Source organism: Mytilus californianus, unplaced genomic scaffold, assembly GCF_021869535.1.
Source record: "Mytilus californianus isolate M0D057914Y unplaced genomic scaffold, xbMytCali1.0.p SCAF_5, whole genome shotgun sequence".
NCBI classification, from domain to species: Eukaryota; Metazoa; Mollusca; class Bivalvia; order Mytilida; family Mytilidae; genus Mytilus; species Mytilus californianus.
In genome coordinates, this window is record NW_026262701.1 from 11278355 (window position 1) to 11407712 (window position 129358).

At 32.8% G+C, this 129358-nt stretch overlaps 3 protein-coding genes, 2 long non-coding RNA genes, 21 other non-coding genes and 1 pseudogene across 29 annotated transcripts; 3 read left to right on the forward strand and 24 right to left on the reverse strand.

Annotated features, from left to right (window-relative positions):
- Window positions 1–16014: 16014 nt before the first annotated feature.
- LOC127700979 (uncharacterized) lies at window positions 16015–16725 on the reverse strand. The gene is made up of 2 exons (XR_007981788.1): window positions 16660–16725; window positions 16015–16372 (listed from the first exon to the last, which is right to left on the reverse strand). It is a non-coding gene; the product is annotated as an uncharacterized LOC127700979 (long non-coding RNA).
- Window positions 16726–17381: 656 nt separating this feature from the next.
- LOC127700978 (uncharacterized) lies at window positions 17382–25724 on the forward strand. Its single transcript, XM_052204732.1, has 4 exons — window positions 17382–18430; window positions 22162–22249; window positions 24414–24504; window positions 25558–25724. The coding sequence occupies exons 1-4, from the start codon at window positions 17554–17556 to the stop codon at window positions 25681–25683; spliced, it is 1182 nt and encodes a 393-aa protein (XP_052060692.1). The 5' UTR covers window positions 17382–17553; the 3' UTR covers window positions 25684–25724.
- Window positions 25725–26666: 942 nt separating this feature from the next.
- On the forward strand, window positions 26667–34629 carry LOC127700980 (uncharacterized). Its single transcript, XR_007981789.1, has 2 exons — window positions 26667–29851; window positions 33717–34629. It is a non-coding gene; the product is annotated as an uncharacterized LOC127700980 (long non-coding RNA).
- Window positions 34630–34907: 278 nt separating this feature from the next.
- Window positions 34908–35039, reverse strand: LOC127703349 (U4 spliceosomal RNA; annotated as a pseudogene).
- A 3824-nt stretch (window positions 35040–38863) lies between these two features.
- Window positions 38864–39002, reverse strand: LOC127703304 (U4 spliceosomal RNA). The gene has a single exon (XR_007982902.1). It is a non-coding gene; the product is annotated as a U4 spliceosomal RNA (small nuclear RNA).
- A 1503-nt stretch (window positions 39003–40505) lies between these two features.
- Window positions 40506–40644, reverse strand: LOC127703341 (U4 spliceosomal RNA). The gene has a single exon (XR_007982940.1). It is a non-coding gene; the product is annotated as a U4 spliceosomal RNA (small nuclear RNA).
- An 899-nt stretch (window positions 40645–41543) lies between these two features.
- LOC127703354 (U4 spliceosomal RNA) lies at window positions 41544–41682 on the reverse strand. Its single transcript, XR_007982951.1, has one exon. It is a non-coding gene; the product is annotated as a U4 spliceosomal RNA (small nuclear RNA).
- Window positions 41683–43148: 1466 nt separating this feature from the next.
- On the reverse strand, window positions 43149–43287 carry LOC127703366 (U4 spliceosomal RNA). The gene has a single exon (XR_007982963.1). It is a non-coding gene; the product is annotated as a U4 spliceosomal RNA (small nuclear RNA).
- Window positions 43288–44186: 899 nt separating this feature from the next.
- On the reverse strand, window positions 44187–44325 carry LOC127703378 (U4 spliceosomal RNA). The gene has a single exon (XR_007982975.1). It is a non-coding gene; the product is annotated as a U4 spliceosomal RNA (small nuclear RNA).
- Window positions 44326–45792: 1467 nt separating this feature from the next.
- Window positions 45793–45931, reverse strand: LOC127703311 (U4 spliceosomal RNA). Its single transcript, XR_007982909.1, has one exon. It is a non-coding gene; the product is annotated as a U4 spliceosomal RNA (small nuclear RNA).
- Window positions 45932–46839: 908 nt separating this feature from the next.
- On the reverse strand, window positions 46840–46978 carry LOC127703347 (U4 spliceosomal RNA). The gene has a single exon (XR_007982945.1). It is a non-coding gene; the product is annotated as a U4 spliceosomal RNA (small nuclear RNA).
- A 903-nt stretch (window positions 46979–47881) lies between these two features.
- Window positions 47882–48020, reverse strand: LOC127703322 (U4 spliceosomal RNA). Its single transcript, XR_007982922.1, has one exon. It is a non-coding gene; the product is annotated as a U4 spliceosomal RNA (small nuclear RNA).
- Window positions 48021–48926: 906 nt separating this feature from the next.
- LOC127703348 (U4 spliceosomal RNA) lies at window positions 48927–49065 on the reverse strand. The gene has a single exon (XR_007982947.1). It is a non-coding gene; the product is annotated as a U4 spliceosomal RNA (small nuclear RNA).
- Window positions 49066–49969: 904 nt separating this feature from the next.
- Window positions 49970–50108, reverse strand: LOC127703333 (U4 spliceosomal RNA). The gene has a single exon (XR_007982931.1). It is a non-coding gene; the product is annotated as a U4 spliceosomal RNA (small nuclear RNA).
- Window positions 50109–51017: 909 nt separating this feature from the next.
- LOC127703334 (U4 spliceosomal RNA) lies at window positions 51018–51156 on the reverse strand. Its single transcript, XR_007982932.1, has one exon. It is a non-coding gene; the product is annotated as a U4 spliceosomal RNA (small nuclear RNA).
- Window positions 51157–53771: 2615 nt separating this feature from the next.
- LOC127703335 (U4 spliceosomal RNA) lies at window positions 53772–53910 on the reverse strand. The gene has a single exon (XR_007982933.1). It is a non-coding gene; the product is annotated as a U4 spliceosomal RNA (small nuclear RNA).
- A 916-nt stretch (window positions 53911–54826) lies between these two features.
- On the reverse strand, window positions 54827–54965 carry LOC127703346 (U4 spliceosomal RNA). Its single transcript, XR_007982944.1, has one exon. It is a non-coding gene; the product is annotated as a U4 spliceosomal RNA (small nuclear RNA).
- A 2609-nt stretch (window positions 54966–57574) lies between these two features.
- On the reverse strand, window positions 57575–57713 carry LOC127703336 (U4 spliceosomal RNA). Its single transcript, XR_007982934.1, has one exon. It is a non-coding gene; the product is annotated as a U4 spliceosomal RNA (small nuclear RNA).
- A 933-nt stretch (window positions 57714–58646) lies between these two features.
- On the reverse strand, window positions 58647–58785 carry LOC127703337 (U4 spliceosomal RNA). Its single transcript, XR_007982936.1, has one exon. It is a non-coding gene; the product is annotated as a U4 spliceosomal RNA (small nuclear RNA).
- A 906-nt stretch (window positions 58786–59691) lies between these two features.
- Window positions 59692–59830, reverse strand: LOC127703338 (U4 spliceosomal RNA). Its single transcript, XR_007982937.1, has one exon. It is a non-coding gene; the product is annotated as a U4 spliceosomal RNA (small nuclear RNA).
- A 905-nt stretch (window positions 59831–60735) lies between these two features.
- On the reverse strand, window positions 60736–60874 carry LOC127703339 (U4 spliceosomal RNA). Its single transcript, XR_007982938.1, has one exon. It is a non-coding gene; the product is annotated as a U4 spliceosomal RNA (small nuclear RNA).
- A 922-nt stretch (window positions 60875–61796) lies between these two features.
- LOC127703340 (U4 spliceosomal RNA) lies at window positions 61797–61935 on the reverse strand. The gene has a single exon (XR_007982939.1). It is a non-coding gene; the product is annotated as a U4 spliceosomal RNA (small nuclear RNA).
- A 1017-nt stretch (window positions 61936–62952) lies between these two features.
- On the reverse strand, window positions 62953–63091 carry LOC127703343 (U4 spliceosomal RNA). The gene has a single exon (XR_007982941.1). It is a non-coding gene; the product is annotated as a U4 spliceosomal RNA (small nuclear RNA).
- Window positions 63092–64003: 912 nt separating this feature from the next.
- On the reverse strand, window positions 64004–64142 carry LOC127703344 (U4 spliceosomal RNA). The gene has a single exon (XR_007982942.1). It is a non-coding gene; the product is annotated as a U4 spliceosomal RNA (small nuclear RNA).
- Window positions 64143–65143: 1001 nt separating this feature from the next.
- On the reverse strand, window positions 65144–65282 carry LOC127703345 (U4 spliceosomal RNA). The gene has a single exon (XR_007982943.1). It is a non-coding gene; the product is annotated as a U4 spliceosomal RNA (small nuclear RNA).
- Window positions 65283–78170: 12888 nt separating this feature from the next.
- LOC127700512 (uncharacterized) lies at window positions 78171–88158 on the reverse strand. 4 transcript variants are annotated; one of them, XM_052204026.1, is made up of 2 exons: window positions 88077–88158; window positions 78171–81203 (listed from the first exon to the last, which is right to left on the reverse strand). In XM_052204026.1, exon 2 carries the CDS (start codon window positions 81074–81076, stop codon window positions 79634–79636), a length of 1443 nt encoding a protein of 480 aa, XP_052059986.1. In that variant the 5' UTR covers window positions 81077–81203; window positions 88077–88158; the 3' UTR covers window positions 78171–79633. The 4 variants fall into 4 exon arrangements, with proteins under 4 accessions (XP_052059986.1, XP_052059985.1, XP_052059988.1 ...); XM_052204025.1 differs by having other exon boundaries at window positions 87906–88152; XM_052204028.1 differs by lacking the exon at window positions 88077–88158 and adding an exon at window positions 83700–83721.
- A 187-nt stretch (window positions 88159–88345) lies between these two features.
- On the forward strand, window positions 88346–120806 carry LOC127703174 (short transient receptor potential channel 4-associated protein-like). The gene is made up of 24 exons (XM_052207696.1): window positions 88346–88518; window positions 91309–91431; window positions 94563–94676; window positions 95148–95208; window positions 95697–95773; window positions 96708–96867; window positions 97298–97408; window positions 98282–98344; window positions 99316–99378; window positions 100512–100634; window positions 100948–101081; window positions 101531–101610; window positions 102828–102888; window positions 103694–103752; window positions 104309–104364; window positions 105049–105094; window positions 106327–106410; window positions 107320–107410; window positions 107856–107996; window positions 109621–109732; window positions 112103–112212; window positions 112765–112913; window positions 115204–115270; window positions 116783–120806. The coding sequence occupies exons 1-24, from the start codon at window positions 88417–88419 to the stop codon at window positions 116903–116905; spliced, it is 2310 nt and encodes a 769-aa protein (XP_052063656.1). The 5' UTR covers window positions 88346–88416; the 3' UTR covers window positions 116906–120806.
- Window positions 120807–129358: the final 8552 nt, after the last annotated feature.

A 129358-nucleotide genomic window follows, 5' to 3' on the forward strand; every position in this document is an offset into this window, starting at 1 on the left:
GATACAAGTTGGAATGTGTTTTGAAAATCGGGAATTAAGTTCACGTACTGAGAAGATGATCCAAGAAAGGAATGAGTAACATTTCTAACTGTAAGAATCTGGCATGCCTTGACGATAGCTAAGTTTAAGCAGTGTGCAGCACAATGTACATAAATCGCAAATGCTGTTTTCACTAAGAATTCGTACTTGAACACCTTTAACTGTCCCTGCCATGTTTGATCCTCCGTCATAACCCTGACCTCTCATATTTTTCAAAGGTAAATTCCATAATTTTAATAAATCGGTTAGTTTTTTTGTCAAAGACTCCCCTGTTACAGATTCGCAGTCCACGAAGCACATAAATCTCTCTTGGATGTTACTTGACTGATCGACATACCGTAAAACAACTGATAACTGCTCCCAATTCGAAACATCTGTGACTACGTCCATAAGCACAGGGTAGAACTGTGCATCTTTTATCTCCTTCAAGAACTTGTCTGTTATTTGATCCCCAATAAGACGAATAATATTGTTCTGTACGGTCTTTGACACGTAGGTTGCATTCTTTCCACATGTGTGCAAATGCTCCTTTAACACTTCATCACCTGACTCCATTCTGAATTTCACCAATTACCAGAAAGTTTCCCTTGTTACCCTCATGTAGAAAATTGTTCTCTCTAGTATGGCCCCTTAAAGCAATATTCTGGCGACCGCAAATAATGATAGTAGATATTATCGCTATTTTACGAAATTACTTTGATCTTGCTGACTGATAATTGTCTTTGTCAGTGGAGTCGAGTGATATGAAAAATTATCGCTAGAAACTAAGGGCCCACGTGCCCGTTGTCAATGAAATTAACAACGTCGTCATAGGTAAAACAGCGATAAACAGATTATCATTGGTCATCTCAACTTGATTGCCTTTCTCACTTTCGCCGTACCGGCTCAAGCGAGAAAATCAATCTCGTTGAGATAACCAACGATAATCTATAACTATACATAAGTAACTGTCTATTCTTATCCACCCGTTTTGCAATTGCTGTATCAGTCCTTGCGTCTATTCCATTAGCCGGCTTATCATGTGTGTGAGTAAAGTCTTGTGCTCTTAATAAGGCTGTTTGGTGGTAGTTTGTTTTTTCGTGAGATTTACATTCACCATTTGCTTTTACCCAATTCTGAACTGGTTTCTTAACAAACTGTCCGAGGTTGTGGTCAGTAGCGAACAAAACGAAAATTTGCAGTAAATTCCGTCCTGTGAAGTTGAATAGACAAGCCATGGGAAATAGTGCAGCCACGCATATTTGAAGCATCTTTTAAACCCGTACATTTCTCGTTTCGGAAAAGGAAAAGAACTAGGTGGATTCCAGTTTTCATTTAGAATGCTATACATTTGAGCACTAGGTACAGATGTGGAAATAAAGATTGCAATATCCTTAGATTCAGCAGGTGTCTCAGCAGTTGCAGAATTTTCTAAAAAAAATCTTATGGATATGATAGGGTGAGAAAGTATTTTCCTTCAAATCAAGCCAACAGAAAACGTCGTTTTAATTATAAAACCAACGAAGTAATAAAATATAGGGAAAGCAGCCGTGGATTGTCTCAATTAAATCCTTTGATCCTCTAATTATTTCCCCCCAGGCCAATGTAATTATGACATGTGTATATTTAACGGAGTGTAGCGACATAATATGAGGCGCCGTTTTACTATTTATTCCTTATTTTCTGATATCAAAAAATATTTCTTGATATCAAAAAATTGAATTCCTGATATCAAAAAATGATTTTTTGATATCAGGAAATATTTCTTGATATCAAAAAATATTTCTTGATATCAGGAATTCAATTTTTTTATATCAAAAATTGCCTTTTTTGATATCAAGAATTCCATTTCTTGATATTAAAAAATAATCTTTATTTCTTGATATCAGAAATTCGATTTTTTTATATCAAAAAATGATTTTTTGATATCAAGAAAACCATTTTCTGATATCAAAAAATAGATTTTCTAATATCAAATATTACGGACAATATTTTGATATCAAGAAATACATTTTCTGATATCAAAATTTTTGATATCAAAAATTCGAATTCCTGATATCAAAAAATGATTTTTTTGATATCAGAAAATAAGAAAAATATCAAGGATTGCTCAATGTGTGTCAATAAAAGCATCAACGTTCACCAATGAGCCCTTACATTAAGTCTGGTGTTTCGGTCATGTAATATATGCGAAAGCATATATCAGAGTTCGGCTTCATCAGTCTTAATATAAGAAGTTTTTTGTTTTTTGTGTTTCACATATTTATTATTTTAAGGTTTATAGTCAACAATTGTAAGTTCTCGCTTCTTTTATAAGCAATTATTGGTTTCCTCTGAACTGACACATTTGTGCAGTCAGGTTTTTGCAAATATCAAGCCCCAGTGTTTTGTTCATCTTGTTTTTATATTTTTTCCCGTTGTTTATGTTGAGGATTTAGTGAGTAAGTTAGTTCTGTTAAGTTATATTAGTTTAAAAATATGTGGTATGATAGCCCATGAAACAACTAGCCACCAAAGTTCAAATGAAGTTGATGTAAGCAATTATAAGCAACCGTACGGCCTTCAACAATGAGAAAACCCCATACCATATAGTCGCCTATAAAAGACCCCAATATGAAAAAGAAATAAACAACTCAATTTAGAAAGCTAAAGGCCTATATGATTTATAACAAAACAATTTACGTAAAACAAATATGGCAGACATCATTCGTAAATATAAATCAACAACCAGACTTCTTATACGTTCAGGTATTTCACATCCAATATTTTATGCAAATATTCTTTACAAAGCACAAAAATGTCGGCATTCACCTCAAAATCTAACCAAACCTTTAAACAGACTTATTCGGAAAGGATATACCGGTAGTTACGATACTGTTGTCAATTAGTCATTAATGATTGCATATTTTGGTAATAATATTGATTCACTCATAGGGTCTTTGCATCGGAAATAAACACATTTATTCTAAAATCAGTTGTTGGCATGATACGGTTTATGTTCTTCTCATATATTTTATGATGGTATGATACTAAACTCCTAACGGGAGGGATTGTACTTGATTTTCTTATGATGAAGACATAATCTTTCAATCAGTTTAATTGACGTCTGGAGCTGGCATGTCAGTAACTGCTTGTAGTCCTTTGTTCATTTATGTATCATTGTCATTTTGCTTAGTTTATTTTGTTACCTATTCTGACATCGGACTCGGACTTCTTTTAAACTGAGTTTTACTGTGCGTATTGCTATGTTTTCCTTTATTCTACATTGGCTAGAGGTATAGGGGGAGGGTTGAGATCTCACAAAACATGTCTAACCCCGCCGCATTTTTCCGCCTGTCCCAAGTCAGGAGCCTCTGGCCTTTGTTAGTCTTGTATGTTTTTTTAATTTTAGTTCATTGATATGTTTTGGAGTTTAGTGTGACGTCCATTTTCACTGAACTAGTACACAATTTTATTCAGGGTCCAGCTGAGGACCACCTCCGGGTGCGGGATTTTCTCGCTGCGTTGAAGACCCATTGGTGGCCTTCGGCTGTTTGATCGGGTTGTTTTCTCTTTGACATACCACCCCCCCCCCCTACATTTACAACATAGTGTAAGAACAAACGTTGCAGGGTAACAACAATAAAAAGACACAAATTACAGATGTGATAGTGACAACTAGTTCAAAGCCAACAACAACATAAAAAAAATGTATGTCTTGTATTTTCAAAAGATTTGTCTATTTCGTCTTTTTACGAGACTGCTAGTATTTCTTATGAACCGCGTCTTCCATAAACCTTTTAAATAAATATGAGCTTTTTCTGTGAAGTAATGAAACGTTTCAGTAGGTTGGATGTACGTTTTCATCTCTAAAATACCTTCATTTTGGAAAAGTTTGTCTTTATATTGAAAGGATTGTCAAGAAATTTTCACTTCATTTTGAGAAAAGTGGTAAGTACAATTTAGTAGGGTATATATTTCGACTCTTCAAAATTCAAGAGTCTATCCTAAATTGAGGTAAATTATATGGTCTTCCAAATACCGTTTCGATTCCTAACATCACTGAAGAGACATTAATTGTCGAAATCCGGATATGGAATACAAATTTTTGCACCTCATGTTTGTGGTATACCATCTTTTCTGCAAGCTTATTGTTTTCTGTTTGGTATTAAACTAATAATATCGATCTATTTTGTTACATCTTGCGATCCGTTTATTTGGCAATCGCCAATGGCAGTCAGCAGGGTTTAAGAACATTCGTTATTCGACCTGTTAGTCAAATGCGTTTTGTTAAAATATACTTTTTCACTTTTTTGATCTTTTGGAAAATGTTGTTTGTGCTGTATTTAGACCCCTCTACCAAGAAATTTGTTTTGCATGCGCACGTATATAATTGCGGTTTTTATCCAACGTAATCATAGGTTTGAACGTTGTTTTCAATTTAGACTTGTTTATGCATTGTATTAGATATATAAGGCGAAAAGATCGTGTATATCGCCAGTTGAACCTGAATATATTATCGAGCCATCGTATCTAAATCTTGAAAACATTTTCCAGTATGTAGTAAATTCTTAGGTCGACATATCCCGCCAATTCGGATTGTACGACACAAGAGTAAATATGTTTTATTTAGGAATAATTTAAAAAATTGTCTTTTAGTGCATGGGTCTTGAATTTCGTAATAAGTTTGATCAAACTGAAGATTAGTGTAAATATTTTTTTTGCTTCAAATATTGTTATTAAATAGCAGTTGTCCGGAGACTTTGAGTTCTTATTCATGTTTATAAAACTTGAAGTGTATAAGCATTTTGTATTTGTAACAAGGGACACAATGTCATCAATATAATGACCAATACCGTGTGTAGTGGTACTCCACACTATAAAACAATTGGTCTACCAGGAACATTATTTCAGATATTTCCTGATGTTTGGCCTCATTGGTGAGCCTTAATGTTTTAAATGACACACAGGGAGCCATCCTTCATTTATTTCTTATTTTCTGATATCAAAAAATCATTTTTTGATATCAGGAATTCGAATTCTTGATATCACAAAATCATTTTTTGATATCACAAAATCTATTTCTTGATATCAAAAAATCAAAAATATTTTCTGATATCAAAAATTCGAATTTCTGATATCAAAAAATGTGTGTCATTTAAAACATTAAGGCTCACCAATGAGGCCAAACATCAGGAAATAATCTTCAGTTTGATCAAACTTATTACGAAATTGGTTTAATGTTATCTTTATTATAAATTGAATATCCAGTGAGCACTTAATAGGGTGACACGTTGTCGCTTATGAGGCGCCGTTTTACTATTCATTACCTATTTCCTGATATCAAAAAATAAATTTTTGATATCAGGAATTCAAATTTTTGATATCAGAAAAGATTCTTTATTTCTTGATATCAAGAAATCGATTTTCTGATATCAAAAAATAGAATTTTTGATATCAGAAAATAGGTAATGAATAGTAAAACGGCGCCTCATAAGCGACAACGTGTCACCCTATTAAGTGCTCACTGGATATTCAATTTATAATAAAGATAACATTAAACCAAGAAATGATTAATGCTTTACCTTCCGTATCTTTAACTTCAAGTGACTGTATGCTTTCTGTCAAAATTTCATGTTGTTCTGACAGGGAGTCAACTTTAGCTCTTCTTCATTTTCATTTTCCGTTGACACTAAAGCGACAAATTAAAAGAATTAGAATAAATGCATGTAATGTCATAAGAAATTCGATCATTTATCTTATTTTGCGTTTTTATAAAATTTTAATATTTACCTAATGAATTTTCGAAGACATCCGAAATAGATCGGGATCCTTTTGTGTCTTTACCGGACAACTGTCGTCTTCTAACCATTTTACCTAAGTGTATACGTCTATAAATTGATTGGAATGAAATCTGCTCACGAAAATTATTTTAAGATTTTCAAGCAGGGGGGGGGGGGGGGGGGGCGGAATTTTGGAATAAAGCAATGTAAGGCTAAATTAAACGTTCTTTTATCACAAATACTAATTTACCTTCTATGATCTCGTATATAAGGTTCTGGCATCTTTTTTTACGTCTCACCAGAAAGGAAGTCTGTTTGTTTACATATTTTTGACCATATTAACTCGCAAAAACGTGGTCACACTCGAAAAAAACACGATCAAATCACTCGAAAAAAAGCGATCTCAGCCGGACACTATACCTATTGTGACAATTATAAAAAAGAAGCATTAAATTCTTAAATAAAATAAAACAGGTTATGACTGCACTTGCTATCCGTGACAATGTTAAAGAAATGCATTGAAAAACAAACGAAAATCTTGATATACAATGCGCTTCGTCAACGCTTTTACACCCCAATACAATTATAAAAAGAAGCATTCAATTCTTGATTAAACATGTATTTTAATGTAATTCTTTGCATTATACAGAAACGGATGTTCTTCTCCATTTTTCAGAATTAAACATATATGTACGAATAATGTTCTTCTGATTTTCCCTTCTCTTAATTAATGTTATAATATCTTACATCCAAAAAAAGGCCAATTTTGTTGATTTTTCCCTGAACATCCATGGTGAAGCTTCTCACGCATACATAAACACCAATAGTTGAGAAATGGATTAATATGGGAAATAATGAATGTATTCGTTTAGCAAAATGATATAAAGTAGGAGGTATGATCAGATTAAAATAAGAAGATATGATATGATTGCCAATAAGAACTATCCATCCGAGTCCAAATGACACGAGGCGCGGATTTAGTCACAATTATTGTATTTAAGAAGACTCTGAAATTTTGCCATTTTGCCATTTTGTATTAATTTCTTTTATATTTAATCATAAACCATTACCGTAATAATAACATTCCTAATGTCAAACACTAAATTCTCACAACCATTTAACATCATGAATTGAATAACTCCGAGTTATTTAATTATGTTTGAAACGATTTGTACAATGTATATCTATAAATATTTCATAGAAATATTGCATGTTGTTGCACATATTGGAAAAAAGGACTATGTTCATAAAATAGGCCAAACATGACTTCGAAAGAACAAAGTAGATTACAAATGGGAAAATATTTTGAAATTCATCTATTTTTAATTCATGTAATTCATATTGCAATTGGTTTAAAATTAGAAATGGGTTTTTAAGCCGAGGTTTTTCCAAATCGCAAAGTATTATAAATTCATTATTTCAATACTTTATAAATAAAAACCATATACATAACTTCCTATTTCTTTTTATATTCTTATTAGTACATTTATTTCATGGTTGTTTTTTTGTTGTTGGTTACACCACGTCAAAATTGTGATGAAATAATTTCAGTGACAGGTTATGCAAGGTAATAAAATACAAATGAAATTTTTAGAAACTAGTTTGAATTGATTTACTCGAAGGGACTTTACAAATAAAAAAAAACAAATATATATATATATCTTTATTCAGAGCCATACATTGCCGTTGGAATGTCCTTTTCGATCATTTTTCATGAATACTTATTTGCCGTATTTTATCGAATTGTGGTAACATGCTTAAAACTACGTCAATAAACATATAATTTATAGTATGAATTTTAACAATAAATATTGAAATATTTTTATATGTACTAAAACGTCTTCCCTTATGTGAAATAAATTCCTGGGAAATTGACCTTTATGGAAATGCATATAGTTGGAATTTACGTTATTCTTACAATTTCCCTTTACAGTGTATGAAATAGATTTATTGAATCCATTAATCCATACTGTTGTTTATGATTAAAAACTGGATTTTTAAGCCGGTTTTTTTTCCAAAGGACGAAGTTATTGAAATTCCTGTATTTCGTCGTCATTTTATATTCATGAATAGAAACGATGTAGAAAGAACAAGCAATCTGTTTTCTTATTCGATAAAAAGAAATCTTTAATACGTCATATTTATTTTGAAATTCAAACTAGTTAGGGAACGACCATTTAACTTCAAGGGGAAAGGGGGGGGGGGGGGGGGGAGTTATGTTTTTTCCCGTTTTTTTTTCTAAAAAAATATTCTGATCCCCAATTTGATGAAAAAAATATTGTGGTCAAGCAGATGACAAAAAAAAATTCTGAATCCAGATTTCCCCCATACCTTATAGTGTTAAATTTTGAAAAAAAAATATGATTGGTAGCGTCGAAAAACTAAAAAAAATGTTCGCACTTTGCGCGAAAAAAATTTCTGACTCGGACAAAAAACCATAACCCCCCTTGAAGTTAAATGGTTGCTGCCTTAACTTAGACGCAAAGGTGAATAGACGGTATGCTAAATGCATTAAAATTTTTGTTTTTGTTTTTGTTTGCACGGAATGATTTTAGGAACATACTGAGAACTTTAGATAGTTGTCTCATTGGCAATCATATTACAATTCCTTAACGGTGCTGTACGGTCACAATAGTGCATAATGCTGCATTTCGACAATGCGGTTTTAATTGTTTGAGAAAATTTGGTAAAGGCACACTTATTGGTAAAAGGATATCAAGTCTGTATATTCGATTACTGCCATGTTATCCAGGCGATTTTGATATTTTGAGTTTCAAAATTGGAGATAAATGCTCCATAGATAAATGTTTCCCCGTGGGCTGTTCAATGTTATGCAAGACCTTTGGAAAATTTTCAACGTTCATTTACTGGTTAGTTAGTTCTTAAGTAGGCTCTTAAGATTTGGATCATTACTTAGATGGATTGTTTTTGCGGGTTCAGAATTCATGCAAGGTTTACGAAAATACCGTTAATTAATATAAATCATTTAGATCTATAAAAAAGAGGCGGAATATACCAAGGTAACATTCGAAACTCACAAGTCGGAGAAAGACTTACATAGCCTTTGAAGAAAAAACCTAGACTGAGCTACACGAACCCTATCAACACTTTGAGTAATCTGGAAGGGTAAGCAGGTCCTGCTCAACTAGTGACACCCGCCATGTTGCTCATGGTAAGCATAAATTCTTTGAAAAGTCTACATTCGGTGATGTAAAAATCAAGGAAAAAGGACGTGATTGTGATTTACGAAAATTAGGACATATCCGTGGTCATCTGTGACATGCACAGATATTCCATAACGGTCAAACGTGACGGCGTACTTAAGAGATAACTGTATTGTATTTGAAGCTTTGCGGACGTCCATCGGTAGTTTTACTGTCGCAAATTCAGTTTACCTGGCGACGCAGTAGCGGAGACAGGTAAACGGGTATTTGCGACAGTAAAACTACCGATGGACGTCCGCAAAGCTTCAAATACAATACAGTTATCTCTATTCTAATGCAAAACAAGTACATAATTCAGTTTCATTCATTATTTCAGTGTAAAATTCTCATTAAAGAAAATTCCACGAAAAGATGTTATCTTCTTTTGGCCCCTAAACTAGGTGACGTCATAGGTATGCTTCCGGCGTCAAGCGTAAACACCGAGCGTTTTCTGGCTTCTTGGCCGCTCCAGAATGTAATAAATTTGATAAAAAGATGATTTCTAGGTGCAACATGTGAGTTTTTTTGCTTATTATTGTAAAAATTACATTCCGCAATTCAAAATGTCGGTTTCCTTAGTTACAGACAAGGAGATAGAGAATTTTACGCTTACTATCCTTACTGTCATCCAATACACCTTATCGCTTATTGTCCGCCATTACTGGACATCACACAGGTTTCCGTAAAATTTTGACGTCATGTAATACAAAATATCTGACGCCACAATGGAAAAGTGATTGTTGTATGACGTCAATAGTTCAAACGGGACGGATTCTCGGGTCAGCCGGGAATAGCGCATTCATGTCCAGTGTACAAAGTAGTACCGATATTGTCGACATCGCAAAGTAGACAATGTCGATACAATATTGTCGATATCGTTTCATACTCTTGTCTACATCGTTGACATTGACGATATCGCAAAGTAGACAATGTCGACACGATATTGTACAACGTTGTCGATATCGTTTCATACTTTTGTCTACATCGTTGACATTGACGAAATCGCAAAGTAGACAATGTCGACACGATGTTGTACAACGTTGTCGATATCGTTTCATACTCCTGTCTACATCGTTGACATTGACGATATCGCGAGGTAGACAATGTTGACACGATATTGTACAACGTTGTCGATATCGTTTCATACTCTTGTCTACATTGTTGACATTGACGATATCGCGAAGTAGACAATGTCAACACGATAGCGTACAACGTTGTCGATATCGTTTCATTCTCTTGTTTCCATCGTTGACATTGCCGATATCACTAACACATTACTCGTGTTTACATTGTTAATTTTGAATAAAACGATGTCGACATGGTGTTGTACTACTTTTTCGATATCCTTTCATCATCTTGTCTCTGCATGGTTGGCATTGACGACATTGCGAAAAAGATGGGTCTAGAGTTATAGTTTCATAAACTAAATAGACAAAATACGAAGTCGTGCAATGCCAATTATGAAACATATACTGAGTGTATCGTATAACTAACACAGTAATATCGGCCTTGTCAAAAATGTAGACAGCAAGTAGGACGATGAAGACGATGTTGTAACAATGTTGTCAACTTCGCGATGTCGGCAATGTCAACGATGTTGACAGAGAAGGGTGACGATGTCTTCACGATGTTGTCAACATCGCGATGACGGCAATGTCAACGATGTAGACAGCAAGAAAAACGATGTAGACGATGTCGTCACGATTTTGTCAACACCACGATGTCGGCGATGTCAACGATGTAGACAGGAAAGGGAGACGTTGTAAACAATGTCGTCACGATGTTGTCAACATCACGATGTCGGCGATGTCAACGATGTAGACGATGTCGTCACGATGTTGTCAACATCACGATGTCGGCGATGTCAACGATGTAGACAGGAAAGGGGGACGATGTAGACGATGTCGTCACAATGTTGTCAACATCACGATGTCGGCGATGTCAACGATGCAGACAGGAAAGGGGGACGATGTAGACGATGTTGTCACGATGTTGTCAACATCACGATGTTTGCGATGACAACGATGTAGACAGGAAAGGGGTCGATGTAGACAATGTTGCGAGCAAGTATAAAATCATGAACGGAGTTGACAATATCGGCGATATCGTCACTACATCGTGCACTTGACATACCTCGAATAGCGATAAGGTGTATCAGAACCATTGATACAAAATAATTGCATTAGAATTATGAATGGATTCCAATTTACCACTCGGAACCGTTGGTTCAAGAAACAGAAAAATAATAGAGTAGTAGTCATATTTTCTAAATTTATTTGGATCAACAGCAGTTTAGATCCAGATATCAAAATGTGTTGGCAAATCAAAATTCTCTGCCGGACTATAAAAGAAGTATTTCTAGAATTTTTCATAACTTCGTCAAAATTTCGCATAAATATGAACTTTCAAGGACAGAAGAACGACAATTGATGCCAAGTCAGTAATTGCAAGTTTAAATGAATCATGTGCATACAAATATGTTGACGAGTTCAATTATAGGTTTTTATCCGTAATAATGAGTTAACTTATATTTTTTATTCCAGAAAGAAATTATTCCTATTATTATACTTTTCATTGATAAACCAAATGACATGGGTCGAAAAGTCATCTGACCTATAGTTGCTAACTTCTACGTCATTTGGTCTCTGGTTGAGAGCTATCTCATTGCCGATCATACAACATCTTCTTATTTCTATATTGACTGAACAACAATTCAGATTTTTTAAGAAAAATAGATATTTTTTAGGGTATCAACCTTATAATTAAGAAATAATTCATGTAAGCCATAGATTTGTTGGAAATTTTTACATGACATGGGCCGTTATATTCGAATTATTTATCGAGCTTTAGTGAGTCTGTGCTAAATATAGATAACTCGAGAATTTCATCACGCTGTTGTTAACAAAGAAAAAGGCAGCACCTCATATTAGAATCACCCTTTAAATATGGTATAAATCCTAGTATTACCCTTTAAAATGTAGCCTTACCACTTATTTTTAATTTTTGGCAATGTATTGGCATAAACAGTTTTGTAATTCCATAATATGGGTAGATTTATCTGATTTTCAATTGTTTTTCTGTTATCTGAAAATATGGCTTACAGAAAAATTAGGTAACACTAGAAAAGCGCTTCGGACACACCAAATTTATAGAGTGTTATTTTAGACTCTTGTCCTCCAAATTTGCATTCGGGCGCCAAATGTTTTACATTTAATGCAAAGCAGCCAGAATAGTCTCTCATTGATAATTTTTTCATTGATATTTGAATATAAGTCAAGGCCTTACCAAAAAGATATTTTCCGCAAGATGTTAATGTGGGTTAAATATCGTTTCGAGGGAGGCATTATCTCATTTTTAAGGCGTCTGAAGACTATATATGCCAGATTTGTCTATCCCGACATGTTTAAGGGAAAACAATACAGTAAAGATACCTCGTTGATTTTTTTTCTTGAAATTTTAACTGAATTTCGATATCTATACACTTCTGAAATATTTGAAGAAAAATATATCTTTATGGCTAATTTTAGGGAGCTTTTGTTAGAAACTTTCATATATTTAAAGAAAAAAACCTGAAATTTCATATTTATAGACTTTTAAGGAAAGTGGCTTACTTTTGAACGAAGAGTCATGATTTAATCTGTTTTTCGTCAAATATTTCTTTGATTCATGGCATTCAGATATGATGTAACAAGTTACGGTCGATAAACTTGTCCTGAGTTTTTATTGTTATCAATGAAATAAAAATGTTGATAATATTATAGTTTCTACACATGAGTGTAATAACAAATCTACCGTTAACTTTTTTTTTAAATTTTGGCACAGTTTTTTTAAAGCAGTATTCGATTGATTGAAGAAACAATATGGGTCGATGTGGTTGTTTTTTTTTTTTCTCCATAAAAGCAATAAACCTTGATTTGTTTTAATGCTGAACATCCGTTTGCCGTAATGATTATGGCGCTAAATAGCAAATTCATATTCAAATTCAAATTTTTATTGTCATTTAACTAAATCAAAATAAGATTATTACAAATATAACACCAAAATTTACAATTAATGCATATAGTATATAAATTACAAAAATTACAGATCAAGTAAATATGTGAAGAGTACCCTGTCCTTAGTTCTTATGACATTTTCATATAGAAAGCAAGTTTCTTTTACTTGGGATGGTTAACATGTTGTTTTTTTTTGTTTTTGTTTTTTGTTTTTTGGTTTTGCAGTCAACCTTACACTTTTACACTGACAACAGCTATTAAAGGTGAGACACAGGGTTAAGCGGTACCCTTTACAAATTGTTTTTTCTATGGTATGTACTTATTACAAAGAGGTTACAGTATGGAAATTATGGGTATAATGTATCTTTTTGATTAATGAAAAATACCTGTATAATTGATTTCAGTGGATGTTGGATAGGTAATTTCGTAAATTACGTTGAAAAATGTAAGGAAACATAAACTATTAATCTGATAAAAAGTATTAATTTGCATTTTTGTCTGTATTAGTATACCTGAATAAATCCCAAATCTCTGAAAGGACAGTTTGTACACAAATTTAGTTGTTTATAGTAGACTCATTTAATTGTCATAGTTTGAATAAAATTGAGAATGGAAACGGGGAATGTGTCAAAGAGACAACAACCCGACCATAGAGAAGAAAACAGCCCAAGGCCAACAATGGGTCTTCAACACAGCGAAAAAATCCAGCACCCGGAAGCGGGCTTCAGCTGGCCCCTTAACCATAATGTATACTAGTTAAGCGAAAATGGACACTTAACTCCGAAACATATAAATGAACCAAAATTAAAATAACCATTCATGACTAACAAAGGCTAGATTACTTGTTGTGTTACCCGACACTCCGCAAAGGTTTGACAGGACTACATATATTGTACATTCATTTTTTTAATTCGATTCCGTACTTGGAAAAGAAGCAGAAGGATATGAGTAAATGGGTTAGTTTCTTATCGTAAAGAAATTGTCGGGAAAACCTTTTTTCGTTTCCTGCATGTTTTAGTGTAATGCTTTGTTCATTGAAACTATCAAACAGGTCAAGTGGTATATCATCTTGCTTCAGAGTCTTTTTATTTTTACATTCTAAAGATAAATGAAATGATTCTTCGTTGCAAACTTTACGTACTGTTGATTAACTCATCTTCGTTGATTGAAGATATAAAGTATATCTGTTGTTACTTTATTTCGTTGTTTTATCAAATTCTGTATGCATATGATACCAGCTTATAGTCTAACTTTATTTTGTTGAAAATTTTCTTTTTGGGTCGGGCAACTTTTTCAATTTTTTGTAACTGTTCGTCTTCGGTAATTCCTTTGACCTTCCTGTCCTTCGGAGAATATCTACAACTTCTTGTGATACCATATCGTTCATGATCAGAAATATCAAATGTATATAAGTATTCCAATTTTTCCAAATTTTGTGATAAAGCTACTATAAACTAATTTCAAGAGCCATTTGAAACATTAATATAGAACGATATTATTCAGAGAATGGTTATTTAGTTTTTTACATTATGAAAATATTCATGTTTGTTAAAATTTTTATGACATTTAAATGTTGATGAGCAATTTGCCGTTTGCAGTTTTGTAAAAAAACGATGAATTTTTAAACATTGATTTTTTTTCTCAGATATGTTCAAAATGTTGAACCATTTTGACAATTTTGACAGACAAATTTCTTTGATCTGACTTATTCCGCCTATAAATGATACAACGGTGTTGCACATATTTTGAAGATTAATTTCATTCACGATCCCGTACCAAATCTTTCACGATCCAATTGCAATACTTAATCACCGCTACGTTTCTTTCACGATAATTATTTTCGATATAGCGAATGACAGCCGTGTTAAAGGTAGACAACGAAACATGGCTCGGGCTTATTGTCGAAGTTTTACTTCCTTAATTCTATTAGATTTTATTTTTCGACCTATATGCATAAAATATTCGAAATTTACTTTTAAGCGAACAATAGTTTGTATGTTGCGCTGTTACACCATTGTTCCAGGTTAAGAGAGGACTGAGCGCTTATAAAACATGTATAACCCAGTCACATTCTGTATGTACCTGTCCCAAGTCAGAAGCCTGTAATTCAGTGGTTGTCTTTTGCTGCTGTGTGTCATATTTGTTTTTCGTTTATTGTTTTATCACAAATCAGGCCGTTGGTTTTCTCGTTTAAATTGTGTTACATTTTGTCATGTCGGAGCCTTAGGGTTTTGCTCATTGGTGAATCATAGTGCTGATTGACTACATATAGTTGCTTTCATCCACGTCATTAGAACTCTGATGAATAGTTGTTTCATTCACAAACATATCACATCTCCTTATCTTTATATAACAACAATCAATCAAAACATATTCAATGTATCATAAATTATGTTCATATATAATTGTTTATGAAATATATAATTAATCAAATAAATATTCAACTGTTAAATTAAAAAAAAATGAAATATTATTGTTGTATATTTTACTATTATAAATCTGTATTGTCTCAAAATATTCGGCAAAAGAACCCTCCTTCTGAATTATATTTCTCTATTTTCTTGATGTGCACATGTATGTCTCAGTTGATTGATTGATTGGTGTTTGCTAATGTTGTAAGCCTATCTTGTTTCATAGAAGGGTCTGTCAAAGGACACATGGATCTAATTTATTTTTCTTTTGAATTTTTGTCATTTAAAAATTTATTACAGATTCTAAAATATTGATATAATACCTCTGTATTATTCCTTTTAACTTTTATGACTAACTGACGAAAAGGATGTTAATTCAACAATTTCCCATTAAATTGGTGACCCATTTAGATACTTGTATAAAAATCATCATCTTATCACGTCATAAGTTAAGTGCGATGTCTCATGCACTTGTACCCATATCCTTTCTTTTTACTTTTCGATTTTGTAATTAATTTCTTGACAATTTATATATTCTTGGAAAGCCTTTTGGTCACTAACTGTCTTACTAACAGTTCTACAGTACAGCTTATTCTATGAAGACATCAAGAAACTAAAGACAGCGTAATCAAGAAACTTTTATTGCTATTCAGGTCGAAGATACATTTATATCACATTACACTGATATTAAGTTATATCTGTAAGTTGTATTTTCTGAGTAATAATCGAATTCAAGGAGTGCTAATTTATTTCATCCAGTCTACAAATTTCATGTCCCATCACCTTCCATACTTTGGTATGATACAATTTGCAATAGTTACAAATATTTTTAGCGCAATCTCTGCATCTGTAAACTGCTCCGTTGTTATCAACACACAATTCGCAATACTGTATTGAATTGACACTGGATTCAAAAGTTTTTTGTGTGAATTCTGGTTCGTGTAAAGCTTGTGTTTCACAGTTGTCGCTTGCCGATGATTCATCTATAATGAGTTAATTCAAGCTAAATTGCTATATATATATATATATACAATTTGTTTGACTAAGATTTGAAAGGTTATTTCAATAAATTGTCATTGAAATTAATACAATTCCAAAATTATCATTCAACTTTACATTTTTGCAACAAACTTCTCTAGATTTATTTGAAGATTAAAACACATTTAACAGATAAAACGAATGACAAAACAAGTCCGAAAATTGTCCATTAACGAGAAAACGGAATTATTCTGTATTTCTATCCACATTAACGAATAGTATGCACACTTACCTTTAGAAATAGTCATGTTCCTCGTTATTTAGTCAGATTGATTCTAAACTTTTACAATATTGCGTCGGTGTTAAAATAATCAGAAACAATTCAATATATTACATCGGTTCTTAATATAACTTGGAAATTTCAATCTGGAAATTTTGGAGGAAATTATTTTTTCATGGGCTCTAAAAATAGACGACACGTGGCTGGGTTGGACAAACAGTTTAGTTTCCTTTGGACCTATTGGTGTTAGTCAGACAGAGAGAAACAATAAAAGTTAATTCAGTGATTATAGGGTCCTTTTGACCGTCACTTGGAATCAGTAATGTTGCAATGATAAAAAGGTAAAACTACCGAAATAATTGTTTTCGAAAGTAAAAGTGTGCCTTTGTTAACGTTAAAACAATTCATTACAAGACGAAAACATCATGAATGAATATCCTTGGTGTTTGAGCATCGCACTTTATATATTATATCCTATTATGTAAAATCGAGACGTTATATTTTTAACTAATTTCAAATTTTATTGTATTTCGGATTCAATGATTACACATGAAAGTTTGGTTTTGGATACCATATTTTGAAATGATATTTTTTTTATCATTTTTTATTAACTATTATTATCATTCGTATTATTATTCTTCTTCTTCTTCTTCTTCTTTTTCTTCTTCTTATTATTATTATTATTATTATTAACTTTTTATTATTATTATTATTATTAACTTTTCAGAAATGTTCATTTATCATGGCAAGGAGAAATAGAATGTTGGAAAAAACAAACATCCTTCAATATTAACAGCAAAATAGTATATATATAAAGTCATCAATGAATCTGTCATTTGATGCACAACTTCAAGATACCAGAATTGTAAAAACGGATCAGGCGTGAATTAAAGCAGAGTCTCTAAAATGGAAAACGCTGCGAGATCCTTCTTTCTAATACTTAGATATATCGAAAACAATATACGATCTAAACGCGTTTGCTCTTCACCAGGGGAATGTACACAAGCAAATAGTATTCACTTCGGAGAAGTTTTGACTAATTTCTCACTGGTAACCTGTGGCTCTAGGAATATAAATTGTGGTATGTGTGTTGATCGTCTAAATGCTATCGGGTATTGTAAAGATTGTAAATTCTTTATAGATGGTTATTGTGCTGAATGTCACAAGAGAATAAAATCTTTCAGACACCATGATGTCATTACCTTCCAGGGTAAGAAAAACAACGAATTGAAAATTGAGAATTTCGCTCCTAAATTATTCTGTGAAATAATAGGACACAGTGACATTGAAATGACATCCTTTTGTTCACACTGTAAAGTTTTGGTTTGTCTCAAATGTAAAGAGAATCATGATATTGAAATTCATGATGTTGTTTTACTTGTTGATTTTTTCAAGTTAATAGACATTGTCCTTGATATAAAAAGCATAAGTAAAGAAATTATGATTCGTTTACCACAATGTGATGACACCCATGATGATATCATCCTTTTTACTGCAATCGTAAATTGGACTGATATGATCATAAAATTTCAAAAAGACTTTAGAACTGATGAATTTCCGCCTAAATTCCGACATATTTTGGACGATATATATCAGAATACATCAGTTACAGCAGCAACCTCTAATTCAAATATCATGACATGTAAAAGAGCCATTGAAGCAATGCTGTTGATCAAAAAGGATTTTGAAGAAATGCTGTATTCATCGTGTCAGAGTTTAGCACCAGGATGCCGCCGAAAAAACAAACATTTTCCTCAGAATAGGAGTGTCCAATTTGAAACTGGTAAATAATTGCTTAATATGGTTTTGAAATAAATTTAGTGATTGTATGTTGCGAGAAATAGATACAACAGAAAAACCATCGATAGAGTCGGGTCATGATCAACTTTCAGTCTAATACTATAATATATCGTTATCAAATTCGCCCAGTTTATTGTTTGCTAAATGATATATATATATAACGCCTTCTAAAATCTGATAAATATTGGACTATATTTTGTTTTTATTTTTGTTTCGACTGTAAGTTCGTTGTTGCGCTGTAAATTTTTCGAACGCATAATTTAAATTTTAAACACAATATGTTATATTCAAAACGCAGAGTGTTCCACATTGAACGCCAGCGTTAAAATATATAACACGTTGTGTTCAATCTTTTAACGCAGATTTTCAAGAAGAGTTCTGAATTGAACACTTGAGTGGTCAAATACTGTAACGGGGTTTGTAATATTATTTCATAGCTGTAGACGCACTCAGATAATATGATAAAGATGATTATTATCATAAATTAACGATAAATGGATGTTTAGCTGCATCCTCATAATCAAATTAGAGTTAAGAAAAAATAATTTTGAACCATATCACACGGGCGTATTTAGAATCTCGGTAATGATCGAAACTTTATGTGCTTCTTTTCCTGAGCTACCTTAATACTTTTGAATCACTTTTAATATATTTGCGTGAAATCTTGCAGAATGCAAGACACATAAAAGGTAGTCCGGCGACAGCGTTATCTATATATTTCAGAGTGTAGAAGAGCTGGTAGATACAAATATTGTGTACAGATGCCTAACGGTCTGAAGTTTCCGTCTGTCAAATGTCCGTTGTCCTTGATCTCATTTTCATGGTCCAATAAAAAAGAGGCGAAAATATCAAAGGGAATTTTAAACTCAAAAGTCGAAAACAAACTGACAATGCCAATAACTGCTTTCAAAATCTATATCATGATTTTTATACGACCGCAAATTTTTTTTTGCGTCGTATAATGCTATATAATGTCGTCGTCGGCGTCGTCGTCGTCGTCCGAAGACACATTTGGTTTCCGGACAATAACTTTAGTTTAAATGAGAGAGAAGGTTCAATACCACAAAAGGAAGGTTGGGATTGATTTTGGGTGTTATAGTACCAACAGTTTAGGAATTAGGGGCTAACAACAAGCATTTTTTTGTAGTGTCCGGACAATAATTTGTGTGTAAGTGTATGGATCTCTCTGAAATTGTACCACAAGGTTACATATCACAAAGAGGAGGCTTGGATTTAGTTTGGGGTAATTGCCCCAAACGTTCAGGAAATAGGGACAAAAAGGGGCCAAAAACAAGCATTTTTCTAGTTTCCAGACAATAACTTTAGTTTAAATGAATGGATCTCTATAAAATTTTACCAGAAGGTTCAATACCACAAAAGAAAGATAGGGATTGATTTTGGGGGTTATGGTACCAACAGTTTAGGAATTAGGGGCCTAAAACAAGCCAAAAACAAGCATTTTTGTAGTTTCCGGGCAATAATTTGTGTTTAAGTGTATGAACTTCTCTAAAAGTGTACTACAAGGTTCCATACCACAAAGGGAAGGCTGGGATTGAGTTTGGGGGTAATTACTCCAAACGGGGGGTTCAAAAAGTTGGGGGGATTTTTTTTTCGTAATTGTTTTTGGGGGTTTATTTTTTTTCTTTAAAATTTTTGAAATTTCAAATTTATGAAATCTTCAATTGCACAGTGTTGCGCAATAGCAAGAAATTTTCAATTGCACAGTATTGCGCAATAGAACAGTATTACCCAATAGCACAGTATTGCGCAATAGCAAGAAATCTTCATTTGCACAGTATTGCGCATTAGCACAGTATTGTGCAATATCACAGTTTTGCGCAATAGCACAGTATTGTGCAATATCACAGTATTGCGCAATAGCAAGAAATCTTCAACTGCACAGTATTGCCCAATAACACAGTATTGCGCAATAGCAAGAAATCTTGAACTGCACAGTATTGCGCAATAGCAAGAAATCTTCAATTGCACAGTTATAATTGCGCAATAGCAAAAAATCTTCAATTGCACAGTATTGCGCAACAACACAGTATTGCGCAATAGCAAGAAATCTTCAATTGCACAGTATTGGGCAATAGCACAATATTGCACAATAGCACATTATTGGGCAATAGCACAGCTTTGCGCAATATCACAGGATTGCGCTATAGCACAGTATTGGGCAATAGCAAGAAATCTTCAATTGGGCAGTATTGCGCAATAGCAAGAAATCTTCATTTGCACAGTATTGCGCGATAGCACAGTATTGGGCAATAGCACAGTATTGTGCAATAGCAAGAAATTTTCAATTAAAAATAAATACAAATCTTTAAACCAATTTTGATGGGGTTTAATTTAAAGTCTTTAATTTTGGGGGGTTCTTACCTGGTATTTCTATTTTGGATATTGGGCCCCATTTTTCAATTGGTCTACATTGAGGTCTAAAGCGTCCAAAATTAAACTTTGTTTGATTTAATCAAAAACTGAATTATTGCGGCTCTATGATATGCTGAATCTTATTGTGCATTTAGATTTTTATTTTGGGCCCTGTTTTCACATTAGTCCATATTAAGGTTTGAAGGGTCCAAAATTAAACTGTGTTTGATTTCAACTAAAATTAAATTTTTGGTGTTTTTTATGTGCTGAATATAACCATGTTGTTAGATTTTGGATACCAGACCATTCTAGGTAAATTAAATGTCCCATTTCAAATCTTTAAGATCTTTGACCACATTTATTTTGTGTCAGAAACCTATATCATGTCAAAAATTTGATCACAATCCAAATTCAGACAGTATCAAGCTTTAGTATTGTGTCCAAACTTGCCCCAACTGTTCAGGGTCAACCTCTGCGGTCGTATCAGGCGGCGCTCGGCGAAGAATTTTATTTCAGTTATTATGAAAAGTAGGACAGTTAAAATCTAGACTACATTTCATGGTTCAGAGTTCGATATTAGGTTTGTTTCTTATATACTATAATAGCTAATTTATATTCGTTTTATATAAAAGATAAGAAGATGCGGTATGATTGCCAATGAGACAACTCTCTACCAGAGACCAAATGACATAGACACGTAGAAGTTGACAACTACAGGTCACCATACGGCCTTCAAAAACGAGCAAAACCCATACTGCGTAGTAAGATATAAAAGGCCCAAAAATGACCAATGTAAAACAATTCAAACTAGAATGTTTGTGAGGTGTTTATGTTTAAAAGGTCGATCTGACTTTAGCCTCATGTTCATGGTTCATTCATAATGGGGGAGTGAGAGAAGGATTTCGGAAATAAATAGTTTGTCCTGGTAAGAACCTTGCCAAAGTAAGGATGAAAAGGGATATTCCTCCCAACAAAATATAGGAAATGATAGTGTTCAAAAGTAAAAAAGCGGGACTAGCAACATGTGAAAATGGATATTCTGTCCCCAAAAAATCTTCCTGTCTAAAATCCATATTTCTGCAAAAAATATTCATCAAAATAGTGGTTTAGTATGCTCAAATTCACTGTGACAAGTAATCTTACCAAGTATGAAAGTTTTCGCGAGATAGTATGAGGATCTATATTGAAAGACAATTGTCTGGGTTTCTCACTTTATTCTACAAATTAAATAAGTATATTTTTGTGTAAACATTAATTATAAAAAGAAAGGACATCAATTTGACTTTAAACGTTCGATCAAAATAAAAGTGAAGCATAGTTTGAACTGTTTGCATATTTCAGAACAGACAGATGCAATTTGTGGTGAAAGAGCAGCAAAATGTAGAAGAATTGACAATTTAAATAGAGACCTTCAGCAATCTAACGATCCGTATGTACTAGCAATCTTTATATGTTATAATATTTAAAAGTCATACGAAACTAGTTTCTGTAATTATAATGTTAATGATATTATTGAACCAATACATGCATATATAAACGAATAATCGACAAAAAAGGTTTCTTTGGTGATTGTTGATCGGAAACTTTGGCTGCTAATTAACTTTCGGATTGTTGTGCCGAAGTTTACCGATCATTATCTTGATAAACAATCAACACAGAATCATAGAGCATGAACGTGTATAATACGAGGGATGACATACCAATCATTATTTGCTTTTATTTTTTTTTTATCCGTGCGTTACCATTTGTAAATTAAACTTTGTCAAATCAGTTTTGAAATGATTTGGTGTAATACAATTTTCGTTCAGAATCGGTTGATATTATCTTTCTTCCACCTTTGTTTACTTTTTCTTCAATCACAGTTTTTTCCCTTCGAACTTTGCTGTGTGGTTTCCGAATTTCTAACGAGAGATGTCGTCGGTAAGTTCACTGCATACGGAAGAGCTGTCGGTGAAAAAAAGAAACGAGAAGATTATAATTCAATAAAGTAAACCTCTAAAGATATTTATACTATAATGGATTTTCTTTTTAAAAATATTAATTGATTGATTGTTCTTTGCTTAACAACGTCCAACAACCAGTCAATCAATCAATCTTTTAAAAGAAAATCTTTTATATGGTATTAAAACTTTTAAAAGAAAATCTATGTGCACGTGTTTTATAGTAAGTTAATTATAAAAGGACATGTTAACATAGTAAAACATAAGTTGCAAGATGCAATATGTTTTTTATTTTGAAGGGCCATTCCAGTCCGTCATAATAAAACAATATTACAATTTATTCTTTTAAAGTATTGATCTTCCGCCATTAGAATTACTCTCACACTCGACATAGCAAAATGACATCTACGCAAATAATATGGAACTGTAAGCCATGTATAGTTTGTCCATCTAAGCCGTTTCATTTCTATGTTGTGGTTTCCTTCCTTGGCACAGGAAAACAAAAGTTATTTCGGATTTTGAAAAAGTAGCCATTTTCACCATTACTTCATAAAAATGTATAGATACCGATAGTCAACGACAATGTTGCGCCGGAAATGATAAGGAAATATTTTGAATTTAATTACTAGTAAGTGAAATATGTACACAAGAACGCTACGGGATATTTGGTTAACAAGCATTTTTATGTTGTCCCCTCTTTTCAATGAAAAGCGCGTCAAACATAATATCTTTGGAATCATTTAAATTAAAACCCTTATTTTTAAATGCGCAAGAATATGAAGTAGCAATTTATATACCGCATACAGGGGAGGATCCAGGAATTTTGAAAAGGGGTGTAATGCCCGAATACGGAATATATACGGTATATACGGAGAAAAAAAAATTGGACGATTTTATGCCAAAAGAAATAAAAAAAAATCCCATCAAAAAGAGGGATGTACGCTTCCCTCCCCCGAATCCGACACTGGCATAGAAATGTACATTAAAATCATGTATATTTGTATGTGTTATAAAACTATTTATATGTATCAGGGATACTTTGTAAAACTGCAGTAGTGTTTTTACATAAAATTATCATAGTTTTGAAAAATTATACGATTTTTTTCGGTGTCATAAGCCAAATAAGTGTTTTCATGATGTCTCTTTGACTTTTTAAATTTAATACATCTGCTGAAATATATGTAAAGGTTGGAACAACCGGTATATGTATAATATCTTAGAACTAAAACCAGTCTGATAAAGTCAAATTGCTTAATCAATAGAACCATGCTGAATTATCTTCCTCTTGATTTGCAGGAGTCTGGGTTTAAATATGCACGTCAAATATCATAATCTTGACATGTTGTGGTATATTTAATGTTAAAAAGTCATGAAGAGCTTATAGTTCTTCTAATATAAAGTTCTGCTATTGTTTGAGGGTCTGGATGGGGGATCCTTCATTTCTGTATTCTTTTAATTTTTTATGTCATTTTTCTCTATTCTTTATATTTTTTGCCCATTATTCTGCCCCTTTCCCCATTATTCTCTATTCTGTTAACCCCATCCAGACCCTCTTGTGTACTCAAATCCATTTTATTCATCTAGGAAATTTGAAATATACATATTCATTAAAATATTATGTTTTTTCAAACAGCCTCTTTATTTATTTTTCAGGACAAGTTCCAACCCCAATTGCGAGGAAAGTTACTTTTGTCCGATAACAATGGAACCTCAAAGTTACTCCTCTGCTGATCTTTTTGGTAGTGTAGGTATTTTTATCTTTTGCAACAACAGAAAATAGGTTTCTTGTTTGTGTCACAAATTTTATTACAATGGATCTCCTCACTAAATCAAAACGCCTCGATGGCTTTGTGGTAGTGTGCATGGTCGCTTCAAGTGCGGAAGTCGTGGTCTTGATCCTTTGTCGGGTTAAAATATAAAATTCAAATTTGGTAGTGGCTGTTTCACCACCATTATGTATAGCATTTTAGAGAAAAATGCATAGACTGTGTCTGGGTTACTTGTCTTCTTGTGCCTCCCGCTTAATTTGTGAGCATGCACTTCGAAATTCGAACCCACCCTGTTTAATACTAAATAGGGTATATTCATATCACATTAACTTGTTAATATTCTGAGTATGAAAAATATGATATGTTAAAGTACTATATATAAATACACTTGCGCAGTTCTGGATGATTAAAAATGTTAGTTACGACCAGAGCCTTTACCTTCATGGACACATTATTCTGACTTCTAGTCGACCAGTATTTGCTCTTACTGCAAAAAGTCGCGTACTTAGTGGACGGCAAATACCAAATTTTCAAGTCTTTGGAACCGAGCAGGGATAGTAACCACTACTCCCATATTCAAGGCAAGCACTTTACCACAAGATTAAACAGGCGGTCACGCAGTATTCGTGGTTATTAAGTTATATATGTCTTGTTTGTAAAAGTATATAACACAAGCTTTGTTTACCCGTTCTTACAGAATGTCAACACAATATTAAAGTCATTTGAACAAAAGACGTTTCGTCACTGTCCATACATTGAAATTCATGAATGCAATTCTTCTAAAAGCAGCGTTGCAATTTCGGATGAATTTGACTGCATCGTGAAGACATCTTGTTTAGGCTTCCACACGTTTGACTGTTTTGTGCATTTGAGTACCCAAAGTTTTATTCTCAAGCTTATCTGGTGAGAAACTTGTAATGTAATGCGTACTGAAATTTGTGTTATGAATTTCTATTGGCAGTAAACTAACTAGGGCCTTCTAAGGGCTTATATGAATAAAATAATCTACTTTTGATTTAATTTTGTAGGGTTTCAATGGGTATGGAACGTCTCATCAAAAACCAATAGAACAAGAAGTAAGAGCTCTTCAAGCAGACCATGTCAGTGAACCCATGAATCTTGACAGCTTTAGAAATATACACTCTCATGCATAGGAATGATTTTTCATTGTTATCATGTAATTTATATCAAGCATTTCACATATTTTCAATATGTCTATATAAATGTGTCCTTGTTTGGTCATCGTTTGGCTATCTCATGTGGATTCGAATATTGTTTCAAGGTTTTCAACTCGCATGGTTTATACAAATTTTAACTTCAAAAGTTCAATTATACAGGTCCGTGTCGAGAAAAAAAAATGAACCGGACAAACTCAATATCGATAATTCATGTGGTCCTTGTTCACATTAGATTTGATTGACGTCTCTGTTACAAAAAGCAAGCAAGGCGACGAATAAAATTAGCGAGAGCATATTCATTCCTTCAAAGAAGGCTCAAATTTATATTCACGTGTTAATGAGTGCTGTAAAGATAATGTCCATGTGTTACTTTTTATCATTTCTACATTTGTATATATGCAAAGGAACATGATTTGAACAATTGTGTTTTTAAATGCAAGGAACAAAATATTAATTTAAGTACAAGACCAAGATATGGACCGCAATGTTGATAAGACACTCGACTGTTGACATATACAGTAAAAAACACTAATCACTTATACTGTATGATCTTGTCAAATTCAGGAAAGTTCAAACTTGATATTCGAATATAAAGTTGTATGAAAGATGAACAATTTTTAACATGAATGTTAATTTTTCCTTTGATCTTCGAGTGAGTTTAATTCTGTTATTTTTAGAGGAGTGCGTTAACTGAATGATATTTTTTAGCTATTGCGATCACCAATCCCGCCGTGTGTCGCTTGTCATATGAAAAGCAAAGAATGGGAGGAGCTTAGACCAGTGATCTAACTTCCATCTATGAAGTTGTTATTTCACTGTCTGGCTCCGCTTCCTTGGCCTAGTAAACAATGAAATCAATGACCATAAAATATCCTAATTAATGAAAATAAAATGCATACACAACAATTTATCAAAAACTAAATTTGGGAAAGAGGGGGGGGGGGGGGCTTACTCTAACACTAGCCAAACTTGTAAACCTAACCCTAAATTAAAAATGGTTCCATAAACTTGAAACAAATTAACGCCCGAGGAGTGCTACAAAAAGGAAAAAAAGTTGTCTACAAACAAAGAGGCGATATTGATAAATTGGTGGATACTAGTTTTTCCTATTTTTAGCCTTCTTATCACAACTTTCAACACTTCTAATACTACACGTCCTATTGGGTTTGAAAGCAGGGAGCATGGTATACATCGAACAAGATGTTGCATCTATCCCCTCAAGAATTTGTATGGGGAAAGGTGGTGGGGGCACTTCAATAACACATAAATCGCTCTCCAGTCTTTAAACCTTGATGAAATCAAATCCTACTGAAAAAATCTGACCCAGGAGTTCATTTTCTGAAAATAAGAGACGTTTTGTCATATGAAAGCTCCACTATTTTTTTGACATATTTAATTCAAGAAAAGTACAGTTAAGTATAACCTTTGACATGTGTCAACGCCCATTAATGTTACAAATCATATATAGGCACGCCTTACTCATTAACATATTTGATTATAGAATTTAATACGTTAATTCGTAAAATGCATGCTATATATATATATATAACTTGTAACATTGCATTACTGATAGACAGTAAGTAAGAAAGGCACAAAATGTGGTTAAATACACAAAAAGGGGAGTTGTGTTTCAGCAATTTACCGCACTGAACATTTGTATATATATTCTTGTATTATGCTAACATGAAACTTTCTATAACTTTTATATCTCTTTTCTTACTAAAAAACTATATTTAAAAATCTTCCCTCGGATTTGTCTGTCCAATTGAATATTTGCAATTGAATTGTGTTGCTGTTAAAGATTGTTTAACAAGTAAGGTGTGAATTCACATTCGAAGATCAACGTTCATCCATTTCGTAGAATTATTTTGCAGGCAAAACTGCAATTCATTATCATAAAGGCAGCATTTTGAATAAAAAAATTAGTGCTCTACCTTTAAGTTTAAGATTTATTATCTATAATATTATTTTACATCTTTTCTACACTTTTATTTATTGACTGTTACTATTTAATGTTTACCAAAAACTTGTGTGATTTTTTGTTACAATTTCTGGTATTTTTGTGATATTTTGTTTCTATAGGACATGGAGTTTGATACAAACCAGAAATGTTCTTATTTGACCACATAATATTAAACTATTTAACTATTTAAAAAGTTCAACAAGCAATACATTAATTTACTAAAAAATTAATCAAATACGAACAGAATTTTTTTTTATTTATAAATAGGTCAGTATTTATTTGTCAAGTATAATTCCAACTGAATCCCTCATTAATAAAATAGACGATTGTGGGTCAAAAGGTCACGCGATTTAACGGAAGTTTTAAATCCCCATTATATATTAAATGTTCAATAGAGAAGGATTTTCAACAAGATATATAAATTAGGGTACAAAATGTTTAAAAATCAATCACTGTGATATTTTATACACTTTATTGTCTTGTATTTTTTGTTACTTTTAAGCTAAATTATATAAGATTGTTTAAAGATTGGTTGCTTGAACAATCGACAAGGAGATCAATAGTATAGTTTTTTTTTTAAAGTTATTTTTGTCGAATAAACATAATTTTTTTTAATGTTTTACGGATATGCATATTTTCTATTCAAATATTCCCACCGAAACACGTGTTTCTTTATGTAACATTTAATATAGAAATAAGAACATGTGGTATGATTGCCAATGTGAAATCTCTCTATCGGAGATTGACCAAATGACGTAGGACTACAAATGAGTGCTTACATATAGAAAGCATCACGGATTAATACATTTTGATTGTAATAAAACAATTTTCAAAAACTTTCAGAAATTAAAAATTTGACAGGTTTTTTTTTCATTTTAGCTGAATATCAATTACTCAATAAAACTAAAGCAATGTTTCTATTCTTAGTTTAACAAAATTTGCAATACAATTTATGAGAAAAGGCATGACATTTTGGCGTTGCAATTCAAGGACTGTATGCTGTTAGATAGTACTCGGCAAATTAATTGAAATATGAGGGTTAAAGTGCATGGATATTGATTCATTTATATAAGAGGGTATCGATGGGTTTACAGAATAAAGCATACTGGGCAAAAAATTAAAGAATAGAGAAAAATGGGCAAAAGTCTAAAGCATTGAGAATAATTGGCTTACATATAAAGAATACAGAGAAAAAAAAATTAAGAATAGAGAAAAATGTCCCAAAAAGTTATAGAATACTGAAATGAATACTCTACATCAAGACTCTCATGAAATGATACCTCATTTTGTTGACATTTAAGCAATAAAGGTATTGAATTGAACACGTTGTAACCTCTATATGGTCATACTGTCATGGAGTCATTTTAGACCTCATTTTATATTTTTTGTGAAAATTTAGTTTTCAGCAAAAAGGAATAAGTTTAAGATATTTTATTTATTTAAAGTCCATTTCGAAGCTGCAGTATTGATTAAAAGTATTTTTGTTTTATATTCGTTCATTATTGTTGAAGGAAATCATTTTTATATTCTCGATATATTTAAGATAAAAAGTTCAAATTTAACAGATATTTACTTTGGCATTTGTCACTTTATATTTTCTCTTTGTTAGGCATTATTTTTTATCAATTTAAGATGTTTAGCGACAAGCTAAGTGGACACAATTAGACATGTTTTTTACTAAGTCTTTTGTCCTTTAAACACAAACAAGTTGTTGTGTTAACAACATATGTCTAGGTAACCTGGTCAATTAGGGTTCTTTGTCCTGTCCAGCAAAGATCTTTCCACGCCCCTTTTACCCCAAATTATCAGGGTAACTAAGTGGCTCGGGTGTTTAACGAATCTGATTGGTCGAACCTGAAACAGTAACGCAAAATCGAACAAGTGAATTTCGGTCTCAAAAGTGGCACTTTCTCATGCGCTTTTGAAGATACAAGTTCTAAAACCTACTTCACTGTGTTTGTTATAACTGTTTTCAGGTGAGTCAAGTATTTTAATTATTCAAAGTTAATATGTTTCTTTCATTATTTTATTCAATTGAATCATGAAACTTCGTAAAGTTTCGTTTCCATTTCATTTAGTAAAGTTGAAGTTAAATATCTATGAGTTCTGCAAGTAAAGAAGTTAAGATCAAATTGTTGTTTCTCGATCAGTGTAAATAGATGTATATATGTTCAAAAAAAGGTTGGTTTATTCTTCACAAACTTTCTGTACTCAAGGGTATTTTTAAACACATTATAGAATTTAGTTTTACGCTCGCATGTTGGAAATGATAATTTTAACTTATCACTTGTTTATACTTAATAAGACTTAAGGTCAGTTCTGCAAGGGTAAGATGTCAATTATTTTAATAAACGCTTTATGCGTAATTTCCACATGTGTAGGCTAATTTAATAAGAAATTATTTATCGTAAACTATTCTTGTTGTTTAGCCCTATATTATTACGAGTCATGAATTTTTGATACAAAGCAAGCATATATATTTTAAAAGCTAGTTTCCCCATTTCATATTATATTGTTTAATATTTATATTATTTGAATATTCACGATTAGTTTCGTAATGCTAAGTTTGTCTCGATTTCGAATATTTCTCAACCAATGCTCATCGTCGGAATTGATAATTTTTGGGTTAATAGGTTTTTATATAGTTTAAGTTTTTACAAGCGCAATATATGCTCTACCATGATTATAATTCGAAAGATAAAAGAATTCAACATGTTTATTCATGTCCATTGTGAAGATACTATGCATTCAATACTTTATGCTGTTCAGCACATGCTTTATGCTCCGTTAGGTTCAAATATTAGGTCTTGCATTATGCTCATACATTTAAGATTTAGTCCGCATCTTGCTCATATATTTGAATGCTAAATAAGCTTTTATTTATAAGAAATATTATCAGCATCCGTGTTCGTCAGTTAAAATGCATATGCTCATGCATTAACGTAAAGTTTGTATACCAAAGATATTAATTGATCAATTATATTGTAAAATCGTATGAATTATATGTTTCTATTATTTGCATTATATACTATTATATTGTTATTAATTATATGACTTTCTCATGCGCTTTTGAAGATACAAGTTCTAAAACCTACTTCACTGTGTTTGTTATAACTGTTTTCAGGCCCTTACTCATTCCCCTAAGTCCGTAAGGTGTGCTGTTGGTTAAGTCCAACCATAACAGTCAAACAACAGGCCATACAACCCAGAAACCCAATTCTGATAACTGGCGGAGACCCTTAAGATCAAGAATACGGTACTTGATAACTAGACAAGAGAAATATGATCTACACAGTATCGAACCAGACAACAAATACGTTCAGAGTAGCAGACTCAAGAATGAAGTTCATAGTCAAAGTCAAACAAAGAAAAGTTAATCATCGTGCGAAAACTAAAGACGTGGCGTATGAATAAAACCATCAACATTACAACACACAGTTAGAATGTCCGGAGACACTGTACATAGGAAAGAAAGTTTCAATTCAAGATAAGTTAAACAACGGTTGAAAAATACATAACTATAATACAGATACACGCAATTCCCCCCGGAAACAGCAAAGCAAGACAAGAAACAGATTTATCGTGCGGTGATATCATGAAGAATGCGTTACCTACACAATTCAAGCTATAGATTCATACTCATTTACGTTGACATTTATACTTTAATTCAGTTAATTCAATATTATTGTCGTATAAATAGAAATATTTGCCACTGGACGTTAAGAAACCAACAATATATCAATCGTTTGATGATCAACATGTTTCAGTTATTATAAATGTATGTATGCATATTCTGCTAAAAAAAAAATATTCATAATTGTTTCTTTAGACAAAATTACTCATTTATACAAGTTAATGCTCATTTTATAAGTTAGATCTGATGTATTTAAGTTTTACACATGTATGTAAGTACTTATATTTTTGGTTCGTACTCAAGTTTATGAATGGTTCTCATAAGTTAATGTATATAGAAGAAAATATGACAAGGTCAGTATGTGTTGTAAAAGATTATCGGTAGAAACATAATTTTTACTGCTACAGCCAATGACGTCTAATTCTTGCTTTTTAATACAGAGCTTGTAGAATCAGGTGTACTCGATAAGTGCCCATTATTGAATAAATACTCATAATTTTTAAGGTCCGTACTTATTGCAATTCATTTTGAAATGGAGAAATCAGTAACTCAGTGATTCATATAGAATTGATCAGTAATATTTTACTACTGTATGTTTCAGATGCTGTTGTTATGTTCTTGCATTTTGCTGGCAGAATTATCTGCTCAGACCGCACTTATCACACAAGTACTCATATGCTTATGGTAGTACTCAAATTTTTCAGACTATAGTACATATCTATCATACATACCATATATCTTGAAAGTCAATTTTATGAAAACGTAAGGAAATATTTACTAAAGCTAATCACTATTTCATTACCAATTTGGATTTTTTTTTTCTCACAAGGTGTTTTCAAGTCATTTTATTAACAGTAATGTTGATCATCTGTTAATATTCAGTGCTAGAAATGTATGATCGCGGCATACATTCAAACGACTTGCATTTCATCTTTGTGTTTACAATTTTATTTTTTTTTATTATTTTTACATTTTTGTATGCAAATTTGTGGTGAGTCAGTGTATATTTCAGCGTCCATAATTTGATAGTCATATCGTGCTTTCACAGTTGGTTCAGTGTTGATATTTGTACATCGTTTAGTCAAAATGAGCTTCCAAATCATGATAAAAAAAAAAACAAAAAAAAACAAAAACAAACTTGTTTATGTTCATTTTCGGTATGAAAACACAGAATAATCGTAAACTAGTTGTTGACAATACATACTTTTTTTTATTTATATAACTTAAGTACACAAATGTAATTCATTACTTAACATATTCATCAAAGAATTCATAGTTTACAATATTTTTTCCATATAATAGTTTGCAGACATCTATAGTTAAAAAACTTTTTGTAATCTTAATACTAGTATATGTTTTTTTTAACTACAGTAAAGTAATAATGGCAAAACAATATTTAGTGTTCAGGACTACTGACTGGCTGTTAGTTATGTTGATGTGTTTGTAGATACTTATATATATGTATATGAATTTGTAATTAATCTATGTTTTTATTCTTACAACTCCTACCAATTATTATTATAATCAAGATGTAGAAAGTTCAAGATTTCGGGACGAAATCAGCTGAAGTAGAGGGGAGTTGTCATGGAGTCATTTTAGACCTCATTTTATATTTTTGTGAAAATTTAGTTTTCAGCAAAAAGGAATAAGTTTAAGATATTTTATTTATTTAAAGTCCATTTCGAAGCTGCAGTATTGATTAAAAGTATTTTTGTTTTATATTCGTTCATTTTTGTTGAAGGAAATCATTTTTATATTCTCGATATATTTAAGATAAAAAGTTCAAATTTAACAGAAATTTACTTTGGCATTTGTCACTTTATATTTTCTCTTTGTTAGGCATTATTTTTCATCAATTTAAGATGTTTAGCGACAAGCTAAGTGGACACAATTAGACATGTTTTTTACTAAGTCTTTTGTCCTTTAAACACAAACAAGTTGTTGTGTAAACAACATATGTCTAGGTAACCTGGTGAATTAGGGTTCTTTGTCCTGTCCAGCAAAGATCTTTCCACGCCCCTTTTTACTCCAAATTATCAGGGTAACTAAGTGGCTCGGGTGTTTAACGAATCTGATTGGTCGAACCTGAAACAGTAACGCAAAATCGAACAAGTGAATTTCGGTCTCAAAAGTGGCACTTTCTCATGCGCTTTTGAAGATACAAGTTCTAAAACCTACTTCACTGTGTTTGTTATAACTGTTTTCAGGTGAGTCAAGTATTTTAATTATTCAAAGTTAATATGTTTCTTTCATTATTTTATTCAATTGAATCATGAAACTTCGTAAAGTTTCGTTTCCATTTCATTTAGTAAAGTTGAAGTTAAATATCTATGAGTTCTGCAAGTAAAGAAGTTAAGATCAAATTGTTGTTTCTCGATCAGTGTAAATGGATGTATATATGTTCAAAATAAGGTTGGTTTATTCTTCACAAACTTTCTGTACTCAAGGGTATTTTTAAACGCATTATAGAATTTAGTTTTACGCTCGCATGTTGGAAATGATAATTTTAACTTATCGCTTGTTTATACTTAATAAGACTTAAGGTCAGTTCTGCAAGGGTAAGATGTCAATTATTTTAATAAACGCTTTATGCGTAATTTCCACATGTGTAGGCTAATTTAATAAGAAATTATTTATCGTAAACTATTCTTGTTGTTTAGCCCTATATTATTACGAGTCATGAATTTTTGATACAAAGCAAGCATATATATTTTAAAAGCTAGTTTCCCCATTTCATATTATATTGTTTAATATTTATATTATTTGAATATTCACGATTAGTTTCGTAATGCTAAGTTTGTCTCGATTTCGAATATTTCTCAACCAATGCTCATCGTCGGAATTGATGATTTTTGGGTTAATAGGTTTTTATATAGTTTAAGTTTTTACAAGCTCAATATATGCTCTACCATGATTATAATTCAAAAGATAAAAGAATTCAACATGTTTATTCATGTCCATTGTGAAGATATTATGCATTCAATACTTTATGCTGTTCAGCACATGCTTTATGCTCCGTTAGGTTCAAATATTAGGTCTTGCATTATGCTCATACATTTAAGATTTAGTCCGCATCTTGCTCATATATTTGAATGCTAAATAAGCTTTTATTTATAAGAAATATTATCAGCATCCGTGTTCGTCAGTTAAAATGCATATGCTCATGCATTAACGTAAAGTTTGTAAACCAAAGATATTAATTGATCAATTATATTGTAAAATCATATGAATTATATGTTTCTATTATTTGCATTATATACTATTATATTGTTATTAATTATATGACTTTCTCATGCGCTTTTGAAGATACAAGTTCTAAAACCTACTTCACTGTGTTTGTTATAACTGTTTTCAGGCCCTTACTCATTCCCCTAAGTCCATAAGGTGTGCTGTTGGTTAAGTCCAACCATAACAGTCAAACAACAGGCCATACAACCCAGAGACCCAATTCTGATAATACTATACATATTTATTTTGTTGCTGCAGAAATTATAAGTATGTTTCTAAGCTGTTTGATTAGTCAAACATCTTTGAAATATGACAAAATTGTTTGATTAGTCAATTATTGTATATTAAATTGTATGTGATTGCCTCCGTAGATTGCCTCCGTAGAGTCGTTGAGAAACTGCGACTGCTACCGTATTTCAGGCATCAGTGCGGGGTATTGCGTATAGCTTTCAACTAGCAATAACCACGCCTCGGATAAACCTCATCGGCTATTAAGAGCTGAAACCTTGCAAAGGACAGGATGTAAATGAATATTCTGCAATACAAAATGCAGGAATTAGTTGTGTACAAAAGTAAAACCTATGAGAAAAAAATAAGCATGACTAGCAACAGATGTAAATGAATAGCCAATCTGCCTGCAGCTTCTTAAATTTTATGAAAATGTACTCGTCCGGACTTTCTTTGTAATTCATTAAGACCTGGAGCTGATTTTGGTACATTAGTGTATAATGCATGGTTATGCATTTTTTAACTTTAAAACTACAAGCGGTGACATTCGTATCATACGGACACATTTATTGTGTTGTATTTTTTGCAAAGTTTAAGTCGTCCTTAACTCGCATGAAATATTTGCTACTGGACGTAAAGCAAACAACAACCAATCAAACCTAAAGTTCAAAAACCAACGAATCTATATAATTTTTTTCTTATTTTGGAATCCGAATTTTATTTCTAAATCAAGTTCGAGATCACTATTTTGTAACCTTCTTGAATTCCAAAAATGCGATTAAAAAATTCGGTGCTTTCCATACAGTCATGCTTTTTCTTTTTAATGTATATGTGTGTGTATCTTAACTAGGCAAACAATCAAAACTGTAAACAATAACGAAAAAGTAATTTCTTAACTAGACTGTTTCTGACAATCGTCGTCTACCGTTAACAACCATTGGGATATGATGATTGCTTCCATAAAAGTACAACACGTAGATGATATTAATTTGTAGACGAAACGCGCGTCTGGCGTATTAAATTATAATCCTGGTACCTTTGATAACTATTAACGTCGTATAATGGAAGACAACATGCGAAGAAATATGTCACACTGTACATTTGCGACAGGTGATCAGACAAATTAATTCAGAAATTTAACTATTAAAAGATTTGTAATTGATTTGTGAGTTTTATATATAGTTATATATAGAAATAAGAAGATGTGGTATGAGTGCCAATGAGACAACAAACTTCGTTTGCAAGTTAACACGTCATAGAAAAAAGTTCGGTCTGAGATTTGAAGACAATATTTTTTTCTCTGAAATATGAGTATGGAAATCTTAAATAAAGTTAAGGTTTTTGTATTTCACTAATTAACTGAAAGAATGGTTTAATTTAAAGTTCCTGCAGAAGTTTTTCTCCCAGTATTCACATATCATATTGGTATCGTAAAGATATAGAAGCCACATAATAATATGTGATTGGTCATTCTAATGCAACATTGTATGCAATGTTCATTTTGATCGGATAACGCCTCAATTTTGAGGGCATCAATTCCACTATTGATGAGCTGAAATTTTTCGCGCAAATGCAGCCTGTCGTGTGACTGATTTTTAAGTTTGTGATTTAGCATTGTTCTCTTTCAGTAGCATTATAATGGAGATAATAGTATTGTATTTGAAGATTTTCGGGCCTCAATTGGATATTTGATGGTCGAAAATATCTGTTTACTGGCTCCGTATGTACATTTAATTAACATATCTACACATATACCTACAGTTTCATAGACATTTATGTAGAAATTAATACATTGTAGTATTATTATATGATATGTAGTTAATACATTTATACTAAATTGAGGTAAATTAAATGGCCTTCCAAATACCGTTTCGATTCCTAACATCACTGAAGAGACATTAATTGTCGAAATCCGGATATGGTGTACAAATTTTTGCACCTTATGTTTGCGGTATACCATCTTTTCCGCAAGTTTATTGTTTTCTGTTTGGTAATTAATTAATAATAAGATCTATTTTGTTACATCTTGTGATCCGTTTATTTGGCAATCGCCAATGGCAGTCAACAGGGTTTAAGAACATCAGTTGTTCGACCTGGTAGTCAAATGCGTTTTGTTAAAATATACTTTTTCACTCATTTGGTCTTTTGGAAAATGTTGTTAGTGCTGTATTTAGACCCCTCTACCAAGAAATTTGTTTTGCATGCACACGTATAAAAATTGCGGTTTTTATCCAACGCAATCATAGGTTTGAACGTTGTTTTCAATTTAGACTTGTTAATACATTAATATATATATATATATATATAAAATTAAAATCTCTGTTATTTAATTTTGATTTAATGAAAATTAAGTTGAAATCAACTTCTTCGTAGGAATACAATCCATTCTGAGAGTTGTATAAATATTAATAAGATAAATATGGCTGTGGGAAGGACAGTAACTACAAAGAAAAAAAATATTCTGTCAATAAATAGCACAACACAATTCCGAGTGTTTATGAATTCACATAAATTTAATGTTGATACTTAGAGATTTAAGATAATTATTTTATTACAGTAATATTCAAACCTAAAAGCATATTTAAAATGAACTATACAGGTTATTTGAACTTTGGTGGATAGTTGTCTCATTGACATTTATACCATATCTTCTTGTTTTTATATACAGGTTATGACGTTTTCCTCAAAATAGGTACCGATATCTTTTAACAATTTTGCCATGAAGAAATGTGTCGATCCTAATACAAAGCTGTGAGAATTAATGTACATGGAATTCTGCTTAAACAATTTCTCGATAATTTTAAAAAGCAAGAATCATGCGAGAGCATCAAAAGTAGAAGAAAAATATCACCAAGGACAAGACATTAAACAAACAAAATGTATTGATGAAGATTTTCATGATTATTATCTTGTTTTAGTTTAAAACTATTTTTCTTATAAGAATATAGATCAATATATTTCAAGGGAGCAACAAAATACCAGTTAAGGGGGCAATATTGTTTTGTTTAGAATTGTATTTGTACCTCTGATTTAAGTGTAATTTCAACTTGATTTATTGTATGTGAGAAATGACATGTGGGTAGTGATACAGCAATCCAACGATAAAAATAGCTGAATGTATGGGTTTTACTCTTGATTAGCAAGGAGAGTGTAAAGTACTGCATTTCATCGCATTCATTCTTCAAAACCTCTCCAGATGATATAATCGTCTATATTATGATCATCTATTAGCACTGAACAAAAACACTCTATATATTTTATTATTATTTATTTTTTTTAAAAGGGGAAAGAGGGGGGCTGTGGACTTTTGATATTTTTCTAGATTTCAATTTAAATTTCAAAGAATTCCATCCTATTTCAATTTCCTTACAATGACAAATGGCCGTTATAGTTAAGAAATTCACAAGTTTGTATAGTGGCTATATTAATGGGGAGATAATCTCTCAGTCACCTACGTAGGGTATACGCATACGGTCTCTCAGATGGATAGACGGATTGGTGTTTAACGTCCAGTGGTAAATGTTACATGCATAGCAGGATGAAAACATGAAATACCTGAATTTTAAGATCTTTTATCGATAATTTACGATGATGTTTACATTTGTCGATAAAATCTGCACCGAAGCACTGAAGAAAAATCTATTCATATTTTAATGTTATTTGTTTTGTTTTCAAGGAGGGGGGGGGACTGTGGAGTTTGGATATTTTGCTAAATATAATGCTCATAGTGCTTTACAATCTATCAAAAACATCAAAAGTAGCATTCATTCTTCAAAACAGATGATGACAATGATGAAATCGTCTGTTTTATAATACTTGATGCATCAAAAATATGTTGTTCGTTTTCACATGTTCAGTCACAACATTCACCTGAAAGGAGGATATATATATATAATTTAGATCAACCTATTAAATGTAGAGTACTTCAATGCACCTCATTTAACCTTAAAGAATGAGATCATTCGGATTGGTGTTTCGCCAAATTGTGTCATCTGATCTTTATCTTTACCTTAAAGAAAAATACATGAATTTTGCAGCATTTAGTGATATGATTCAAAGCTGATTGTTCAGCCAACTATATTATATTATATTGTTGATTATTGCCTCCGTAGAGGCGTTCAGAAATTGCGACTGCTGCCGTATTTCAGGCATCAGCGCGGGGTATTGGGTATAGTTTTCAACTAGCAATAACCACGCCTCGGATAAACCTCATCGGCTATGGTACCGCCACTGCGCAAAGCTAATGAATAATGTACAGTGTACAATGTTTGTTTTAAGGTAGATCATAAGTATATTCTTTTTAAGATAGAATTTTCTTATACTTTGCCAAAAGGAAGATTTTACTATGCTTTTTTCAAAAATATAATAAAAAGTATGGGTCACCGTGCTATTTTCCAAGCTATGAGTCGTTGAAAATTGACTAAATTTGGTTAGATTGTTCATGAAAAAACACATTTGTGTGCATAAAAAAATTTCTATAAGATAAAATTTTGAAATAAATTGTAAGAAGATAGGTTTTATAATATGTTTTAAGAAATAAAAGAAAAAATGGTGTCACCGAATTTGTTTTCTTGCTACAAGTAAAAATAAATAATTCCCTATCAGTCCAGTATATATTTTTTACTAAAAGAGTTATCTCCCCTTAAATGGCTTATTTGAAAAAAAAATGATTCTAAAAACACAAAATTTGATATTTGTTTAAATATTTTAAATAATACAATAAATCACCAAGTTTTCTTTATATAAATAAACAATCTAACCATTAAATTGCAAATCTGTCTCCAAATTTGCACATTTGGGCAAATAACTAGACCATTTTTGTACTGAGATTATACAGTCCAAGATGGCGGTATACCATGAATCTACCTTAAACTACATTTACTTAATCAAAGGTGTGCATGTGACTTTATTCCGTGCAAATGTTTAGTTAACTAATATTGGTCTACCTTTTGTACTTCGCATAAATTTAAATTTCAAAGAATTCCATCCTATTTCAATTTCCTTACAATGACAAATGGCCGTTATAGTTAAGAAATTCACAAGTTTGTATAGTGGCTATATTAATGGGGAGATAATCTCTCAGTCAACTACGTAGGGTATACGCATAAGGTCTCTCAGATGGATGGACGGATTGGTGTTTAACGTCCAGTGGTAAATATTACATGCATAGCAGGATGAGAACATGGAAATACCTGAATTTTAAGATCTTTTATCGATAATTTACGATGATGTTTACATTTGTCGATAAAATCTGCACCGAAGCACTGAAGAAAAATCTATTCATATTTTAATGTTATTGGTTTTTTTTCAAGAAGGGGGGGACTGTGGAGTTTGGATATTTTGCTAAATATAATGCTCATAGTGCTTTACAATCTATCAAAAACATCGACAGTAGCATTTATTCTTCAAAACAGATGATGACAATGATGAAATCGTCTGTTTTATAATGCTTGATGCATCAAAAATATGTTGTTCGTTTTCACATGTTCAGTCACAACACTCACCTGAAAGGAGGATATATATATATATATATATAATTTAGATCAACCTATTAAATGTAGAGTACTTCAATGCACCTCATTTAACCTAAAAGAATGAGATCATGCGGATTGGTGTTTCGCCAAATTGTGTCATCTGATCTTTATCTTTACCTAAAAGAAAAATACATGAATTTTGCAGCATTTAGTGATATGATTCAAAGCTGATTGTTCAGTCAACTATTCTATATTATATTGTTGATTATTGCCTCCGTAGAGGCGTTCAGAAATTGCGACTGCTGCCGTATTTCAGGCATCAGCGCGGGGTATTGGGTATAGTTTTCAACTAGCAATAACCACGCCTCGGATAAACCTCATCGGCTATGGTACCGCCACTGCGCAAAGCTAATGAATAATGTACAGTGTACAATGTTTGTTTTAAACTACATTTACTTAATCAAAGGTGTGCATGTGACTTTATTCCGTGCAAATGTTTAGTTAACTAATATTGGTCTACCTTTTGTACTTCGCATAAATTTAAATTTCAAAGAATTCCATCCTATTTCAATTTCCTTACAATGACAAATGGCCGTTATAGTTAAGAAATTCACAAGTTTGTATAGTGGCTATATTAATGGGGAGATAATCTCTCAGTCAACTACGTAGGGTATACGCATAAGGTCTCTCAGATGGATGGACGGATTGGTGTTTAACGTCCAGTGGTAAATATTACATGCATAGCAGGATGAGAACATGGAAATACCTGAATTTTAAAATCTTTTATCGATAATTTACGATGATGTTTACATTTGTCGATAAAATCTGCACCGAAGCACTGAAGAAAAATCTATTCATATTTTAATGTTATTGGGTTTTTTTCAAGAAGGGGGGGACTGTGGAGTTTGGATATTTTGCTAAATATAATGCTCATAGTGCTTTACAATCTATCAAAAACATCAACAGTAGCATTTATTCTTCAAAACAGATGATGACAATGATGAAATCGTCTGTTTTATAATGCTTGATGCATTAAAAATATGTTGTTCGTTTTCACATGTTCAGTCACAACATTCACCTGAAAGGAGGATATATATATAATTAAGATCAACCTATTAAATGTAGAGTACTTCAATGCACCTCATTTAACCTTAAAGAATGAGATCATTCGGATTGGTGTTTCGCCAAATTGTGTCATCTGATCTTTATCTTTACCTTAAAGAAAAATACATGAATTTTGCAGCATTTAGTGATATGATTCAAAGCTGATTGTTCAGCCAACTATATTATATTATATTGTTGATTATTGCCTCCGTAGAGGCGTTCAGAAATTGCGACTGCTGCCGTATTTCAGGCATCAGCGCGGGGTATTGGGTATAGTTTTCAACTAGCAATAACCACGCCTCGGATAAACCTCATCGGCTATGGTACCGCCACTGCGCAAAGCTAATGAATAATGTACAGTGTACAATGTTTGTTTTAAGGTAGATCATAAGTATATTCTTTTTAAGATAGAATTTTCTTATACTTTGCCAAAAGGAAGATTTTACTATGCTTTTTTCAAAAATATAATAAAAAGTATGGGTCACCGTGCTATTTTCCAAGCTATGAGTCGTTGAAAATTGACTAAATTTGGTTAGATTGTTCATGAAAAAACACATTTGTGTGCATAAAAAAATTTCTATGAGATAAAATTTTGAAATAAATTGTAAGAAGATAGGTTTTATAATATGTTTTAAGAAATAAAAGAAAAAATGGTGTCACCGAATTTGTTTTCTTGCTACAAGTAAAAATAAATAATTCCCTATCAGTCCAGTATATATTTTTTACTAAAAGAGTTATCTCCCCTTGAATGGCTTATTTGAAAAAAAATGATTCTAAAAACACAAAATTTGATATTTGTTTAAATATTTTAAATAATACAATAAATCACCAAGTTTTCTTTATATAAATAAACAATCTAACCATTAAATTGCAAATCTGTCTCCAAATTTGCACATTTGGGCAAATAACTAGACCATTTTTGTACTGAGATTATACAGTCCAAGATGGCGGTATACCATGAATCTACCTTAAACTACATTTACTTAATCAAAGGTGTGCATGTGACTTTATTCCGTGCAAATGTTTAAGTTAACTAATATTGGTCTACCTTTTGTACTTCGCATAAATTTAAATTTCAAAGAATTCCATCCTATTTCAATTTCCTTACAATGACAAATGGCCGTTATAGTTAAGAAATTCACAAGTTTGTATACTGGCTATATTAATGGGGAGATAATCTCTCAGTCAACTACGTAGGGTATACGCATAAGGTCTCTCAGATGGATGGACGGATTGGTGTTTAACGTCCAGTGGTAAATATTACATGCATAGCAGGATGAGAACATGGAAATACCTGAATTTTAAAATCTTTTATCGATAATTTACGATGATGTTTACATTCGTCGATAAAATCTGCACAGAAGCACTGAAGAAAAGAAGGGGGGGACTGTGGAGTTTGGATATTTTGCTAAATATAATGCTCATAGTGCTTTACAATCTATCAAAAACATCGACAGTAGCATTTATTCTTCAAAACAGATGATGACAATGATGAAATCGTCTGTTTTATAATGCTTGATGCATCAAAAATATGTTGTTCGTTTTCACATGTTCAGTCACAACACTCACCTGAAAGGAGGATATATATATATATATATATAATTTAGATCAACCTATTAAATGTAGAGTACTTCAATGCACCTCATTTAACCTAAAAGAATGAGATCATGCGGATTGGTGTTTCGCCAAATTGTGTCATCTGATCTTTATCTTTACCTAAAAGAAAAATACATGAATTTTGCAGCATTTAGTGATATGATTCAAAGCTGATTGTTCAGTCAACTATTCTATATTATATTGTTGATTATTGCCTCCGTAGAGGCGTTCAGAAATTGCGACTGCTGCCGTATTTCAGGCATCAGCGCGGGGTATTGGGTATAGTTTTCAACTAGCAATAACCACGCCTCGGATAAACCTCATCGGCTATGGTACCGCCACTGCGCAAAGCTAATGAATAATGTACAGTGTACAATGTTTGTTTTAAACTACATTTACTTAATCAAAGGTGTGCATGTGACTTTATTCCGTGCAAATGTTTAGTTAACTAATATTGGTCTACCTTTTGTACTTCGCATAAATTTAAATTTCAAAGAATTCCATCCTATTTCAATTTCCTTACAATGACAAATGGCCGTTATAGTTAAGAAATTCACAAGTTTGTATAGTGGCTATATTAATGGGGAGATAATCTCTCAGTCAACTACGTAGGGTATACGCATAAGGTCTCTCAGATGGATGGACGGATTGGTGTTTAACGTCCAGTGGTAAATATTACATGCATAGCAGGATGAGAACATGGAAATACCTGAATTTTAAAATCTTTTATCGATAATTTACGATGATGTTTACATTTGTCGATAAAATCTGCACCGAAGCACTGAAGAAAAATCTATTCATATTTTAATGTTATTGGGTTTTTTTCAAGAAGGGGGGGACTGTGGAGTTTGGATATTTTGCTAAATATAATGCTCATAGTGCTTTACAATCTATCAAAAACATCAACAGTAGCATTTATTCTTCAAAACAGATGATGACAATGATGAAATCGTCTGTTTTATAATGCTTGATGCATCAAAAATATGTTGTTCGTTTTCACATGTTCAGTCACAACATTCACCTGAAAGGAGGATATATATATAATTAAGATCAACCTATTAAATGTAGAGTACTTCAATGCACCTCATTTAACCTTAAAGAATGAGATCATTCGGATTGGTGTTTCGCCAAATTGTGTCATCTGATCTTTATCTTTACCTTAAAGAAAAATACATGAATTTTGCAGCATTTAGTGATATGATTCAAAGCTGATTGTTCAGCCAACTATATTATATTATATTGTTGATTATTGCCTCCGTAGAGGCGTTCAGAAATTGCGACTGCTGCCGTATTTCAGGCATCAGCGCGGGGTATTGGGTATAGTTTTCAACTAGCAATAACCACGCCTCGGATAAACCTCATCGGCTATGGTACCGCCACTGCGCAAAGCTAATGAATAATGTACAGTGTACAATGTTTGTTTTAAGGTAGATCATAAGTATATTCTTTTTAAGATAGAATTTTCTTATACTTTGCCAAAAGGAAGATTTTACTATGCTTTTTTCAAAAATATAATAAAAAGTATGGGTCACCGTGCTATTTTCCAAGCTATGAGTCGTTGAAAATTGACTAAATTTGGTTAGATTGTTCATGAAAAAACACATTTGTGTGCATAAAAAAATTTCTATGAGATAAAATTTTGAAATAAATTGTAAGAAGATAGGTTTTATAATATGTTTTAAGAAATAAAAGAAAAAATGGTGTCACCGAATTTGTTTTCTTGCTACAAGTAAAAATAAATAATTCCCTATCAGTCCAGTATATATTTTTTACTAAAAGAGTTATCTCCCCTTGAATTGCTTATTTGAAAAAAAATGATTCTAAAAACACAAAATTTGATATTTGTTTAAATATTTTAAATAATACAATAAATCACCAAGTTTTCTTTATATAAATAAACAATCTAACCATTAAATTGCAAATCTGTCTCCAAATTTGCACATTTGGGCAAATAACTAGACCATTTTTGTACTGAGATTATACAGTCCAAGATGGCGGTATACCATGAATCTACCTTAAACTACATTTACTTAATCAAAGGTGTGCATGTGACTTTATTCCGTGCAAATGTTTAGTTAACTAATATTGGTCTACCTTTTGTACTTCGCATAAATTTAAATTTCAAAGAATTCCATCCTATTTCAATTTCCTTACAATGACAAATGGCCGTTATAGTTAAGAAATTCACAAGTTTGTATAGTGGCTATATTAATGGGGAGATAATCTCTCAGTCAACTACGTAGGGTATACGCATAAGGTCTCTCAGATGGATGGACGGATTGGTGTTTAACGTCCAGTGGTAAATATTACATGCATAGCAGGATGAGAACATGGAAATACCTGAATTTTAAGATCTTTTATCGATAATTTACGATGATGTTTACATTCGTCGATAAAATCTGCACAGAAGCACTGAAGAAAAGAAGGGGGGGACTGTGGAGTTTGGATATTTTGCTAAATATAATGCTCATAGTGCTTTACAATCTATCAAAAACATCAACAGTAGCATTTATTCTTCAAAACAGATGATGACAATGATGAAATCGTCTGTTTTATAATGCTTGATGCATCAAAAATATGTTGTTCGTTTTCACATGTTCAGTCACAACACTCACCTGAAAGGAGGATATATATATATATATATATATAATTTAGATCAACCTATTAAATGTAGAGTACTTCAATGCACCTCATTTAACCTAAAAGAATGAGATCATGCGGATTGGTGTTTCGCCAAATTGTGTCATCTGATCTTTATCTTTACCTAAAAGAAAAATACATGAATTTTGCAGCATTTAGTGATATGATTCAAAGCTGATTGTTCAGTCAACTATTCTATATTATATTGTTGATTATTGCCTCCGTAGAGGCGTTCAGAAATTGCGACTGCTGCCGTATTTCAGGCATCAGCGCGGGGTATTGGGTATAGTTTTCAACTAGCAATAACCACGCCTCGGATAAACCTCATCGGCTATGGTACCGCCACTGCGCAAAGCTAATGAATAATGTACAGTGTACAATGTTTGTTTTAAACTACATTTACTTAATCAAAGGTGTGCATGTGACTTTATTCCGTGCAAATGTTTAGTTAACTAATATTGGTCTACCTTTTGTACTTCGCATAAATTTAAATTTCAAAGAATTCCATCCTATTTCAATTTCCTTACAATGACAAATGGCCGTTATAGTTAAGAAATTCACAAGTTTGTATAGTGGCTATATTAATGGGGAGATAATCTCTCAGTCAACTACGTAGGGTATACGCATAAGGTCTCTCAGATGGATGGACGGATTGGTGTTTAACGTCCAGTGGTAAATATTACATGCATAGCAGGATGAGAACATGGAAATACCTGAATTTTAAGATCTTTTATCGATAATTTACGATGATGTTTACATTTGTCGATAAAATCTGCACCGAAGCACTGAAGAAAAATCTATTCATATTTTAATGTTATTGTTTTTTTTTTCAAGAAGGGGGGGACTGTGGAGTTTGGATATTTTGCTAAATATAATGCTCATAGTGCTTTACAATCTATCAAAAACATCAACAGTAGCATTTATTCTTCAAAACAGATGATGACAATGATGAAATCGTCTGTTTTATAATGCTTGATGCATCAAAAATATGTTGTTCGTTTTCACATGTTCAGTCACAACACTCACCTGAAAGGAGGATATATATATATATAATTTAGATCAACCTATTAAATGTAGAGTACTTCAATGCACCTCATTTAACCTAAAAGAATGAGATCATGCGGATTGGTGTTTCGCCAAATTGTGTCATCTGATCTTTATCTTTACCTTAAAGAAAAATACATGTATTTTGCAGCATTTAGTGATATGATTCAAAGCTGATTGTTCAGTCAACTATTCAGTCTATATTATATTGTTGATTATTGCCTCCGTAGAGGCGTTCAGAAATTGCGAATGCTGCCGTATTTCAGGCATCAGCGCGGGGTATTGGGTATAGTTTTCAACTAGCAATAACCACGCCTCGGATAAACCTCATCGGCTATGGTACCGCCACTGCGCAAAGCTAATGAATAATGTACAGTGTACACTGTTTGTTTTAAACTACATTTACTTAATCAAAGGTGTGCATGTGACTTTATTCCGTGCAAATGTTTAGTTAACTAATATTGGTCTACCTTTTGTACTTCGCATAAATTTAAATTTCAAAGAATTCCATCCTATTTCAATTTCCTTACAATGACAAATGACCGTTATAGTTAAGAAATTCACAAGTTTGTATAGTGGCTATATTAATGGGGAGATAATCTCTCAGTCAACTACGTAGGGTATACGCATAAGGTCTCTCAGATGGATGGACGGATTGGTGTTTAACGTCCAGTGGTAAATATTACATGCATAGCAGGATGAGAACATGGAAATACCTGAATTTTAAGATCTTTTATCGATAATTTACGATGATGTTTACATTTGTCGATAAAATCTGCACCGAAGCACTGAAGAAAAATCTATTCATATTTTAATAATATTGGGTTTTTTTCAAGAAGGGGGGGACTGTGGAGTTTGGATATTTTGCTAAATATAATGCTCATAGTGCTTTACAATCTATCAAAAACATCAAAAGTAGCATTCATTCTTGAAAACTGATGATGACAATGATGAAATCGTCTGTTTCGTAATGCTTGATGCATCAAAAATATGTTGTTCGTTTTCACATGTTCAGTCACAACACTCACCTGAAAGGAGGATATATATATATATAATTTAGATCAACCTATTAAATGTAGAGTACTTCAATGCACCTCATTTAACCTAAAAGAATGAGATCATGCGGATTGGTGTTTCGCCAAATTGTGTCATCTGATCTTTATCTTTACCTAAAAGAAAAAAACATGAATTTTGCAGCATTTAGTGATATGATTCAAAGCTGATTGTTCAGTCAACTATTCTATATTATATTGTTGATTATTGCCTCCGTAGAGGCGTTCAGAAATTGCGACTGCTGCCGTATTTCAGGCATCAGCGCGGGGTATTGGGTATAGTTTTCAACTAGCAATAACCACGCCTCGGATAAACCTCATCGGCTATGGTACCGCCACTGCGCAAAGCTAATGAATAATGTACAGTGTACAATGTTTGTTTTAAACTACATTTACTTAATCAAAGGTGTGCATGTGACTTTATTCCGTGCAAATGTTTAGTTAACTAATATTGGTCTACCTTTTGTACTTCGCATAAATTTAAATTTCAAAGAATTCCATCCTATTTCAATTTCCTTACAATGACAAATGGCCGTTATAGTTAAGAAATTCACAAGTTTGTATAGTGGCTATATTAATGGGGAGATAATCTCTCAGTCAACTACGTAGGGTATACGCATAAGGTCTCTCAGATGGATGGACGGATTGGTGTTTAACGTCCAGTGGTAAATATTACATGCATAGCAGGATGAGAACATGGAAATATCTGAATTTTAAGATCTTTTATCGATAATTTACGATGATGTTTACATTTGTCGATAAAATCTGCACCGAAGCACTGAAGAAAAATCTATTCATATTTTAATGTTATTGGTTTTTTTTCAAGAAGGGGGGGACTGTGGAGTTTGGATATTTTGCTAAATATAATGCTCATAGTGCTTTACAATCTATCAAAAACATCAACAGTAGCATTTATTCTTCAAAACAGATGATGACAATGATGAAATCGTCTGTTTTATAATGCTTGATGCATCAAAAATATGTTGTTCGTTTTCACATGTTCAGTCACAACACTCACCTGAAAGGAGGATATATATATATATAATTTAGATCAACCTATTAAATGTAGAGTACTTCAATGCACCTCATTTAACCTAAAAGAATGAGATCATGCGGATTGGTGTTTCGCCAAATTGTGTCATCTGATCTTTATCTTTACCTAAAGAAAAATACATGTATTTTGCAGCATTTAGTGATATGATTCAAAGCTGATTGTTCAGTCAACTATTCAGTCTATATTATATTGTTGATTATTGCCTCCGTAGAGGCGTTCAGAAATTGCGAATGCTGCCGTATTTCAGGCATCAGCGCGGGGTATTGGGTATAGTTTTCAACTAGCAATAACCACGCCTCGGATAAACCTCATCGGCTATGGTACCGCCACTGCGCAAAGCTAATGAATAATGTACAGTGTACACTGTTTGTTTTAAACTACATTTACTTAATCAAAGGTGTGCATGTGACTTTATTCCGTGCAAATGTTTAGTTAACTAATATTGGTCTACCTTTTGTACTTCGCATAAATTTAAATTTCAAAGAATTCCATCCTATTTCAATTTCCTTACAATGACAAATGACCGTTATAGTTAAGAAATTCACAAGTTTGTATAGTGGCTATATTAATGGGGAGATAATCTCTCAGTCAACTACGTAGGGTATACGCATAAGGTCTCTCAGATGGATGGACGGATTGGTGTTTAACGTCCAGTGGTAAATATTACATGCATAGCAGGATGAGAACATGGAAATACCTGAATTTTAAGATCTTTTATCGATAATTTACGATGATGTTTACATTTGTCGATAAAATCTGCACCGAAGCACTGAAGAAAAATCTATTCATATTTTAATAATATTGGGTTTTTTTCAAGAAGGGGGGGGACTGTGGAGTTTGGATATTTTGCTAAATATAATGCTCATAGTGCTTTACAATCTATCAAAAACATCAAAAGTAGCATTCATTCTTGAAAACTGATGATGACAATGATGAAATCGTCTGTTTCGTAATGCTTGATGCATCAAAAATATGTTGTTCGTTTTCACATGTTCAGTCACAACACTCACCTGAAAGGAGGATATATATATATATAATTTAGATCAACCTATTAAATGTAGAGTACTTCAATGCACCTCATTTAACCTAAAAGAATGAGATCATGCGGATTGGTGTTTCGCCAAATTGTGTCATCTGATCTTTATCTTTACCTAAAAGAAAAAAACATGAATTTTGCAGCATTTAGTGATATGATTCAAAGCTGATTGTTCAGTCAACTATTCTATATTATATTGTTGATTATTGCCTCCGTAGAGGCGTTCAGAAATTGCGACTGCTGCCGTATTTCAGGCATCAGCGCGGGGTATTGGGTATAGTTTTCAACTAGCAATAACCACGCCTCGGATAAACCTCATCGGCTATGGTACCGCCACTGCGCAAAGCTAATAAATAATGTACAGTGTACACTGTTTGTTTTAAACTACATTTACTTAATTAAAGGTGTGCATGTGACTTTATTCCGTGCAAATGTTTAGTTAACTAATATTGGTCTACCTTTTGTACTTCGCATTAATTTAAATTTGAAAGAATTCCATCCTATTTCAATTTCCTTACAATGACAAATGGCCGTTATAGTTAAGAAATTCACAAGTTTGTATAGTGGCTATATTAATGGGGAGATAATCTCTCAGTCAACTGCGTAGGGTATACGCGTACGGTCTCTCAGATGGATGGACGGATTGGTGTTTAACGTCCAGTGGTAAATGTTACATGCATAGCAGGATGAGAACATGGAAATACCTGAATTTTAAGATCTTTTAGCGATAATTTACGATGATGTTTACATTTGTCGATAAAATCTGCACCGAAGCACTGAAGAAAAATCTATTCATATTTTAATGTTATTGGGTTTTTTTCAAGAAGGGGGGGGGGGGGGGACTGTGGAGTTTGGATATTTTGCTAAATATAATGCTCATAGTGCTTTACAATCTATCAAAAACATCAAAAGTAGCATTCATTCTTGAAAACAGATGATGACAATGATGAAATTCTCTGTTTTATAATGCTTGATGCATCAAAAATATGTTGTTCGTTTTCACATGTTCAGTCACAACACTCACCTGAAAGGAGGATATATATATACAATTTAGATCAACCTATTAAATGTAGAGTACTTCAATGCACCTCATTTAACCTAAAAGAATGAGATCATGCGGATTGGTGTTTCGCCAAATTGTGTCATCTGATCTTTATCTTTACCTAAAAGAAAAAAACATGAATTTTGCAGCATTTAGTGATATGATTCAAAGCTGATTGTTCAGTCAACTATTCTATATTATATTGTTGATTATTGCCTCCGTAGAGGCGTTCAGAAATTGCGACTGCTGCCGTATTTCAGGCATCAGCGCGGGGTATTGGGTATAGTTTTCAACTAGCAATAACCACGCCTCGGATAAACCTCATCGGCTATGGTACCGCCACTGCGCAAAGCTAATGAGTAATGTACAGTGTACAATGTTTGTTTTAAACTACATTTACTTAATCAAAGGTGTGCATGTGACTTTATTCCGTGCAAATGTTTAGTTAACTAATATTGGTCTACCTTTTGTACTTCGCATAAATTTAAATTTCAAAGAATTCCATCCTATTTCAATTTCCTTACAATGACAAATGGCCGTTATAGTTAAGAAATTCACAAGTTTGTATAGTGGCTATATTAAAGGGGAAATAATCTCTCAGTCAACTACGTAGGGTATACGCATACGGTCTCTCAGATTGATGGACGGATTGGTGTTTAACGTCCAGTGGTAAATATTACATGCATAGCAGGATGAGAACATGAAAATACCTGAATTTTAAGATCTTTTATCGATAATTTACGATGATGTTTACATTTGTCGATAAAATCTGCACCGAAGCACTGAAGAAAAATCTATTCATATTTTAATGTTATTGGGTTGTTTTAAAGAAGGGGGGGGGGGGGGGGGGGGGACTGTGGAGTTTGGATATTTTGCTAAATATAATGCTCATAGTGCTTTACAATCTATCAAAAACATCAAAAGTAGCATTCATTCTTGAAAACGGATGATGACAATGATGAAATCGTCTGTTTCGTAATGCTTGATGCATCAAAAATATGTTGTTCGTTTTCACATGTTCAGTCACAACACTCACCTGAAAGGAGGATATATATATTTGTACGACTTTGCCCCCAGCAGAGCTATAGAAAAACAGTACATTAACGGGTGTTACACGGACACTTTTTAGATGATACACGGACACTTTTTAGTTGTTACACGGACACTTTTTATGAATAGAATCACTCGTGCATGATCAGTGAGTTCATGGGCACTTTAAATTTCAATTAGATTTGAACTTTTTGTTTCACCGACATATTTCTTGTCTTTTTCATTAAAATATTTACGTTGGCTTCAATAACTATATTTTTTTCAAACAATTCCAGTATATTACTATTCATATCAGTTCACTAAGGGATTGACCATTTAACTTCAAAAGGGGAGTTATGTTTTTTCCTAAAAAAATATTCTGATCCCCAATTTTATGAGAAAAAAATATATTGTGGTCAATCAGATGACAAAATAATGTTCTGATTCCTGATTTTGCGAATACCGTATATAAAAGTGCTAATTTCGAAAAAAAATATTTGGGTGATAGCGTTGATAAACTAAATCATTTTCTTACTCAGAAAAAAAAACATACCCCCCTTTTGTAGCTAAAGGTCGGTCCGTAAATGTATTTATTTTTTCAATAAATGGACATGAATAGTATTCTGGACAATGCTGAAAGTAAAGAAATGCTGATACCGACGTTTATATTTCAATAAAAAAGACAGGAAATATATATAAAAAAATCAAATCTAATCAAAAGATAAAATCCCTTTCAACTCACCAATGCACGATTGATCCTATAAATAAAAAGTGTCCGTGTAATACATGTTCAAATAGGCAGCAAATCTTGATGAAACTCATTCAACTTATGTCACCAATTTTGGACGGTAAGCTGCGATTGGATCATATTGTGACACGTGTTTGATCCTGACCAACACTATTAGAGACATATATAAAAACCTATAAGCATAATTTTTTTTTAAAAATCCAAAATATATGCCTATATTGGTGATTTTAACAAGACAAAATCGATTTTTTCGTACCATTTCATTCACTAATGAAATAGGAAATTCATTCTTTTTATATTGTTATTGAATTTATATATTTGGGAGCAAACTTACGATTTTTATTATTTTTTTAAGGCGGAATGGGGGAATGGAATGACACATCCTGCATGTTTTCAACAAAAAAGAATCAAGCCTGTTTATTTTAAATTTATATTAACCCCCAGACCCCCTTTCCGTTTTCCCCCAAATAAAAATCAAATGTTAGCTTGCTTACCTCTGAAATCTTTTTCATACATTACTTACTTGCGAAGATGCATTTTTAAAAGTCTCAAATGTGTACGACATTCATCTTTTACTTCACATGGTTCTTTTTTTATGAAATTATTAGATTCTTGAATTTCTTTAGAAAAAACTATAGGATGAAGGGAATTGAAAAAAAAGTGTGTTTAAACTGTCTTACTGTAACTTACATTAACTGGTATATGGCCATTTAAGTTTCGAATCTGTTAAATTTTGCTACCTCTTCTACATGCAAAATGTACTACTTCTTTCTTGAAACGTCGTACAAGTCAGATCCAAAACAAAGGTAACAAAAAAACAGGCCGGAAACAAACTGCCGAATAGTTTTTCTGCACTCGTAGTCAGGTCAAGGTCCTCGGCTATCGCCTCGGACCTTCACCTGACTACTCGTGCAGAAAAACTATCCGGCAACGCTTGTTACCGGCCTGTTTCTTTGTTACCTTTGTATTGTATCTAATACATAATTTAGATCAACCTATTAAATGTAGAGTACTTCAATGCACCTCATTTAACCTAAAAGAATGAGATCATGAGGATTGGTGTTTCGCCAAATTGTGTCATCTGATCTTTATCTTTACCTTAAAGAAAAATACATGAATTTTGCAGCATTTAGTGATATGATTCAAAGCTGATTGTTCAGTCAACTATTCTATATTATATTGTTGATTATTGCCTCCGTAGAGGCGTTCAGAAATTGCGACTGCTGCCGTATTTCAGGCATCAGCGCGGGGTATTGGGTATAGTTTTCAACTAGCAATAACCACGCCTCGGATAAACCTCATCGGCTATGGTACCGCCACTGCGCAAAGCTAATGAATAATGTACAGTGTACACTGTTTGTTTTAAACTACATTTACTTAATCAAAGGTGTGCATGTGACTTTATTCCGTGCAAATGTTTAGTTAACTAATATTGGTCTACCTTTTGTACTTCGCATAGATTTATATTTCAAAGAATTCCATCCTATTTCAATTTCCTTACAATGACAAATGGCCGTTATAGTTAAGAAATTCACAAGTTTGTATAGTGGCTATATTAATGGGGAGATAATCTCTCAGTCAACTACGTAGGGTATACGCATACGATCTCTCAGATGGATGGACGGATTGGTGTTTAACGTCCAGTGGTAAATATTACATGCATAGCAGGATGAGAACATGGAAATACCTGAATTTTAAGATCTTTTAGCGATAATTTACGATGATGTTTACATTTGTCGATAAAATCTGCACCGAAGCACTGAAGAAAAATCTATTCATATTTTAATGTTATTGGGTTTTTTTCAAGAAGGGGGGGGAAGGGGGAGGGGGGACTGTGGAGTTTGGATATTTTGCTAAATATAATGCTCATAGTGCTTTACAATCTATCAAAAACATCAAAAGTAGCATTCATTCTTGAAAACAGATGATGACAATGATGAAATTCTCTGTTTTATAATGCTTGATGCATCAAAAATATGTTGTTCGTTTTCACATGTTCAGTCACAACACTCACCTGAAAGGAGGATATATATATACAATTTAGATCAACCTATTAAATGTAGAGTACTTCAATGCACCTCATTTAACCTAAAAGAATGAGATCATGCGGATTGGTGTTTCGCCAAATTGTGTCATCTGATCTTTATCTTTACCTTAAAGAAAAATACATGAATTTTGCAGCATTTAGTGATATGATTCAAAGCTGATTGTTCAGTCAATTATTCTATATTATATTGTTGATTATTGCCTCCGTAGAGGCGTTCAGAAATTGCGACTGCTGCCGTATTTCAGGCATCAGCGCGGGATATTGGGTATAGTTTTCAACTAGCAATAACCACGCCTCGGATAAACCTCATCGGCTATGGTACCGCCACTGCGCAAAGCTAATGAGTAATGTACAGTGTACACTGTTTGTTTTAAACTACATTTACTTAATCAAAGGTGTGCATGTGACTTTATTCCGTGCAAATGTTTAGTTAACTAATATTGGTCTACCTTTTGTACTTCGCATAAATTTAAATTTCAAAGAATTCCATCCTATTTCAATTTCCTTACAATGACAAATGGCCGTTATAGTTAAGAAATTCACAAGTTTGTATAGTGGCTATATTAAAGGGGAAATAATCTCTCAGTCAACTACGTAGGGTATACGCATACGGTCTCTCAGATTGATGGACGGATTGGTGTTTAACGTCCAGTGGTAAATATTACATGCATAGCAGGATGAGAACATGGAAATACCTGAATTTTAAGATCTTTTATCGATAATTTACGATGATGTTTACATTTGTCGATAAAATCTGCACCGAAGCACTGAAGAAAAATCTATTCATATTTTAATGTTATTGGGTTGTTTTAAAGAAGGGGGGGGGGGGGGGACTGTGGAGTTTGGATATTTTGCTAAATATAATTCTCATAGTGCTTTACAATCTATCAAAAACATCAAAAGTAGCATTCATTCTTGAAAACGGATGATGACAATGATGAAATCGTCTGTTTCGTTATACTTGATGCATCAAAAATATGTTGTTCGTTTTCACATGTTCAGTCACAACACTCACCTGAAAGGAGGATATATATATTTGTACGACTTTGCCCCCAGCAGAGCTATAGAAAAACAGTACATTAACGGGTGTTACACGGACACTTTTTAGATGATACACGGACACTTTTTAGTTGTTACACGGACACTTTTTATGAATAGAATCACTCGTGCATGATCAGTGAGTTCATGGGCACTTTAAATTTCAATTAGATTTGAACTTTTTGTTTCACCGACATATTTCTTGTCTTTTTCATTAAAATATTTACGTTGGCTTCAATAACTATATTTTTGTCAAACAATTCCAGTATATTACTATTCATATCAGTTCACTAAGGGATTGACCATTTAACTTCAAAAGGGAGTTATGTTTTTTCCTAAAAAAATATTCTGATCCCCAATTTTATGAGAAAAAAATATATTGTGGTCAATCAGATGACAAAATAATGTTCTGATTCCTGATTTTGCGAATACCGTATATAAAAGTGCTAATTTCGAAAAAAAATATTTGGGTGGTAGCGTTGATAAACTAAATCATTTTCTTACTCAGAAAAAAAAACATACCCCCCTTTTGTAGCTAAAGGTCGGTCCGTAAATGTATTTATTTTTTCAATAAATGGACATGAATAGTATTCTGGACAATGCTGAAAGTAAAGAAATGCTGATACCGACGTTTATATTTCAATAAAAAAGACAGGAAATATATATAAAAAAATCAAATCTAATCAAAAGATAAAATCCCTTTCAACTCACCAATGCACGATTGATCCTATAAATAAAAAGTGTCCGTGTAATACATGTTCAAATAGGCAGCAAATCTTGATGAAAATCATTCAACTTATGTCACCAATTTTGGACGGTAAGCTGCGATTGGATCATATTGTGACACGTGTTTGATCCTGACCAACACTATTAGAGACATATATAAAAACCTATAAGCATAATTTTTTTTTTTAAAAATCCAAAATATATGCCTATATTGGTGATTTTAACAAGACAAAATCGATTTTTTCGTACCATTTCATTCACTAATGAAATAGGAAATTCATTCTTTTTATATTGTTATTGAATTTATATATTTGGGAGCAAACTTACGATTTTTATTATTTTTTTAAGGCGGAATGGGGGAATGGAATGACACATCCTGCATGTTTTCAACAAAAAAGAATCAAGCCTGTTTATTTTAAATTTATATTAACCCCCAGACCCCCTTTCCGTTTTCCCCCAAATAAAAATCAAATGTTAGCTTGCTTACCTCTGAAATCTTTTTCATACATTACTTACTTGCGAAGATGCATTTTTAAAAGTCTCAAATGTGTACGACATTCATCTTTTACTTCACATGGTTCTTTTTTTATGAAATTATTAGATTCTTGAATTTCTTTAGAAAAAACTATAGGATGAAGGGAATTGAAAAAAAAGTGTGTTTAAACTGTCTTACTGTAACTTACATTAACTGGTATATGGCCATTTAAGTTTCGAATCTGTTAAATTTTGCTACCTCTTCTACATGCAAAATGTACTACTTCTTTCTTGAAACGTCGTACAAGTCAGATACAAAACAAAGGTAACAAAAAACAGGCCGGAAACAAACTGCCGAATAGTTTTTCTGCACTCGTAGTCAGGTCAAGGTCCTCGGCTATCGCCTCGGACCTTCACCTGACTACTCGTGCAGAAAAACTATCCGGCAACGCTTGTTACCGGCCTGTTTCTTTGTTACCTTTGTATTGTATCTAATACATAATTTAGATCAACCTATTAAATGTAGAGTACTTCAATGCACCTCATTTAACCTAAAAGAATGAGATCATGAGGATTGGTGTTTCGCCAAATTGTGTCATCTGATCTTTATCTTTACCTTAAAGAAAAATACATGAATTTTGCAGCATTTAGTGATATGATTCAAAGCTGATTGTTCAGTCAACTATTCTATATTATATTGTTGATTATTGCCTCCGTAGAGGCGTTCAGAAATTGCGACTGCTGCCGTATTTCAGGCATCAGCGCGGGGTATTGGGTATAGTTTTCAACTAGCAATAACCACGCCTCGGATAAACCTCATCGGCTATGGTACCGCCACTGCGCAAAGCTAATGAGTAATGTACAGTGTACACTGTTTGTTTTAAACTACATTTACTTAATCAAAGGTGTGCATGTGACTTTATTCCGTGCAAATGTTTAGTTGACTAATATTGGTCTACCTTTTGTACTTCGCATAAATTTAAATTTCAAAGAATTCCATCCTATTTCAATTTCCTTACAATGACAAATGGCCGTTATAGTTAAGAAATTCACAAGTTTGTATAGTGGCTATATTAAAGGGGAAATAATCTCTCAGTCAACTACGTAGGGTATACGCATACGGTCTCTCAGATTGATGGACGGATTGGTGTTTAACGTCCAGTGGTAAATATTACATGCATAGCAGGATGAGAACATGGAAATACCTGAATTTTAAGATCTTTTATCGATAATTTACGATGATGTTTACATTTGTCGATAAAATCTGCACCGAAGCACTGAAGAAAAATCTATTCATATTTTAATGTTATTGGGTTTTTTTCAAGAAGGGGGGGGGGGGGGGAGGGGGGGGAAGGGGGGGGGGGGGACTGTGGAGTTTGGATATTTTGCTAAATATAATGCTCATAGTGCTTTACAATCTATCAAAAACATCAAAAGTAGCATTCATTCTTGAAAACAGATGATGACAATGATGAAATTCTCTGTTTTATAATGCTTGATGCATCAAAAATATGTTGTTCGTTTTCACATGTTCAGTCACAACACTCACCTGAAAGGAGGATATATATATACAATTTAGATCAACCTATTAAATGTAGAGTACTTCAATGCACCTCATTTAACCTAAAAGAATGAGATCATGCGGATTGGTGTTTCGCCAAATTGTGTCATCTGATCTTTATCTTTACCTTAAAGAAAAATACATGAATTTTGCAGCATTTAGTGATATGATTCAAAGCTGATTGTTCAGTCAACTATTCTATATTATATTGTTGATTATTGCCTCCGTAGAGGCGTTCAGAAATTGCGACTGCTGCCGTATTTCAGGCATCAGCGCGGGGTATTGGGTATAGTTTTCAACTAGCAATAACCACGCCTCGGATAAACCTCATCGGCTATGGTACCGCCACTGCGCAAAGCTAATGAATAATGTACAGTGTACACAGCTTGTTTTAAACTACATTTACTTAATCAAAGGTGTGCATGTGACTTTATTCCGTGCAAATGTTTAGTTAACTAATATTGGTCTACCTTTTGTACTTCGCATAAATTTAAATTTGAAAGAATTCCATCCTATTTCAATTTCCTTACAATGACAAATGGCCGTTATAGTTAAGAAATTCACAAGTTTGTATAGTGGCTATATTAATGGGGAGATAATCTCTCAGTCAACTACGTAGGGTATACGCATACGGTCTCTCAGATGGATGGACGGATTGGTGTTTAACGTCCAGTGGTAAATGTTACATGCATAGCAGGATGAGAACATGGAAATACCTGAATTTTAAGATCTTTTAGCGATAATTTACGATGATGTTTACATTTGTCGATAAAATCTGCACCGAAGCACTGAAGAAAAATCTATTCATATTTTAATGTTATTGGGTTTTTTTCAAGAAGGGGGGGGGGGGGGACTGTGGAGTTTGGATATTTTGCTAAATATAATGCTCATAGTGCTTTACAATCTATCAAAAACATCAAAAGTAGCATTCATTCTTGAAAACAGATGATGACAATGATGAAATTCTCTGTTTTATAATGCTTGATGCATCAAAAATATGTTGTTCGTTTTCACATGTTCAGTCACAACACTCACCTGAAAGGAGGGTATATATACTAAGTATACAATTTAGATCAACCTAGAGTACTTCAATGCATCTCATTTAACCTAAAAGAATGAGATCATGCGGATTGGTGTTTCGCCAAATTGTGTCATCTGATCTTTATCTTTACCTTAAAGAAAAATACATGAATTTTGCAGCATTTAGTGATATGATTCAAAGCTGATTGTTCAGTCAACTATTCTATATTATATTGTTGATTATTGCCTCCGTAGAGGCGTTCAGAAATTGCGACTGCTGCCGTATTTCAGGCATCAGCGCGGGGTATTGGGTATAGTTTTCAACTAGCAATAACCACGCCTCGGATAAACCTCATCGGCTATGGTACCGCCACTGCGCAAAGCTAATGAATAATGTATAGTGTACAATGTTTGTTTTAAACTACATTTACTTAATCAAAGGTGTGCATGTGACTTTATTCCGTGCAAATGTTTAGTTAACTAATATTGGTCTACCTTTTGTACTTCGCATAAATTTAAATTTCAAAGAATTCCATCCTATTTCAATTTCCTTACAATGACAAATGGCCGTTATAGTTAAGAAATTCACAAGTTTGTATAGTGGCTATATTAATGGGGAGATAAAAGTCAACTACGTAGGGTATACGCATAAGGTCTCTCAGATGGATGGACGGATTGGTGTTTAACGTCCAGTGGTAAATGTTACATGCATAGCAGGATGAGAACATGGAAATACCTGAATTTTAAGATCTTTTAGCGATAATTTACGATGATGTTTACATTTGTCGATAAAATCTGCACCGAAGCACTGAAGAAAAATCTATTCTTATTTTAATGTTATTGGGTTTTTTTCAAGAAGGGGGGGGGGACTGTGGAGTTTGGATATTTTGCTAAATATAATGCTCATAGTGCTTTACAATCTATCAAAAACATCAAAAGTAGCATTCATTCTTGAAAACAGATGATGACAATGATGAAATCGTCTGTTTTATAATGCTTGATGCATCAAAAATATATTGTTCGTTTTCACATGTTCAGTCACAACACTCACCTGAAAGGAGGATATATATATATATGTATAATTTAGATCAACCTATTAAATGTAGAGTACTTCAATGCACCTCATTTAACCTAAAAGAATGAGATCATGCGGATTGGTGTTTCGCCAAATTGTGTCATCTGATCTTTATCTTTACCTAAAAGAAAAAAACATGAATTTTGCAGCATTTAGTGATATGATTCAAAGCTGATTGTTCAGTCAACTATTCTATATTATATTGTTGATTATTGCCTCCGTAGAGGCGTTCAGAAATTGCGACTGCTGCCGTATTTCAGGCATCAGCGCGGGGTATTGGGTATAGTTTTCAACTAGCAATAACCACGCCTCGGATAAACCTCATCGGCTATGGTACCGCCACTGCGCAAAGCTAATGAATAATGTACAATGTACACTGTTTGTTTTAAACTACATTTACTTAATCAAAGGTGTGCATGTGACTTTATTCCGTGCAAATGTTTAGTTAACTTATATTGGTCTACCTTTTGTACTTCGCATTAATTTAAATTTCAAAGAATTCCATTCTATTTCAATTTCCTTACAATGACAAATGGCCGTTATAGTTAAGAAATTCACAAGTTTGTATAGTGGCTATATTAATGGGGAGATAATCTCTCAGTCAACTACGTAGGGTATACGCATACGGTCTCTCAGATGGATGGACGGATTGGTGTTTAACGTCCAGTGGTAAATGTTACATGCATAGCAGGATGAGAACATGGAAATACCTGAATTTTAAGATCTTTTAGCGATAATTTACGATGATGTTTACATTTGTCGATAAAATCTGCACCGAAGCACTGAAGAAAAATCTATTCTTATTTTAATGTTATTGGGTTTTTTTCAAGAAGGGGGGGGGGGGGGGGGGACTGTGGAGTTTGGATATTTTGCTAAATATAATGCTCATAGTGCTTTACAATCTATCAAAAACATCAAAAGTAGCATTCATTCTTGAGAACAGATGATGACAATGATGAAATTCTCTGTTTTATAATGCTTGATGCATCAAAAATATGTTGTTCGTTTTCACATGTTCAGTCACAACACTCACCTGAAAGGAGGATATATATATATATATATGTATAATTTAGATCAACCTATTAAATGTAGAGTACTTCAATGCACCTCATTTAACCTAAAAGAATGAGATCATGCGGATTGGTGTTTCGCCAAATTGTGTCATCTGATCTTTATCTTTACCTAAAAGAAAAAAACATGAATTTTGCAGCATTTAGTGATATGATTCAAAGCTGATTGTTCAGTCAACTATTCTATATTATATTGTTGATTATTGCCTCCGTAGAGGCGTTCAGAAATTGCGACTGCTGCCGTATTTCAGGCATCAGCGCGGGGTATTGGGTATAGTTTTCAACTAGCAATAACCACGCCTCGGATAAACCTCATCGGCTATGGTACCGCCACTGCGCAAAGCTAATGAATAATGTACAGTGTACACTGTTTGTTTTAAACTACATTTACTTAATCAAAGGTGTGCATGTGACTTTATTCCGTGCAAATGTTTAGTTAACTAATATTGGTCTACCTTTTGTACTTCGCGTTAATTTAAATTTCAAAGAATTCCATCCTATTTCAATTTCCTTACAATGACAAATGGCCGTTATAGTTAAGAAATTCACAAGTTTGTATAGTGGCTATATTAATGGGGAGATAATCTCTCAGTCAACTACGTAGGGTATACGCATACGGTCTCTCAGATGGATGGACGGATTGGTGTTTAACGTCCAGTGGTAAATGTTACATGCATAGCAGGATGAGAACATGGAAATACCTGAATTTTAAGATCTTTTAGCGATAATTTACGATGATGTTTACATTTGTCGATAAAATCTGCACCGAAGCACTGAAGAAAAATCTATTCATATTTTAATGTTATTGGGTTTTTTTCAAGAAGGGGGGGGGGGGGGGGGGGGGGGGGGGGGGGACTGTGGAGTTTGGATATTTTGCTAAATATAATGCTCATAGTGCTTTACAATCTATCAAAAACATCAAAAGTAGCATTCATTCTTCAAAACAGATGATGACAATGATGAAATCGTCTGTTTTATAATGCTTGATGCATCAAATATATGTTGTTCATTTTCACATGTTCATTCACAACACTCACCTGAAAGGAGGATATATATATATATAATTTAGATCAACCTATTAAATGTAGAGTACTTCAATGCACATCATTTAACCTAAAAGAATGAGATCATGCGGATTGGTGTTTCGCCAAGTTGTGTCATCTGCGACACTTTTCACAAAAAATTTATCGAAGGTTATACTGAAATGTGTATGACTTACGAGTATTTTTACTCTTTAGATTTTCTGTGAAAAGAGTCGCAGATCTTTATCTTTACCTAAAAGAAAAATACATGAATTTTGCAGCATTTAGTGATATAATTCAAAGCATATTGTTCAGTCATCTATTCTATATTATATTATTGCCTCCGTAGAGGCGTTCAGAAATTGCGACTGCTGCCGTATTTCAGGCATCAGCGCGGGGTATTGGGTATAGTTTTCAACTAGCAATAACCACGCCTCGGATAAACCTCATCGGCTATGGTACCGCCACTGCGCAAAGCTAATGAATAATGTACAGTGTACAATGTTTGTTTTAAACTACATTTACTTAATCAAAGGTGTGCATGTGACTTTATTCCGTGCAAATTTTTAGTTAACTAATATTGGTCTACCTTTTGTACTTCGCATAAATTTAGATTTTAAAGAATTTCATCCTATTTCAATTTCCTTACAATGACAAATGGCCGTTATAGTTAAGAAATTCACAAGTTTGTATAGTGGCTATATTAATGGGGAGATAATCTCTCAGTCAACTACGTAGGGTATACGCATACGGTCTCTCAGATGGATGGACGGATTGGTGTTTAACGTCCAGTGGTAAATGTTACATGCATAGCAGGATGAGAACATGGAAATACCTGAATTTTAAGATCTTTTAGCGATAATTTACGATGATGTTTACATTTGTCGATAAAATCTGCACCGAAGCACTGAAGAAAAATCTATTCTTATTTTAATGTTATTGGGTTTTTTTCAAGAAGGGGGGGGGGACTGTGGAGTTTGGATATTTTGCTAAATATAATGCTCATAGTGCTTTACAATCTATCAAAAACATCAAAAGTAGCATTCATTCTTGAGAACAGATGATGACAATGATGAAATTCTCTGTTTTATAATGCTTGATGCATCAAAAATATGTTGTTCGTTTTCACATGTTCAGTCACAACACTCACCTGAAAGGAGGATATATATATATATATGTATAATTTAGATCAACCTATTAAATGTAGAGTACTTCAATGCACCTCATTTAACCTAAAAGAATGAGATCATGCGGATTGGTGTTTCGCCAAATTGTGTCATCTGATCTTTATCTTTACCTAAAAGAAAAAAACATGAATTTTGCAGCATTTAGTGATATGATTCAAAGCTGATTGTTCAGTCAACTATTCTATATTATATTGTTGATTATTGCCTCCGTAGAGGCGTTCAGAAATTGCGACTGCTGCCGTATTTCAGGCATCAGCGCGGGGTATTGGGTATAGTTTTCAACTAGCAATAACCACGCCTCGGATAAACCTCATCGGCTATGGTACCGCCACTGCGCAAAGCTAATGAATAATGTACAGTGTACACTGTTTGTTTTAAACTACATTTACTTAATCAAAGGTGTGCATGTGACTTTATTCCGTGCAAATGTTTAGTTAACTAATATTGGTCTACCTTTTGTACTTCGCGTTAATTTAAATTTCAAAGAATTCCATCCTATTTCAATTTCCTTACAATGACAAATGGCCGTTATAGTTAAGAAATTCACAAGTTTGTATAGTGGCTATATTAATGGGGAGATAATCTCTCAGTCAACTACGTAGGGTATACGCATACGGTCTCTCAGATGGATGGACGGATTGGTGTTTAACGTCCAGTGGTAAATGTTACATGCATAGCAGGATGAGAACATGGAAATACCTGAATTTTAAGATCTTTTAGCGATAATTTACGATGATGTTTACATTTGTCGATAAAATCTGCACCGAAGCACTGAAGAAAAATCTATTCATATTTTAATGTTATTGGGTTTTTTTCAAGAAGGGGGGGGGGGGGGGACTGTGGAGTTTGGATATTTTGCTAAATATAATGCTCATAGTGCTTTACAATCTATCAAAAACATCAAAAGTAGCATTCATTCTTCAAAACAGATGATGACAATGATGAAATCGTCTGTTTTATAATGCTTGATGCATCAAATATATGTTGTTCATTTTCACATGTTCATTCACAACACTCACCTGAAAGGAGGATATATATATATATAATTTAGATCAACCTATTAAATGTAGAGTACTTCAATGCACATCATTTAACCTAAAAGAATGAGATCATGCGGATTGGTGTTTCGCCAAGTTGTGTCATCTGCGACACTTTTCACAAAAAATTTATCGAAGGTTATATTGAAATGTGTATGACTTACGAGTATTTTTACTCTTTAGATTTTCTGTGAAAAGAGTCGCAGATCTTTATCTTTACCTAAAAGAAAAATACATGAATTTTGCAGCATTTAGTGATATAATTCAAAGCATATTGTTCAGTCATCTATTCTATATTATATTATTGCCTCCGTAGAGGCGTTCAGAAATTGCGACTGCTGCCGTATTTCAGGCATCAGCGCGGGGTATTGGGTATAGTTTTCAACTAGCAATAACCACGCCTCGGATAAACCTCATCGGCTATGGTACCGCCACTGCGCAAAGCTAATGAATAATGTACAGTGTACAATGTTTGTTTTAAACTACATTTACTTAATCAAAGGTGTGCATGTGACTTTATTCCGTGCAAATTTTTAGTTAACTAATATTGGTCTACCTTTTGTACTTCGCATAAATTTAGATTTTAAAGAATTTCATCCTATTTCAATTTCCTTACAATGACAAATGGCCGTTATAGTTAAGAAATTCACAAGTTTGTATAGTGGCTATATTAATGGGGAGATAATTTCACAGTCAACTACGTAGGGTATATACGCATACGGTCTCTCAGATGGATGGACGGATTGGTGTTTAACGTCCAGTGGTAAATATTACATGCATAGCAGGACATGTCGATGTGATATAAATATAAATATAAGCTAGCCTTGCTTTTTAATACACTAACAGCTAAGTCGGATTTTTACAAATAAACTAGTTCATAAGGTTCCGCAGGAAGACACGTAAACTAATTATGGTCATGTATAACCTTATCTTTGGCACGCATTATTCTGGATCCGAGCTCATCCGTACATATATTGCTCTGACTCTAAATTGCCATGCCCACGTGCCTAGCAGCTCGAGAACTCTCGATGAAAAGATATAAACGCATGTCACGTGGCAGTTCATTCATTTGACCATTCCTTAAGTTAATCATTACTCCTCTGTAAAACGGAATAAAGGCGAAAAAACTGAACGAAATTCATAAAAAGGTATATAAATAAAAAAAAAAATTTGAACAAAATATCTAGATTTCTAATTCCCTGTCCAACCTCTGTTCGAGTCGGGTAACTGGATAAACAAAAGAAAGCTTTTATTTTCTTCAAAGAGCTGGATTTGTTATCATTTAAATGACACAACTATAAGTTTCGTGTGTCTTTGTTTATTGGATGGGTATACGTAGAGCGGGTAATGGGGTACATGGCGTATCTTACTTACAGATGCTGCTTGCTAGTTATAAGTAGCCGCTGACACAGATGTCTTTGGGAGACCTGAAAATACTGAGTCAAATCCAAGGATTCAAATAAACTGATGAGTCTTTATTTCTTGGTCGCAAATGGTAGAGTAATGCTAATCAGGAAAACAAGTGAATCCATGAATTTTAACTATTTCTCAGGTTTAGGTCAATAATTTTATACTAGTAAAGTATTTATTTTTCTAGCCCTAACAAAAGAACTAATTGAGAGGCAACGTTTAGCTAGCTATAAAAAAAGGTTCAATCCATCATTTTCTACATGAAGAGTTGCCTGTACCAAGTTAGGAATATGACAGTTGTCAGTTTTCTATTCATTTGATGTGTTTGAGCTTTTGATTTTGTCATTTGATAAGAGACTTTCCGATTTGAATTTTCCTTTGAGTTCGGTAAATTTTTGTTATTTTACTTGTTGACATTACGTAATGTGATATGTTGTCTTACCTTTTCACAGACGACATAATTCATACTAGAACACTTGTAAATAATCTATTCTTTGTCTAGTAAACCTAAAAGTTATTTTCATGTTTGCTAGATAATAAACTTTTATTCAATGTTTATACGAAAACTTCAAAATGCTTAAGCCAAATAAATAAATGTGTGTAAAGTCTTAGTATCTAGACAACAAAACTAAATTTTAAAAATGTCAAAACTAAAACTATATTTTGCTAAAAAGGGTCAATTTCTCATGAATTACTTTCATACTTGGGCCATATTCCAAAGGTCCTTCAAACTTTACTAAAATCTACAATATCATTACATTGCATGTAAAGGTGGAGATCCCGTATTTTGATAAAAATGGAGGGGCAGAAAGACAACGTTGGGAGTGGGACTTGTATGAAGTATATGCATTAACCATATTTATATGTGGCTCCTTAATGCGGCCAGGGTCCTTAGGTCCCCCTTTTGCCGCCTCTGCATTATATTGAATTCAATATATTTTTTTTTTCATTTTCACAATGACTATTTATTATAAGGTGATCACATTTCGGTATAAATCTATGATTGAAGAACATGTCAGCCTACATGTTTCTCCTTTAAATGCACGATTTATTGCTCTATTGATTATTAGAAACACGTACAACCTACGTACGTTTATAGTGAAAAAATGGTATCCTTAATTTCAAGTTACAGCAACCAATGGTATATGTATCATATAACAGTAAAGCAAGTTTACCAGCAAGGTGTATAACAAACTTATTTTTTGCTAATAAATTTGCTAATTTATATTAGAAGTAAAATTTTAAAATAAAATATGAATTCTTTTAAATATGCAAAATTAAATGGTTTAAATTTACATTGTAGTTTGCATTTCAAAGGAATATTAAGGTTTAGTGGAAATGAGATAAGGGGAGGTAATCTAAAAATTCGCTTGTTCGATAATAAATTTATTTTCATACTTATAGGTACGATATGGTTAAAATTTGCCCGAAAATAACTATTTGAGATTTTGAATGAACTGTTGAATCTATGTATTAAAAAAGGGAGGAAGATGAAAAAAACCACTATGTATACGCAATCATAGGTTTGAACGTTGTTTTCAATTTAGACTTGTTTATATTTTTTCGTTTGGGCTTGTATTATATTTGCCTTTGGGTTTATATGATCCGTTCATCCTATTTTGACTCTTTCAAAATTCAAGAAGTGGGGTACATTATATGGCCTTCCAAATACCGTTTCGATTCCTAACATCACTGAAGAGACATTAATTGTCGAAATCCGGAAATGTAGCCGTACAAAGTTTTGCACCTCATGTTTGCGGTATACCATCTTATCCGCAAGTTTATTGTTTTCTGTTTGGTAATAAATTATTAATGAAGATCTATTTTGTTACATCTTGTGATCCGTTTATTTGGCAATCGCCAATGGCAGTCAGCAGGGTTTAAGAACATCAGTTGTTCGACCTGCTAGTCAAATGCGTTTTGTTAAAATATACTTTTTCACTCATTTGGTCTTTTGGAAAATGTTGTTTGTGCTGTATTTAGACCCCTCTACCAAGAAATTTGTTTTGCATGCACACGTATAAAAATTGCGGTTTTTATCCAACGCAATCATAGGCCGTTTGAATGTTGTTTTCAATTCAGACTTGTATATATATATTTATAATATACATAGCATTAATATGATAGCTTTTGCATATGTGTAATGAACGGAAGTACACAAGCCATAATTTCCCACCCGGGCTGATAACCCATATCAGGGGCGTCTCGTGCAAAAAACCCATAACAGTGCCTCTCGTGCAAGTTACTTCCGGTATTTCCGGTATCGTATGTTTACTTTTCCATTGTGGCGTCAGATATTTTTTATTATCACATATTTTGTACTGATATGTACGTTTTTGCATGGCCAATAATAGCCGGAAGTCAAGGTTGGTTATCAGCCCTCGGAGCCAATATCGATATCAGCCCTTGAAATCTATATCGAACCCCCGAGTTTAACTTCCGGTAACCTGTCAATCAAAAACTATTTGTAAACAAGTTGTCATCCGAAGCAGTTAGACGATCAGGAGAGGTTTCTCACAGATCAAATGACGATGTATGTTAATTCATACAAGAAATGAAAAATGAGAACACAATGAAAAGAAATTTAGAAATTTACGAATCTGCTGTAGTAGATAAAATGTAAAAAATCAACAGTGGAAATCACAAACGTTCCCGTAAAATTTGGACGTCATAAAGAATTTAGAAAATATATGACGCCACAATGAAAAAGTGATTGTTGTATGACATCGAAAGTTCAAGCGGAACATATTTCCAAATCATAGTAGCGATATGGTGTATTCTTCGTCAGCATTAATTGGAAATGTAACACTTTAAGTCGTTTAATATTTACAATTATCACATATTTGTTACGAATACGTTGGGTTTTGTATATGTAATAACCTCAAAATTGCCCGGGGCAAAAAAGAGGTTATTGGTTATTGTGCCCTGATTCCAAATGACGTGACGTCATTACGTCCTTAACGACAATGGCGAACAATGACGGTGCTCGTTTCATCGCAGTGGAGGAAAGCGATACGGCAGACTTTGTAGAGCAAATGTGCCCTAATTCCAAATTCCGAAATAAGTGGAAATGTGACAATAAATTTCTATGGAGTAAATGATAAAAACTAAATTTGAAAATGTGACAAAACTTTTGTGATAAAATTTTTAAGATTTTACCTGTTATATTTCATTAAATTGTTATAATTGAAATTTTTTCTCTTTTCTGCAGAACTTAAATATGTGATAAATAGATTATAACATGTCTTTCCATATTGGCCCTGGTATCATCCCTCGACCCATATCGGCCCTCGGCTAAAGCCTCGAGGCCGATATGGGAGTCTCGGGATGATACCAGGGCCAATATGGAAAAGGACATGTTATAATCTATACTTCTGGGAATTAATATAAATTGTTAGTTATTTGTAAAATTTTCACAAAACTTTGTTTACTCACTGGGATACGAACTTTGTTAACTCACTGTGATACATTTTTTAAATTTTTTTCGTTAAATGTTTTTTTGAATTTTTGTTGAAAATATCAAACATAATTTGGTATATGCTACCTTTTTTCTCGTGCTTGAAAATATGTGATAAATAGATTAGTACATGTCATTTTCCATATGGTCCGTGGTATCAGCCCACGACCCATATCAAGCCCTCTGGTTTGATATGGGAGTCTAGGGCTGATACCAGGGCCAATATGGAAAATGCCATGTAATAATCTATAATTATGACGTCAAAATTTACGGGAACTTTTGTGATGTCCAGTAATGGCGGACAAATAGCGATAAGGTTTATTGGATCCAGTGGTAAATCTGTTTGTACAGAACCAGCTGTTATTGAAAAACAGATGTTAACATGGCTAAATCTAATGATATAGATTTTCAAAATGATGCTAGTTTACAATTAGTACTTGCTAACAATTGCCATTGACAATTATGAATCATCTCATATAGTACAACATGTAGTAATAATGATCATAAAACTGTAAATACTTCCTCCATGCTTCCAGCTTCCAAATTTTTAATGTTTCAAAATGCCTCTATAGGAAATGGTACCATAATATATATGGAGGTAGTGATGCTTTTGTTGGACAATTATAGTGTATTTGTTGGATTCATGATTTAACTTCTTTAAAAAGTTTTTGACTGTTTTAGTTATTTTATATATATATATATATATATATATATATATATATATATATATATATAAAGTAAAATAACAAAAAATACCGAACTCCAAGGAAAATTCAAAACGGAAAGTCTCTTGTCAAATGGCAAAATATGACTGTTGATAGATCTATGGCTTTTAGAGCAGGTGATAAAAGGTATATTTAAATATTCAAAACTTCAACTTGATTTTATCACAACTCTATATATTCATTATGGAAATTTTACCGTCACTACCTGTGGGAATAAAGATAGAAAGTGGTATATCACGCCAAACCTTTTCCGGAAGTAGTATTTTAAAAGCTATAGCAATTAAAGTAATTGTCCTTCAAGTCATTGCACTACCTTCCTTTACTTTTTATAATGTTGCTGCATAAAATCTTATATGAAGTAAAGCCCCTGATATACAGAAAAATGAAGGACGACATAATTTCTTATCAGCGGTTAAAAACTTTGAGCATGCTGTCAATTTAGTAGTAACTGTGACTGAGAATTCGTTGATAAGTTGTGATTTAGTGTATTAAACTAATGTATACCATTTTATTGGTTGAATACTTATGTTCTTGTGCTGATTTTTATTATGTGTTCTTTTTGTGCCTTTTGTTGGTCCACTAATCGAAATAAAAAAAGGGGCAGGTTGACATCTCAAAAAAGCTAGTTAAACCCATCAAATATTCGTGTGCCTATCCCAAGTCAGATACCCTTTCCTCTTGTCACATGTCATATATAATCATATACTAATGTTTTATTATGACGATATAACTTGTTGTTGACCACAGACACTATAAGTTTTAAGTCTTGTCTCTAAATAAAGAGGTATGTTTTTAGAGACAAGTGCATGTGTTGAAGACTGATCTTTTCTATTTTTTGTTTAATTCACTTGGTGTTTTTTTTAGAGATTGGGACGATTTGGGGTTTGGCATATGTTACAGAGCTCCTGTCTTTTGGACATCTGTACATATTTTTATGTTGACCTCTAGATGTCCCATAGATGTTTTGTCGTTTGGGTTTCTGCCTCACTGATGTATGTCCCATATCGTATATTCATTGTAATTTTTTTGTCACTCTGCTCTCGGGTCCTGTTGGACAAAATGACTTCATATTTGGAGCAGCAGTTTGACAGTGATATGTTGTAGCGTGTAAGTATTATTCGGATCTGCCACACACCTACTCTAGTTTTCCGATACGTTGAATAACGAGTGGGTGTATGCTTAGATAGACAACGCGTATAACTTCTTGTTTTATTGGATGTTAAAGCAAACACCAATTCATTAATAAGATATAGATATTATAGTTTTTGTTAAATGCAAAGCTGTCATTACATAATGAAACCAATGAATCCGAAATCCTAGTTTTAACGTTTAGCTCCTAACTAATAACACTGTTGTGCTGGGGTACCAGGGTAGTAGTATTATAATTCATACTTCAGATCATTCCCAAAAGAGGCAAAGGCAGCAGAAACAACTGTTCGCATTATGTTTTGTTTTCAGGAAAATCCCTTATTTTGCACCGTTAATCCCATATCAAAACAGAAAAAAAAAGAGATTTAAAGCTACGTGGGGTACTTTTTATTATTCTCGGTAAATAGTTTAAACAAATTTAAAACCTGTATCAAATTAAAATTTGATCTATCCATAAAAATAATTTAAATCTTAAATACACAATCGTCGTTTTACTAAATAAATAAAATAAAACATTACCGAAATTCTCAAATTTCACCACTTTACATATAGGAGGTAAATTATTTAATTAGCATTTAAAACCAGCTCAGATTTCCCATATTAAAATAGGTTAGCAATATATCTAGTTTTGTTTGTTAATTTATCGAACAAATTCCGACTGCTTGTTAAACAAATAAACAAATTTGACTGAAGCAGATAATATACATGCATGCATGTGTATCCTCATCTGCATCGAACAATTTAACAAGATCCTCTTCCATAGCTATGAAGTTTGGTTTTGTGCTAAAATATGGTTGTGCTAAAGAAATATCCCGTTTCCTTACAAAAATCTCGCTATTTAATTAGATATGAGAGCAATCGAACATTTGACCTTTTTTCTAAAATTTGTGCGAATGCAGGAACTAACACGAGCTATATATATATAGTGTTACTCCTCATAATACCAAGAGATAGAACCGTCGATGGGTTTGATGACGAGCTTGTGTTATTTTATTTAAATGAAAGACAAAATTATAAACTTTTGCCAAGTTCACATGTTAATGAAAAACATATCATGGAAATCGAAGTGTCATCAGCGGGATACAATTTTCTGTAGTGTCAAACACGGGTAAACGTTTGAAAATATATATGGAGTCCACGAATAAAAAGGATACCATGCAGCCAGTTGGTAACTTCCAATCTCCTTACGGTAGTACATGGTAGCTTAGCTCGTTGTTTTGTTACTTTACGCTCAGTTATCATTGGGGTTATGAAGTTCGTGGTCAATGATTGAATGCAGGCACGATAACTTTTTCAGATTAGCAGTCAATAAGAAGTTACAATTTTAATTTTCTTCTCGGACCAGTGAAGCGATGTACTTTTAACCAATTTGAAACCACGCCGTCAAAACTGTATAGAATCCAAACAAGGTATACAGCTTTTAGTGTCACCATCTATCGGTTTTATTTTACTTCATTATCACCAAACAAATGTTTCTATACATGATTAAATTTTGTGATTAATCTTTTAAAACTCGAAAGAGCAATAATTCTGTAAAAAAAAAATTATTATCAATCATAATTCTTGTTTAGAATACGGTTATACTCGTTGGAAATTAAATGCTCATTTCTCTGTTAAATGATATCAAAGCTTAGAACTATTGTCAATTGGTAAACATATATCAATTTGAAATTATTCCTTAGCGCAATATGATAATGAGTGTCATGTTTTATTTACTTACACATGAATCCGCATTATGTATCAAAATCAATCAAAAAAAATTTAGTTTCATTTAGACTGTAACTTAATCGTACAAATGAAATTTGTAGTCGAAAACTCAAAGAGAGGCGAAAGATACCAAAGGGACATCAAACTCATAAGTCGAAAATAAACTGACAACGCCATGGCTAAAAAAAGAAAAAGACCAACAGACAAACAGACAAACAGACGAACAATAGTACGCAAAACACAAACTAGAAAACTAAAGACTTAGCAACACGAACCAAAATGTTCTTATTTTCAAGCCAAAATTAATAGGACAATAGATATTTTTACGTTTTATAAAAACGATTAATTTAATTTCTCCGAAAAAAGGTGTAACTTTAAGTCGCGAAAGCCAGACATAAAGATCCATATACATTCCGTTGTTGGGCGTCAACTTATAAGTTCAGTCTGTGGTTATTAAGTCTATACGAAGATCTATACTTTGTTAAACCTCCATGGAATTTTACGACACTTGGACAGAGGCTTCTCTGTGATCAAAAGACAATATACAGGGCAAAACTTTTATGTATACTTTTTTCATATTTCGGTTTTTGATTTTTTTTCGGTTGACATTAAGATATAGTCTATCTAAGGCTTAAGTTTAAGACATTAAGATACAGTCTATCTAAGGCTTAAGTTTTTAAAAATCAACAATTTTCTCAACCCTTCATGGAATTTTATTCACTTGGACGATCAAGCGATAATATCTGGAACAAATGAATTTTTTCTTCATATTTCCTTTTTTTACTGATATATGAACTTAGTTGATTTTGCAATTAACATTTGCAGTCAGTACCAGAAATCAAAGGCGAGACACATGGTTCGGTGGAACCCCTTCACGAAATTTAATACAATCTTGGCCGTATGCTATTAACAATTTTCTTCCAGTTTTGATGCATTCTTGTAGTTTTTTTTCTCCCAGTATTTCAGAAAATGTACATCTTTAGAATATCAGTGTGCAGGTTATGCGGGATGTATAAATATACGCAGCCACGTCCTGTCGGAATTGGCACGTATAAACCGATGTCCCGTGTAGGGATTGTTCCATTCTAGCTGAACGTTTAAGAACCTTGCAATTATACTCTTTGAGTTATCGTAAGGTGTAGTCCAAATAATTATGACGTCTTGAAAGGCTATTTTATTTTTTTGCTTTGACGCCTTCCTGCGACGCACGCAGGAAGGCGTCAGAGCAAAAAAAAATAGCCTTCCAAGACGTAATTATTTGGACTATGTAAGGTGTTGCAAGACATAATCAATTTCTTCCTTTTAAAAAACGATTTCATTTTCCATTGACAGTTGAAGTTCTCGCCCATGCACCATCCTGTTAAACCCACTTTGACGAAGAACCTATATACCTTCAAATTTTATCTCGTTCTGAAAATCACCGCCTCTGTGGTCTCGTGGAAGCTTGCTCGCCGCGAGTGCGGGGGGTAGTGGGTTTTGATCATGTTTTCGTCCTGGATATGCATTTTTAAAATTCGCCACTGGACGTTAAACATCCATTAATCAACATCATCTCATGAATATTCATGAAATAGTTGTCATTGAACGTTAATCAGACTACAATCAGTTATTTAAATCGTAAGGTTAAATCATTTTAACTGTAATCTCCGTGACTTCTCCTGATATAATGCTTCAATCAAACGTTTGTGTCTGGGATCAGTTAATATTGCTGATTAAAGGTGATTAACATATACGACTGTGTTAAATAACTTGTCATCAAGTTTTAATTACTTTAATCTACGAGATATAATCCATATCTGTCATTAAGATTTAAATATATATGTATAGGTTTAGATACAATGCTATTGACCTTGTTCCAAAAGCCTGTATGAAATGTACTACTTAGATAAGTTGGGCTTTAGGGCACAGGTCCAAACAAAATTTCAATAGAAGTATACACATAGGGGTTTAATAATGTATGATGTAGAATATCATTCAGTTTAAATTTTGATGTAAAGACCACAAACCTTTGGGGACATCCGCACAACTTCGTTTTTTACAAGATCAAACAAAAATGTACATCTCTATTTAAAGTTAATTGATTTCATATATTGGACCTGAGTTGTTTAATATGCACTTATCTGCTATACTATATAAGTAAATAAAATGGTTTCAAATAAAACTGTACATCTCTATTAACAGTTAATTGATTTCGTATATTGGGTCTGAGTTGTTTAATATGCACTTATCTGCACTACTATATAAATAAATAAAATGGTTTAAAGATTTTCCAGTGGGCGTGGTGATCCCTGTAATTACATGCTTCCAGAAAACAGGTTATCATTTCTATTTCCAGTGTATCAATAGACCTAAACTGAAAATTGGAAAAGTTTGAGAAAATATAGATCTGTTGCATTTTTAATTTTAGCGTTAGAAATAGGCTTTTATAGCACTCTATACGGTATGGGTTTTGCTCATTTTTGAAGGCCGTATTGTGACCTATAGTTGTTAACCTCTATGTCATTTGGTCTCTGATGGATAGTTGTCTCATTGGCAACCATACCACATCTTCTTATTTTTACATAATGGCAGAAAATATGCACATTTGACAGAAATATTGTAAAAACTCAGAAATCTTTTCAACAGAATATAAAAAAGAAAGATGTGTCGCCGTTAATAAAGAGTACAGAAGAAGTGTCCTTTTTCATAATGTTTCTTTTTTTATTTTCAATCATTTTTATAACATAGTAATCTGGGTATAAAATGGTTTAATAAAGAATTCGTCAGTTGTACCAATCTGATGAACAGTTTCTGATAAAGGATAAAACAGCTAAAAAGTATAAAGTATTATGATTGTAATAATGTATAATTTATAGTGATTATTACTACCAAATAATGTATTGCAGTCCCTGGCCGTCATCATAATTCACTTCGGGAATTTGTATTTTTTCTTCCATCCCCTAATAATTAACTGAATATCTGCACAACATCCTCTATTATTTACAGTAGAATTTGTAAAAGTGCCTTTCTTCTTTTATTGGCTGATAAACGAATCATTTGATTCCGTCATATGCTTTCATTTCGTATGAAAGCAACCCATACAGTATGAAAGTAAGCCATGTCGTATGAACCAAACCCAAGATTATAGAATTATCAGCTACACCTACCTAATTAATAACGATTTTTTGCGTTATTCGTGGACTTTGAGCAAACGATTATGCTTTTTAAGATTTTAAAAGCATAATCGTTTGTTTAAAGTCCACTAATAACGCAAAAAAGTAGTTATTTGAAAAAAGTAATTGACCAATCTTGTAAATATGGATAATTGATATGAATATAGAATATTAATTATTTTCCTATTGACCTATGATATACAAGTACAATAATGATTGATTTTTGATAAATATCATACAAGCAATCTACTCTGAAATCGACATCTTCATATTCCAATTTTAGCTATGATCATCTGCATGTATGTCTTATTGTAATTGATTTCACAAGGAATGATAATGCTTTCATTTCACTAGACAATCTCTACTATAGTTTTGTGTTTAATTTCAGATTCAAAATGTGAATAAAATACATTTTTTATTTTGAAAATCTATATTAAGTATAAGAACTTTATGCTGTGCTTGAGAAAATGTATACGAAATGAAAGCAAGTGACCATAACATTTGAAATAAAAAGTGCTTTCGCTGATGGTAACTTGCTTTCGTTTGAATAATCTTTTAAATTATTCTATATCAAAAGGTATGCAACCTTTATCCAAGAAAGAAGACTGAATACAGCCTTTTCTTGAAAGAGAAACAGTTGTACTAAAAGCACTTGACTAAAGATATTTGGCAAACTAATTGTGTGTATTTAAAATACTTTTCGATTAAACAAATGCGTTCTTCCAAATAACTGCTCTCATAATTGACTTAAAAAGAGTTCAATTTAATGTAACAGAAAGCACTTGATAAAACTTGTTAAATAAAATTCAAAGGAATTTGTCAATGTAGGAAATTACATACACGTAATATTGTATTTCATCGATCGTTATAATAACATAATTGTCATTACATTGATCCGTGATAATACGAAAATTGGTCTTTTGATCGATTTGGGCTAAATTACTAGAAACATAGGATATCGGTTGTTATTTTGTGTTGTTAGCAAATTAATGAAGATTGTTTTGACCACAATAGTCTTGAGAGCAACATCGATTGAGTTAAAGAGTGTAAAAAGATAAGAACGGGACCGACATTTAACCATCTAGAGAGTATATATGGATCTGATTGATTTGATTTCAATATCAAAAGTTAGAAGTGACCTGTAAGTATTATCTCGATGAACCGTTTAAAGGACGAACAAACTGATGCACTTAGTGTCCAATCTACGGAAGCCCTAGAGTACCATGCAAAAATAAAATTACATCTTGTGCGCACGAGTAACCAACTAACAAGTTACACATCTTGTGCACACAAGTTACACAACTCCGGGGAGGATCCAGCCAATTTTAAAAGGGGGTGGGGGGGGTTCCAACTATTTAAATGCATTGATCGTCAAAAAAAGGGGGTGTTCTAATCCCCGGAACCACCCCCCCCCCCCCCCCCCCTTGGATTCGCCACTGCAACTTGTGCGCACGAGTTACGACCTTCGTATAACTAAAGTTAAACGGTATTTCTAGTGGGTAAGTTCTCTCTACAAACTAAATAAATAAATAATCATTTTCATTACAGTTTTGTAGTGCGACATGAACAATTAAAACAAACGCTAAGTTTACAAATGCTTCTCAAAAGCAGTTTATTAAAAAAGACTGCTTAGAATGATGTATATAAACTGTGGTTTTTAAAAACCCACAATAATCACTTTGACGAAGGTATACAAAACAATTCCTAAAGATCCAACAAAAACAACTATAAAAATAAAAGAGTATACATATTTAATGTTGTAAATAAATATTTGTTACAAATAAACATTTTATACAAATAAAACAATAAGGATTGCTCAAACAATCCAAAAAAGGCACTATATTAACAAAGTGATTGCACAATGAAAAAGAAAAAAAACAAGATTATACATGTACATGTAAATTGTTTGTGACCTTCCAGGGTAAATGGTACACGATTCGTCATACAAATGACTGGGGTGGTTTCAGTTTCATTGAAACATAAAAAATACCAGAAGTTACTTCGCTGCTACAAAAATAATTGGTGTGTGTTTGCACGTTGATGTTGTCGGAGGAAACGATCGTTGATGGTTGTGTTGATCTTTTGTGCTGTCCGATATGTTTGGTAACTTGTGCTATCCTTTTATGTTTATCTTAAACTATAAACAAAAATGATGTCATTCTTATTCTATGATTAATCTTTAAATTCAATCATTTTAATTGGTTTTGTGATTTCAAGGCCTTACAATATACTTATTTATTGGAATTACAGTTCTACATTGTATTCCGTGGTCAGCAATTTCTAAGCTGTTGGTATTTGCATGTAGGATTAATTTTAAGTTGAAAATGAATTGTATTGATTTTGGCAGTAAAATAATGAGCTAAATTCCTTAATCGTTCTTTTGAATCCCGAGTATTTTGGCACTCTGAGCGTATTGCACTCCTACCAACTGTTTGATTCAAATGGAAAAAAAATCTGATTAAATGGATGTCATAAATTATCCATATTTTATACAGTAACATGTTCAAATATTGAATTTTTACACATGGAAATGCAAAGCGCATCAGAAAAGCCATGGATTTAAACAGGTATACTGTTATTTGCGATCCTTTTAGTTTTATTTTAAAATTTGTCATATTTCTACTTTCAAATTCTAAAAAATAAACGAATAGCAAAATAAAATAAAAACAAAGACAATTTTTTAAATGTACTACTGTTAGTCCTCAATTGAAATTAGTATGCATTAATTTTCGCCTCTGACATCGAACATAAATCAATTAACCAATAGTTTCTAACTTAAAACTTAGTGAATGTTAAATATGAGAAATCATCCTCGACATTTTACTATCAGAAATTTAGAAAAATGAAATAAATCAGTCGCATTTTGCATTTCCACAGATATGTAAATCATTGAAAACGAAGATAACAAGTTAGTTATTTAGTGCACATAGCATCAAAGCACCATTCTTTTTGACTGGAATTAGTTCATTCACAAAACAACGAAAACTATAACCCGAATAATTCAGTCGTTATATTCCGTTGCTCTACGGGGGCTAAACCCTCGCGAGTGGGAGAGTCGATTACGGGGAGTGAGTGTATTATTCGGGTTACGAAAACCACTGTTGTTCAGGCTTCAAACTTTTTTTTGTATTACACTTTATCATAGATTACTTCATTTTATCTTACAGAATTTAACGTAATTCGACGTCCTGTAATTTTTATAGCCATCTATGTGTAGTCGTTGGAACTTCTAATCGCTTTCCCGCGATTTCGGGCAAAAGAGCAGCGACACCATTTAGCGGTTCCTTTTTATTTCTGAACCGCTTATCTCCCTTCAGTGGCTGGATATAATCCTGAATCGATCCTTTGTCGGATCCGTTGTCACATATTGTGATGGTTGTTGGTGAACTATAGTTCTTACTAGTAATAGTTCTCCGCGCAATTTGTTTTCCATTGAGAGTTGTTAATAAAGATTGTCTTGTGTTTTCTATTGCCATCTTGTACGAATTTAACGTTTTCTCGAGATCAAGAGTTGGTAGATTAAAACTGGCAGCGTTATTTCCTGACGAAGTTGTATATTTTAACTGAGTGACGGGTGCACTTTTAGAATCGGACGTGGAAGCTGTTGACAGCCGTGTGATTGGATTAAGTTTCTCCGGAGGTTTTAGTTCTTGTGTGACTGTCCCTATACTTTTGGCAGTAAATACCTCTTCTGGTAATGATTCTTTCTTATAAGGACGAGGAGTTACATCTCTTTCTGTTCCCTTTTCCTTTCCTTTAGGTCTAAACAGCTGTTTTACAGGATCTTCCTGAGGTTTCCGTAATCTTGTATCGTTCGCTATTTCTTTTTCTAAGGCGTTTATACGCGATGAAATGTTTTCAATATATAGGTCACTTCTAGATTTATATAAATCTCCAGGCAATAAAGGAGCACTTTTGATTTCTGGAATAAGATACCCGTCTTGGTCTTTCTGGCAACGTTTAGAAAAGTCGGATGATTTCGTACTTTTCGCGCGTCTACGTGATTGGTCGTTTCTAGTTTCTTGTTTCTCCGATATATCCAAACAGGTCTCTTCCGATTGTATGTCTAATTGAGTTAACTGTAATTTCAATGAATCTTTTTGATCACTTTCTCTTTTGTTTTGTTTTTCAAATTCGCGTTTTAATTGGCGTTTCAATTCTTTCTGATATCTTTTGCTCTGCCAGCTCATAGATACTTGCTCTGGTTGTTTTTTGTTTACAGTGAACCATTCCCTTTTATCTAAACCTAAAAATTTCATTGTTCTATAGTACCCATTGTGAGGCACGTATCTGTATGTAACTTGTTCGACCATTCCTTTCCAGTGTAAATATGAACCACTGTCCAATTCATCACCAACACAACGAACAGTTTGCTTGGCTTCGCCATCTGAACTGGTTTTCTGCCAGTCTGGTACCCTATTGTCAGTAGGTTTAGATTTTCGTTTAATCACGAGAGATGTTTGGTAAGGATAGTATCTCGGGTGTGAAGAAACAGCCTTCCATGGTGTGACTGCTTCGTTCCAGTTATCATTAACAGTATTTTTTAAATTATTTACGTCATCATACTTTGATTCTTCGCTAAAACCGGTCAGAGCAGTCAGCAGTTGACGATTTTCGTTCATATGAACCTCTACTGCCATTTTTCTTTAGAATGACCTTACAATTTGAATTTGCATTACTTAAATCACTTTCTGTTGTTTTCATTGCCAATTGCTTATCCTTTCTACAACTTTGGTTATTCCGTCATAGAAGAAATTACCACTTTTTCTGAAATAAAAAAAAACACATATTGAGAAAATAAAATACAAAAACAGTGTATATATTAATCTAAATATATATGAGTGCATATAACTCAAAACGTCAATTTTTTTATTAACATGTAACACCTGTGGCATTCAGTACGTGGGAGAAACAATGGACAAATTTAATATTCGGCTAAATAACCACCGATCATGGTACAAAACCAACAAAAACTGTCCTCTAACCAGACATCTGCGCTCAAAGAAACATCCTTTTGATAATGTTACTTTTAAATCACAGCAGTGAACACTGAGTGGGACACCACGGCGAGAAGGAGAAGAGAAAACTTTTGGATCCACCAGCTGCATACTTTACAAACTGATGGGCTAAATGAAAAAGATGAGAAAAGATACAGAAAAGATAAAGAATAATGTATTATGTAGCATCGTCCTTAATATCTCTGTAATATTGGCCAATGGACAAACTTCAACAACAGATTTCGTGAATAAATAAATAATCTTGAACTTCATCCAAATTTTGAATTTATTTATTAAGCAGCAAATTTCAATGCACAGTGAGCTGTAAAAGTTTCTTATTTGCATCCGATTTCACCAGGAAAGATGCACGCTCGATGAATCTAGTTTGTCAAGCGCAAAGGACTAAGAGAATAAAAACCAGTATGATATAACCAGGAAAATGAAAATAACCGAACTTTATCCCCGCTTTTAGGTGACATTCGTGTCACTCAATGTTTAGTTTCAGTGTTGAATGTTGTTTGTCTTTTTTAGTATTTTTACCATGGCATTTTCTGAGTTTGATTATTACTCTTTTAAGCCAGCGGAAGGAGTTTTGAATCAAATGGCAGGTGATGCATGTATAACAAGAGACGCTTACCCAGTCCAACACCTGGTCTCGCTCCGTTTTGGGGTTCTTGCGATTTCCGCATACAATTTCACTTGGTTTTCATACTCAAAATGGATTGTGACGATCTTTCAAAATCGGTTAACTTCTCTTGTCCCTTATTTAAGTGTTGAACTGAAGTGAGTTACAATCTTAGTTTTAGTACAAAAAATCAAAATGTTTCAAATCCTTCATGCCAGTAAAAAAAAAACATTTTTTTTTAAATGGTAGTTTTTCAGTTTTACATAACGTTTTAGGCCAAGGAAACTTAAATGGGCGATGGCAATGATTTGTGTCAGATTTTGCATTCAATTTGACATGTTTAACTGAAATTTACTCATAAAACGTTTTTAATTAAAGGAGATGCATCGATGAGACCCCTTATCTTACTACGTATAACTTGAAATCCAACATTCACATGTAGAAGTAAACATACGCCGGAAAGTTTCTACACAATATGTCAAATTCTAAATCGCTTCGAGTCATGATAAGCTGCGTGCAAATTTAACAGATAATATCGACGATCTGCCATCAATACTAATTCTCTATATGACAAAACATATTAAGATATAACTAAAGACAGCAGTTACGATATTTCTGGTTCGGGACATACCAAACAGTTATTTGCTGAGTGAAAGCCCTAAATATAGGTGCACATTTTATGTTGTGTCATCTGTACTATTATTTGTCTGTTTGTTTTTTTTTTTTATGTTTGGCCATGGCGATCTATGAATTTGACTGTTCGTCTGGTATCTTTCGTCCCTCTTTTTAAAAAAAATGTTCGTAAAATTTCTCAAAATATCTATTTATATATTTCAATGCTATTCAAAAATTTAATAGATAAATGCATTATTTTTTTCAATTTTTAATTGAAGCCTTATATAGTTGTACGCAAAGTCTCACAAAATATGTGTTTTCACAAATTTACTGTAACTCAACCGATAAATCGAGCCACTTGAATGAAGATGGGTATTTCTCACATAGACTACAATAGTCAAAATCAGAAAGTTGACATGGAGATCAAAGAATTTTTAAAATAAAGAATACTCTGGTAAATTAATGTATCTTAAAATCAGTTACGCTGAACTGCAATTCTGCATGAATTTGACTGAGTTTGAGTATAAATATGGATACATAGGGCACATGCTGCCAAAAGCTAATCAACTGACTTCTTAAGGTCAACACTATAGACAAGTGTCAATACAAAATGTTAAACACTAAATCGAGACTGAGTTGTCAATAACAGACTTTTTAAAGATATTCCAACATCATATCCCTTCAAGTTAAATATAACTATTTAAAGACAACAACTATCGAGGTTTCTTGACTTGAGACATCCATCACGTAATCCACATTAACATGTGGAGGGGAAAGACATATTTTTGGAGCAGTCATCCCCCTTTTTGAATATCTACTAATGTAATAGTAAATGACAATCAGAAGATCGTACAATGAAAAATCATGTTAGTCTATAATATCGATATAAAGTCAAAGATCAAACTAAATTTAACTTTTTTTCATTGTTTATATGTTATGCGACAAACCTGGTTGACAGGAATTATATCCATTAAAATAACACGATAACACATATCTATAAAGAACAAGAATTTGAAGTATTGTTACCTTTATTTAGCTACCTGATATTTACACATTAAAGTACTCTGAACATAACTGATATTTTAAACCCGTAACAGGAGATAATAGACACACTTTAAAACCAGACCTTAAGCACACTAGACTATGAATATTAAATGAACTGTGAAATCTCCCTCGAACTGAACCTGATATGTTTAAAGCATTTAAAGATTACTTAATCATGGTTCAGAAAATAAACATGAGATACTATTGTATGTGTGTCTAGTAGTTTGTATTGCTTCTTTTTGTAAGTTTTTCTTTCTTCTTTTTAACTTCTTTAAGTCTCAAGACTGAAAAAACAAGTGGACAAATAACGCTATTTTCAGTCAAAATACAGGAGCACCAATAGCTTACTTATACAAAATGCATGTTTGGTTGGCGCAAAGGTGCATCCAGTCGAAGAATGAGGTTAGGTTTGCTACGATTATTGACAAAAATGACAAGATGCAGACGATCTATTGGTATGCTAAAAAGGACAAGATGCAGACGATCTGTTGATATGTGAAAGAGGACAAGATGCAGACGATCTTTTGGTATGTGAAAGAGGATAAGATGCAGACGACCTATTGGTATGTGAAAGAGGATAAGATGCAGACGATCTATTGGTATGTGAAAGAGGACAAAATGCAGACGACCTATCGGTATGTGAAAGAGGATAAGATGCAGACGCCCTATTTGGTATGTGAAAGAGGACAAGATGCAGACGATCTATTGGTATGTGAAAGAGGACAAGATGCAGACGATCTATTGGTATGTGAAAGGGGACAAGATGCAGACGACCTATCGGTATGTGAAAGAGGATAAGATGCAGACGCCCTATTTGGTATGTGAAAGAGGACAAGATGCAGACGATCTGTTGGTATGTGAAAGAGGATAAGATGCAGACGATCTATTGGTATGTGAAAGAGGACAAAATGCAGACGACCTATCGGTATGTGAAAGAGGATAAGATGCAGACGCCCTATTTGGTATGTGAAAGAGGACAAGATGCAGACGATCTATTGGTATGTGAAAGAGGACAAGATGCAGACGATCTATTGGTATGTGAAAGGGGACAAGATGCAGACGACCTATCGGTATGTGAAAGAGGATAAGATGCAGACGCCCTATTTGGTATGTGAAAGAGGACAAGATGCAGACGATCTATTGGTATGTGAAAGAGGACAAGATGCAAACGATCTATTGGTATGTGAAAGAGGACAAGATGCAGACGATCTGTTGATATGTGAAAGAGAACAAGATGCAGACGATCTGTTGGTATGTGAAAGGGGACAAGATGCAGACGATCTGTTGGTATGTGAAAGAGGACAAGATGCAGACGATCTATTGATAAGTGAAAGAGGACAAGATGCAGACGATCTATTGATATGTGAAAGAGGACAAGATGCAGACGATCTGTTGGTATGTGAAAGAGGACAAGATGCAGACGATCTATTGGTATGTGAAGAGGACAAGATGCAGACGATCTATTCATAATTGGTATGTGAAAGAGGACAAAATGCAGACGATCTATTGCTATGTGAAAGAGGACAAGATGCAGACGATCTATTGGTATGTGAAAGAGGACAAGATGCAGACTATCTATTGCTATGTGAAAGAGGACAAGATGCAGACGATCAATTGGTATGTGAAAGAGGAAAAGATTGAAGATGCAAACGATCTATTGGTATGTGAAAGAGGACAAAATACAGACGATTAATTGGTATGTGAAGTAGGATAAGATGGAGACGATCTGTTGATATGTGAAAGAGGACAGCCTTGCAGCAACCAAATCAGTTTCAATTGCAAATTAGTACTTAAACATTTTGTGTATATTCTAACTTATAGTTGAGTCTTATTAAGCTTGACATGTAGTTTAAGCATACTCTAAATGATGAAGGGGGCCCATGATTGCTCTTTGTAATAATTATTATGTAGTTTCCAATGCGTTCTTCATGTATGATGAAGCTCTTAACGATATACTTGTTCAAATTGTAAAGGTTGCTTTCAATTCCGCTGATGTTGGTTCAAAATTAATATTGGTAAATGTCACACTGTCAAACCCATGAAATGAGGAAGAGTTGGGTCATGAGCGATGGTTCCTTCACTAGAAAACATCATCTACAATAAAGGGTAATTTGACAATCACTAGCTGGAAACGGAAAATCAATTGGCCAGGGCGCGAAGCTCCCTATACGCCAACACGCAGTTGCGTGCACTTCGGCATGCTGAAAAAAATAAAAATGGCCAAAAAAAAAATATGAATAAAATGTTTAAAGGAAACACATATATGTTGTCGCTTTTTTAATTGATGAAATGTCATTAAATAACGGCATTTGGTTGACGTTTCTGGTATGTATACGCACATAAGATGTCAGGCGTTGAACACGACATGACGTCGAAAAAGGTGAAAATGCTAAATGGAAAACTATTGACATTTTTTTACTTAACCCGTTTCAACAGAAACGAAAGGTTCTTCGGAAGAACTCATTTCCCAACAACCCTTGCCAGAGTCTGAGAGAATAAATCATGATAGTGAAAAAGCAAATGCAAGCTCCATCTCAGTTTTGACCTCCAAAGCCAACACCGCTCCGTACCCAGACATGTCAAGCCTGCACGATTCCAATTTGCAGATAACAGAAGTTAAGATGCAATTACTAACATCCAACTAGAAAGATGTAAATAATTTTGACTTCCCGGCGAGGTATGTTGATTTTAATTCTTCCAAGTCACTATAAGTGTGTAAAACGTTTCCCCAAAATCATGGAATAGCATATGCCAGGGGTAACTCTTTGGATTTGAAGGGGTATGCTGAAATTAATTTAAAATTGTGTCCAATTCATTAGTAGATATAAAAATCCCTACCCCGAAAAACAGTCAATTTGGAAAAGTACACACGTCCTAATTAAATTATTAATAACAGACCCGAATTATTATTATACTAAACTTGCTAAAGATTGTGTAAATTACAACGTTTGAACCCGAATTTATCGTAACCCAGTGCTGTATCCTTCTGTAGAAACTATTTTGAGTATTATGTTGACAATGCACCCCGATAACAAGTGCTACCGCGGAGAGATCGTTCAGTGTACTACGTCGGTTGAAAACATATGTACGATCAACCATGATTAACGATAGGTTATCATCACAAGTATTAATGCATAGTCATCGGGATTTAAGTGTGAATATTGACAAAGTAATGGAGAAGTTCGTTTCTGCTACATGCAAGACCCGAAGAGCAGATTTTGAACAATTTTGAGTAAATTCTGTCTCACAAAAATGTGTTGCTTATGTATTCAATTTACCATGATTTACCCTATTCAAAAGAATTCTGAATAGTTTTGCATTCATGAATTGTCTATAAGTCCTATGTAGCACCTCCTTTTTAACCCTCCTATGACCGAAAAGTGCAAAAAATATCAATTTCTACATAAAATGGTCCAAAAAATTTTGGCGGTAGATAGGCGTGCACATCATTTTAGTCTAGCTACGCCCCATTATGGGGAAGCACTTGTTAAGTTGTAATCCCATATACTGCAACAATTGAGTTGTATAGCCAGAGATTTAGACTTTTGATCACAGGATTAATACTATAGCCGCTAATTCCTCAATGTTACACACATTTGAAACATAGATAAAATGCTATTTAGTCCAAATAATTAAAAATGACACCTTAAGGCTATTTTGTTTTTTTATGACGCCTCTATAAGCTGTGTCAATAATGAGGGATCTGGAAAAATCGAAATTGTTCAAATTTATACCGTCAGCAGACGTTATGGCCAATTAGACCCAAAACTTTTGTAATTGGTTTTCCTACCAATCCTAATTTTTTAAGCCTCTCAACATCTACATTTTTATTGCCACTTTTGGTGATGAATCATTGCAAAATTAAAAGTTTGTCCATATACCATGTATATATCATGTATATATACTCAAGCTAAAAATATTAAGCAAAATTTAAAAAAAAACTTAACTATTTACCTTTTATTCTTACATTCTGCATGCATTTGACAGTGAAAATGTAGGTCGTTCAAGCCGAAAGTGTATAGAATCCCTCATAACTACTCAATTAAATATGTTAAAGGTAAATACAATTAAACATTTAGAGAGAGATAAAAAAAAATCACTGCTTTGCGAAAATTTAAAACAGTTAAGCACAATTGTCATTTTCCTTCGCTAAATGTATGTTAAAAAAGATAAAGAAAAAATACATACCTTACTTAGTATTTATTATATCTCGTGTCATAGTTCATTTTCACTAAAATATTACAAAATTAATCCATCATTTGAACTGCTTTACAAACTTAAATCTAACTTTGTCATATAAAAACGAAACATCATGATTAAAAGTCTTTAATTTGTTTACAAAAGAAACAAAATCAATACCGTTTCACATGTATAAGGACAACATTCTATTTCTAGCTCCACGAAGCGTCACACCTCTCCATGGGCAACTGTTATGAGTCGCTTACATCATTGTAAATGTTGAAAATAATTATTCTAAAGGACGAATTATTTTGTCATGCACAAATTGGACTAATTTATTATATGCTTAATATGATTTGCAGCTGTTTGATTTTACAGTATTTTGTTTTCTTTCAAACAATGAATTATATTTTTAATGATATATGCGATTGCAGGAAGTGCGTGCGGAAGAATGCGCAGATAATTTTTACCGCCGAGCTCAGTTTCAGCTGTTCAGTGAAAGAGAAAGCTAAAAAAGACAATGATACGACATAAAAAGCGAACTTTCCCCAGTAAAACTTCTGTATTTCTTGCCCAAGAACAATGGCAATATTCAGGAAATGCCTACAAACGCCTAAGTCAGGTTTGTTCCGACAACTGAAAAAAAAAAAATCCCAACCTTATTTTGACTTTCACATTCATCTTGAGAAATGTAAACAAAGATTGGTCTTCCTTTGTATGCATTACTTTAATGAATTTAAGTTATTTATGTGTCTTATTTAAGAATGGGATATAATTCGACATTTGAATCTTATTGGTGTGAATTTAATCCTCTGATGCTGTGCTGTTCGTGCCTCACCTGGGTTTTTCCATTTTAAAATTGAATCTAATCTTCACATTCTTCTATTGATTCGGCCTGAACATGCATGAAATATTTGCCACTGGACATTAAGCAACCATCAATCAATCGCCTCTTGACAGACAGTAGTCCATACAAGATTGCAAACAAATGTATTTAATAGTTTCAAAGGAAAAATAGATTGCCTCTATGTTTAATAAATAATTTACCACAGGTTACTGTTTTTTTCAGATTTAGAAACTGTAGACATACATGTATGCTTATGTTTTGTTTATCAGTTACAAATTTTTCTGGAAATATTGTTATCTTTTATGATGTCCAATGATATCCTTTAAAAAAGAAAACAAGAAAGAAGTTTTAATGCTGTTTATGTTGAAGGTTTTTCAGGGCCTAGATTCAAAGCAACCTTTTACCAGAAGGCACATATATATGGAAAATTCACTATTCTAACCATCACACAGAAAAAGAAACCATTCAAACACAATTACATCCTGCATAACTGTACTTTAGAACCAGTAACATCAGCAAAATATCTTGGTCTAACCTAACAGTCAAATTTGGAGGAACAATGACTACATGTATGACAACATCATATGAAATGCAAACAAATCTTTAGCTTCCTGAAGAGAAACCTAAAAGTATCAAACACCAACATCAAATCCTGTGCAAATCAAAACTTGAATACGCCTGTAGTTTATGGGATCCACACACAACAGAATACAAAAATAAACTAGAAATGGTACCAGTCAGGGATATACATGTAACTCTATAGGGTTATTACAGAAAATAACTTGCATGTGTTATTACAGATACTTTTATGAGTTGTCTACTCTTTAATCCTTAAATTTACTAAATCTGTAATAACATATGTTTGTTATTTGTAAAATAAATCATAAATATTTTTATTTTTAGTGGGCTCTAGGGAACTCTTGAAACTTTGCGCAGAAACTAAATGCATAGCCTTGATAACTAACTATAAATTTAGATTAATACATTTTTCATTAACCATGGTAAATCAATGAGACAAGGCTTTTATGTGATTAACTTAGCTGTAATAACAAGGCTTAGTTATTAAAGGCACGTAACTTGTTAAATGAGACACTTGGGAATTACTGGGAAGCTTGCGCAGAACCTCATTACATGCTCTGATAATTACTTCTTACAATAAATTAAAATACATTGTAATTGAGCATGATCTATGTCTGAGCAAACGCTTTGAAGTGATGTAGAGAAGCTATAATAACACCTTTTAGTTATTACAGGCATATTTGTTCTGTAATAACATAGGTGTGATATGCATGATTGGCAAAATATGAACTGTTATATATCTTTCTATAGTTAAGTATACATAAAGACAGTAGCAATATCAATAGAACTTGTATACATTTTAACAAAACTAATGATGTATATTGTCCCTTTGAAACATGTAACATACATACAAATGTATGTTATCACAGTTCTTTGATTTTTTTGTCCACAATAACAAGCGTATGTTATTTTTCTCTAATAACCCTATAGAGTTATATCCTTGACTGGGTACAGAGGCGTGCTGCCCTTTATGTATGTAACAACTACCACAACACCAGTACTCCAGTAGTGATACATCCATGATAAACAATCTTCAATGGCCCTCACTTGCTGAGCGACGCCACAAAACCAGGCTGATTATGTTCTACAAAGTCATCCATGGACTCATTGCCATTCCATTGCTAGTCCTTATACCAACAGATACTAGAACAAGAAAAGCACATAACCAATCATTTTGGCAAATATTCACCTCAAAAGACAGTCGTTTTTTCCACAAACAATAATACAATGGTACTTGTAACCACAAATTGTAGTAGCGTGTCAAGCAATTGAAACCTTTAGAGAACCTACCCTAATTTTTTTCAGCATGTTAACAGTAACACAGGTTTAATTTTATTATGCCTAAGAATGCTTTTTCCCATGGAGATTTACTTGAGTTATGCCCTATGATTTATTATGTTATTATTAAGTACACATATTGTCATTAAAAATATTAACAGTTCAATGTTAAAGATTTCTGTCAAGTTGAAATAACATTACACAATCTGCTGTTGACAGTAACTATAAGTTTGAGGAACGAGTGTTAATTTTCGTACCTGGGAGCTTGTTTCTCTGAGCCATATATCGGTCTAGCATTTCACTTTGCTATAATACTAATTGATGTTTTAAAGATCATATACAAATGTATTGGTAAATGTGGTTAAAATTTTAATACTGTTCTGTTGACTAATAATAGTATTAATTCATGTTTTAGCTACATGTTCAATGATCAGCAAGTTTTTTTTCAAAGTAATTGTTTGCAAAGGAAATATTATTGGAAATCTAACCATAGGAATTGTTGCTTTGAAATGCTAGTTAACTAAGACTACATGTAAAAATAAAATATTCCAACAAAGGAATGTTCCAGATGACCACTGCACTGCAGTAGTAAAATTATTTGTAGTGGACTTCATTAGTTGGGTTAATGATAGAATTTTATTACTTGTATGCGGCAAGAATAATCTGCAGTTGTCTTATTTCTACTTTCGTTTTGTTATCTTTATTTAGTTGCCAGAACATGTGATTGAGGAGATAGGTGAGGGGAGTGGTATCCCTGAGATAGTAGCAGAGTTAGACTACTTCAGTACACATATGGATGCAGATGATGATCTGTGTTTAGAGAATCTCAAGGTAATTTGTTCTAGAAATGAAATAGTCTTAGTGGAGAGGATATGTATAACAATAATCTGTCTTTTCATTACTACTGTATAAGTGTTCATGACATGTCCCCTTAAGGTGTTTATTACACAATAGGATGGTATAACAATTACAATTCACTGAAACAAAAGGTTGGATTATTGAAACAAAGCTTGGCAATTAACAAGGTATCCTAAAATGTCCAAATCTTGTATTCAGCCTACATTGAATTAGCGGAGAAAAGGAAGAAATTGAATTTTAAATCCTCTAGAACTGACTCTCAATGGTTATCTGTATGAAATGTGTATATTTAGCTATACTATTAAACTACAACAAGTCTTAACTATTTAGTGTAAAAATAAGCTTAAAAATTTGTATTACCCGTTTCAGGGAGTATTGCCCAGCCCGGGAAATCCCAGGTTTTCCCACCCGGTTAATACTTTGCCAACCTTGAATTGTTGACTGCCAAAAACTAAGTCCATTTATCAGTAAAATAGAAATAAATAAAATATCATTGTTAGAGACATAGCAGTGTTCTCCCCAGAATTTTTTTAAAGCGCAAAACTTCAAGGGCGTGTAAAACTATTTTAGAGTGAACTATTGTGACCTGAAGCAATCGATCATAAATCATTATATGCAATAATGCACAGTATTAATATACATGATAAAGAATAAGAATATATATATGAAATAAATTCATTTTAAACACAAAAAGCATTTATATCACAGTCAATTAAATAAGTCAAAATGCATATATAGTTCAAGAAAAATCCTCATGTTCTTCTGGGCCTTACATTTCTGAACAGCTTCAGAAATATTTATTTCTTTACTGTCTGTTCCTTCTAGAGATATAGTAACAAGACAGTTTGTAATTTTATTGGACAGCCTGTTTCTCAGTTTTTATTCTCTTTAGGGTTGAAAACATCATCTGCCTTTCGCTTAACCCATTTCTTCTTTGCAAAGAACATGTTGATTCAGCATGTTTAAGATGTTTGGTATACAACTTTTTAAAACAAAAAAATTGTAATGAACCAGCTGACCAGTGTCCGTACTTTGACATTACACTTCCGTGTGTATAATTGTCAAAACGTTTCTTTGGCAGGTAGATGTAAACGAAACTAGACAAATTCGTCAAGGTTAAGACCAGTGAAATACTTTACTAGTGACATTATACAACTGCTGCAGCGATTCTGTACATATTTCTTGATGGACGAATTAACGATCGATGTTAAAAAATTATTTTATTTCTAAAACGTGACAGTTGACAGGCGAATTTTACTTGCAAGCAACAATTTTTCACTTCCTAATAAAATAAATCACTCCTCATTATTTTTAATAAAAGTTTATTTTACTTTTTTGACGTACAGATACTCTCATTCATAAATTTCATCATTAATTTCTTTAGTAATGTGTATTCAAATTTATCACGTGTATTCATCATGTTCATTGGACGTGTTTAAATAGATTCTTCTTCTCGACCAATGAAAAAATTCGTTATTTAAATGGCCAAGTGATCGCACACAGACAATGTATTTGCGATCTATTTCATCAATTTTGCACTGAAGTTTTTAAAAACTTTGATTTTCTACTAAAAATATCTATCTTCTTGATGATCATTTACGCTATAACCCGATTACATGGTCTGATAAGGCTGGGACGTGTAAATAAGAGACTTTTACTAGTTATCAGTTATTGCGCAACATTGACTGACCTCTCAGCTCACAACCAGCAACGACAATTTTAACCAACATTTATAATTAAAATGTGAAAATTAACATGCTGCGGGATCAAGTATTAAGGGACAGCGGCCAATTAAGGCGCTGCGGGATCAACGAAAATATTTTTGAAGGCGCTGCGGGACCACAGCGTCATATCAGTCTGGGGAGAACACTGCATAGTAGAAGTATGAGCAATGCAGGAAATCTTCAATCCTACATTTACATTGATGCAAAATTTATAATAAAAAAAAAACAAAATATAAATACAGACATTCTCTCTAAAACTGTATCCAGTTGAATGTCAGTTCTATCCAAACAAATTTGTGTTCTAATCTGAATAATTAATTAGTGATGTACATATAAATATGCTGTCAGAAACTTAGTAAACATTTTAATCAAAAAACAGATATAATTTAAAGGTAATTTTCCTTCCATTACATATAATTATAAATTATTTGTATTAGCTATATATATTTGAAAAAAATGCAAATTGAATTCTTAGGCTTTATTTTAACAGTTTTACCAATTTAGAAAGAATGGTGTAATAATAGATTTTTAGGTGGATTATTGAGAAAAACATTTCCCATTAATTTTGTCTTATGTGTCTCAGATTTGCATGAACAAAACTTTATCAGATTTGTACACTTGTTATACCCCCCCCCCCCCCCCCCTTTTTGGTATACTGTTTTTTTTTACCTCTGTCTCTCCTTCCGTCAGTCCATCCGTCCGTCCTATGAATAGTTTCGTCGCATTTTTCTCAGGAACTACTTGACAAGGATTTCTGAAATTTGGTTTCAGGGTTTATATAAGTAAGTTTCACAGTGTGATGCGTTTTCAGATTCATCACTCAACAACTTCCTGTTTACTGAACACTTGTATTATTTTACACATGATAGCCAAGTTGAAAATTTTCGTCACATTTTTCTCAGGAACTACTTGACAAGGATTTCTGAAATTTGGTTTCAGGGTTTATATAAGTACGTTACACCGTGTGATGTGTTTTCAGATTCATCACTCAACAAATTCCTGTTTACTGAAATATTTCGGCGGGGGTATCATCAGTGAGCAATAGCTTTTACTTGTGTTACTAGAGTCTCAAACAAGTAAACCTATTTATAAATCAAATTCCTATGTCTTATTTTTATAAATACATTTGTATCTTTAAATTCAGGCCAGTATATCATATTGCCCAGTAAAACCCGGGTTTTTCCCAGTATTTCCCACTGGGCACGGCAATACTCTTAAAACCCGGGTTTTTGCCAACCCTGGTCAACATTACACTTTTACTCTGACAGTAGCAATAGCAGGCGACAGACAGGGTATATGTTTCTGAAGAGAATATTTTAAAAACTAGGAATTTACAATAAAAAGTTTCCATAATGCTGAGCAGTTGATCTTTTATTACAGACGTTGTTGGGTAATTTGATGAACTTTGAACCCAGAAGATCAAATGAAGAGTCAAATGCAGATGATGAACAACAAAAATATGCAGCACAGTTCTATGAACATGGTGGTGTGGAGGTAGTACAATAGTGTTTCAAAAATGTCTGACTTTTTTTAAACATGAAACCTTAAACATTATCTTCAGAACTGTAGAATTTTATTCAGTCACTTCAAATTCATGTTTAAAGATTTTTGCTACTTTGCCCAAATTTATATATTATTTCAACTGCACACAATATTATTTATATGGTTAATGTTGGTTGTTATAGGTAAAATTTGATTTATACTAAATTGATAAAAACATAATTTGTTCCTGTTTTTTGCACAAAGACCAAAAACCAGAATGTGGTATGATTGCCAATGAGATAACTCTCCACTAGAGACTAAATAATGTTGAAGTTAGCAACTATAGGTTACCATACGCGTACAGCCTTTAACATTGAGCATAACCCATACTGCATAGCAAGCTATGGCATACAGCAACAAACGACAACCAGTTCGTTCAAAAAAAATAGATTTATTTTGAATAAAAATTCAAATTTCTTTCAGGTATTGATGAGAATTTTGATGTTTAATACACAGTTTCCACAGGCATGTAAAAATATCAAAGGTAAGCACTGTGTACAGATCTCATTAGCAATATTTGGTCCACTACAAATTAATTCTTTTTATATTTAGTTAAAAAGAAATTGAGACGATAATTCACTTAGCAGGGAGCTTACACCATTGAAATTTCAATATATAGTGAATTTTACCCCAAAAAAAACTGTTTTTACCGAAATATTACAGCAGATGACTTTGGAGACATTTTTTTCTAGCTTCACTGTTACCATGCATGCATTACTGCTTAATATCTATGGAAAAAAAACACTCCTTCCTCTAGATATTTACATGTGTTAATATAAATGCCTTCAAAGACCAAAAATAACATTTCTTGAACAACCCAGTAACTGTAGTTAATTATGATGTCATCTTGCTTGAAGGAAGGATGATTCAATTTTAAAAAAGAAAAACAAATACTTTTTTTTTTAGGTCTAAACAAACTTTTTAAAAGAAATACCTGCTTTATGTTAAAATGTATTTTGTTTATACTTTTAGTTGGATATCCAGAGTCTGACCTGTTACTCAGAATCAAGAGTCTGGTTTTGGAAATTTTGACAAAAATATCTACAACTGTAAGTATGAATATCTTCAATTCTGTTGCTTCAATTATATATATTATTATACTTCACTATAGTATCCAATAATAAGATAATTAAGATATTACTGTTTGTTTTTTATTCCATGAGGAAAATTGTCCCTTTTTCTGAGGGCAGATTGTGCACAGGCAAAATAGCTGTTTGGGAATATGCATGTAGACAAAATAACTGTTTGAGAATATCTGTGTGGCGAAAATAACTCTTTTAAATTTGGCACACCTTGCATGTCAAAATAACAACTAGCTAGTGACGTCATATCGTTTGTTGACATCTGGAAAAAAATGGCAGCCTCCTCAAGATTTATAAACAATAATTATACCTTGGTATTTACTTCAGTAAAAAAATATTGCCATCATGAAAAGTCAATATCCAAAGTCATTAAAATCCTATGGACCTCAAGGAAAATAACCTTTCTTTGATTTAATGATTTTGGATATTAACTTTTCATGAAGGTCATAATCATGATAATTGTTTATTAAATATGATAATACTGCTGAAACAATTTGATGTGTCTTTGAACTATCAAGGACTTATAATAAGTCATCTAAGTGAGAACCTTGTATGGGATATTTTTTGCATTGTTCATAGGTTGAAATACATGTATATGTGGTTCAATGAAATCTACATTTCTTTCTACCTGACCTTGGACTTGATTGATGTCAAATTTTCAGAGCATTGGTGATCATTGATAAAAATCCTGGTATTTTCCACAGCAAAGGTGATCATGTGATTTACATCCTGATATTTTTCAGAGCATTGGTGATCATATGATTAACATCCTGATATTTTTCGTGGTCATGTGATTATCATCCTGATATTTTTCAGAAAATTGGTGATCATGTGATTAACATCCTGATATTTTTCAGAGCATTGATGATCATGTGATTTAAAACATCCTGATATTTTTCAGAGCATTGGTGACCATGTGATTAACATCCTGATGGAGGATGATGAAGTACTGAATTACGTGTTTACATTGTTATCACATACAAAGACATTTATAAATGCTTGTCAGTTGATAGAGGATATGTTACAGTCTAAACGACAAGTCTTAGATCTACATAGAATTAGTAAGTAGTTATTGGTATAAGATTTACATAGTTTAATATAATGAATAATTTGTTAATGTCTGGATTTGATTTAAACAAAACTAGAAAGAAAATAAAACCTTTATTTTTGTGGTTCAAAAATTAGAACCCCATAAAGAAGAATGAATCCCCAGTTATCAAATATTTTGAAGAATTTCAGTGATATGATGCCAATGGCTTTATGAATGTCATTTCAAACAATGGGGGTCATGTGATGTTTTCTTTATTATTAATTTGCAGTAAAGCAGCCTAAATTTTCTTCCTACAACTACAATAAAATTCCATAAAGATGCACTATAGAATAAACTCTATATCCAAAACAATAGGTGTATGATTTTGTCAAGAATCAATAGGAATATTATTATGGTTTTAGATTTCAGATTGACATTAATTGTATCTTTTTCTTTTGTAGCTAATATAAAGACACTGATTCTGTCTTTGACCGACTCACAACTGGCAAATTTCTGTAGAATATTAGCAGTGGCAATCTCAGACCTTGATATTTATGAAAACAAATCTTCATGTAAGTTGGAAATGTAAAACATATTATATACCTGCATTGTAGATTATTTTGATATCCATAAAATTGTGAAAGTAGTGGTGATGATGGTCTTGATGACTAATTTGCATTACATTTGATTTAACCTACAGTTATGTAGGATCATAACAATAGGGTTTTGAGACCAGCTTCAATTAAAAGCAAATATTGACTGGGTTTACTGGTATGTGAGTTCATCACTCATTAAAGTTCTGTATTGTAAGTTCAGGTTGTATGTTTTTCTCTACCAGTAATAAAACATGCGTGAAACCCCTAGAAAAAAGTCTTTCATGTCTAAAACTAAAACTAAAATTCACAATACATGAAAATATTAAAACACAATTTAAGTCGTGTTCCTTGGATATAGTAGGGTAGGATGGGTCTTCCTAAATCCCATACAACAAATAATGACTCATAACCTATGTCAAAATATATCCTTTATATCCTCCAAAGTTCATGGAATGGAATAGCCCTAATGATATTGTGTGGTTAAGTTTTCAGTGTCTAAGACTTATTTCTCTTATTGAGAACCCTGTGAGGTATATATTATATCCTGACTATGCATATAATGTTTGCCACTGGACATTTAACATGAAGCCATCTTTACAATCAAACTTTATTCCAAAAAGATGAATTAAATTGGGCAAATATTTTTTTATTTATGGTTGTAGGCTGAAAATGAATAATAAATATTTTCCATTAAAATGCAAAATGAGGTTTATTTTAACATAACAAGCAAAATTTTTGCATTCACTTTTTTAGGCAGCCCAGTATTTTTTTTTTATTTTGAAATATGTTGTTACTTCAGAATTTTCTGCTACATAATAAATGGAATAAAAAAATCTTTAATAATTTCAGTATTCGCTCAGAATAAACAGAAAAGAAGTAGAGGTTTTGTAAATGTTAGAGACATTAATCAAGGTAAGAAATAATACAATGAAAGGTCTGTATCATGTGTCTTTTGTCAGTTTTTCCTATGGTTTATTGGACAATATGCTGTTATATTTGCCTCCTTCATCCCAATGTTTGTCACATTTTTCTCAGGAACCTGTCTGTCCCATGTTAAATTTTTACTCAAGTTTATCATGAAGTTGGGGTCATCAACTTGAAATTTAATACACATGTTCATTATAACATGTTATAATGTGAACTTTTAACAATATTTGCAAAATTTGGGTTTGGATTAAGATTTTGTGGTTCACTGAACATGGACGTGTGATTGTGAGGGGATGGGAAATGGTGTCTAATAAAACCATATTCTTTATTCAGAACTGGGTTGTGAAAATATTTCATATCTTGGATACTACTATGAAATCTTAATTTCTGCCAAAATATTTCTAAAACTATATTGATAAAAAAAGACGTTGATTACTTGGAATTCATACAATATAGTATAAATGAAGTGTGTTTTTATGCCCCACCTACGATAGTAGAGGGGCATTATGTTTTTCGGTCTGCGTCCGTTCCTTAGTTTGTCCGTTCGTCTGTCCGTCTGTCCCGCTTCAGGTTAAAGTTTTTGGTCAAGGTAGTTTTTGATGAAGTTGAAGTCCAATCAGATTAGATTTATCAAATTAGAGTTTTGACCCCAATTTCATGGTCCACTGAACATAGAAAATGATAGTGCGAGTGGGGAGTCCGTGTACTATGAACACATTCTTGTTGGTAATCTTTTCCAGGGTTTGCTATTGAACACTGCTCTTTTAGTTTACATGTAGAACTTGCTGATAAGAAATAATTAATTGTGAATATGTAGGATGTTAGATGACACTTAAATAATTTTGTTATTCTCAATCAGAAGAATTGGATACTTAATTGTAATTTTAATACTAATATGAATTATAAAATAACAACTGGTAAATGATGTTGTCATGGAAATTGTTTTGTTATTTCAGAGCTGTTACTTGGTATTCCAGAGTTACTGCCCAGACTTGTAAACTTGGCTGTAATGAAAGATTGTAAGTGCTTTAAGTGCACTTGTTTATTCTTTTATAGTTTTTGCAAAAATAAAACCTTGAAAAAAGTATTGAGTGTTTCTTAAACACATCTGAATCAAAAAACTCTTGATAGGAAATACTTTTGAATAAATGTAAAGTTATTTCTGGAAAAATAATCGTGAATTATGATTTACAATAAAATAAGAAAAAAAGTTTAACTTGTACAGCATTCGTATACAGATTCTACCACCATATTCTGTGAGACACGTTATATCTCGTGTGGATAAATCACTATTTTAAACACACTTCTGTGCATCATCAGCAGGCATGGTCACATTAGATAAATAAGAGAGTGGTAGGAAAATGTGATGTCATTATTGATATTCCACAATTGAAAAGAGAACTGTAGGAAAATATGATGTCATAATTGATATTCCACAATTGAACAACTGAATAAAAGAACTACACATTGATTAAAAATCAAATTTAAAAAAAAGCCAACTACAGTCAAACCTGCCTTAACGGTCACCTCGTTTCAGCAGTCCCCTGTCTGTAACGGTCACTTTCAAACCATCCCTTTTCTCTTTATAATTTAACTCTTTTCAGCAGTTACCTGTCTAACACGGTCAGCAGTCACCTAATTTGCAAGAAATCGTCATTTTCGTGTTTTTAATAAGAAAATATTATCATGACAAAAAATACATGAGTTCAGTATCGAGGCCCAAATGAGAATTGGAACCCGTTTGCAACCGAGATCACGCAATAGGAGGTGAATTTGTGAATGAACGTGTTCCACTTCTTTCAGTTTCCATTGAAAACCGTATCCTCAGCTTATTTCTATTAACTATTTCAAATATTATCTTCCAATGAAGAGCACCAGAATTCACCATTTTTTATTTGTCTGCTAGCACGAACTATAAATCTACCGATTGAAAATATTAAAGTAATTTGCCCTGACCCCGGCCACGTGCTATGTTGGAATCGGAATTTTTTCAGAACCTTATTTAAAAGGTCACCTTTCTTGAGCGGTCACCTTTAATTCTTTCCATGAGTGACTGCTTAATACAGGTTTGACTGTAGTTGGAAAAAGATGAAACCAGTCAGGAATTAAAAAAATATCCTCTCATGCAATCACAAACTTTTATTTTAAATAGATACCCCCAGATACAGGGGAATGGTGAGTGAGTTAGATTGTTGGATGGAATGGATAGAAAATCAAATGGCAGAGGAGGTTTACGACACACCCACAGTAGACGATGATGAGGACTTTATTGGAGGTAAGAAAGGTTCTGGTGACTGGTCAATAGTTGGCCAATCATATTACAGATGTAAAAAAATGAATGCTGAAATGCATAGGTAGAAAAAAGGATTTTAGATATGATCTATTCCAGTCAGAATTTATGATAACCAGCATAACAAAAAAAAGTTTTTTTTATTGATCAAATTTGTTAAGTATTATTGAAACTGACAAAAGACAGATAAAGAAATATGTTAGAATGGTTTCAAATTTTTACTGAACAATATATAATTTGTATTGTCTGTTTAATGTTTCTCTTTTTTGCCACATATTTAAAGTAATTTTCATTCCAGGAATTTCTGAGCCAACATCAGCTGGTGGTGCTATGAATGTCCAGCAGGGTCTGAAAATAACCGAGGAACTTGTACAGAGAGTAGAGGTTGTTTATGTATTGGGTTTGTTCTTATTAGGAAAACATCGGAAAAAGGTAAGAAAAACAACAGGCACTAAATTCACACTTTTATATGTGATAAAATTTGATTTCTGAATAAAGGTCAACTGCAAAAGATAACTGGATATGTAAATTTACATTGCTGTTTGGAATTCATGGGGTAATTATTTCGTTTGATAAGGGAAAAACTACATAAATACTTCTCATTGTTTAGATATGGGAAATATTTTATAATTGAACAGTGAAACAGAGAAAATACTATATTCCTTCTCATACCTCATTTACAACGCAATACATTAAAATAGATATACTTATGAATTTTATTGGTAAAACCGTTGCAGGATCATGATTGTAAAATCACATTTATTGAATATAATTTGCGAAATCTGATGCCTATGTATTTGGAAAGTCACACACACACTGCATGCTAAAGAATTCTTTCTAATATGTCATAGATAACCAATACACAAAACTTTTTATTCTAGGTACAGAGAAAGCTGGCAGAACTGAAATTGGCACCTGGTTTAAGTGAATTGTTTGATCAGTTTATTTGGAAGTGTCAAGTGTATGTATTTATCAAATGGTTTAAAGTCAATTCTCATTATTCTGAGTACAGTCGAACCTCGTTGTGTCAAAGTCGAAGGGACCGGACAAAAGTATTCGACTCATCCAAGGTCGAGTGTGTCGTCATAAATTTGGAATGCATGAAATATGATATGAGATTTGTGTAAACTAGATACAATGAACAGTGTGCCTTTTTTCGATATGACACTTTATGATTGTGTAATCAATCTCCATTTTTGGTCCTTCTATTAATTAACACAGAAGTACAGGTACAAATCATGCACAAATAAAATCAATAGTCTACACAAATATTTACAAAGGTCAGTCACTATAAATTACGAAATCACTCGCGGCACGAAATAAGTTCTGAATGGTCTCTGATGAGGTGTGCTTTACATTAAATTATCATGAATTCATTATAATTGTCCTAATCCTTTTATTTTTTTGTAATTAATGAGTTTTAAATCTAATGATTCATTTAATCTCGGATTGGGTCATTTAAATTTGTTTCGTTTTTATCTCGGATGAAAAATTTTCAACACACTAACATTCCGCTTGAACGATCAACAAAGGTGTTAATAAGCGGTCACCATAAACATGTCATTTTAACTGTTATACAAACAAGTATGTTTACTCAGCTTTAATCTCTTTTGAAAATGATTAGGTGACATAAGAAATACATCCGATTTGAATGTTTATCATTAGGTCTGAATCTTTCGAAAATTCTTGGTTTCGTACTTCGAGGCATCGGGGTCAATTTACACTAATTTTACTTCGACGGGACTATAAAATTTACTCGACTTAACCGAGTATTCAAATCAACCAAGTTCGACTCATCAGAGGTAATAATGGATTGATCAAACGGGAATTTTACCGGGACCGAGAAATTACTTCGACTCATCCGAGTTTTCGACACAACAAGGTTCGACTGTACTTTAAAAAGAATCTTTCAAAGTAAAAGTTCATGTTTGTGTGATAATTAATTGTTCTTACCTACTGTCTGCAAATTCTGTAAAATTCTTCCATAAATATAGAATAAACTCTCCTAGTGAGTATCATATAAATAATTAGACAGAATTTTGGATGTTAAATTGTATTTATTCAAAAAAAATAATTAAAAAGAAAACAATTTTTTAAGTAATTTATGGAAGAAATAGTGATCAAGCTTGTGTAATACCATTGAAGAGAGGAAATCTATAAATATATTATTATTGACAGAAGCAGATATAGCAGTAGGAACAGATTACGTGGACACAACGCTGCCTGTGAATGTAGTCCTGTAAGTATTGATAGTGAGCCAAAAAGTTGGTGTCAGTTCGTCATAGGACAGAAGATTTGACAAAATTTTGGTTCCCTGTGAGTGACGCAATTGATGAACAAGGCTTGAAAGATCTCTGTCAAGCCACACAATTGATCATCTGGTGGTCTGTAACAAAACATAACTGTTCTGTTTCTAATATGCGTCTTGGGGTTAGGTTTAAAAAATAGTTTTTCAGCTGCAAAAGCAGTCATTATTGACCATTCTCTATGTTTGTGAATCAATGTTCAACTAGTGATTGACATAAGAAAGTGATCATGTTAAATTATTTATTCTACAAATACAGACAATATTATAAGTACCTTTTGATATTAGTGAGAGGTCTTCACGTTTCATAAGATTTCTCTAAGCCTGTTAGAGAATTAGTACACTCTGTCAGGAAGTAACTCATTAGTTTTCTAAAAGACGACTTTTGTTCAGCAGTCTAAAAAACTTCATAATTCATCAAGGAAAGAGCAATCAGTAAATTTATCTGTTCAGACTTGTTTTATCCAACAGCTCAGAATTTGATAGTGCCATTTTTAACACATTATTTTTAAACACCCCAAGACTGAAAATTGAAACACTTTAAAACCTATCACATATTGCTTTCATTTTTTTTTTGTTATAGGTAAGCAGAATAAGCACATTAAGTTTTTTTGTAGGAATACACTGTAGTGGTCTTACAGTAAATTATTTTCTATGTACAAACATTTCAATACAAAATGATTTTAATTTATCTTCAGTGTATTTGTATATAATAAAGATCTATTGTCTCTTTTAACAGGAAGTGGCATTAAAAATCCAGTTCTTACGACTTGTACATAGTTTCTGTGATCATTCTGAGTAAGTATGACTCATATACAGTTGCCCTGTTGATGCTGAGTAAATTAAATTTCTGCCCTGTTTCTGTGATCCTTCTGAATAAGTACCACTCCTGCAAAGTCTGTTCATCCTCAGTTAGTTTGTAGACTTTCTTGCTTATATGATCACTGTGTGTAAATGTGACACCTGAATAGATTTTGTGATCATTTTGAGTATGTGTGGCATTAAGATCATGTTTAGTAAGAAACATATATTAATTCTAAATATGTGAGTTCACTGTAAGTAGAGAATTCTAAGTAATAAAGGCTGATTTCATCCTGATTAACTTTCAACTTGTACATTCTGTGTGTTCATTCCAGAAACTAAAACATTGTTTATTTTATCCAGTGAAAACAAAAAAAAAGGCTTTCAGAAAATGAACTCTCAGAGCTTAAGGTAAAAACTCAACAGCGATAGAATTTAATTGCAATAGAAACTTGAATTCATGTGAATGTTTTTATGATCATTCATATAAATAGATGGTTGTTAGTTTAATAATGTTTATGATAACTACATGTACTTTGTTGTTTCTTTTTAGTTATAAACATTTGTTATTATCCAAAAATGAGCTCAATGAAGTTAAGAGAATTAACAGTAAGTAAAAGTTAGATTGTATTGTATCTGTTAATATAAATACCTGAATGCTGTTTTAATGAATATGCAGATTTAGCTATGTAAATATTCAGATTTAGAGAATAAAAGGTATTTTTTAAGGAAATGATTTTTTTTTTTGACTTACATGTGCATTTTATTTGTCTGATAAATTAACACATGTATACAAAATATGAAATTTGGCACCTTATTAGTCATATTCAATCTATAATGTAAGTATTGAATATAAAAAAAGGGGGCTATATTGCATTTACCTAGTTTGTCCCTCTGTCCATTAGTCCACACATTTAGCTCAGGTACAACTGAACAGAATGACCATCGTTTTGTCAGTGATGAGTTGTAAGGTGTGAGTGCTTTTCAGATGTGTCGGACCCCTACTTCTTGTTTACATATTTGAATATTTAAGTTTTACATTATGTTGAATGAACCTTCAAAAAATTTGCACTTTTCTCCTGTGCTACTGAACAGAATGACCATAATTGGTCAGCATTTTGATAGTGATGAGTTGTAAGATGATAGCATGTTTTGGATAAGTCAGACACCTACTTCCTGTTTTCCAATATTTTGAATTAAATAGATTAGGTACTGACATCGCATGCATGCCTGTTTTAATATATATATCAGAATATATTTTTATTATAAAATGTATTTTAAATTTCTTTTTAGCTAAAGCTGGTAATTTATCATTACCTAACCTTGATGCTGTAAATAAGTAAGTGTGTATTAAGTTGTTCAAAATTACATTTTAAGCAATTTTAAGGTGATAATGCAGTAAATATTAAAAGAAAATGCATTGTTTAAGAGTAAGTTTACCACTTCGTATCAATGCCATAAGTGACCCTTGTTGCAGTTTCCTACATTCCGTCGGCGTCGTTCGCGGTGGCGTCCACAAATATTCACTCTGTGGTTAAAGTTTTTAAAATTTAATAACTTTTTTAAAATATCCTGGATTTCTACCAAACTTGGACAGAAGCTTGTTTATGATCATAAGATAGTATCCAGAAGAAAATTTTGTAAAAATTTATTTCTTGTTTTTCCTTATATTACTTATAAATGGACTTAGTTTTTCTTCCAGTTAACATTACATACAGTCTGCAGTTAAAGTTTTTAAAACATTTATTAGATTAATAAACCATCCTGGATTTTTACCAAACTTGGACAGAAGCTTCTTACAATCAAAAGATAGTATCTAGAGGAAAATTTTTAATAATTTTTTCCCCATTTATGTTGAGCCTGCGACTTTTTCAAACCTGGACAAAGCTTGTTTATGGTCATAAGATAGTATCCAGAATTTTTTTATTCTTTCAGGTTCTTTGCAAATGGCACATCCACAAATTCTTTACTTCTTATATTTAAGACGACTCAATTCCTGATAAATCACATCTTGCGATAATACATTTTTATATTCATATTTATGTCACCTGGCAGTTAATCAATTTATTTTAATTGACTCTATATCATTGAAAATGTTGTTTATGAGGAAAAAAATGCTTCCCATATTTCCTATAACACAATTTTCTTATTTGCACATATATTCTACTTTTTTAGTTGCATCAATTATTTTGAACAAAATTTTATAATTGCATCTTCTCTTTACATGCATATTTATTGATGAATTAAGGGATAAATCATCAATCAATGTAAAAATTATCTTCTTTATCATTTGTTCATTCAATAAATTTATGTTTCAACTCTTTTATAAATCTATAAATTTGATTGCATACTGTATTCATTTTTTACAAGCATAACTTTTTTCATACATTTCAAACATTTTATTTTATTAACTGTAAATCTATTATGTGCATTTCCCTATCACACTGAAAACATAGACAACAGCAAAAGTAGGCGATACACTGGGTTCTACAGAACCTTTACAAATTTTTTAATGTCAAAAAAGCAAATCAGCTTCTAATGTCATTTAAATTCTTTTATTTAAATCTTCAGATCATTAATGTGCAAAGGAAGTAAAGGTCTGTTAACTAAAATAGTGGAAGTTATGAAGAAAGAACCCACTACATCAACTTTCAGGTAAGCATCAGGGGGAAACAAGAAAAAGGGGGTCATTAATGGATTTAATGTAGAAAATAGACAGAATGGAATGGTAACAGTAGATCATGAAGTACTCACTTCTTACTTTTATATAAATATAGGTGGATGGTGAATAAATTGAGCAGTATTTTCTTCTTAACTGCAAAACTCACACAAAATAAGATAACTCCTTGCAGGGAGTAAAAATTTATATGTTAAAAGACAACTTTTGTTTACATTCATTAATATTTGAATACTTTTCATGACTTAAGGATGTTTGCTACTCTGTTTCAAAATAACAAGCTTTTTAAAAGACTGTTATAAATTGATAGTATATAAATAAAGGAGCTAAAAAAGCAGAAAAAAATGAAGGGTCCCTGTGCTGGTTTTCGAGGTATAAGCCATTGAAAATTTGGCGGGAAATAATTCTCTCTAGACTTTTCATACATTTAACATTCATGACATTAGCACCCTTTTTCTTTCAAAAAATATGAAAAAATAACAAGGATTTTATAGGATTTTCAAATATGGCTTTTTAAACTATATGTAATAGAATTATGAAAAGAAAAGTAGGGGTTAGTGGGGAAATATTTTTATTGGCACTAGATGGATAAAACCGGAGGATTCCGAATATCTGGCAAAATATTCAAAAACAAGAGGAGCAAACATCCTTAAATAGTATTCTACGTGGTATAATAAGAAGTTGAAGTGCTATTGGTTTATGCAGAATGTCTTGCAGTTACTTTATAAAATATTTATATGCCAAGGGAAAAATAACAACATGTCACGAGAGGTATTTCAGTGGGTTAGATATAAAAAGTTCTTAACATTTATAAAATAAAAACAGAACCATGGATATCACGACAAAGATTTTATCAAATATATTTAATTGAGTATGTTATATTTCAGGTTCTGGCTGGCCAGAGCTGTAGAGAGTTACTTGAGAGGTAATACATCATACTGTGATCAGGTCTTCTTAATGAGAAGAGGACTTCTACAAGTAAGTATACACTCACCAAAAGGACCGTTATGTTCTTCTGTCTTGACCTATCAATCTACAGTTCTCGAAATAAAATAAATAGTAAATCATATTACCATTCTAATCACTTGGTATTGGTAGAAACAGCCATTACAAGGCATAAGTTTGTGCTTCAAAACAGGTGTGGGAAATTAATTTGTAAAAAGAAGAGAGTTGCAATCTTTAAAGTTGAGAAGGAAGGGTTAATTTGCTACCCACTTGCCAAAAAATTACTGAAAAATGTCAGTGGGAAAAGCCTATACCTCAAAGAAAGTGTTATGTGTTTACAAAAATTCCAGTTCACCAAAAATAAATACAGTTAAGTTGACTACATTACATGGAATTAATGTAATTTAAATGAAATATGTCTATAGAAGCTTCCATTGTAGTGCAAACACAAATACAATTACTTATATATCTTTTACAGCATGTTGCAACAAACATTGTGGAACATGAAATAAGACACAAGGAAATTCTACAAAGCAGTTTTGACTTGTTGGGAGAACTTGTTAAATTCAACATAGAGGCATTTAGATCATTTGATGAAATTCTAAATACTTCACCTAAGGTAAGTCACAGTATAGAATATACATGTAAACCATTGCATTTCCACCTAACAATACTTGTAAAAATGTCATTAGACATGGACAATTTTACTTACAGGCCAAAATGATAGTAAATAAGTACAGCAGCTAAAATTTTAAAATCTTTGATATATAAATTGATTACTGTGAACTTTGCAGTTTTTAATATGTTAAATCTTTGCAGAAGACATCACACTGAATAGATATAAATAATAAGCCTTTAAATGAAAAGGTTCTTGTTTTTTTTTTTTTTTTTGAATAGTAGTTTTACAGAAAGTAGAACTTTAGTAGTACAGAATTTACGATTTGACAAAAGATAGCAACCTGTATAGATAGAAAGGACATTTAGAATAGATATTTATGAATACTGAGTACTGCAGCCTCTTGTTGTGACAAGGTGGAAGAGGTTTTGAAAAACTTAGATGTTTTACTTTCAGGATTTTAGTATATTTTTAATGATGTAATCTTAAAGCCTAAGTCACCTGACCTATCACATTAATGATTGGGGACAGGGAAGAGTGTTACGAATCTTGATGTAGGAACACCACTATCAAATTGCACACTATTTATTATTGTCATGACTTAGTATGACAAGCTGTATATCAAGCTGCACACTATTTATTATTGTCATGACTTAGTATGATAAGCTGTATATCAAGCTGCACACTATTTATTATTGTCATGACTTAGTATGACAAGCTGTATATCAAGCTGCACACTATTTATTATTGGCATGACTTAGTATGATAAGCTGTATATCAAGCTGCACACTATTTATTATTGTCATGACTTAGTATGACAAGCTGTATATCAAGCTGCACACTATTTATTATTGTCATGACTTAGTACGACAAGCTGTATATCAAGCAGCACACTATTTATTATTGTCATGACTTAGTACGACAAGCTGTATATCAAGCTGCACACTATTTATTATTGTCATGACTTAGTATGACAAGCTGTATATCAAGCTTCTCTGTGAGGGATATAAGTCTTTGAAGAATGAAAGGCTGGCACTTGTTTTGTAATAAAAGAAGGAATTTTTAAATTGTGTTGTACTTAGCAAATATTTCCTGTTCAAGGCAGCAGAGTAGGACCCTTGTATTTCACTGATAGATCAGGCCCAGCTACTAAGCTAATTTTTAAGATAGGATGACAGATATATAGAAGAACAAATTCAATTTTTCAGACAAGAGAAGGATCTGATATTTTCAAAATGTAAAAGCAAATTCATGTGTTCACTTAAAGTAGTATTTATCCATGTGAAATTCTGTCTGTTTTTAATTATAAATACCAATTTCCTTTAGGGCTATTCCTTTAAATTTGATGTGAAAGGGTAGGAAGGGAGTTCCCAGAACCCCCTTCCCCTGCCCACGACAAAATTTTGAAAACATAGTTTTGACAAACAACCCATGTCAACATCTTAATGTCTTAACATTCACTTGATGGAATAACCCTTTAAATTGTACGTAAAAACAGATGCATGAAAATAAAAAACAATTTTTGGGTCTCAAAAGTTACTAATGGAACAAAAATATTACGATAATTCATAGTTGATTTAACATCTTATCAACAAACAAACTTTGAGAACTTATATTTATATTTCAGTTTGATAAGTTCACCAGTACAGTAAACAGAAACTTGGTTGATTCCAATATGTTTATCCGTAGTCTTATATTGTCCTTAGAACATCTGACCAATGATGAATCCCCCTGTAGAGGTAATTAAAGTGTTATAGTAATGTATTCATTGTTAAAACATACCTTCCTTAGAACATCTGACCAATGATGAATCCCCCTGTAGAGGTAAGTAAAGTGTTATAGTAATGTATTCATTGTTAAAACACACCTTCCTTAGAACATCTGACCAATGATGAATCCCCCTGTAGAGGTAAGTAAAGTGTTATAGTAATGTATTCATTGTTAAAACATACCTTCCTTAGAACATCTGACCAATGATGAATCCCCCTGTAGAGGTAAGTAAAGTGTTTAAAGTAATGTATTCATTGTTAAAACATACCTTCCTTAGAACATCTGACCAATGATGAATCCCCCTGTAGAGGTAAGTAAAGTGTTTAAAGTAATGTATTCATAGTTTTTGTCTCGCCTTGACGGAGTCAAAAAGCAAGACATAGGTATGCTGTTTCCGGCGTCGGCGAAGGCGGCTTCAACAATGTATTAGTTTGTGATTAGGTCTAGTTCATGCTGAACCACTAGTAGTAGGTCAATGATATTTGGTATGCAGTTGTATTAGCATTGGCACATCTCATTACCATGGAGATTATTTGACCCCAGTCTGTTGACTTTGAAACTTTTCATAGTTTACATGTATTAGTTTGTGATTAGGTCAATTTATGGGGAACCACTAGTGGTAGGTCAATGATATTTGGTATGCAGTTGTATAAGCATTGGCATATCTCATTTCCATGGAGATTATTTGGCTCCGCCCCCTTAGTCATGGTCTATAGACTTTGAAAATTTTGCAAAGTTAACATGTATTAGTTTGTGATTAGGTCAGTTCAAGGGGAACCATTAGTGGTAGGCCAATGTTAATTGGTGTTCAGTTGTATAAGCATTAGCACATCTCATTTCCATGGAGAATATTTGGCCCTATCCCCTCAGTCATGGTCTATTTACTTGAAACTTTTGCTTAGTTTACATGTATTAGTTTGTGATTAGATCAGTTTAAGATGAACTGCTAATGTTTAGTCAATGATATTTGGTATGCAAATTTATTGGCATTTGCAAGTATCGTTTCCATGGAGATTATATAGCCCACCCCTGATCATGGTTCATTGACTTTGAAACTTTTATATAGTATACAAGTTAATGTTTGTGTTTAGGTTTGTTTAAAGGGAACGACTTATAATAAGTCAATGGTATTTGGTATGCAGTTGTTTTAGCATTGGATCATCTCATTCAATGGAGATTGTTTAGCCATGTACCTTCAGTCATGGTTCATCGACTTTGAATATTTGCATAACTTACATGTTAAAGTATTGCTATTTTAGTTTCAACATTTGCATTATCAAAATTACAAAAAGGCGAGACATATCTCTGTGATAACAGTTTATTAAAGTAATGTATTCATAGTTAAAACATACCTTCCTTAGAACATCTTTGTTACTCTGCTTGGCTTAGGCAAGTTTGACAGTTTATCAAATTTTCTGTTTACGGTTATACTAAAAAATACAATGTTGTTATACATTTTTATACGCCCGTTTACGGGACGTATTATGGTATACCTCTGTCTGTCTGTCCGTCGTCAACATGTCGGACAATAACTCAAAAAGGCTTTAACCAATTTGCATGAAACTTTGGTGAATTGTTCATATCTATTGACGTGAGCTCCCTTTCAATTTTTATAAATTTTGGATGTTACGTTTCTGAGTTGTGTTTTATTCATTAAAAAAGGGGGATTTTCCAGTTTTCGGACAATTACTCAAAAATGCTTTGAACAGTTTCCATGAAAAAATTGTTTATATCTATTGATGTGAGCTCCCTTTAGATTTTTATAAATTTTAGATTTTACGTTTCCGAGTAATGGGGTTTTATTTATTAAAAAAGGGGGATTTTCCAGTTTTCCGACAATAACTCAAAAATGCTTTGAACAGTTTTCATGAAGCTTTGGTGAAATGTTTATATCTATTGATGTGAGCTCCCTTTCGATTTTCATAAATTTTTATTTACGTTTCCGAGTTATGGGGTTTTATTCATTAAAAAAGGGAGATTTTCCAGTTTTCGAACAATTACTCAAAAATGCCTTGAGCAGTTTTCATGAAACTTTGGTGAATTGTTTATGTCTATTGATGTGAGCTCCCTTTCGAATTCAATAAATTTTAGATTTTACGCTTCCGAGTTATGGGGTTTTATTCATTAAAAAAGGGGGATTTTCCAGTTTTCAGACAATTACTCAAAAATGCCTTGAGAAGTTTCATGAAACTTTGGTGACTGGTTTATGTCTATTGAAAAAGCGACAGGCATATCATGCGCTCATGACGCAGCTGTTTATTAAAGCATACTGCTTGTTTGACCTATTTAAAGTTTTACAATTTATCTGAAGCTGTTATATGTGTTTTCTTCAATTTCAGATTATGCCAAAAAAGAAAACAAATTGTTGATGTATATAGGAGATTTTAATAAACAGTTGGATTACCTGTATAAACTGATCAAAATAATCAATGTACAGAATCTCACACAGGTAAAGTTATTATTGACAGGTGAACTGACTACAGAAGACATGTTTATCTTCAGTGGTTGTGTAATAAGTGGTGTAGGACAAAAAAAATCCTGAAATTAAATGCAGTAGACTGCCTTGAAATCTGTGTTTTATATATGTAATATAATGTTTTCTTATCCCAGCTCTAAGAGTGGGGGGGGGGTTATTGCATCAAATATGTTCATCACACTTTTCTCTGGAACTTCTATAATTGGTAAAACACAGCATTTCCTGAACAGAGTTCAGGTGATATAACATTAATTAATTTCAGACTAATTTTAAAAGGCAAATATTAAATTTGAAATGGAGAAATGGTGTTTATGATGGCAGTAGGATTAAGTCAAAATCAATATTTGTTATACGGGAATAATAATTTGAACTATTTATTTGTTCATATGAGGAAAACAGTTGAATTTTAATATACTTCTTGTAAAATGTATTAACAAGTGAACACAATTATTGCAGGCTGACAGAAAAAGTTAAAACAGAAAATTCAGTTCTTAAGTAAAATCTTGTTTTTTTTTATTATTTTAGGAAAATGTTAGCTGTTTAAACACAACTCTGGTATTTCTGATGTTTGCCAACAGAAAGAACCAGTTACCCCGGTATCTCCAAGCTCTCCGTGATGAGAAGGAGGACATGATGGATGTCAGTGGTTGTACAAATCTATTACGCAATTTTAGGTCAGTTGATAAAATTACTAGGAAGGGAAAAATTAACACAGTATGAATTTTATTGTAATTGTTTTTGTCGAGCCTGCGACTTTTGTCGCAGAAAGCTCGACATAGGGATAGCGATCCGGCGGCGGCGGCGTTAGCTAACTTCTTAAAAGCTTTATATTTTAGAAGGTGGAAGGTCTGGATGCTTCATACTTTGTATATGGATGCCTCATGTTACGAAGTTTCCGTCAGTCACATGTCCAATGTCCTTGACCTCATTTTCATGGTTCAGTGACTACTTGAAAAAAAAGTTAAGATTTTTTGTAATGTTAGATTCTCTCTTATTATAAGTAATAAGATAACTATATTTGGTATGTGCGTACCTTGCAAGGTCCTCATGCCCGTCAGACAGTTTTCACTTGACCTCTACCTCATTTCATGGATCAGTGAACAAGGTTAAGTTTTGGTGGTCAAGTCCATATCTCAGATACTATAAGCACTAGGTCTAGTATATTCGGTGTATGGAAGGACTGTAAGGTGTACATGTCCAACTGGCAGGTGTCATCTGACCTTGACCTCATTTTCATGGTTCAGTGGTTATAGTTAGGTTTTTGTGTTTTGGTCTGTTTTTCTTATACTGTATGCCATAGGTCTACTATATTTGGTGTATGGAATGATTGTAAGGTGTACATGTCTAGCGGGCAGGTGTCATTTGACCTTGACCTCATTTTCATGGTTCAGTGGTCAAAGTTAAGTTTTTGAGTTTTGGTCTTTTTTTCTTATACTATGTGCAATAGTTCAACTATATTTGGTATGTGCGTACCTTGCAAGGTCCTCATGCCCGTCAGACAGTTTTCACTTGACCTCGACCTCATTTCATGGATCAATGAACAAGGTTAAGTTTTGGTGGTCAAGTCCATATCTCAGATACTATAAGCAATAGGTCTAGTATATTCGGTGTATGGAAGGACTGTAAGGTGTACATGTCCAACTGGCAGGTGTCATCTGACCTTGACCTCATTTTCATGGTTCAGTGGTTATAGTTAAGTTTTTGTGTTTTGGTCTGTTTTTCTTATACTGTATGCCATAGGTCTACTATATTTGGTGTATGGAATGATTGTAAGGTGTACATGTCTAGCGGGCAGGTGTCATCTGACCTTGACCTTATTTTCATGGTTCAGTGGTCAAAGTTAAGTTTTTGAGTTTTGGTCTTATTTTCTAATACTATGTGCAATAGTTCAACTATATTTGGTATGTGCGTACCTTGCAAGGTCCTCATGCCCGTCAGACAGTTTTCACTTGACCTAGACCTCATTTCATGGATCAATGAACAAGGTTAAGTTTTGGTGGTCAAGTCCATATCTCAGATACTATAAGCAATAGGTCTAGTATATTTGGTGTATGGAAGGACTGTAAGGTGTACATGTCCAACTGGCAGGTGTCATCTGACCTTGACCTCATTTTCATGGTTCAGTGGTTATAGTTAAGTTTTTGTGTTTTGGTCTGTTTTTCTTATACTATATGCAATAGTTCAACTATATTTGGTGTATGGAAATATTTTATGATCTATTTGGCAGTCACGCAGGTTTTATTTGACCTTGACCTCATTTTCAAGGTTCATTGCTCAGTGTTAAGTTTTTGTGTTTTGGTCTGTTTTTCTTAAACTATAAGCAATAGGTCAACTCTATTTGTTGTATGGAAGAATTGTTAGCTGTACATGCCTGCCTAGCATGGTTCATCTGACCTTGACCTCATTTTCATGGTTCATTGGTCAATGTTTAGTTTACTTGGTTAATGTTAAGTTTATGTGACAGTTGTAATAAAGCTTTATATTTAGGACTATCAACATAATATCAATGATTAGTAAAGAAGGCGAGACATTTCAGCGTGTGCACTCTTGTTACCATTGGAATGTAGATTGGTGTTAAAAATTAACTTAAAAGTGTCTGCCAGATAACTTCAAAATATGTTCCTTGGTAAAATAAAATCACAATTAAGTCTTTGTATTTTTATCGGGTATTAAAATGTTAGTAGTTGATATTTTCCAACTCTCAATTTAGCCATTATTTTTTTCCTCATTCAAACACTTGTTGCATACCTGCAAATGGACTTGTATAATGGACCTAGATTTGTGCAAAACATTGTCTTTACTCTCTAATATTGAAGTTAATTTAAACATTTTAACATATACCAAAGGACTTTATTATCCACCCTAACATGTCTTCCTATTCTCTTTTAATTTCAAACTTTTGTGTTGTTTGGGAATATGAACAATCAATCATTATATTATATTATATAATATTTTTTGTTTCAGAGATTTGTTGATATTCTGGCAGGATCATTATCTACACAAAGACAAAGACTGTAGTGCTTTAGAAAAGGTAATGTATTTAGTGTATTTGAAGAAGAATTCAGACAAGGTTAAGATCTACATTATAGGTTTTATAAATAACTCCTTCAAATATTAGACATTTTAAAGATATTATTCTTTATACACAACTTCATGTAAAATTTTATGAGGCTTAATAGCTTGGTATTATTAACAGAATTAAGCTATATTGCATTTTAATACATTTTCAATTTGTGTCACTACTTTTTATGTAGTCATACTTACGGTCTCATATAGTTGTTAAATTCTATTTCATTTGGTCTTTGGTGGAGATTTGTCTCATTGGCACTCATACGACATCTTATTTTTATATTAAGATTTATTGCAAGAGGAAAGTGAGTTTTAAGGGATAAAAAACACTTTTTGCAAGTAAAAGGCAAACATTTTCACACTTTGTCACTTTTTCATTGACCTGATCTTGATCGATATACTTAAGTGGTTTTAATCAATTACCTACTTCATGACCACAAAATTCTCTATCCCACTTAAAGTGTCTGTACATAAGTGCAGCATTCTTATTAGGTCCCACAGACAGGTTAAAAAAATTAACACAGTTCATACAGTAAAACCATAGATACAATTTCTTTTATGTCTTAACATCTGGTATGATTTTGACAGTTTGAAGAGATAAAAAAATCTTGTTTTTCAAATCCTCAACCAATGACCTAATTTGCTTGAAAATTGCTGTACCCTTGATTCAGATTTATGCATATATTGCTTTGAAATATTGACTACAAAAATTTAATTGTGTGTTATCAAATCCAAGAATTTAGAATATAAAAATATATTAGAAACATGACTGAACAACTCATAATTCAGAAGAGGGGATTATCAACTTTTTAGTCATGAGCTGACTATTTTCTGATATTTGAATTCTTAAGAAGCTTAGTTGTCCGAACATTGGAATTTGTGATTAAAGAACAAAAGGCAAGGAACTATATTTTTTCTATGCATTCTAAATTGTTTTGATACTGACAATGTCTTTGAAACACATATTGTTGTATGATGCAAGGGAGAGTGAATTGCAACCAATGTAATAATTTGAACTATTGTAATATTAACATTGCCACATTTGTGACATTAATGAAGAAAAAAAAACATTCAGGACTTGCAGTATTGCTTCCACTTTGTGTATGACAGTTTGTTGTTAACTTTAAAATAAATCCCCAAATACCCTGTGGTACTCTGTTCAAATTAACATGTTTGGTTGCTAAGGAAAAGTCACCATGTATCACTCAATGTATATGATAAAGCTCTTACATGGCACATAGAGATTGTTCACTCAGTAGTAGAGTTTCATTATTGGAATCCAGTTTTGTGCAATGTATATTACTGTAGTGTACAGTACAATTGTTCCTTAATCTCTGCGAACTCGTTCTATTGTTGGAAGGAATGAATTGATACATTGGCTGCCAGTTGACAGCAATATGTAGGGTAAACAGGAATAAATGATGTTAATTTGTTGAAAAAAGTTACTTATTGCAATTCTTTTTTTATCTTTCAGAGTTCTAGAATCAGTTTTGACTACTGGAAACAAACTGTGTCAATTCTAGTCGATGAAAACAAGGACTTAACAACGGGAATATTACATTACATTACTCCAATACCATGTGATAGACCAAACTGACATAAAATATCAAATAAGCTGTGAACAACAGTGATGCATAATTTTACAATCCTGTAGATCACATGATTAACACATCAGTTATCATGTAATGTTATCATGTGATGTTACGATGTAACTAAATGGGAGTTTGTATCAATGAAGTCTTTCTGGGAATTGAGGCCAAGAAAAGCAACACATTTCTGATGGCAGATTCCTCAGCCTACAGATTTTCTTTGAGTTTTTCCTAGTTCAAGGTGCCAGTGAACAAGACGTTTCATTAATGGAAATATTTTCCTTTAAATTGTTTTTATTGTTGTTTTGTAAATGAAGACAATGCAATGATGGTTTAAATCTAGTCTGGGATAATGACATTGCTATGAAATATTTTTTATGACTTTGTATATATAGTTGTTTTCTGTTAATCCATATACAAAAAGTGCTATTGTCAGATCAGTCAATAATGCAATCTATAGAATTAACAGTGCTACAGGTATGCATAAAATATCTCATGAATTTATATTAAAGCTGGCTTTTTTCCTGAGCTGAAGTACATTGTATATGTCATGTTATTTTTCAGATAACTAGTTTTTCGCTATCGTTGTTTTCCAAAACATCTTTTATAGATCTTCTTAGCAACAGTTTTCATGAATACTGCTTTTATGAATTGCTACCATGATTAATTAACGGTTTGATATTGACTGATTTGACTGTTTTTGAGCAAATACAGAATTATTTGTCACAGTATTATTTATCTTGCAAATGAAATCAGATCGGTCACTGTCTTTTTAGAGGATTAAAATGTCTTCTTTTTCAAATACAGCATAATATAATTTCCAATTTTTTTTTGTTTCCTCATTTTGAAGAATTCTTGCAGGGTATTAATGTTCTCCATTCTCAATTTTATTGTGCACATTTCAACATTGATCATAATTGAAGTTTTCATCCATATCACCTTGTATGCTCCATTATTTACACATGAAATGTTTGTATGCAAATAAAAGAAAACAGTTAATTGAGTAAAAATAGTTAAATTCAATTTTCCTAGAGGCATTAAAAATCCATGGATGTACCTTTTATGTATGTTAGAAAGAACAAAATGTCATAGACTTCTTCACACAAAAAGAGCTTTAAATGTATGTGATGTCAAGATTTCATATTGGAGCTTTGCTTCATGACTGATATTTAAATGTTGTGTTCTTTTTATATTATTTATTTCATTGTATATCTTCTTTTATAAAAATGATGTATTCTTTGTGTGCTAAGAGCACATACAATTTTACAATTGATGTATTGTAAATAGATGTGTATAAAATTTTATGCAAAGTGAAATCTAAACAAAAAAATTTTGATGTATTATATATATAAATATTTATTTGTGCCTGATTCTATTTCAATTTCTTTAATATTAAAACTTGATTAAATTTTAGTACAGTTATGATACAAAAATACAGTAATATTTCTTGAGTCAGTCAGGACAGAATCATTACTATAGCCATTCAACAAGTTTGTGTCCATTACAATATTTGTAAGGGAATTCTACAATAACTTTTGCTTTTTTGCCTTAAATTATATTGTTATTAATGAACTTCCACAATAGCAAAAAGACAAATTCCAGCAAAATTTAAAAATAAGATTTTCAATTATTTTTTAAGCAAAATTAGTAAAAATTTACTTAACTAAAAATAAACAGTTTGATGCACCCTACCCAGGAAAACTATTAGTAGTACCATTAACATATAACTTTTCTCTATACAAGTTCATAGGCTGTGTATTATATTTCCATGCCTACTTATGAATTAATTTCAAAACCTGATAATATCTTCATGTAGTAGGCACCTGCATTATACAGACACATCTAGCTTTTAAACCTTCTGTTTAAGTAGGATTCCTGTGTGTTTAAAAAAAAAACACCACTACAATCAAACAATGCTTGAACAGTCATGAGAATGCATTAACCATTAGAAGAAATCATCCATGCTATCACTCAAACTATTTTATAGGTTGTTTTTAATTTTTCCATGACACGGGTGAATGAAAACTGCAATAAATTGTATGTGTTGTACATAAAATCATGCCAAAATTTTTTATGGAAAGTAGAATTTCTCCTACATTGTACATAAACATAATCCTTCATTGTAAAAATCATATAAATAAATAGATTTTAAGTTTATATTTATGTGAAGTTCTGAACAAATTAAAATTTCAAAAAGCCTATCATTTGGATAGAATCCAGATATATTTTGTTGTCTTTTGTGAAAAGCTTAGTAATATGTCATATTTAATGATAAGTGCCCACTATGATTCAGAATTTCCTGATTATTTAAAACAACTTTAGGATTCTGCAAAATTTAAAGTCATTCAAATATATGTGGCCTTTCTCATTATTTTTACAAATGCAAGCATTGGCAGGAATTCTTGTAAGAGCAACCCTTGGTTTTATTTTTATGAATAGTTGTCAATATTAAAAAAAAATCCAAAAATTCTTTGAAACATCTTCATGTCAAAGAACCATACGATAGAGATACAAATCATGCCTCTAAATGCAGAAATTGATCTTTACACTAATGGGTTAATGCTTGTAAATGATGAAGTAAATTATACCAGTTGGACAAAGAGTAAAGAGGATTTTATGGTAATTTGGAATAAACTAATACAGCACACATTGTAATCAAATCATTTTTACCAGTATTTATAATCTGTTAATATATGTTATATGTTCCAATCGAAGTGTTAAGTGAAGTATATAAAAACAAGTGTTCATGTTTGAAAGGTGGTTGTATGACTTAACTGCCAAAGGTTTAAAACAGAATAATGGGCTTTCATTATCAAGTCTCAGAGTGTGAAACAGTGGATCTATTTATTTGTTAGGAGTCATCATAAATCACTTATTATATGGGGAACTTGAGCTATTTTCAGAAAACAATGCTTTGTCAATATGTGAAAATATTTTAGTTTTTTTGTGTTTTCTGAATGATGATTAACTAAATGTGTAAAGAGCTGCATGACTGTTTAAAAAATTACATGAGGTATGAATGATATATATCCAATTGAAGTTTTGTGTGAATGTAAACTGATTCTGGTTTGATTATATATACCACATATCAGATTGTTAACAAAAGTATCACAATAGGTACGTAAAAACTCTTTTAATATTAAATCTTTTTGACTAAAATAATTTTCCAATTCTCATTTCTGAAATAAATCTTCTCTATTTTTGTCTGAAAAATTATTAGTGCTTTCATTTAATCTTCGATATACTTTTAGTAGGTAATCTATAAGATCCTTCAAACTTATATTCATCTTCATGACATTTCCTTAAATTTAGTTTTGAAAAATCTACAAAACCAAGAGCAGTAAAAAAACTTCATGAAGAGGCTGTAAACTAAAAAGGCATTAAAACAAAATTAAATGTACAATTAAAGAATAAATCTCATACTCGCTTGTTTCTGTAATGTCAGTTTTATGAAAAAGGTTAAGCTAGGTCATTAACCCCTGTCTGTCACATGTACCAAATTATCAGAAAAGTAGACCATATGTTAATGACAAAATTGGAACTATTTATGGTATGATTGTCCTGTTAATATGGACTTGTCCTTGTCTCTGGTGAATAGTTGTGCAAGTGGCAATCAAACCACATCTTATTTTTATAACCTCAAAACAAATTCTTTAGTGAAGGAGTGGGGAGAGGAAAATATTTTTACAGATCACCTGGTACATGTAATTTTTTATGAATGAATTTTTGTGTTTGAAAATGTGGAGAGAACGATAACCTTTTTACTGTAGATGAATATTGATGTAATACAAATATTTCACAGTGAGCTTGAGATGAATGTACAATTTGAATGGAAGATGATGTATAATATGGTCATTAAATTATTATAATATATATGTAAATTTATCAAATAAAAATTGACTTTATTAATTAATCTTCTTAATCAAAGGCTGTGTGATATTCTGGAAGTTTCTGTGAATCTGTTTAGCTAAAGATAGTCCTAGTTTCACCAGACAGATAGTGGTGATCTGTTTCTGTCTATATTTGTAAGAATGCAACTTCTTTCGTGACTCTGTTAACCTCTCAGCCCCAATGCTGCCTGTATCAGTGATTGCAACAGCCATTCTTTTATAGCCCATATGACCCTCCATACTTTTTTTTAGAACTGCTCCAGCTGATGTGTGTTGACAGCAGGGAGTTCAATCTTGCAATTCATGGTCCATAAACTCTTTCCAGATGTGTTGTTTTGAAAATATGACAACCTTGATACCCTTCTTAAGAGTTAAAAATCGGAAAACTGAAAAGTGGCCAAAATCTGGATGGGATTGGAGTCAGTTGATGGCCACTACATTAATGGTATAGGCTGTAGGTATTAACTATTATCCTAAATGCATGCAGATGTAGTCTAGGAACCCAAGGAGGTATTATATGGCCATAAAAACTGGTCTGTAATAATTGGTCACTGATTTGTCAGAAAATTTTGACAGACCTGGCTTGCAATTGATAATTTCCCAGCAAGACCAAGTCAAATTAACTTCCAGTCAGCATGTTTGGGTTGCTGTAACTACAATGAATGACAAAGAAACAATTTTGTTAATGTTCACTGCTCCAGGAATATTAAAATCGTAAAATAGACTGAAAATTACCATTTTTGTTGAGCCTGCGACTTTTGTCACAGAAAGTTCGACATAGATATAGTGATCTGGTGGCGGCGTTAGCTCACTTCTTTTAAGCTTAATATTTCAGAAGGTAGAATACCTGGACCCTTCATACTTTTTATATAGATGCTTCCTGTTATGAAGTTACCGACTGTCATATGTCCATTGTCCTTGACCTCATTTAAATGGTTCAGTGACTACTTGAAAAAAAAGTTAAGATTTTTAGTATTCTTAACTTCTCTCTTATTATGAGTAATAGGATAACTATATTTGGTATGTGCGTACCTTGCAAGGTCCTCATGCCCGTCAGACAGTTTTCACTTGACCTCGACCTCATTTCATTGAACAAAGTTAAGTTTTCGTGGTCAAGTCCACATCTCAGATACTATAAGCAATGGGCCTACTATATTTGGCGTATGGAATGATTGTAAGGTGTACATGTCCAACTGGCAGGTGTCATTTGACCTTGACCTCATTTTCATGGTTCGGTGGTTATAGTTAAGTTTTTGTGTTTTGTTCTGTTTTTCTAATACTGTATTCAATAGGTCTACTATATTTGGTATATGGAATGATTGTAAGGTGTCTGTTTTTATTTAACTGTATGCAATAGATCAACTTTATTTGGTCAATGAACATATTTTACGATGTACATGTCAGTCTGGCAAGTTTTATTTGACCTTGACCCCATTTTTACGGTTCATTGCTCAATGTTAAGGTTTTGTTTATTGGTCTATTTTTCTTATACTTTTAGCAATAAGTCAACTATATTTGGTGTATGGAATGATCCTAAGGTGTATATGTCTGTGGCAATTATCATCTGACCATGACCACATTTTCATGGTTTATTGGTTAATCTTAAGTTTTCCTGGTTAAGTTTGTTTCTTAGATACTATATGCAAAAGGTCAACTATATTTAAAGCATGTAATGATTATAAGGTATACGTGTCTGTCTTGCAGGGTTCATTTGACCTTGACCTCATTTTCATGGTTCATTGATCAATGTTAAGTTTTCCTGGTTAAGTTTGTTTCTTAGATGTGCAATAGGTCAACTACATGTATATTTAAAGCATATTTGGTGTATGGAATGATTGTAAGGTGTACATGTATTTTCAGTTTGGTTTATCTGACCTTTGACCTCATTTTCTTGGATCATGTTAAGTTTATGTGATAGTTGTAGTAAAGCTTCATATTTAGAACTATCAATATAGTATCAATGGTTGGTAAAGAAGGCGAGACATTTCAGCGTGTGCACTCTTATTACAGCTGGGGTGGGTTTTATCCCACCTGCTCACCATGACCTCATTTTTATAGTTCATTGTTCAGTGTAAAGTTTTCATGGTTTTGTCAGTTTGGCAGATGCTATAAGGAAAAGGTCGTTTATATTTGGTGTTTTGAATGTGTTACGTGTACATGTCTGTGTGGCAGGGTTCGCCTGACCTTTACCTCATTTTCATGGTACATTGGACAATGCTATTTTTTGTGTCGCCTGGGATGAAAGTCGCAGAATGTGAGACAGGGATTAGAACTATTTGTATAAAGCTTTATATTTCAGATGGTAGAAAATCTTGATCGTGTATAATTTGTAAGCAGATGCCGTATGTTACGAAATTTTTGTCAGTCATATGACCAATGTTCTTTACCTCATTTTCTTGGTTGAGCGACTGTTTGAACAAAAACGTTAAATTTTACAGGTTTCCTTTCCTTAACTATTAGCAATAGGTCAACTATATTTGGTGAATGGAATGTGTGTAAGGTGTACATGTCTGTGTACATGTCTGTCTGGCAGATTTCATCTGACTTTGATCTCATTTTTCATGGTTCATTTGTCAGTGTTAAACGTTCGTGGTTTTGTCGTGGTTTTGTCCGTTTATCAAATACAAATACTATAAGCAATAGGTCAATAATATTTGGTGGTTGGAATTATATGTTAGAAAATGAAAACAATACATCATGCTGTTAGGTGAATATGTCTGTCTGGTAGGGTTCATTGGACCTTAACCTCATTTTCATTGTTCATTAGTCAATGTTAAGTTTTCATGGTTGTCTGTTTCTCAGATACTATAAGCAACTATATGCGGTGAATGGAATGATTGCATGGTGTTCATGTTTAATGGCAGAGTTCATCTGACCTTGACCTCATTTACATGGATCGTTGATAGTGTTAAGTTTATGTGATACTTGTAGTAAAACCTTCATACTACAGATACACTCATCATAGATACCAGGATTAAAATTTTGTACGTCAGACGCAAAATGAAACAAATAAAAAAGGCCATATAAAGTACGATGTTGAAGAGCATTGAGGACTCCAGAATTTCGAAAGATTTTGTCAGCTATGGTAATCTATTCCTAGGGTAGAAAATGCAGACTTTCAACATTAGTCCAATCATGATAAGTAAAGAAGGCGAGACATTTCAGCGTGTGCACTCTTATAGAGACGCGTTGCGGAGGACATAGACATATCGGGATTCCGTGGGTCTGTCCGTCCGATCTTGTTAACGCTCTCGCATATACAAGTCTTGCCAAATTTTTATAAAACTTATATCATAGGTTATATCAGTAATGTCATTCTTAATACAGAGGACACAATGCGTGGTAGTAAATGGTTGCAATTCAAAAACAATATTAGTGCTCTCAGGTTCCCTACAAGGCCCTGCCTTGTGTCCCATATATTTCCTGCACACAACAACGACATCTCTGAGAATATTTCATTCAATATCAGACTGTTTGCCAATGACTGTTGTTTCTTTTTTAAAATCAACAGGATCAATGATTGTAACAAGAATTTCTCGTCTGGAAAGTCTTAAAGATAAAGCTTTACTACAAGTATCACATAAACTTAACATTATCAATGATCCAATAAAATGAAGTCAAGGTCAGATAAACACTGCCAGACAGACATGTACACCTTACAATCATGCCCTTCATAAAATATAGTTGAACTATTGCATATAGTATTCTCGAAACAGATCAAATCATGAAAACTTGACATTGACCAAGGAACCATGAAAATGAGGTCAAGGTCAGATGCTACATGCCAGACAGACATATACACCTAACTATATTTCCTTGCACCAAATATAGTTGACCTATTACTTATAGTATCTGATAAACAGATTTAGCATACAGACATGAACACCTTACAATCATTCCATACACCAAATACGGTTGCCCTGATGCTTATAGTATTTCAAAAACAACAAAACACAAAAAAATAATATTAACCAATGAACCATGAAAATGAGTTAATGGTCAAATGAAACCTGCCAGACTGACATGTACACCTTGAAATCATTCCACATACCACATATTACGAATTAGACGCAATACAGAGACACTAACTTATGCAACTCTTATTGTTAACGTCAAAGACTGTAACGTTACTAAAGTGACGTATTGTAACGTCATATCATTATTACGCTTCTTGTATGCATAACGTCTCTAGTCAGTATAGTAAACAGAGTTTGAATATACACACGTCTTTCTATTTACCCAAAGCGAAGTACTACCCAACTAAACCCAAACAATGGTGCCGTGACTTATGGAGAAGTTTAAGGATAAACGTGGCGGACACAAAAACGCCGTTACAAGACTAATTCACAGAACAGATGAAAAAATTGCCGAAAATTAAATTTCTAATCAGGAACTCTGTGTAACAGTTGAAACACTCGAGAAGAAAAGGGAAATTTTACTGAATTTGGATAACAAGATTATTGACATTACAGAAGTCGGAGAAATGGAACAAGAAATATTGGATACAGATGACCACACTTTTCAGATGGAAATCACTATTCGCAAATTTAAGGATATGCTGTCAGACTCAAAGGCAAGTGTACCACAACAAATGGTGAGTGATTATGCACATTCTTCGTCGCATCACAAAACTATACTCAATCAGAATTGTAATCAAACTCATGAAGATTTAGAAACAAACCCGTCACAACACATTCCCGTAATCCCGTCCAATTTCTATCACAGACTACCAGGTAAACTAGATTTAACGACATTTTCCGGTGATATCTTAGCATGGCAAACCTTTTGGGATTCTTTCCAAACAACAGTGCACACAAATCCGTCTCTCACGAATGTCCTGAAAGTCAGTTACTTAAAAACCCAAATTGTTCAGGAAGCTGAGCAATGTATTTCATGACTGGCTCTCAATAGCGCTAATTACGAACAAGCAATTCATCTGTTAAAGGAGCGTTTTGGACAAAAAACAACACATAATCAACGCATACATGCAAAACTTACTGGAATTGCCCAGTCCGTCGATCTCACCAACCAACATAAGACATTTTTACGATAAAATGGAAACAAGTATACGGGGTTAGAGTCACTAGGATACCTTTTGGGTCACTACTTGTACAGATTATATTTGGTAAACTTCCCACTGAAATGCGTAAAAGTCTGACTCGGGAACATTGTAAAAACAGCTGGGATATTAGGTTATTGAGAGAAACCATTGGCAAAGAAGTGTATGTGCAAGAAGCAGGAAATTTCAAAATGTCTGACACTTTAACACCTACTGCATCCTTCCATATTGGAGCAACATCAAGGAACAACACTTGTATACAACAGAACAAAAAAAATAAGGTAAAATTATGCGTGTTTTGCCAAGAACCACATTTTGCATCAGAGTGCACAAAAGTAGCTACGAATGAAAAGCGCTATGCGTTTATCAAGCAAAAAAAACTTTGTTTTAACTGCTTTGGAAGTCGCAAAGTTTCAGAGTGTATGTCTAAATATACATGTAGTAACTGCAACATAAAGCATCACACAAACGTATGTTATAACAAACAATACACAGAGAACCAAACAACCAGACACACAAGCGCAGCCGTAAATAATATGAATGGTGAAGTAAAAACACACACAGCTTCAGTTTACACCTCGTATGAAAGTCCCGTGAAACAGAGAACCGACGTTCTCTTGACGACAGCTATATCACCAGTTTCAGTAGGTAATAATTCCAGTGTAACACACATTCTTTTAGACGAAGGGTCAAAAAAGTCTTTATCACCGAGGATCTAGCAAAAAGTTACAATTAAACCTTTGGTATAACTACACTTAGACTAGCTGCCTTTGGAGTAGCTAATCGTAATATAAGGATTTTGAAAAAGCTGTTGTTAACTTGGAGACTCTATATGGAGGTAAATTATCAATGGAAGTACTCATAGCACCAACAATCGCCGCACCGCTATCAAATCGTATCCATTACGAAGCGTCAAAGTTGCCATATTTACAAGGCATAAAATTAGCCCAATCTGTCAGTGAGGAAGAACATTTTGAAATATCTATGTTGATTGGAGCAGATTAATACCGGGACATCGTTGAAAACGAGATACTACGAGGAATAGCAGTAAAGTCAAAACTGGGATATTCATTGTCTGGACCAATGCCAACAACAGGAGGATCAACAGTACCAGCTGCTACGTTGAACGTATTGGTACAACACAAGAAGGAAGAGGTAGATCTGGAGCGATTCCGGAAGTTGGAATCTACGGGAGTAACGCCTGATGAATCTACAGAAAAGGACAAACACTACTACAAGACATACGAGTCAATTATAGCATCTCGCGACAATCACTATATAACAAAATTACCATCTAAAGAGAATTTGCCTGAGCTACCGAGTAACTATAGCGTTACCAAGAACAGAACATCAAGCATTATCAGTACACTGAGTAAGGAACCAGAAATACAGAAATTATATAATCGGCGATCAAGAAAAAACGGATTCACTAATTGTCCGATTGATAAAATATACTCATTGAATTGAAGTTTCTGATGGACATTTGCCAATCGAAGAGGCTACAAAGTTTCGTCGATCAAAGGAAGACAAATGGACATTGTAATTCGTGATTTACATAGAGACTGTTCAGTAAATTTTATTTCTGTATATGAACTTTAAAGAAGTAGTTCGTTTTAATACATGGACTTTAAAGTGATTTTAATTTAATGTATATGTTTGACATTTTCGATTTGATTTAAGTTTTTTCCTTTTCACTTTCCCGTGGCCGGAGTACTACGAATTAGCCACAAAACAGAGACACTAACTTATGCAACTCTTACTGTTAACGTCAAAGACTGTAAAGTAACTAAATAAACGTATTATAACGTCATATCATTACTACGCTTATTGTATGCATAACGTCTCTAGTCAGTATAGTAAACAGAGTTTGAAATATACACACGTCTTTCTATTTACACAAAGCGAAGTACTACCCAACTAAACCCAAACACCACATATAGTTGAACTACTGCTTATAGTATCTGGGAAAAAGACATAATTATGTAAATTTAACCTTGAACACTGATCAATGAAATGGGGTTGAGGTCAGGTGAATCCTGTCTGAAGGACATGTAGACGTTGCAATGAATCTGTATACCAAATATAGTTATCCTTTTTCTCATATCTAGCGAGAAGTTAACATGACATTTTTTTAATCAGTCATTGAACATGAAAATAAGGTCAAGGACAACGGACATACTAGTACATGTATATCAAATTGAAACTTCGTAACATAGGGCATCGGTATACAAAATGGAAGGCATCCAGGTCTTATATCCTTTGAAATATAAAGTTTCATACAAATAATTTACGCCGCTGGACTGTAATCCCCAAGTCTCGTATTCTGCGACTTTCGTCGCAGCCAGACAAAAAAATACAAGGCGACATAGACAGACGGAAATTGGGCAACAACATGGAGTATGGTACTCCAACCGGTCAATGTAACACGATGACACTTAGCAGGAAGAAAAATAATACGTTTGATTACACACTGAAAGACACAAAACTAGTATTTCTCCATTCAATCAAATATCTTGGCGTAAACATCACAAGTAACCTACACTGAAGAAATCTGTAATAAATCATACAGTACACTGGGATTATTAAAGCGCAACTTACCATCATGCCCCCACGAAGTAAAATTACAAACGTACAAAGGACTTATACTCCCAGGAAAAAATTAGAAAACACCCTAACGAGGCTTAAAACATCAACCAACAGAATATGGACCTGAATCAATGACAACGATTCTGAAACAGCTCAATTAACCATCACTAAAGGAAAGAACAAAGAGTAGGCTAATATTTTTGCACAAAAGACTTAATAATCAAGCCCATATACCAACAGAGCATTTGAAAATATCTGTAAGAATTTCCAAACCCATGCATGAGTATCATTATCTTAGACCTCAAACCAGAACAGACTCGCTCAAATTCAGCTTTATCCCGATTACTATAAAGGAATGGAACTCAATACCACCGGACATTTTCAACAAGATAGACTCTTCAATAGACCAAGTCAGATCATTTGCATATTGTGTAAGAACGAAAAAAGTGGGGGGATATTTAGATAAATGGCTATGTGACGGATGCGCGATATAATAATGTCCGTCGGACGTATCACCACACCATATCAAAACTAAGTATATAATTTGAGAAACAGCCATCACTAGTAAACAAATTTTGAACTGAAACGGTCATTTTGATCTGAACAGCTCTTAAAAGATTGAACAATAAATCATCAATAGAATTGAGAATAGAAACGGGAAATGCGTCAAAGAGACAACAACCCGACCAAAGAGCAGAACACAACCGAAGGCCACCAATAGGTCTTCAACACAGCGAGAAAATCCCGCACCCGGAGGCTGGCTTCAGCTTTGCCCCTAAACAATAATGTATACTAGTTCAGTAAAAATGGACGTCACAACTCCGAAACATATAAATGAACCAAAATTTAAAAAAGTCTTTGTTCAGCATTTCAGACAATTTTTAGACTTCACCACTGCTGTAAGGGATCATAGATTTATTCTTACG

Bases quoted from the DNA above. Each gene is read 5' to 3' on its own strand.
- LOC127700978 (XM_052204732.1), top strand. From the start codon at position 17,554: ATGGAAAACGCTGCGAGATCCTTCTTTCTAATACTTAGATATATCGAA. The intron at 18,431-22,161 runs GTAAATAATTGC...TGCATATTTCAG, and splicing joins GAGTGTCCAATTTGAAACTG to AACAGACAGATGCAATTTGT. The intron at 24,505-25,557 runs GTAGGTATTTTT...TTAATTTTGTAG, and splicing joins CTGCTGATCTTTTTGGTAGT to GGTTTCAATGGGTATGGAAC.
- LOC127700512 (XM_052204026.1), bottom strand. From the start codon at position 81,076: ATGGCAGTAGAGGTTCATATGAACGAAAATCGTCAACTGCTGACTGCT.
- LOC127703174 (XM_052207696.1), top strand. From the start codon at position 88,417: ATGATACGACATAAAAAGCGAACTTTCCCCAGTAAAACTTCTGTATTT. The intron at 95,209-95,696 runs GTAAGCACTGTG...TTATACTTTTAG, and splicing joins GGCATGTAAAAATATCAAAG to TTGGATATCCAGAGTCTGAC. The intron at 101,082-101,530 runs GTAAGAAAAACA...TTTTTATTCTAG, and splicing joins TAGGAAAACATCGGAAAAAG to GTACAGAGAAAGCTGGCAGA.